This window comes from Myotis nattereri (assembly GCF_964212035.1).
Source record: "Myotis nattereri genome assembly, chromosome: X".
Classification (NCBI taxonomy): domain Eukaryota; kingdom Metazoa; phylum Chordata; class Mammalia; order Chiroptera; family Vespertilionidae; genus Myotis; species Myotis nattereri.
In genome coordinates, this window is record NC_138078.1 from 148,632,426 (window position 1) to 148,776,604 (window position 144,179).

Genomic DNA, 144,179 nt, shown 5'->3' on the forward strand with positions numbered 1-144,179 from the left:
AAAACATTTCTATATGTGACACGGCACCAGAGTTAAGTGAGGGTTTTTCAAAATGCTGACACGCCGAGCTCAAAAGGTTTGCATCACTGGCCTAGACTTTTAGCAAAGGGGAACAGGTTTTCTTCCTAGCTCTTTTTAAAAAGTTCTGTCTTCTCTATTTACTCTCCTCCCCGCTCCCCTCCCCTCCCCTCCCTTCCCCGCCCCTCCCAGCCCCGCCCCGCCCCTCCCCTCCCCTCCCCTCCCCTCTCCTCTCTTCTCTCCTCTCCTCTCTTCTCTTCTCTTCTGTGCTTATTTGAAGTTCTGGATTGGAGGCTTTGAAAATTCACTGCTGTGTTGTTCCTCAAGTCCTGAGGTTCCTAGGCCATTGGGCTTCTTCCTACTGCTCAGTGTCTTCCTATACCTGTTTGTTGTGTTAGGTACAGGGATTGTTGATTGTAAGAGGGAGGGCTTGGGAGGAATGCGGGGGACTCCATCTGCACTGGAATTGGGAGTCCTGTTGCTATTTTTTTTGGTGCTCAAATTATCCAGATTTGGCACAGTGAGAGCCCCTTCAATCTTCCTGCTGTACTGATCAGTCCCCACATTTTCTGAACTCTCCCTTGTTTTCTGTTACAAGATGTTCCAATAAGCCATTTCCCCAAAGAGCCCTGTATCCTGTAGACGAGAGTGACATTTCAAAAACATGACTTGGGGGTGGGGGCTAGAAGACACGTTCCTCGTCTGTCAGGGGCTCCAACACTCAGCTTTCCCCGATGGAAGCTGTGTGAAGGACAAGGTTAGACGTGCCCCTGATCAGGTAAAAACACCTGAGGTCCTCCCACCAGGCTCTCTAATAACCCTGACATTGGTTGCTATGGGGGTAAGGACTTGCCTTTGGGGGTGAGTTTGCACTTTGCCAAATGCAGTCTTATGGAGGGTTTGAGGAAGCTCCAAGAGCTGAACCAATGAATGCCTTCGCTTACTCGGGGGCGGGGATAGGTTACTTGATGAGCAAGGAACCTGTTCGCATGATTGGTGCCTTCCTGTTTTGCCAAGTCACTGCCAGTGTTGGGCCTGAGGGGTCTGACTAGGAACAGCCGAGAACATTCCCCGGAAACTATTCCCACCGTGAGCGCCTTGTCGCCCCCTCCAGCATCTCCCCCTCTCTCCGCTCCTCTGCCATCCTTCTCTCCAGCTTTCCGGTCCTCTCCAGCTTCTACCCAGGCTGTTTACGTCCTCCCTCCCTCCCTCCTTTTCAGATCTCCCCAGACCTCCCAGGTTCCCCGCCCATTCAAGTCTGTGGGCGCCTGTCATTGGTGCCACCTGCGCGCTGCGGAGAAAGCCGTTGGGCTTCTGCGTTAGCAACAAAGGCGGGGCTTGTGGGGGGGGGGTGGGGGGGGGTGGCGGCGGGCTCTGCTGAATAGTGAATTAGTCCTTATTCCCTAGTTTACAAATGGAGAGTATGGAGGGTTTATAAGTGCCAGTCACCGTGTAGGCAGCATGTCCTGTCTAAGACCTCATGAGGTCTCATAAAATTATCAGGGTTTTCTTTTTTAAGCTTTATTGAAGTACTAGTATAACTGATGTAATAAAACATGCACTTATTTCATGAACACATCTTGATGAGTTTGGACATATACATATCTCAGTGATACCATCATCACAAGCAAGATACTAAACATACCTATCACCTCTAAAAATTTCCTGGTGTTCTTGTGTGTGTGTGTTTCTTTTGGTGATAAGAACACTTGACATGAGATCTATTCTTCTTATTCTTCTTTTTTAAAATATATTTCTTTATTGATGTCAGAGAGGAAGGGAGAGGGAAAGAGATAGAAACATCAATGATGAGACAGAATCATGGATTGGCTGCCTCCTGCACGCCCCCTACTGGGGATCAAGCCCACAACCCAGGCATGTGCCCTTGGCCGGAATCAAACCTGAGACCCTTCAGTCCGAAGCCTGATGCTCTATCCACTGAGCCAACGCAGCTAGGGCTGAGATCTATTCTTTAAAAAATAAAAAGGATTCTCTCTCTCTCTCTCTCTCTCTCTCTCTCTCTCTCTCTCTCTCTCTCTCCCCCCCCATTAGATGGAGAGGAAAGAAGAGGGAGAAAGAGAAATACCTACATGAGAGCAGAACATGGGTCATCTGCCTCCTGCATGCCCCCCACTTGGTCATGTGCCCTGATGGGGAATAGAACCAGCAATCTTTTCATACACAAGAGGATGCCTAACCACATCGGCCAGGACGAGATCTATCCTTCTAATATATTTAAAGTGTACAATACCTAATTGTTAACTACATAGGCTACATATGGTTAACTATATATTGGTTCTATGTTGTGCAGAAGATCTATAGAACTTATTCATCTGGCATAATTAAAACTTTATAACTATTGAGCAACAATTCTCCATTTCCCCCTCTCTCAATCCCTGGCAATCACCATTCTATTCTCTGCTTCTGTGGCTATTTTAGATACCTCTTATAAGGTATCTGAATTATACTGCAAATAGTTATGCAGTATTTGTCCTTCTGTGACTGGCTTATTTTATTTAGCCTAATATCCTCTAGGTTTATCCATGTTGTTGAAAATGGCAGGATTTCCTTTTTTACAAGTGATTAATATTCTATTTTACACATACCGCATTTTTGTTACCTATTCATCTGTCAATGGGTGTTTGAGTTGTTTCTGTATATTAGCTATTGTGAATAATTCTGTAGTGAACATGGGAGTATGGATATCTCTTCAAGATCTTGATTTCAATTATTTTGGATAAATACCCAGAAGTGGAATTGCTGGATCATATAATAGTTCTATTTTGAATTTTTTTGAGGAAACTTCATAGCGTTTTCCATAGTGGCTTCACCAATTTACATTCCCACCAACAGCATATAGGGGTTCTAATTTCTCCACATCCTCACTAACATTTATATATATATATGTAAGAGTCATTTTGACAGTTGTGAGGTTATATTTCATTATGGTTTTAATCTGTATTTCTCTGATGATTAGTGATGTTGAGCACCTTTTCATATACCTGGTGTCCATCTGTACATCTTCTTTTTTTAAACTAAGTTTTTTAAAAATTGATTTCAGAGAGAGAGAGAGAGAGAGAGAGAGAGAGAGAGAGAGAGATGTAAGAGAGAAACATCAATTGGTTGCCCCTGTACCACAACCCAGGCATGTGCCCTGATCGGGAATCAAACCCGTGACCTTTTGGTGCACCGGAGGATGCTCCAACCAACTGAGCCACACTGGCCAGGCTGTATGTCTTATTTAGAAAAATATTTATTCAAGTTCTTTGCGATTTTTTTTTTAAAATATATTTTATTGATTTTTCACAGAGAGGAAGGGAGAGAGATAGAGAGTTAGAAACATCGATGAGAGAGAAACATCGATCAGCTGCCTCCTGCACACCCCCCACTGGGGATATGCCCGCAACCCAGGTACATGCCCTTGACCGGAATCGAACCTGGGACCCTTCAGTCCGCAGGCCGACGCTCTATCCACTGAGCCAAACCGGTTTCGGCCTTTGCGATTTTTAATAGTTTTTTTTTCTGTTGAGTTGCAGGAGATTCTTATATATTTTGGATATTAAACTTTTATCAGATAGATGGTCTGCAAATATTTTCTGTAATTCCATAGATTGCCTTTTCACTCAATGGATTGTTTCTTTTGCTGTGTAGATGCTCTTTTGTTTGATGTAGTCCTACTTACTATTTTTGGTTTTGTTTCCTGTGTTTTTGGAGTCAAATCTAAGAAATCATTGCAAAATCAATGTCAAGAAGCATTTACCCTATGTTTTCTTCTAGGAGTTCTACAGTTTCAGGTCTTACACTTAAGCCTCTAATCCATGTTGAGTTGGTTTTTGTGTATGGCATAAGATAGGAGTCCAATTTTATTCTTTTGCTTGTGGCAATTCTTTAAAAATGAGGAGACAGGTTCAATGATTTGGCCAAAGTCCTGCAGTTCTTGGCAAAGCCTGGATCAGGAGAGATGCCCACCAGGCACTCTGGGTATGGAGAAAGCACCCCTAGATACAGCAAGTGGTTCTTGTGGGCTTGGTGGGGAGGGGATGGGAGAGAACAGGAAGGAGCAAAAGCACAAGCCAGGGTCACGCAGGCCTCTTTATCTCAGTGAGGTCAATGTGGCTCCACAGTGCTCGTCCCCGGGCCTTCCTGGGCAGCCCATGACAAAAGCCCTGGGGATCCTGGGGCTGCCAGGGCTGACATCATTGCTGTTTTTCTGAATCCTTTTTTTTTAAATATACTTTTACTAAATATGTATGAATCCCTAAAGTTCAAGTGTTTTTGCAAGTATTTAAACTTTACATAAATGATATCAATGTATGTGTTCTTATGTATTGTCCCTTATTCCTCTCAACATATTTCCTGGAGATGACTCCTTTCTCGGGTTCAGTGCAAATAATTTTTTAACACTGTAGATTGTATTATTCATTTTAAAAATATGTTTTCAGTCCAGCTGGCATGGATCAGTAGTTGAGCATTGACCTCTGAACCAGGAGGTCATGGTTCAATTCCCGGTCAGGGCACATGCCCAGGTTGCTGTCTTGATCCCCATTGAGGGGTGTGCAGCAGGCAGCTCATTGATGATTCTCTCTCATCATTGATGTTTCTACCTCTCTTTCCCTTCCCTCTCCTTTCTTTTCTGAAATCAATAAAAATGTATTTTAAAAAATATGTTTTTGTTTTTAGTGATAGGAAAGGAGAGGGAGAAACACTGATGATAGAGAAACATCAATATGTTATTTTGCAAATACTTTATCCCAGTTTGTGGCTGTCTTCTCATTCTCTTGAGATGCTATTTTTTAAATATATATTTGAAGGGATTTATTATTATTATTTTATGTACAAAGAGATAGCATTCTGTCATGAGGTGGCTGTCTTGAACGACTCATTCGTGCAAGTTCACTTAGTCCAACTTAATGAAGCCCATGTCCTTCGAGTACTGACGGAAACACTGGCGGCACATGTTGAGGCCGTACTTCCCGATCAGACCGTGGAGGTGTGAGCAGATGCGGCAAGAGTGAGAACCCTGGCCAAATTTTCTCGGATGGCTCCAGTAGAGCTGCTGGTGACCCACCTTGCTCTTTCTGTAGCAACGAGGCAAAGGGAAAGCTTGAGATGCTATTTTTTAATTATGTTGTCTAAATGTTTATTGCTAGTGAATAGATATGCAATGGATTTGGGTGTATCTAGCTTATGGTACAGCAACTTTGATGGAATCTCTTACTATTTCTAATTCTTTCTTTGTAGAGTCTTCGGTTTTCTGTATAGAGAATTATATGTTCTTATATATAACAGTAATTTTTCTATCCTTACACCTACTGGTATTATAATCCCCTTTTTTCTTCCTTCCCTAGTTAAGACTTCTAGTAGAATACTGGATAGAAGCAGATGATAATGGTTAATCACAAATCTGTCAATTTCTTGTTTTCATTCTTTCTTTCACCTCCAACCTTTCTTGCAGTATCACCCTTCCTCACCATTTAGAAGGTAGTTTAGTGATAGTCTGTTGGTAATAAACTTGCTTTGACTTTATTTTCTAAAATGTTCTTATTTTGCCTGCATTTTTAGTTGGGTAAACACATCTTTTAAGAAATAATATTTATTGAGATATATTTGACATACAATAAATTGCACATATTTATTTTTATTTTATTTTACTTTATTTTATTTTAGGGAGAGTGGAAGAGAAAGGGAAAGACAGAGAGAAACATTGATGTGAGGGAAGCACATCATTTGGTTGCCTCTTTCATGAGCCTGACCAGGGCCCAGGCTGGGGAGGATCCTGCAATCAAGGCATGTGCCCTTGACTGGAATCGAACCCAGTACCCCTTGGTCCCCAGACCGACGCTCTATCCACTTAGCCAAACCAGCTAGGGCTGCACATATTTAAAGTATATGATTTGATAAATTTAATGTATACATCAGTGAAACCATCACCACATTCTCTTTGTAATCCCTCCCTTCTCGTCCTCCCTGTCCCTAAAACACCCCTGGCAACCACTGATCTGCTTTCTGTCGTCATAGATTAGCTTGCATTTTCTAGAATCTCTCTCTATATATAAGCCTAAGTGAACAGCTGCCTGGCTGACCAGCCGACTGGCTGACCATCCAGTAGATATGACGCGCACTGACCACCAACGGGCAGACGCTCAATGCAGGAGCAGAAACCACGGGCATGGAAACATGGAACAGACTGATGAATCTCAGAGGGAAGTGGGGAGGGGGGAGGGCAGGAAGAGATTAAAGAAAGATCTTATATGCATACTAGAGGCCCAGTGTATGGAATCGTGCACTTTTGGGGTCCATTGGCTTGGCCTTCGGGGATCGGGCCGAAACTGCCTCTCTGACATACTCCGAGGGGTCCCAGATTACAAGAGGGTGCAGGCCAGGCCAAGGACCCCACCAGTGCACAAATCCATGCACTGAGTCTCTAGTTTTATATAAATGAAATCATACAATATGTACTCTTTTTGTGTAACTTCTTTCCTGCAGCAGTATTATTTTGAAATTCATTGATATCATTGTGTTTATCAATATTCATTCCTTTGTATTGCTGAGCAGTCTTCCATTGTATGGCTATCCACAGTTTGTTTATTCCTTTACCCATTGATGGACATTTGGATCATTTCCAGTTCTTGTCTGATAGCTGGAGGTTGGCTTGCTTTTGAAAGACCATGGTGAGGTCAGGAGGACAATGCTTGAGTTGTGGGATATTACAGTCTCTGCCTCCTTTCTCACATTCACTTCACTCCCTGTGTTGTAAAACTTTAGAGCAGAGTGAGGCTTTGGGGGGGGGGGCGGGGAAGAATAGGTGGTTGGTTGGCTGAATTCAAGATGGACAAGTGGTTGGGAAGCTGCCAAGGTAGGGCGAGCGGCCATGGGCACAGGGTGGTGGGAGTCTAAAAAGCTCTCAAAGAGCAGGCAGAGCTCCCACAGCAACCCCCACCCTTAGAAGAAGCCTTTGAATTGCAGAAGGCAAATGATATGACTAACATGAAAGGAAGGCTGCTTGGGAAGGGTGTGCCAGCCTGGCTAACTAGGTCACCTCCTGTTCTCCCTCTCTCCCAGAAGCCCTTCCCAGAGCTGACAAGAGCATTGGCATTTCTCTGGAACCTTGCTAAAGTATCAGGAACCAGGACAAATCTTACCTCCTGGCCTGTGCCCACAAGAGCACTCACAGACCTGCTTTCTGACAAAATTTGCCCCAGAGAGGGAAAGGGTAGAAACCTAGCATTTATTTGACACCTATTGTATGCCAGGTTCCATGGTGGCTGTTTTCCTCTAGGCAATCTACTTTCAAGTTCACAAGAATCTTGCAAAAGGAGTATTTGTATTTTCCTTCCCCCACACTTCCTGCCTTAATTCAAGTCTTCATCCCCTCTCACTTGGATTATGATTTTCATTTCCTAAATTATTCTCTTTGCTTCCAGACTTTTCTTTCATTTTGTCTATTTGCCTTCATAGACAAAGTCAAAACATTTCCAACTTTATTCAAACCCAGCAGTGGTAGCAAAGAGCATCAACAAATGACAGGCATGGTACCTAATGTCTGGATCAAAGGCAATGAGGGAGCTCTTGAGTGCCTGTCAGCCCTTGCCCCTTCAGTATTACTATTCCTTCCTCCCCTACATTTTGCTGTCACCTTTGACATCAGTTAAACACATGCAGGAAAGAAAGTCACTTTCAAGGAGATTGGGCTCCACCTCATTACCAAGAAGTACCTCCAGTTCTGAGGAAAAGCAGAGACTGAGATGCCACCCTGCTCCCTGTACTTGGCCTACCCCATCCACAGTCCCCAGTTACCCTGGACTTGGCTGGGACTTGGGAAAGAGAAAAAGTGAGGAAGATCCTCTCCACTTGTCAGTATTTGGAAGCTGGAGAGATTGTGGATCACTGACCAGATGAGACCACCAAACTAACAGGCAGAACTCTGAGGAGTTACCAGCCTGTTCTAGGGGAAGACTTCTTTAAAGATAACACCAACTTTATTCACACATGGTTTGGGTCAAATACTTTTGCAGAAATCCTAACAAATGGCTCATCCTCAGATTCCAGGAGCACTGGCATATTTAAAAATTGTCATTGATTGTAGTGAGGAGGGAATCTTGGCAAAAGCCAGTCTTCTAAAGGCAAAAAGATCTCTGTTTCTCACGGTACTGAGTTCAGGCGCCAACACCAGTCCTAACTCCCCGCTTCCATTTTTGCTCCCCGCAGATGACCCTCCACACTGCCAGTGGTCAACCTGCCCAACACTAGTCTGACAGAATTCCTCTCCTCACATTTGTCCTCCATGCTCTGGCTGCTGCCCACCTCACCCGCCTCCCTGCTCTGGGACAGCCTTGAGCTCTGAGAGCTAGAACTTGGGGCTGGGCCACTGAGCACCTTTTTCTTTGCCAAGGGAGCCCAGACCTTCTTTGTTAACTTGGTAAATTCTTCCTCAGCTCCCACAGCTTCGTTCTAAGGTAATTTCATGGGAGCAGCATTTTCTGGCCCCCTCCTGACCAATTCTTCCCAGCTTCCCCTCCACATGCTTGCTGGCTCCACTTGGCCATAATGCCATCTTTCTTCCTTCCTTCCTCCTTTGAGCTCCTTCTTATTCCAACAGCCTGAGAGCTCTACACATACTTACTGAATGTGTGGATAGGAGAATAAATGGACAAATGTGTATAGATCCTCAGGCTTTGTGAGGTTCAGTCACATACCTACTCTCTAAGATCTACGTTGTGTGCATGAATCATTGTCCAGGCTAGGATCACTGGGCTCTAGTGTTTGTACCCTTCCTCCTCCTCCAGGCAGCCCTCCTGGTGAACTGGCTGTGCTTGGAAGGTCTGTAGAGTTCCCGGGGCATCAGCTGGCTGGATTCTGGAATCAACTTTCATGTTTGGCTGCTGGGAGTCATGCCTTGCCTGGAAACCATTCCTAGGTGTCTTGGGCCAGGCTATCTGGTCCCTGATCTGGGACAGCAGGAGGGATAGCTTGATCCAAGCACAAAAGGTACACAGAAACTTGTCAATGGGGATTCTGGTCGAGAGAATGCTAAATGAACCCCTCACCTGGGGTGACTTGACTCTGTGCTTGTGGAGTGTCACTGAGGTCCTTCCTGGCCCCATGGAATGACTCAGCCTGGGAACTGAACCAAGAGAAGGCCCTCAGGCCAGGAGCCAGGTTCATATTTGAGGTAATTCTGAACTGGGAAGGGGAGTATTAAACCCAGGCAGTCTGAATTCTAGACACCTGCAAACGGCACAGAGAGGTGGCTGCCTTCTGTCTCCCATAAGCCCCTCCCACTGCTCCTGAACAATTGTCCTGTTGTCTGGAAGTGTCACTATTAAGTATTTCTGGAGTCCTTGGCCAGGGAGGAGTGTCAAAGATTCTCTCCTTGATCAAACTCTACTCTGGCTCCCCTGAACTCAGCTAGCCCTTGACTTTTGAATTTCTGTGTTCCTGTCTGCATTGCCCAATTTTTCTAGTAGCAAGAGTCCTGCCAAGTCAGTTTAGCTAGAACCCCTACCCCCCATATTTTATTGGATTCCTCCTCTTCCACATCCCCCAGGTGATCTGATTGCCCTGGCTTGCCTTCAGCAAGAATCCTTTTAGGTCAATTTACCCAGAATCCCCTTTACCCCTGATGTTTCCTCTTAGTAATTTTCCATCCACCGACACACCCCCTATAAATTTCTACATGCTCATGCTGTATTCAGAAGTGACCATGGTTCTATTGCAATAGTCCTGAATAAAATCTGTTTTTACCACTTTACCTACTGCCAAGCTCTGGGTTTTCTTTGACAATGGCAGATCCCAGCCCCAAAGACCCCAGGCCTGGGCCATCTCCTCTCACTTCCTCTACCCTCTGCCCACAGGAGGGGGCTACAAGGGGCCAAGACTTCGAAGTCCCCATCGCAGCCCAGGTTCATTCATTCTTTTCTGGCATCTCCTCCCAGGACCACAGAAATCGAGAGACCAGGAACTGCAAGAAGGGGCTCGGGGAGCAGGAGGCAAGCGGTCCCAGCTCAAGGTTAGCCCCGCTCCCGTCCCAAGTGGCTAGCTGTCCCGCCCCCCCCCCTTTGGACCTGCTCATTCCCCTGGGTCTAATGACAGCAATTAGTTCCGTAAGGGGCTACTCCAGTCCAGACCCCTAAATTGACAAGCGAACAACTAGAAAGAGACTGGGTCCAGCCGGTGTGGCTTAATGGTTGAGCATGAACCCATGAACCAAGAGGATACTGGCTCGATCCCCATTAGGGGGATGCAGGAGGCAGCCGATGGATGATTTGTCTCGTGGATGTTTCTCTTCTCTTCTCTTCTCTTCTCTTCTCTTCTCTTCTCTTCTCTTCTCTTCTCTTCTCTTCTCTTCTCTTCTCTTCTCTTCTCTCTCTCTCTCTCTCTCTCTCTCTCTCTCTCTCGATATTTAAAAAAAAGAAAGAAAGGGACTGGGGAGCGAGGGAGAGGGGAAAGCAGTGAAGCAGCAAAATGGAGGAAGCCATAGTGAAGGGAAAGAGAACTAAGAGCAGCCGCCCCTTGCAGGTTCATAGCGTGAACGGCAGGGGGCGCCAGAGACCGCCTGAGGCCAAGGCCAAGTGCAATGCGGCAAAGCGCCCGCCACTTCTCCCGCAGTACGCAGGGCTGGCCTCCGCCTTCTGACTCAGGGCTGCCCCGCCTCATCCAGCAACCACTGCAGTGCTGACAGCCCTGCTCACGCCAGTTTCCGCCCCGCCCCTCCGGACCTGGGCCCTTCACCCCGCTCCTCCCCAGCATCCTCCATCTTCTCGCCCATTTCTCCATCTTCTCGTCCATATTCATCTTTTGCTAGGTGACAGATCAGTAGACAGAGAGTGTGTGTGTTGTAAAGATCTTTATCCAAGCTTTATTTGTGAGAAAGGAAGCATTGGAAATATCAATTAGGGAATAATAAATTAAGGAAACCAGAGCAGATGTTCTCTCTAAAAATATGAAACCATTTAAAATGTTATTTATCAAGACTATGTAGCATCGTGAAAATTTATGTTCATATTATACTGAAGTGATAAATGCAAGCTGCACCTGGGTCTCTATGTAAAAACGTCAATGACACACAGAGAAGGAATGACAACAAAGACTCCCCTTAAATACGAACAGTGGCTTTCCACAGGCGCGGCGATGCTTTTCCATACCTTTAATGTTCATAGAGTATGTAAATTCGCGCTAAAATAAAACGCAGCCTTTCCTTTGTACAAATCAAAGAAGCAAGCTGTGTCAGGGGCTGTGGCTGGCAGGAGGGGGAGCCTGGGCAGGGCTTGAGTTGGGCACATACACGAGCGCTCCTCAGTGATGTCATGTCAGCTGCCCCCAGGCTCTGCTCCCCTCCCCCTGTGCTCAAGTATCCCTTATCCTTAAGACCCCCTTCCCCCCACACACATACACCAAACCTCAAATCTTACTCCATAGGCTTCTTGAAATCATCTCTTAATATTTCTCTGCTCAAAATAGTTAACCATCTCTCAACTGATCGAATGAATTGAAGAATCTATCCACGACTGGCTTTAGGAGCATACACATGCTCCACTTGTCTTCTTCACTGCTTTTCCCTCTCGCACCCTCCCCAGTCCCTTTCTTTTCATAAAAAAATACCTACAGTTTTCTGGTAACTGATTTTTTCCTCATAGGTTTATGTATCAAAGAAGGCAGCTTTCCATTCCCAAATCCTCCTCACGTTGCTGACGGTGTTCATGCCCCTGAGCCTTGGGCCCTGAGCCCTAATGGCGAGTGCAGAGCACCTGGTGTGTCCCTGTGGGCCCAGAGGCTTTGGTGTAATAGATGAGATGGAAGTAAAAAGACAGAGGTAACATGTGCTGGGTACACATCTGGTGCTCAATATATCTTTGTGGAATACAGCATACATTAAATGGTCACCAATATAAGTTAAAATATTGGCAAACCGACAAGCAAGATTTCTTTTTACAAGCAAGATTTTAAAGGACACATTTTAGCTCTACTTGGCTTGGCTTGGTAGATAGAGTGTCAGCCTGTGGACTGAAGCGTCCTGGTTTGATTCCGGTCAAGGGCACATGCCCACGTGGTGGGCTCAATCCCCAAGTGTAGGGCGTGCAGGAGGCAGCCAATCAATGAGTCTCTCTCATCATTGATGTTTCTATCTGTCTCTCCCTTCCTCTCTGAGATCAATAAAAATATATTTAAAAAAATAAAAATTAGCCCTATCTGGTTTGGCTCAGTGGATAGAGCATTGGCCTGCGGACTCAAGGGTCCCAGGTTCGATTCCGGTCAAGGGCATGTAGCTTGGTTTCGGGCACATCTCCAGTGGGGAGTGTGCAGGAGGCAGCTGATCGGTGTTTCTCCCTCATCGATGTTTCTAACTCTCTATCCCTCTCCCTTCCTCTCTATAAAAAAATCAATAAAATATATTTTAAAAAAATAATAAAAATTAAATAAAAGACACATTTTAAAATTTCAAAGTGTAAACTATATTGTATAGTTATCGTCAGGCACTACCCAGGCAATGGTCCCTTAAAGTAAATTCTACTTGAATATATTGGGCCCAGGCTGGCAGATGACCCAATGCTCTCCAGATGGGTGTGGGAGGACAAACTTGGCATCTCTGTCAAAGGAGGAAGGGGCATGCTGTCTTCATCCTTCCAACCCAATGGAGTAGCCAAAGAGTGGTCTCATGCTGTGCATGGGACCTGATCTGCAGCTCTGGCTACACGGGGACTGGGACATAGCTTCTGACCAAGCTGCTGAAAGAGCCGCCTTTTTGGCCAAAGCACACCTGCCTGCTAAGCCTGTGCTCCTTGGGGGATGAAGCGGAAGCAGCTGCAATATAAACTGGGGGAGTGGAGGTGAGAAGCAGAAGCCACTCCTATTCCATTTCCCTCACTCCCTCCTGTGTTCACTCCCAGATCCTCTCCTCCTGTGTTCCTGCACTCGACATGTCCCGTCTCTTCCAATTTGTCACTGTAACTGGAATAAATGGAGGGATGAGTCAGGACTTGGCAATGATGGAGGAGCTGGAAGGGAGGGGTGGACCTCTGGCTCTAACACTTCCTGTTACAAATTCAATCCCTGCCTTCAGCTGCTGGACAGGTAGCTGGGAGAAGGGGACTCAGTGACCAAGAGTCAACGCTCATCTTTCCTCCTCCCCCCAACTCTCTTTTGCTGATATTTCTGCCCCATGTCTCAGGCCAACCTGACACTTAGCCCCACTGTTCAGACCCTGCCAGGACCTCTGTCCCTACCCCATCCACTGGACATCAAATTCTGATCCCGAATGTTATTAGGATGTAAAACATATGTATCTTGAAATCAAGAATACGTGGTACTTTTCTAAATGTCAAAGATCAAAACGGCATTTTTGAGTCTCATTTGTTAAAAGGAATTTAACATATATCTCATCAATGTTATGCCCTTCCCCATCCCTGTTTCCTGTCATTTTAATATAACTGAGGGTTTATGGTTCATATAGTTATCAATCTACTATTTTATACAATAATATTTTGATAATAGTTTGACATTTGGTTTTATAACTGGATTTAGAATTTTATAAACCATGTTTATGTCTAACCTGCTTCAGGCCTCTGTCAGGCCCTGCCAGGACCAGCACCATCCAATAGAAATATAATGCAAGCCTCCCTCGTTGGTGTGACTCCGTTAGTTGGGCATCATCTTGTGCACCTAAAGGTTGCCTGTTCAATTCCCAGTCAGGGCGCATGCTTGGTTGCAGGCTTGATCCTTGTTGAGGGGCATGCAGGAGGTAGCCTATTGATACTTTGCTCTCTCATCAATATTTCTCTCTCCCTCTCCCTTCCACTCTCTCTCGAAAAACCAATAAAATATTTTTAAATTGAATTTATTGGGGTGACAATGGTTAATAAAATTATATAGGTTTCAGATGTATTCCATATTTCATCATCTGTATATTGTATTGTATGTTCACCATCCCAAGTCAAGTTTCTTTCTGTCACCATTTATCCGCCCTTTACCCTCTCCTACTTCCCCCACCCCCTTTCCCTCTGGTAATCACTATATGGCTGTCTGTCTGCAACAAATATGTTTTCATCATTTAAAAAATTTATACAGAATTTAAAACTCCTTTTGAAGAAATAAAAAACCAAATATGATCCAATAAAATATTTTTAAAAGAAATACAATGCAAGCCACATACATGATTTTCTTGTAGCTGCTTTATAAAAAGTAAAAAAGAAACAAGTTAAATTATTTTTTTCTTTTTTAAAAAATATAGTTTTATTGATTTCAGAGAGGAAGGGAGAGGGAGAAAGAGATAGAAACATCAATGATGAGAGTGAATCATCGATCATCTGCCTCCTTCACATCCCCTACTGGGGATCGAGCCCACAACCCAAGCATGTACCCTTGACTGGAATTGAACCCTGGGACCTTTCAGTCCTTTGGCCGACGCTCTATCCACTGAGCAAAACTGGCCGGGGCTATTTTTTTCCTTTTAAAATATATTTTTATTGTTGATAGTATTACAGATATCTCCCATTCCCTCCCCCTTTTACTCCCCTCCTCCCAGCCCCTACCCACCCACATCCAAACCTGTAGAGAATTTTTCTGTTTATTTGAGCCAAATTGACAACATATGCCAAGAAGCAAAATCTCAAATGTTCGAAAATAAGTCTTTTTTTTTTTTTTTGCAGAGTTGTATAGGCAAATACAATGTAGACACAATCTGTCTATTTTTTCTTTGCTGTGCAGTCTGGCATTGGGGTTGGTGACCCTAATGGCCAGCTGGGCTGCTCTTTCCACAGGGGCTTTGCAGCTCTTTGAGGAGACGTTGGGAGCAATCTCAGCACAGTGAGATTTGTTGCACATCAGCAGCACTTGAAGCTCCTTGATGTTGTGGACCAGGAGCTTCAAAAGCCACTGGGCAAAAAAATAAAAATAAAAGCCACTGGGCAGCATGTGCTTTGTTTCTTGTTGCTCCCATAATCAATGCTAGGCATCAAGATCTGGCCCTTGAATCTTTTGTGCACTCTATTGTCAATGTCTCTGGGTTTCTGCACTTAATGTTGACATAGCATATCAGTCTGACTGTGCTGGATGAACTTTTTGGTCCTCTTTTTTACAACCTTGGGTTTCATGAGGGGTCTAGGGGCAGCCATGGTGCTGAGTAGGAGATGGCTGCCATCTCTGTAGGCAGTGCCAAGGAAGTGAGAGAGAATAACAGTTTTGCAGCTTCTTTTATGCATTTGCAATTAAGGAGGAAATGTACATGGAAGATTGGAGATAGCAAGGCAGGGATTGGATTACAGGATAGTTAAGATTATGTCTTCTCTTGAGGGTTAATGCCCCCTTCCAGGAATATTCTGGCATTTCAAAGGTGTGTTAACCTAGATGCACAAGGACAATGGACAGTGCTGGCTTAAAACCTTTCACTAAATGAATTGTAGGCCTGGGCTCTGACTACCCATTATGACCTGCCCAGTTAGAAACCTATGATCAGATCACCCTGTCAGGTTGCTTTCTATCCAACCCCTTTTTAAAATCCATATTTCATTTAATCAATGTGAAAAAGAGTATGAATGGAGACACTTTAAAATGGAGTCAGAATTGCCATCCCAGAACTGCCTTGGATTGTACCAAAAGCAGCATTATATTCCAAACAACTGTTTGTTATGACTACTGGACTGAAAATTAAAAGACGTTCTTTAGAATTAGCATTACTGTGTTAACTTGTTTGGATCTGTAGAAATTTCTTTCTTCATAAAGCATATCTATATATATAAAAGCCAAGCGACCAGAACACCAGAATGACCAGAACGACCAGAACAACCGGTTGCTATGACGTGCACTGTGGCCAAATTGGGGGGGTGCGGGGTGCGGCCCCAGCCAGATCGGGGGCAGGGCTGTCCAGCCAACCTCCTGTGTCCCCTCCCCCCAATGGGCTGGGGTCCCATAAGGGCAGGCCAGCTGGACCCCACCCATGTACAAATTTGTGCACCAGGCCTCTAGTGTTAACATAAGAGACATTCAAACCTGTAAAGATTTTTTGTGAGTTTATTTGAGCCAGACTGTCAGCAATTGGCATGAAGCAGGATCTGAAAATATTGAGCTAATGCTCTGGGGAATGGCAGTTTTTCACCTTGTTTTATACATCACAATCAAAGGAGGTGATGTAAGTGGGTTACATGAAATCTATTGGTGATAGATTAGGGAGGTGGGAGAAAACAAAGAGGGAAAACCTCTGGGATTGGATAAAAAGTAAAATGATAGACGTAGGATAGTTACAGTCAACAATTAACAAGATAACAACAAGAATGAGGGAATTTGTGGTCTCTGCCCTGGTGCCCTGATGCATTGGTTGTGTCCTGAGGGGTCTGGAAAAGGGAAGTTACAAGTTACCTTGACATTCCAAAGGTATGTTATCATAGATTCAAAAAACCACAATAGACTCAGTTAAGATCAAAGTTGACCTTTGTCAGGAAAGATACCAGTCTAGGACATGACCACCCATCACAGACTTCTTTTTAATTTAAAAAGTGTTAATTTCAGACTATCTTTTGTGGTTACTTTACGCCTTCCCTAAGTTAGTCAGGTTAGCCTGTGGCCCCTTTTTGTCCACACACACATAAAAATGACTTCCATCTACTAATGTAATTGTTCCCCTGCCTTTTCTCATAAGTACTCCTTGCCTTTGCCTTCTAATTGAAACACTATTTGGGTTTCTACCTGAATCCATGATTCTGGAATAGCTGTTCTTTTGGATCTCAAATAACACTTGATGCCTCTTTCTTTGGTCTTTTATTTTTAGGTTAATACCAAATATACCCTTAATTATATTATTTCAACATATAATCAATCTGAAAATACTAGTCATGCACCACTTAACTAAAAGGACATGAAAGAAATACATCATTAGAGGATTTTGTTGTCATGCGAGCATCAGAAAGTGCATTTACACATCCTAAATGGTAGAGCCTAATACACACACAGGTTATATTGCTATGTAGGGGGAGGAAAAATGATTTTTCCTCTACCTTTCTAGATTCTTGGCTGATATATCCCTGTAATAAAAGACAGATTAACAGGGGGAAAACAAACAAAAACTTAACATGTTTACCTCCTATATACATGAGACAGACCCAGGAAAACTGAGTAACTTGCCAAAAGGGCTGAAGTCACAACCTTAAATACCACCTTCAGCTGAAGACAAATTTGTTGGCAGCGGGGGAGACCAGTTATAGGAGACTAGAGGCCCAGTGCACAAAATTGGTGCATGGGTAGGGTTCTTAGTGGCTGCCGGCTGCCGGCTGCTGGCTGGGGCCTCCCTTCCCTTGGCTGCCTGCTGCTGCTGGCTGGGGTGGGGCCAGCTGGGGGGAGGGGCCTTGGGCAGTTGGCCAGCTGGCCCCGCCCCCTGATCAAACTCCCAGTGGAAGGGACAATTTGCATATTAGGCTTTTATTACATAGGATTACCAAGTAAAGCACAATAAACAAAGGTAAGGTTGTTATGCAGATATAAGTCCCTATCTTCTGCATTGATGAGTCTCTAGAGATAAGGTCCTCCCCTCTTCCTGGTACAGCAAGGGCAACAGACTTACAAATGGAGATTTCCCTTATAAATGGGTAACTTCTACTTGGTTTTCAGAGCTTCTCCCATGTCTGCTGTTTCTTAAAATTAATCAATCTAAAATAATCATTATGGCAAATAGGCATATTTTAGGGTAACAAAGTCTATCGCTCCTATACTACAAACTTACACAGCATGCTGCTGTACTGAATACTATCAACAATTGCAACACATGGTATTTGTGTAATGCATTGCACTCAGACATTAAGATGGCTATGGCATCACTAGATAATAGAATTTTACATCTCCATTATAAACTTATGAGACCATTGTCCAATTGTAACAGAGTGAAATGCTTGGCCTCTCTGACTCTATCTTGTTCAAGTCTGCTTTGTTCCCATGGTCTTTGGGTTAATAGCTTCTGCTTAGTCTTACATGTAAACATGCTAATCATGAGAATTCTGATTGCAGCTTAAGTTATACAAAAACAGTCTTTTACCAGAAAGTGCCTCCAGAAGTATGTACAAAAATAATGATTATTTATCAAATATTTTCAGGAACCTTATGACTAGACTCACATCAACTATAGTGAACAGACTAAGAACAAAGAAGTTTCACAATCTTCCTCAGACCCCTGCTGGTACCCAGATGTCTGTGGTCATCAATTACCTCTTGTCCCTTCTATTTCCTCCTTCCCGTGACATAAAAGAAGCCTGAATTCTGTATTTTCTTAATATGGTTCTTTAGGACTTAGTCTGTCATTTTCTTGGCTTGCTCGCTTTCTGAATAAAGTTACTTTTGTTGCTCCAACTTGTCCCTCCACTCATTACTTGTCGTGTGGCAAGTAGTACAAACTTGGACATCATTGACTTAAATGCCATTATGCAGCACATGACTGTAATGAGATATTGTATGTTCTTTTTTCATACTAGATCATTGAAATCCCACATGTAGTTTACATGTCTCAATGCCTATGCCTAGTGTCTACTGAATTGGAAAGTGCAAGTTTATGAACTCTCCATTCTTTTATAGGCCAGATGAGGAATCTTGCATTAACTTAATTTGAAGATAAAACACTGGCACATTATTTTCAACTAGAGGCCCAGTGCACAAAATTCATACACTCGGGGGGGGTGTCTCTCAGCCTATTCTGGGCCCTCCCTTAGGAAGAGCAGGCCTAAGCCAGCAGTTGGACATCCTTAGTGCTGCTGCAGAGGCAGGAGAGGCTCCTGCCACTGTCGCTGCACTTGCCAGCTGTGAGCCTAGCTTCTGGCCAAGCGGTGCTCTCTCTGTCGGAGCTCACTGACCACCAGGGGGCAGCTCCTGCATTGAGTGTCTGCGTCCTGGTGGTCAGTGCGCATCATAGTAACCAGTCATTCCTCCATTTGGTTAATTTGCATATTAGCCTTTTATTATATAGGATTATGTCATATTAGAGAATAAATACTTTTAGTCACTGTCATAGTTGCAATTCTTCCTTATTTCATGAATACAATGTGTTGAAACAAAAAGTAGCAGATATTTCTGAACAATGTTGACTATATTTGTTTTATTACTCATCTTAATAATGATGACCATTTATTAAGTACTTACTTCTTGCCAACTTATGTTTTATGGACCTTCTGGAAGCATATTATTAAGAACATGGGACTCTGGAAGCAGGCTGTGGATTAATCTTCATTCAATCATTTATTAGTTGTGTAACTTTGAATAAGGAAATTGACTGCTTTAATCCTGTTTTCTCATAATATGGGGAAGATAATAATGCCGACCATATGGTTGTTGTGAAGATTCAATGAGGTTATTCTTATTAAGACCTTATCCCAATTTACCAGCTCATGTGAGCCCCTTAATAAAAGTTCATCTGTTACTTAATCCTTATGACAATCATGTCAGGTAGGCATTATTATGTCTATGTGAGAGGTGAGGAAACTGGGATTAAGTAGCGTTTCCAAGGTTACAGGAGCTGTTAGAAAATGAAACTGGCTTTTAAATCTGTTACCCAGATCCCATGATAATCACCTCCTCAGTCTCAATTCTCGCCATGAGCTACACAAGCAGAGGAATTGGTTATGTATGATTTGGGATCCATGCAACACAGAGTCTTCTAATAAGGTTTTAACATGAAAACTGAAGATAAGTAATTGCAGAGCCTTTGGGTAGCAAATGACTCCAGCAAGTAAATAGAACAATTATAAATAATTTTATTGGCAGGACTTTTGGATACTTTTAGAAAATGTGAGTAGCCGTATAACTTGTTCTGTTCATAAATTGATCTCTGTTAATTATAAATATTCAGAGTAAACAGAACAGCATAACGCATTTTAAAAGGCACCCATATTCCCATTGTCCCAATAAAATCACCAGGCTTATTTTTTTCTATATATTTGTAGACAGACAACAGAGAAACAGATAAACAGAGTACATATAGAGATGGAACTGGAGGTGTGTGTGTCGGGGTGTATAGCTATTTATAATATCAGGACCAGATAAATCTGCAAACTACCTCCCTGCACATCATGGTTGACTTCTCATTGATGTGACCAGGTTTGGAGTTAAATTAAGCAGCAGGGGATGCTCAGAGTTAGGGGATTAACCTGGGGTGAGCAGTCAACTGGGAAGGAGGTGTGAGATCATTGGGAGGGGCCAGGCTAGTTTGGGTCTGGCTAGGGAACAAGTGGTGCCTGAGATCCCCATGTGTACTTTGCTGTATGGGAACATCACGTCCCTGTGGAGTGACCCATGCTTCATGTGCTCACGTTCCCAGTGCCTGGAAGGCAGCTTTTGTCTCTATCTGTCTCTCTCCACTTCCTCCTACAAAGCCATCGACTGGTCCTAAAGGGTTTCTGGTTTTTAGACCAAGGGTACTACCCACTCTCTGTGGCTTCCCTACTCCTGCCCACACTTCTGCAATGTTCTTAGTCCCTTGAACTACCCAGTTTGAGGATGCCAATATGTTTTGTGCCAGGACCCTGGCTGGCAGGATAGAAATACCCTAAAAGTATTTTTATTATTCACATTCCCTTCTCATATGCTTTCCACATACCTATTTTGGTGTATTGTGTTGTCATGATGCTATTTTTTGTTCAGGTTCTACATTTTCTATTGCATTATTTAATGTACAAGTCCATAGTTTACACTGGGGTTCACTTTTTGTTTTGTATAATGTGTACATTATACAAATGTATAATGAGATGTATCCAGAATTACAGTATCGTGGCCCCCAAAATCCTCTGTGCTCTACCTATTTATCTTTCAGTCTCCTCATAAAACTCTGGCAACCACTGATCGTTTTACTGTCTCTATAATATTTTAATGTTTTTTATTGTGATAAACACATAATATAAAATTTACTATCTTAATCATTTTTAAGTGTACAATCCAGTAGTGTTAAGTATATTCACATTGTTGCATAACAGATCTCAAGAACTTTTTCATCTTGCAAATTGAAGCCTTATTTATTTATTATTATTTTTAAAGCCCCATTTATTAAACAACAACTCCTCATTTTCCTTTCTCCCAGCCTCTGCTGACCACCCTTTTACTTTTTGTTTCTATGAATTTGACTACTCTAGGTACCTCATAAAAATGGCATCATACAGCATTTGTCTTTTTGTGACTGGATTATTTCATTAGCAAAATGTTCTCAAGGTTCATCCATGTTGTAGCATGTGACAGGATTTCCTTTTTTAAGGCTGAATAATATTCCATTGTATGTATATACGTTTTGTTTATCTATTCACCCATTGATGGACACTTGGGCTGCTTCCACCTCTTGGCTATTGTGAACAGTGCTTCTATGAACATGTTTGTACATGTCTCTATTATTTCGCTTTTTCCAGAATGTCGTATAGTTGGAATTATAGAGTATGTAGTCTTTACATATTGGCTTCACTCACTAAGCAATATGCATTTAAGTTTCCTCCAGGTCTTTTTGTGGCTTGATAGATCATTCCTGTTGCTCCATACCTTCGTCAATATTTAGTAGTGTCAGTATTTTGTATTTAAGCCATTCTAATAGGTGTGTAATGGTATCCCACTGTCATCTTAATTTGTAATTCCTTAATGACATGATGTTGAGCATGTTTTCATATGCTTATTTACCACCTGTATATATTCTTTGGTGATTAATATTCTGTGGGGGATGAGTGATGGGAATCTGTGGGGTCAGTTATTAGTAGATGTCACAGTTCATTGTGCAAGGTTTATGCAGCTATTTGCTGTCCATTGGGTTAGAAATAGGAGATACTGGATATCAGGTTTTAAGTGTCTATTGGGTCAATGATTTGAGATCTATTGATTAAGGGTTAGAGGTCTGTGAGAGTGAGGAAAATGGAGATTTGTTGCTTAAAGCAACTGAGGGCCTGTGAGAGTTGTTGATTGGGGTATACGAGTAGGTGAATGATTGAGAGGCCTATGGAAGTCAATGATTATGGTTGTCTGCAAGGTAGTGATTGAAGGGAGTCTGGGATGTAGATGCTCTGGGGCTCAATGGTTAGGGGCTCTATGACTAGTGATTTCAGGTTGGTTTATGTTTTGCGTGGTCTATGTGGGGGTCTTAGTCTTATGAAATATATGCCTCTTAGTGGTTAAGGGTCAGTAATTAAGGGCTTTGGGGATCAAGCAAGTGGGTTTCCTGGGGACAAAGATAGAAGCAATTCTGGATCAATATTTGTTAATAAGCACCAGATTCTGGGGTCAGCGTTGTTGAGCATGTGAGGCACTGATTAGGAGGTTTTAGAAATTAGCAGATGGAGCATTCGGGGTGGTCATTTATTGAGTGTGTAGTGGGTCCGTGATTCACAGCCCAGCAATGTCAATGATTATGTTTCTAGAAGATAGCTATTGAGAAATAAAATATATAACCCCCAAACATCTAGAACAGTGGTTCTCAACCTTCCTAATGCCGCGACCCTTTAATACAGTTCCTCATGTTGTGATGACCCCCAATTTCATTGTTACAAATTGAACATAATGAAAGCATAGTGATTCATTACAAAAACAATATGTAATTATATATGTGTTTTCCGATGGTCTTAGGCGACCCCTGTGAAAGGGTTGTTCGACCCCCAAAGGGGTCTCGACCCACAAGTTGAGAATCGCTGATCTAGAACAACTTCTTTGGGGGACCATACTGTGCATTGTAGGCTGTGTAGCAGCATCCCTGGCCCTCTACCCATTAGATGCCAGTAGTAGCATCACTCCTGCATTGTGAAAATCAGGAAGTGTCTCCAGACATTGCCAAATGTCCCTTGGGGGGAGCAAAATTGCCCCCTATTGAGAAACACTGTACTAGAAATAAGATCAAAGAATTACACTGAATGTAAATTATTAAACTCACATAATGATAGAAAATTTTGGATTGGATATATAAGTGAAATACAGCTATATTCAGTTTAAAATGGAAACACTTGAAAGAAATAGAAAGGTTGAAAATAATAACATGGGAGAACTTTTGTAAGCACATTGGGTCTGCTTGTACAGTTTCCTGCCACCATGTACATTCCATTTGGGGGATATGACTGGATTCCTAGGATTTCTAGAGGTTAAAAGTCATGGGAATTCAGTTCTGAAATTCAGAGAAAGATAACAGTGAGGTGTCCTTGTAATCAGGAAGAGGTTGTGCTTGGTAGGAACGTGTGGCATCTGAATCATGCTGTCAGCAGGCAGCAGATGTTTGGGTTTGAGGATGCCTATGAAGAGACAAACATCCTTGTCCCTGTGAACTGTCTTGATTTTAAAGTGAGATCTGGGACTGGTGGCAGGTATGCTGCTTTCTTCTATTATTTTTGCTTTTTATACAACTTGAGCCAGGCTTCTGACTCTGGCATGATGGAGTAAGAAGGCTGATAAATCCTCTCCCCCCAAATCAGCTTTAAGAGCTGGAAAAAACTGTCCAAAACAACCATTTCAGTGCTCTGGCATTAGACCAAATGCATACTCCACACTGAGAAGTATTTTATTCATCAAAACTGTTCAAGTTTGGCTCAGAGCAGTTCCATTTGTGGAGGTTTTTCCAGTGTGGCGCCCATCCTTCCATCAGTGCTGTCAGGGCAGTAGTTCAACCAGGGCAGGGCAGGCCAGGAAAACAGCACGCTTTGCTGCAGCTGCTGGAGATGGCTCACATAACTTGGAGCCGGAATCTAACATGGAGATCTGGGAGGTGAGACATCCACTGGGAGCCTGATAGACTCTCCCTATGTCTTAGGCAGACCGGAGCCTATGTGCATGTGTAGCAGACCTCAGAAGAGACCCCAACCTCCCACGTATCTCTGGCTTACAGAGCCTGTGTATGCAGAGGGCACACGAGCAAGCCCAGTGAAAAAATAAAAGCCAGGGCACACTTGTAAAAGTCCTGAGATGTGAATGTACTCTCCAGCAACAAGGCAAGTCAAAGGTGACTTGACATGTTTTTGCATAACCTCTGATCAATCTTTGCCTGAGCACTAAGTTGTACAGACAAGGGGGGCGACCCCTCAAAAGTAAGCCTTAAGCCAGTGATGGCGAACCTTTTGAGCTCAGCGTGTCAGCATTTTGAAAAACCCTAACTTAACTCTGGTGCCGTGTCACATATAGAAATTTTTTGATCTTTGCCACCATAGTAAAACAAAGACTTCTATTTTTGATATTTATTTTACATATTTAAATGCCATTTAACAAAGAAAAATCAACCAAAAAAATGAGTTCGCGTGTCACCTCTGACACGCGTGTCATAGGTTCGCCATCACTACCTTAAGCACAAAACACAAAACAAAACAAAACAAAACAAAACAAGATCTGAGCAGAGACACCATTGGCTGCACATTGCAGGGGAAACTTAAGTGCACATTAAAATCTGTACCTGACAGATTTAGCTGAGCTCTAAAGCCTGGACAACATGCATGACCCAGCTATCTGAGGGCTCAGAAAAATAAATAGCGACAGAACTGGGGAAGAAGATCAGAATATGAAGTTCCACTTAATTGGCGGTGAATTTGCCTTTTTTGTTGTTGTTTGTATAGTATGCTCCAGCCTGAAGTAAATACAGGTTAAAACTGCACATGAGTCCCTAACCAGTTTAGCTCAGTGGATAGAGTGTCGGCCTGCGGACTGAAGGGTCCCAGGTTCGATTCTGGTCAAGGGCATGTACCTTGGTTGCAGGCACATCCCCAGTGGGGAGTGTGCAGGAGGCAGCTGATCGATGTTTCTCTCTCATCGATGTTTCTAACTCTCTATCCCTCTCCCTTCCTCTCTGTAAAAAATCAATGAAGTATATTTTTTAAAAAACTGCACATGAGCACTGTGGTGCAGACTGAGGTCCAGGCCTTTATTTCTGGTCTGAGGAATGGGAGGAGGAGGAGGACGCCTCCTTTTTTATCAGGGAGGGAGAATCAGGGTAAACTTAGCACCAGAAAGGTGCAATTACCTTCCTTAAAGCTTTCCTGTGACCAAACCTGATTTTACTCTGCGTGATGGCCACCTGCCTCATCAGACTGTAATCTCCCTCATGGATGACTTGCAGGTAGGGCTTCCTTGGCCCTCCTGAAGAGAGGAAATTCGTGGCAGATGGACAGCCTGTGTATGGAGGTCTCAGGTGCCTTCACCTGGGTGAGAACCTGCCTTCATCAGGACGTCAGACGTCTGACTGGCTGCCCTCTGTGACACCAAGGCAAGTAATGATTGGAAGAACTACTGTCAATGGACTTTTGCATTGACATTTTGGATTACGTCTCAAATTTTAATCAGAAAAACAAAATCCCAGAGGAATAAATTCTTCCAGCTCCAAAGGGACGCTAAAAGGAGGCTCAGTGCCTAGGGATCCACACAAAGGAAAACAACCTGATAAGAGCAACTAATTAAGAACTTTAAAAAGTGAGTGACTCCTGTGAATCTCGCAGCTTGATTGGGGCTTTAAAAATAGCTTCAGTTAATGAGCCTGTCTATATGCTCTTGGGAAACAATTCCACTGAATTAACAAACCAACTGTAGTATTTAGAATGTCTACTTAAAAACAAAAACAAAAACAAAAAAGAAAGAAAAAAAGGAATGCCTAATGCTCAGAGAATGTGGAAATCCCCCACTATTTTATTTTCTCAAATCTCCTGTGCCCAGTCCCCTAAAGCAATCTCAGGGTGGCATGCAGTGGCCAGAGGGGACCTCATAGGAGCCAAAACCCTGAGGAAGAGCAACTTTCCTCTCCAATAGGTGGAGCTGTGCTCCCAGTAGGTGGAACCTACGTTTCTCCCCAGAGGGAAGAATTGGTAAAGCCACCCCATAAAACCGTTTATGAACTCCAGAGGTCAGTAAAGTTTTCCTGTAAATGGCCAAGCAGTAAATATTTTAGACTTTGTGCACCATCCAGTCTGTCACAACCACTCAACTCTGCTGCTATAGCAGGAATGCAACCCATACAAGAACAACTGAGTGTGGCTGATTCCAATAAAACTTTATTTACAAACACAGGCAGGAGGTCAGTTTTGGCTCCTGGGCTGTAGTTTGCTGGCCTCTGTCATAGAGAAACCTGTACATGAATGTTCATAGCAGCTCTATTCATAATTGCTTCAAACTGGAAACAACTCAAATGTTCTTCAAAGAGTGAATATACAAAGACATTGTGACACATCCATACAACAGAATATACAAACAATGCTGAGTATTGCTACTCAGCAATAAAAAGGAATGAACCATTGATTTGTGCATCAATATAGATGAATCTCAAAGTATTACGCTGAGCGAAACAAGCCAGGCTCAGAGCAAATTTTCCTGATGATTCCATTTATATGATTTTCTGGTAAAAAGAAAAACAAAAACTATAGGTCAGCGGTTCTCAACCCATGGGTCGCGACCCCTTTGGTGGTCGAATGACCCTTTCACAGGGGTCGCCTAAGACCATCCTGCATATCAGATATTTACATGACAATTCATCACAGTAGCAACATGACAGTTATGAAGTAGCAACGAAAATAATGTTATGGTTGGGTTACAACATGAGGAACTGTATTTAAAGGGCCAGAAGGTTGAGAACCACTGCTATAGGTACAGAGAAGAGATCAGGGAGTATCAACAGTATAGCAGTTAAAAATGATGAGGTAGGATATTCTTGTTGCTACTGTAATAAATTACCACAAAATTTGTGGCTCAAGACAGTACAAAGTTTAATCTCTTCACCTTTTTCACCCAACCCCAAAACCTCCTCCTCTCTGACCTTTGTAAATCTTTTTCCTGTATCCATGCCTCATCCCCACAGGCCCTTTTGAGCAGCACAGAGCTGGACCCAGGGGATTGCTGCACACAGCAGGACTTGGGTTTGAATCCTGGCTCTACTACTCAACCAGTGTATGAGCTCCTCGCTGTGCTGATCTCTCTGGGTCTGTTTCCCCAGGTGCAAGACCACATAAGACACCTACCACTTAGACTTCGCTGAGGCTGAAATGAGACCATGTGTATGGACCACTTCCCATAGCACCTGGCATTCCCGGGTGTGCCATTCAGCGTGTGTTTGCCACTTCTGTCTAACTGAGACATCTGACCTGAGGCTCTCTTCCCAGTCCCAATGGCATCATGTCATTTACAACTTACATTTAGAATTTAACATGTTTACAAGTATTGTCATCCACTAAGATGGATTGGTTGATAGAGGGATGGAGAGATGGAGAGCTGTATCAAATATAGCAATATGTTATAGAGCTAAAGCAAATTATTGATAAAGTAAATATAACAAAATCTTAATTTTATAATCTAGATGATAGGTGTATGGGTATTCACCGCACAATTTTTTGAACTTTTCTGGATGTTTGAATATTTTCATAAGAAAATGTGAAAAAATGCTAATAATTCATGAAATATATAAAACTCAAAGAGCAAATTTAGAGCTGGATAGCAATTCCTAGGAGCTCATTACATCATTCCTTTATTTTGTGTATGTTTGAAAATTTTCAAATTACAAAGATTTTTAAATTTTTTACTGGGATGCAAATTGGGGACACTGTGCTAGGTGAAATAAGGCAGTCACAAAGAGATAAATATTGTATGGTTCCAGTTTTATGAATTACCTAGAGCTGTCAAATTCATAGAGACAGAAAGTAGAATGGTGGTTTCCAGGGGCCGGGGGAAGAGGAAAAATGGGGAGTTTAGTGCTTAATGGAAACAGAGTTTTAGATTTGCAAGATGAAAAAGTTATGGAAATTGATTGTACAACAATGTGAAAATATTTAAAACAACTTGAACTGTACACTCAGAAATGGTTAAGATGGTGTCCTGGCCAGTGTGATTCAACTGGTTGAGTGTCCTCCTATGCACTGAAAGGTCACTAGTTTGATTCCTGGTCAGGGCACAGATTCAATCCCCTGGAATTGATGTGTTTCTCTCTCTCTCTCTCTCTCTCTCAACAAAAACACAACAATAAAAGCATGTAAAATGGTTAAGATAACTTTTTTTTAATGTGTATTTTATGACAATGTTTACATTTTTTAAAATTTACTAGTCAAATATATCATGGAGGCACTTGATATAGGCCATAGTGCTAGATACAGTATACAAAGTTCAGTAAAAATTAACTCTAGATTTTAATCATGATGAAATACTGGAAATACCATGAAATTCTGAGTAAAATCAATGAGTTTCAATTCCAGTTCTTCCTTTTTTTAGGTGTGAGAATAAAAAGAAGTTATTTCCGTTTCACTTACTTTATTTTAAAGATAAGTATAAAAATTCCTATAGGTCAATGCAAATATATTTTTTATTTATTTACTCTTTTTTCTCTTCTTTTTTAAAAACTATTTCATATATATATATTAATGATTTCAGAGAGGAAGGGAGAGGGAGAGAGAGACAGAAACATCAATGATGAGAGAGAATCATGGATCGGCTACCTCCTGCACAGCCCCTGCTGGGGACTGAGCCTGCAACCTGGGCATGTGCCCTTGGCCAGAACCAAACAACTCCCCTTGTAACTACTACCAAATTAAAAAAAGAACTTTGCCACTCACCCCTAAAGCCCCCATCCAATTTTAACCCATCAACTATTATCCTGACTTTATAACAGTTACATTGCATTTCTTTTTTTAATTTTTTAATACATACATATCCTATCTAATAAAAGAGAAACATGGTAATTGGCGTACGACCACTACCCTTTTCATTGGTTAATCAGGGCGATATGCAAATTAACCAGCAGCCAAGATGGCGGCTAATTTGCATACTGTAGGCAGGGCGGGACAGTGCCAACGCCAGCTCGCCTCTATCAGGGGCTGGCAGCAGAGGTCCCCGCCCTCATCCAGACCTCCTGCGGGGACCCAGGGCTGGCCAGAGGGACCACGGTGATCAGGCACCCGCCCCCATATTCCCTGTGTGAAGGGACACACAGCAGCAGCGATCGGCCGGCCAGCGCATCCTATGTGCCACCCAACCCAGGGTGGGTAGGTCGCCGGCAGCCTCCGTCAGTGCCTCAAGCCCCAGCAGCAGCAGCAGCAGCGGCAGTAGCGGTGGCGGCAGTGCCCTCGACCTGCCCGCCCAGGTGTGAGCGGCCCCAAGCGGGCAGTGCGTTCCATCAGCCACCACCCGGGCGCACATGAATGAAGGCACCAGTTGAAGTCACCGGCGCCTGCTTTCCCACAGGCGTGAGGCTCTCAGGCCTGTGGGAAAGCAGGCGCTGTGAGCTGGTGATCCCAAAGGCCTGATAGCCTGGCAGTGGAGGCAGTGTTGGGACTGGGGAGTGGTGAGCGGGCAGAACATGGCCCTGACTGGGCCAGTTGCTATGACACCCACTGTAGCCAGCACACCGCCTGATCAGGTGGTGGGGCCAGCAGCCAACCTCGCAGCCCCTCCCCGCTGCAGGCCTTCCCCTGATCAGACGCTCCCATCCACATCAAGAGTAGGGCAAACAGAGCCTGGACCCTTCCTGGCAGCCCTGAGTCCCTGGGGTTGAGAATTCTGATGGCCCTGCCCAGAGAGTAGAGGTGCCTGAGGGACAGGGACAGGGACCACAGGCCTCCAAGGAGCACTGCAGAGTTGGCGATGAGAGGAGAGGGCCTGTGAAGGGGGAGAAGGTGAAGCCAGTGGACATCAGCCCAGAATCCAGCCCTTCCCCTCCAGAGGCAGCAGGACCTAAACCCAGAACCCCAGCCCAAAATGGAAGAGCCTGAGGGAGCTTCAGGAAGCTCTATGCAAAGCTGCACATTGAGAACGAGAGACTTCGTGAGGTCCTGACCCAGACCACGCTGCGGCTGGCGCAGCTCAAGGTAGAGCTGGAGCGCACCACGCAGAGGCAAGAGCGCTTTGCAGAGAGGCCGGCCATCCTGGAGCTGGCGAGAATTGAGTGCAGGGCCCTGGAGTGCAAGGCCGCTGAACTGGAAGAGGAGCTAAAGGGCCTGTCCAGTCTCCGAGCTGACAACCAGCGCCTCAAGGATGAGAATGTGGCCCTGATCTGTGTCATCAGCAAACTGTCCAAGTGACCCCGGAGGACTTGCCCCTGCACGCGCATTTATACAGCTGCTTTTGCCACATGCACCCCTTCCCTGTGTGAACATGAGTGAGAGGGCTGTCGAGGAGTCTCTGAGAAGCCATAACCTTCCTTGAGATCTCCAGGTTAGGAGGGGAGGACAGAGCTCCCAGGAGCCAAGGGGGCCATCTGAGTCCAGGATGGAGACAGGAGGCTGATCCAGGTAGGGGGACCAGGGCTGCAGGCAGGACCAGAAAGGAACTGGGGACCAGGAAGTGCCAAGACCAGTAGCCAGGACCAGAGTGGTCACCCAGAGGTCCCCTCTCACGTGTGCTGCCACCAGTCACCCCTCCAGCCCCTGAGCAGGGATCCTAGAATGTGCCAAGCATCCTGCTGGCCTGAGCCAGGTGAGCCTGTATATAGGGCCCGTGGGCAATAGGAAGGGATGTCTTCTATTTTTTGCTGCCCCCTTCCCATCGTTGTCCCGGGCAGGGGGAGAAGGTATTTTTCAGACATAGCACAGGCACCACAAGTAAAAGTTGTGAAGTTGCCAAAAAAAAAAAAAAAAAAGAGCAGGCCGGCTGGCCAAATATCCCCTCTCTTCCCCCCCCCCCGCCCCCCGCGCCAGCCCCGCCCTTGATCAACCTGCCCCACCACAATAGGCCCACAGTTCCTCCTCGTGGCTGTCTGCCCCTGATTGCACCCCCACGCCCACCCCAAGAGGGGGTAGGGCTGGGCGGCCAACGTCCTGCAGCCTCTCCCCAGGCGAGTCCCACCCCTGATCCCCCCACCCCAAGAGGGGGCAGGGTTGGCCAGCCAATCTCCTGCAGCCTCTCCCCTTGCCCAGCCTGACCCCAGATTGCCCCCCACCACCACCGCAATCAGGGGCAGGGCTGGCTGGCCAACAACCCATGGCTCCTCCCCCAGGCCACTGGCCCCCGATCACCACCCCCCAACCCATTTGGGGGGGTGGCTGCCCAGCCCACCAACCACAGCCCCTCCCCATGGCCAGCCCCTCCCCCAATCGGCCCCCCCAACCCCAATCAGGCTGGCAAGGGGGGGCAGTTGGGAGCAATCAGGCAGGTGACAGGAGTAGTTGGGGGCAAACAGGCTGGCAGGGGAGGCAGTTGGGGGGGGATCAGGGCGGCAGTTGGGGGTGGTCAGGCTGGCAAACAGAGTGGTTAGGGGCAATCAGGCAGGCAGGCAGGCAGGTGAGTGGTTAAGAGCCAGTGGTCCTGAATTGCGAGAGGGATGTCCGACTACTAGTGCAGGATCGGGCCTAAACCGGCAGTCTGACATCCCCCAAGGAGTCCCAGATTGGAGAGGGTGCAGGCCAGGCTGAGGGACCCCCCTCCCCCCAGTGCACGAATTTCATGCACCGGGCCTCTAGTGTATATATATATTATTTCAGAGAGGAGAGGAGAGGGAGATAGAAACATTAATGATGAGAGCGAATCATAGATCGGCTGCCTCCTGCATGCCCCCTACTGGGGATCAAGCCCACAACTCAGGCATGTGCCCTTGACTGGAATCGAACCTGGGACCCTTCAGTCTGAAGGCCGATGCTCTATCCACTGAGGCAAACCAGCTAGGGCACGTTGCATTTCTTTATCATTATATTACCCAAGTGTACATCCCAAAACTTCGTAGTTTAGCCTTGCCTATTAAAAAAATTTGTTAGGTTTTATATATATATATTAGTATATATATTTCACAAGCAGTTTAACATATTTCTCTGTACTCTTTTTTTCTGCAAATTGGCAGTTAGATGCAGTGGCCAGATCTAGTTCCAGTTTTTTGTTTGTTTTTTAATCCGCATTCAAGGATATTTTTTCATTGATTTTCAGAGAGAGTGGAAGAGAGAGGGAAAGACAGAGAGAAACATTGATGTGAGAGAAACACATCGATTGGTTGCCTCCTGCATATGCCCAACCAGGGCCCGGGCTGGGGAGGAGCCTGCAACCAAGTATGTGCCCTTGACCAGAATCGAACTCGGACTCTTTGGTCCGCAGGCTGATGCTCTATCCACTGAGCCAACCGGCTAGGGGCTGGTTCAATTTTTATCTCTTTACGAGTAGTGGCATGTCCTCTCATTAAGGGGCACCCAGTGCATGCATAGCAACCGGTTGCTCTGGTCGTTCTGGTCATTCTGGTGTTCTGGTTGCTTGGCTTTTATATATATAGATATGGGTGGGGTCCAGCTGGCCTGCCCTTATGGGACCCCAGCCCATTGGGGGGAGGGGACACAGGAGGTTGGCTGGCCAGCCCTGCCCCCGATCTGGCTCAATGCCTAGATCCATTCATTAGTGGTTGCAAAGTGGTGATATTCAAGTTCTCACAATTCTTGTTTATTTGTTAACTGCAATACTTTTATAGAGATGCTTTCACTCACCTATCATTTGGTTACCAATGTTATAGTTCATATAGGAAAGGCAGAATAAAGGTTTTATTCTTTTCCCTTTATATACCAGTTTTGAAGAAAATTACTTGGTTTCCTATCATCCTCCAAAAGTCAATTATCTTCTTGGAGCTTAGATTGTCTCATCTGTGGCCAGTGGGAAACTGCTGAAGCCAGGTCCTTTAGCCATGACCCTATCAGGCCTTGACAGCTTTCTTACCATCTGTTATGATAACCAGATTCAAGGGTTATCTTTACATTTTCAGTCCCAGACCTGGAATCAGCCATTTCTGAAAAAATTAAATTAAATTAAATTAAATTAAATTAAATTAAAATGCTGGTTTGTTTTTCACAACTTGGTTGCCAGGGTTGCTCGTTCTTTCTAGGCCTCTTCAGAAGACAGAGCTAGGAAATCCACACACACACACACACACACACACACACACATTCTTTTTTTAATAATTTATTTTTTTATTGTCTAAAGTTTTACATATGTCTCCTTTTTCCTCAATTGACCCCCCCACCCTGCCAAGCCATTCCCACCCCAGGCAAGCCCCCACCGCCCCAGTGTCTGTGTCCATTGGTTATGCTAATACACATGCATACAAGTCCTTTGGTTGCTCTCTAACCCACCTCCCCACCTCTCCCCTGCCATTCGTCTCTGAATCTATTCTTGTTCATCAGATTATGTTGATCATTATATCCCACAAATGAGTGAGATCATATGATATTTATCTTTCTCTGACTGGCTAATTTCACTTAGCATAATGCTCTCCAGTTCCATCCATGCTGTTGCAAATGGTAAAAGTTCCTTATTTTTCATAGTGGCATAGTACACATTCTTTTTATTAAAAAAATAAACCACCTTATGAGAGCATACTACTTGCAATTCAAATTCAGGAGTATAGGTTGTTTTTTAGTCAACTTATTCTAGATTATATCTGTGTTTCCTTTCTTCCACACCAAAAAATACAGGTCCTTGAAGATAATAGGGGATGATAAAATTAGAATATCTCATAATTATTCATTTAGTTTATACCACTGTGTTAGGGGTGCCCAAGACTACCTCACATCCGGTGACTCACTAGGAGTGATTGAGCATATATTTGTGTTAGAGTAGGTAGATAGATATGAGCAGAGGAGATAAAGGACAAACTGACAAAAAAAACAAAACAAAACCCATGCTCAAGTAAACAAGGGAAAGGGAGAATAGAAAACTAAAACAGCCATCAAAATTAGACGAAGACAGGGAAAAGAAATGCAGTAAAAATGACTCCTAGCACCAAAAGGACATCTGCAGACACACGACATTCTAAGAAGCCCACCAGTTAAGCAGACCCACGAAATTCTAGGGAGCCTGCCAGCTAAAGGACGAATGGTGCAGGGAGATTAGCATAAAGCGTGGGAGGGGCAAGAATAAAACAAAGGCCAGGATTTAGACCCCCGGATGTACTTGAATACAGCTTTGATGCTCTCTCCAATTTCCCCGTCTCTCGAGTTGAAATCCTTCCTCCTGGAGACGAGAACCTGGTCTTGCTGATCCCCAGCGCCGCTGACAGCTCTAACCGCCAGCCCGGAGCCGGTTCCAGAAAGCCCCCAAATGGTAAGCATCTAGCCTCGCCCTCCCTTGGGCTAGAGGCTTTGCGTTCCCTCTCTCCCCCTCTCCCACCCTCTCTCTCTAAGCCGCACTCTCCTGGACACCGGTCACCCAGTTAAATGCCGCAAGGGCGGGTGCCACTTGGAGGCTCCCGTGGAAGGTAAGGTAGTGCTCAGCCCGGGGCACAAAACCCACCACCCACCCGCTAGAAAAAAGGCTGATAGCATCTCAATACTGACCCAAGCCCCAGGCAATTAATTTGGAGAGAAAGACATTCTGACTTTCGCTTTTTTTTGTTGTTCTTGTTAATCCTCACCCCAGGATATTTTTTCTTTGATTTTTAGAAAGAGTGGAAAGGAGGACCCGTCAGTCCGCAGGCCTATCTATGCTCAATCCAATGAGCCAAACCCGCTAAGGCTTGCGTTTGCTTTGGCACTTTAACCGGCTCCTAATAATTGGTGAGGCCCAGTCTCTGAGCTTGAGCAAACATTTCTTCGGGGAAGGAAAGATCACCTGTAATTAACATTGGACTCATCCGGGAAGCGCATGTAAGGGTTGGCCAGCTGGCATTTGGAGTCCCCTCCCGCTGTCTTAGACACTAGAAGGAGCAGGGGTAGCCAGCCGGCCGCGGGGTCACTGCTCCTGGCAGCCTTTCCCATACGCAGCACACTCCGGGAGAACTTTGCTGAAGCTCAACAGATCTATTAGTCCATGATGCCCGGGTTCAGATTATCAACCCCGCCGTCTGCCCCTACGCATCTTCTTTCAGAAACTTCCACGTTTTACCTCCTGAATCTTATTTACCCATCCGGTATTCTTTCTTTTGCCTCCCTGTCCTCGCAACTGTGTTTGAAGTGCCGGCGAGGTGCCTGCTGTATATGCGGAAGGGCGGGTCACAACTATTCCTTAAGGCGTCTAGTGGCTCAGACGAAGGATAGAGTTCCTCATTTTCCTTGCTTGCTGCACCACATCAGGAGAGAGCACTGGCCTGATTCTGTGATGAACGCTTTTCTTATTTATTTTCTGTTTCACCGCTCCTTGAAGAGTCTCCAGAGCTCCATTTATTATCAGCCCCTGCGAGATTTTTCTCGCTTACTTCGATTCAGCTACTTATATCCCGTCAGGCCTGACATCTCCCACGTTCAAGCTGCGGTTCATTGGCAGCAGGGTTCCCTTTTCAGTCAACTTGTAGCTCTACTGTGCTCCTCTTGGGACTCAAGAATACTCCTTATTAAATATCTAGACATTTCAGACCTTAACTGCCGCCAGCACTTTTGCTGTCTCTGTCGGGGCAGCCACTGGAAAGATGAGCGCATCCCACGGGCCTTCTTTATCAAGAATGGACTCCCCTGTCTGCTTAAACATTTGGTTTGTCCAATATTACGCCCTATTGACACGGAGATAGCCTCATCAGGAAAACACCTAAACTCAAATGACTTATTAGAGTGGATCACATATTACAAGTATATTTTTCACAGACTAATCATAAGACGCTACAAGGTACTCATGCTTCAAGAGATAGCAGGACTTCAACTCCTAAGAACACTATCCCGAGGGATAGGAAGGGATCGAAAAGATAGATGAAAATATATGGCTCAAAAAATCCACAACCTGGAAATGTTGGAGTCACTAGGGAAGCTTTGGCCAAGCATTTAAGAGAATTTCTAAAGAGGTCTAGAAATACTCTACAGAGAGAACTTGGCAAAGGGGATGCCCAAGCCTGTCCATACTTTCTATTCATTTGAACAAGGTCACAGGACACGCTGGCCTGTTCACACTCTCCTCTCCAGCCCAGACCTCTCTTTTCTATTTTCCAGATGGGCAATACCACCTCCATACCACAGGACTCACCACTGGGATGTATTATCAAGAATTAGGATACATATGACCCCCAAACTCTCAGAAAGAAAAGATTAATCTTCTTCTGTAATACAGCCTGGCCACAATATAAATTACATGACCAAGAGGTCTGGCCCCATATGGAAGCATAAATTATAATACTATTATTCAATGAGACCTGTTTTGTCACCAGCAATGGAAATGGACTGAGACCCTATACATACAAGCCTTTATGGCCCTCAGAGACAATCCTAAGCACTGCAGCTCTTGCAAATTAGATCCAGATGTTATAGCAGTTATTAGTCAGATGCCCCAGCCTAAAACTATAGGCACCCTAATCCCCAAAACTCCAACTGGCACCAGGGACCTTGGCTACAGTCCCTGAATGCCCTACTAATGATCCTGTGCCCTTCACATAAGACCCACAACCCCTAGTCTGTATCCATTACAAGAGGTTACCAGATCCTCTGGTCCTGCATGGGTCCAGGGCCCATTCTCCATTCAGGATCACAGGCAGGTAAGATCAGACCTTGGAACAATTTCAGATGATTCCAAAAAATACATGACAATTTCCTTAAACTAACCCCTACCTTTGACTTTGCGTGGAAAACTATTTCAGGGATCATGGGGCAAACTGTCGTACCAGAGCAGCGAGCTGAAGTAACTGAAGCAGCTCAAATATTTGGAGATGACACCCACCTAACTCAGCTTCAAATATACCCTGTAGGAGCTGTTGCAGTCCCAAAGCCAGACCCCCCACTGGAGCTATAACAACCAACAAGACAGGGCTCTTAGAGATCACTTTTTACATTGCTTAATAGAAGGAATGAAAAAATTGAAAGCACAACTAAAATGATAATAAACTTTCAACCACTGACCAAGGGCCCCAAGAAAACCCTTCTGCCTTTTTAAAAGAAATATTTAAAGAGACCCTTCGTAAACATACCAACATAGATCCCAACTCACCTGAGGGACAATTGATTTTAAAATATCACTTCCTAACTTAGGCGACCCCAGACATCTGGTACAAATTACAAAAACTAGCCTTAGGTCCAGGGACACTGATGGCTGAGATCCCAAAGGCAGCATCCTCAGTTCACTATAATAAAGAAATAGAGGAGGAAGAAAAGAACAAAGAGAAACAAAAGCCAAAGACAAAAGGCAGGCTCAGCTACTCTCTGCCCTCAGGCCCAGCCTTCTCAGAACGGGGGAAACCCAAAGGCTCCTGTTGGAAACCACCATCGCTGTGGGAAACCTGGCCATTGGAGGTGAAGCCAAAAGCACCTTGTCCCAAGTGTAAGGAGCCTGATCATTGGGTCTGTGGCTGTCCTGGGTCCCGAAGGGGACGTGGGCCGGAACCACTCATGACCCTTGACTGAGAAGGCCCTCTACTCGAGCCAGTTCCCAACAAGAACATCCACTTGAATGGGACGGAGCCAAGGGTCACCCCAGATGTGGAAAGTAGAAATGGGAGCTGCCTACTCTCTGGACCTCTACCTTCCGACTCCTGCCAAGTAATTGGGGTTAGTGGAAAACCCTCTATCAGATTTACTCCTCCCCTGTGTTACCTTTGGGATCAAACAGCCTTTCCCCATCCATTCCTGGTGATGTCAGAATGTCCTATCCTCCTTTTAGGGAAGCACACCCTCAGTAAACTAGGGGCACAAAAATTCAACACCAAGCCAATATCTTTTTCTCTGAACGGGTCCTTGAAACTGAGGAAATTATAGATCATTCCATAAATTTGGACTGATGGAATACCCCGAAGGGCTAAGACAACAATACGTATAAAAATAAAACTAAAAAATCCCACAAACTTTCTCCATAGGAAGCAATATCCTATAAAGCCAGAGGCCAGAAAAGGACTTCAAATAATAATTATTAAATTCCTGAAATATGGGCTATTAATTTCTATTAATTTGCCCTGCAATAAATACTCTTATCCTCCCTGTTAAAAATAAAATAAAATGGAGACTAGAGATTAGTGCATGATCTACAAATTATAAAGGAGGCTGCTGTCCCAATCCACCCTATAGTTCCCAACCCTTATACTATCCTAGGAGAAATACCTTCTCAGATCCAATGGTTTTCAGTCTCAAGGATGCTTTCTTTTGCATTCCTTTGAGCCCCTGCTCTCAATGCTTACTTGCCTTTGAATGGACCAAGGAGGACAATACAAGCCAACTACTAAACTGGACTGTACTGCCCCAGGGCTTTAGGGATAGCCCTCATTTATTTGGGTAGGCACTAGCCAAAGATCACAGGGACCTAATTCTTGAAATGGGGCAGAAAGCTCCTACAATATATAGATGATTTACTCATTTACTCCCCCTCAGAGGAAAAAGGAATACAGCACGCTATTAAGACTTATATACTGCAAGGGACATCAAAATAACACAAGGAAACAAATACCTGATAAAGTTGCAAAAGTAGCCGCCACCTCTGAAGATATATTCTTGGGAGCACTAATTCCACTCTTACCTACAGAACTACCAACCCCTAAATATACCCAAGAAGAAATACAATGGACATCCCAACACAGTACACCAAGGGGCCAACAGGATGGTTCCAATTAGAGGGACTCCTTTATGTACCCTCAGTTTTACAATGGAAAATCATAAAAGCCCTCCATGAATTACAACAGTCCCTCAACTCATTAGCCAATAAAATCTTAGACAATCGTATTACTCTAGACCCGTGGTCAGCAAACTTCGGCTCGCGAGCCACATGCGGCTCTTTGGCCCCTTGAGTGTGGCTCTTCCTAAGCCTTAGGAGTACCCTAATTAAGTTAATAACAATGTACCTACCTATATAGTTTAAGTTCAAAAAATTTGGCTCTCAAAAGAAATTTCAATCGTCGTACTGTTGATATTTGGTTCTGTTGACTAATGAGTTTGCCGGCCACTGCCCTAGACTATCTCTTAGCTGCAGAATGAGGAGTTTGCGCTATTCAAAATACTGCATGCTATACCAACATCAATAATTCTGCTAAAGTAGAAACAAGAGTATGTGAAATTCCAAATCATGCAACCTGGTTAAAAGGCCTCAGAGAAACCCAACTTTTGCCCAGTATGGTGACTGCGCTTACTTGGAACTGGAAATATTGGTTATGGTCTCTCTTTGAAAGTCTTTTAATCTCTCTCCTCATCATATTAGTGATAACACTGTTTGGTCCTTGTTTGTTTAACCTACTTGTAAAATTTGTCTCTTCCAGGTTACAACTAGTGCACCTGTAAATGATGCTTCATCAGGGTTTTCAACCCGCCCCCGCATACACATACGCAGAGACAACTCAACCCCTTGATCAAGCTGGCCAAAGATTCTGATTCTGAGAAACCTACCCTCTGCCTTGACAGACAGCAAGAGAATGAGACCCAATCCCCAACTTCGCCCATTTGTCAGCAGGAAGTAGCCAGATGATTGTCTACGTCCATGATCTCCCAATGAATTGGGTCTCATAACTCTTGAGGGGGGAAATGTTAGAGTAGGTAGTTAGATAGATATGAGCAGGGCAGAGAAAGGACAAACGGACCAAAAAACCGTGCTTAGGTAAACAAGGGAAAGGATGAATAGAAAACTAAAACAGCCATCAAAGGCTGAATGGTGCAGGAGATTAGTACAAAGCATGGGAGGGGCAAGAATAAGTCAAAAGCCAGGACTTAGACCCAATGGGGCACTCCAGCTTTGCTTGATGTACTTTCGCTTGAATAAAGCTTTGCTGCTTGCTGCAATTTCCCCGTGTGTTGAACTCTTTCCTCTGGGAGACATGAACCAGGTCTTGCTGATTCCCAGCGCCACTGACATTTGTATTCACAGCTAAGTTTTATTATAGCAAGCAGATATGCAACAGAATCAGCAATGGAAAAAGACACGGCAGAGTTTGAAGGATGCCATGCTCAGGCTTCCTTATGTTGTCTCCCTTCCACAATGAGTCAGGCAGAACTGGCTGTTTCCTAGCAACAAAAATGCAGCAACGCACGTGTGATGTTTTCGCCCAAGGAAGCCATTAGAGACTCAGTGCCCAAGGTTTTTGTTGGGGGCTGGTCATTAGACACTCTGCCTAGCATGTACCAAAATTGCAGACTCTTAGAATGAAAGCAGATGATAAGCATAAACCACACTGTTTGCACAAAGTCTGAGCACAATGAGCCATCCTTACCAGTTAAGGAATAGTAGAAACACTTCCCAAATGCAAGTTTCCAGCCAAGGGCCAACCTTTCAAAGGATAGCAGGCTTTGTTAACCCATTTCTGGATAGTTGACCCCTTGGACCTTGGATAAGGCAACTTTTACAACACAATGATCAGTTGGATCCCTTGCATCAGGTGAGAGCTACCTGCAGTATTATTCTCAGTTATAACCTACAGGGGTCCAAGATTTCACCAGTTCAAACAAATCCCATTAACCACAAAGCTTTATCTTAGAAAGTCAAGTACCTTCCTCCTTAAATTTCTATATTAGCCCCCTTTTACCTGGCCCATGGCAGCCATTCAGGCACAGTGTACTCTGGTCAGTAAGTGGAAGCTGACTGGAAAGCCATTAGGCTGAGGCAGTGTTGGGATAGTCAGGGCACACACACAGGAAGTGAAGTCCCAGAGGGCACACATGGCACCCCTGGAAATAGAGGATGTCTAATACTTGTTAGGGTACCCAGAGCAAAACAGACATTAGCCAGGCAGTAGGGGTTAACAGGGCCCCCAGTGTCGCCTCTCACTATGGAGCCTCCTGCCTAGTCCAACCAAGTAATTGTTTAGTCCTTGGTTTCAGAGGGACTGCCTGAAAGCATCCAGTTTCCTTCAGTTTTGCTTCCATCATTTCTATCATGTGTGTGGACACCTGGAGGTGCTCTGCATGGAAAGTGCAGCGGATGGTGCCACCCCTGCTGCCTATCAGGTGTGATCTACAGTCAATTTGAATTCAAGGTACTCACAGCAGCTTGGAAATGAAATACCATCAGGCTTTTTTTTTTCTTCAGGAAAAGGGGAAAGCTTCCAGGAGCAGTTCAGAAAAACAAAGATCATTAATGCCTTCTCTACTTCCTGGCACCTCCCCAGGCTTTATTATTATTATTATTATTATTATTATTATTATTATTATTACTAGAGGCCTGGTGCACGAATTCATGCACCGGTGGGGTCCCTCGGCTTGGCCTGCAGGATCGAGCCAAAACAGCTCTCCCACATCCCCCGAGGGGTCCCAGATTGCAAGAGGGTGCAGGCCAGGCTGAGGGACCCCACTGGTGCACGATTGGAGCTGGGGAGAGACATGGGAGATTGGCCAGCCAGGGAGGGACTGCGGGAGGGCTCTAGGGGGTGTCCGGCCCCTCTCACTCAGTCCCTATTGGCCAGACCCCACCAGCAAGCTAACCTACTGGTCAGAGTGTCTGCCCCCTGTTGGTCAGTGCACATCATAACCAGCGGTTGAGCGGCCTTAGCATATCATTAGCATATTACACTTTGATTGGTTGAACAGCTGACCAGTCACTTAGCATATTAGGATTTTATTATATAGGATTATTTCTCCATGGTTACAACATTGGTGTGTCTCACTCAGTGATCACAACCTCACATTTCCCAACCATTTTATTATCCTCCAAACTTTTTGTCTGGAAGGGTTGTATGCAAGAAGAAAAGAAACATTTTCCCAGCAAAACATTTTTATACAATGTAACCAGAAAGACACATCATAATCAAGAATTGATGAGGAAGAATCCTGAACTTTCCTTTTTTTTTTTTTCAAAATGGGTTTACATAACCTCCCATTCCTTTGGTCCTAATCATTTCCTCAGTGAGCAGCCTAGAAAAAAATGAATCCCTTGCTGGGGACGGCTGCATTTAATAATCAAATGTCTTGCACAAGGGTGTCTAGCAAGAGGGAGGTGAAGGAAGTAGAGTCAGGCTATCAGGTCATTGGTACAAACTGCAAGTAACCTGAAAAGTTGACCATAGCAAGTCAACAGCAGTGTCATCTCCAAGAAAGGGTGGGGAGTCTGACCAGTGGGGAGTAGGTGAAGTGGCCACTCCCTGTGATGTCTTTCCCTAGCTTGCAGCGTTCAACAGTAACCACAAGTTAGCCTCTGGTTAACTTGCGGATTTCAATTCAGTAGCCACAATTAGTCTCTGTGTCAGAAATACAAAGACAATCAGCACCTCAACTATACAAGCCCTTTCCTGTAGGCATTTGTATGATATTCAAATGTCATATTCACTCATCATCCGTGATATTTTCGTAGTTTGTGGTCCTGTGGAAGCTGTCTTAAGGAGACAACCATTCCAGAATCTGAGTCCTGTTTTTTGAGATAGATGCTCTTTCATTTCAGCTGAGCACAGCTCACAGTGAGACTGCAAACAGCTGCAGAAGAGTGTCAGGTTTCAGCTTCCGGTCAGGCCCTGGCAATTAGAACCTGTGAATCCGGGATCTTTTAAAAAGCCAATAATATTGTAATAACTGTGTACAATGCCAGGTGAGTACTTGAAATATCAGGGGGACCAGTTTGTAAAGTATGCGATTGTCTAACCACTACACCTGAAACTAATATAAAATAATATTGAATGTAAAATATAATTGAAAAAATACAATTTTTTAAAAAGCCAGTGGCTTTTCCCCCCCAGTACCAGCAAAGTTGAGACAAGGAAGGGCCAGACAGCTGTATTCTCAGCCCAGGTGATAAGAAAGGCTTTCCTAAAAGCCCTTCTTGTCAATTTTATCATCTGAACAGACGCACTCAAAACTATGTGTATGTGGCTGGAAAACCAGCAGCTTCTACTGCCAACCACCTCATTTCAACAATTACACATTAGCACACTGGGTTCAGACCTCCCAAAGTGCCATTTTTTTTACCTGCAGATTGACTCTCTTTTCATCATGTCCCCCTTTTTCCAGAGGCTCCAACAGGCAAAAATAAAATAATAAAAATTCGTAATGGGGTCTTGTTCTTTTCCCAGAGTTGAAATTGCAATCTGCCCACGGGCAGCAAAAAGCAAGGGAGCTTTGATGCATGTACACTTTTTCCCTCTTTGCAGCTTTCCCTGTCAGGATGATCTATGTCTCGCACGGATGAAATAGCGAGTATAAAATTTTACATCAATGTTGATGATACACTCAGGTGTGATAGTCATAAAATACAAAGCCTGTTACAAAACACACCTCTTTCCCCCCTCAAATCCCCTAGTCTTAAAAGCAGCACATACAGGGTTAACGTTACAGAAAACAGCAGATCAAGCTGCAAAGTCAGGAGGGGCTATCCCTGAGCTGAGGCCGCTGCTAAGCTGAAGAAAAGGCTAGAATGTTTTTTTAATTTGTTTTAATGTTTATTGATTTCAGAGAGGAAGGGAGAGGGAGAGAGAGAGAAACAATAATGATGAGAATCATCTATCTGCTGCCTCCTGCACTGAATCACACCAGCCTGCCAGTCAGGTTGTTTTTTCGTTTTCTTTTTTTAACCCTCCCCCCTACGGTTTACCTAAACACTTGCTCCAGCCCTGGGGGGACTATTTGGGCCCTTTCTCCTCCCACTTAGAGGAGAAAACAAAAACTAAAGCCATGAGCTGAGCTACTCTTTCCTCCCTGTAGCCAGCACAGCTAAGAGCAGCCAGGAGATGCAGCGAGGCCACCAGCCTGTGGTTGGATTTAACTGTTACCTTTCACAAGAGATGACAGCTCAGTTGCTGTTTAACACTATTGGTAACTTCATAGCCACTCAGACCCCAGGATTTTGTCACCTTCCATCATTGCTTCTTTCCTTTTCTTGAGTAATGCTGTAGCCACATTTCAGTGAGTCAGGGTTGTTTTATTGAGTCCCACCACTGCCACCATATCCAGTGATTCACTATAAGGACTCAGAGGACTCAGGATATAGTTGTATTTATAGCAAAGGTTATAACAGAGAACGGATATGCCATAGAATCAGCAAGGGAAAAAGACTCAGGAAGATGCCATGCACAGGCTTCCTTATGCTGTCTCTTCCTCCCACCAGGGGTCACACAGAGCATGCTGTTGCCCCAGCAACGGAAATGCAGCAACCCATGTGTGTTATTTCTTACAGAGAAGTCTATTACTCAGTGCCCTTGGTTTTTATTGGGATTTAGTCATTAGGCACCCTCTGCTGAGCACATACCAATATTCCAGATCCCCAGAAGGAAGCAGATGTTTGGCATAAAACACACTGTTTGCACAGTGAACCACCTTATCAGGTAGGGAATGGTGGGAACCATCCTGAAATCAAGTTCCCAGACTCTAGCCAAGGGCAAACTTTGTGAGCAGGCCTTTAGAAGGATAGCAGTCTCAGGCCTGCTGTGTTAACCGCTTTCTGGGAACTCACATCATTCAGTCTCAGAATAGCAATACTAATACTACCACCACTGCTGGTATAATTACTAAGAATAGTATTAAAATGTAGAATGTAGACATATTCTCCACATTCTCTCCCAATTTTTTCATGATTGGTCTATATCTGTTACCTGAATCCTTGCATACTAAACTCTCACTTTGAACTGTCATTAGTCTTCTTAGTTCAGTGCTCACCACCAGCCCTTAGGTCAAAAACTCTCTGGTCGTTTTGTTTTTCTGAAGCTTGTTCTTTTTAAAAATATGTTTTATTGATTTTTTTAGAGCGAGGGGAAGGGAGAGGGAGAAAGACAAACATCAATGATAGAGAAACATCAATCAGCTGCCTCTTGCACACCCGCTACTGGGGATCAAGCCCACAACCTGGGCATGTGCCCTAGCTGGGAATCAACCAGCAACCTCTTGATTTTTAAAAAATATATTTTAATTGCTTTCAGAGAGGAAGGGAGAGGGAGAGAGAGATAGAAACATCAATGATGAAAGAGAATCATTGATCAGCTGCCTCAAGCATGCTCTCCACTGGGGACCAAGCCCACAACCTGGGCATGTGCCCTAATGGGAATGAACTGAGACCTCCTACTTCATAGGTTGATGCTCAAACACTGAGCCACACTGACCAGGCCAATCAGCAACCTTGTGGTGCATGGGATAAAGTCAATTCACTGAGCTACACCAGCCTTGCTGAAGCTTGTTCTTTGATAGATTCCTTTGGAAGGACTTCTGAGGACAATATTTCTTCAGTTCTTCCATGTTGATAACATTTTGTCCATGTCCTTTATAGTTGAAAGACAATTTTTTTGGTGTAAATTTCTTAGCTCACTCTTTCTTTCCTTGTGTATCTTAAATGTTACTTTACTTTATTCTGGCATAAATGGTTGCTATCAGCCCTGGTTAGTGTGATTCAGTTGGTTGGAGTATCGTTCTGTGTCCCATGCACAAGGTCACAAATTTGATCCCCAGTTAGGGCATGTATGGGAGGCAGCTGATTGATGTGCTTCTTTCACATCAATGCCTCTCTCTCTCTCTCTCTCTCTCTCTCTCTCTCTCTCTCTCTCTCTCTCTCTCTCCCTCTCCGTTCCTCTTTCTCTAAAAATAGTCTGATGATGATCTAATTTTCTTATCCTTATAGATCACTTGCTCTTATTTTCTACATGCTCAAAATATTTTTTCTTCATCTTTAAAGTCCAGTAATTTATAAGAATATGACTTGGTGGTGATCATTCTGGGTAAATATTGTCAGGTACACAGTGTGATCTTTCAAAGATCTCTTCTACCCCTCCTGCCCCACCACCACCTACCCCCGCCCCCCAGGGATACCAATTACGTCTTGAATTTATCCCAGAACTGATACTCTATTCATTTTTAAAGTATTTTTTTCTTCTACATTTTAGTTTGGATAGTGCCTATTACTATGCCTTCAAATTCACTAATCTTTTCTTCTGCCATGTCTAATCTTCTATTAATCCCATTCATGCATTTTTTAATTTCATATTATAGTTTTCATCTCTAAAAGGTCTATTTGGGCTTTTAAACATCTTCCATGTCTCTAGTCAATATGCTTAAGTTAGGTTTTTTTTTACATTTAAAATAAAGTTTTAATGATTGCTTTAGTGTTCTTCACTATTCATAATATGTACCATTTCTGAGTCTATTTGAATTTTTTTTCTCCAAATGATATGTCATATTTTCCTGGTTCATTGCATGCCTGGTTATTTTTTACTGGATGACAGACATTGTGAATTTTATCTTGCTTGGGGGTGGATATTTTTGCATTCCTATAAATGAGAACAGAAGCTTTATTCTGGGGCACAGTGAATTTAGCTGGGAACAATTTGATTCTTTCAGGTCTTGCTTTTCAGCTTTATTAGGCAGGACCAGGGCATCATCTAGTCCAGGGCTAATTTACCCCTATTACTGGCCTTCTAAGTACTCTTCTCAGTTCCCTGTGAATTCTGAGGTTTTCCACCATACCTGGTAAGATCAGAAACTATTATCAGCCCTGTGTGAACTCCCTCTAATCCTTTCTGGTGGTTCTTTGCTTAGCCTTGAATAGTTTCCTTACATGCATGAGCCGAGGAATACTCAGTTGAGGGCTCAAGAGGGACCCTCTTCAGGTTTCTGGAGCTCTTTCCATTCCAATGGAGTCCTTGGGCTCCTTGGATTCTCAGATCCATCTCCTGAACCCAGGAAGAGCGCTGGGCTCTGCTTGGATTCCCTCTCTCAGCACTGTGACTGGAAACTATCCAAGCTGAGGCATTAGCAGGACTCACTTCATTTATTTCCCCTTTCTTTTATATTTTGTTTGTTTCCCCTTTCTCAAGGATCACTGTTCTTCCTTGCCTGATGGCCAACATTTTGAAGACCATTGTTTCATATATTTTATCATTATTTTAGTTGTTTCAGGTGGAAGGGTAAATCTGGTCCCTGTGACTGCATCTTGGCCAGGAGCAGATGAAGTCTGGTGTGCTCTCTCAGTATATAGTTTCAAATTGTTTATTATTGCAGGAAGTTTTCTTGAATTATAGTTTTTAGTATTTGTTTTTTCCTTTGGTCTGCTTTTCTTTATCGAGGAACTCTTATGATGTATTAATTGGATACTTTTTTTAAAAAAAACTTTGATATTTGTCATTTGCTTTCAAATATTTTTCTTTATTTCCTTTTTTTAAAGTTTCCTCTTCTTTGCCTTCTATTTCTCTTAAGCCATCATGTATTGTACTTATTTGCTTTTTGTTCCTTGTCATTTATTCTGAAAGATGTTTCTTTTATTTCCAAATATTTTCTGAGATGTGTCAAATAACTCCTGAAATTTTCTTGTTCTTATTTATGCTGTTCTTTTGTTGTCTTGCATCATTTTCTTAATTTTTTTAGCTTGTTGCATTAGCTAATTATAGTTTTTATTTCTTTGGTGAGGATATGTTTCTGGCATGCTTTCATTGCCTCTTAGGATGGTATTCTACCCCTTAAGCTTTTATTCTTATAGCAATATTGTATGGGGTTGCCCTCAGTACATTTTTGTTGCTCTTCTTTATATGAAATTAGCTTTCCTTAACTTTTGGAAGGAGGTGGGGTCCGGGGTAGTTTCTCAAATGTCAGAGCTCCCTCTTCTGTTGTTTTTGCTAAAAATTATGGCAACTTGGTTCTGAGATTTCTTGGCTCTATTTCTCCACTTCGATGTGGACATTCTCTTTCCTTATTGAAGTAGGCTAAATAATGGCTTCCTAGGGGAGATCCATGTCCTAACCCTGGAAACCTGTGAATGTTACCTAATGGAAAAAAATAAATAAATAAAAGACTTTGCAGATTTGATTAAGGATTTTGAGATGAAGAGATTATCCTGGATTTTCTATGCAGGCCTTAACTACATACAGTAACAAGTATCTTTATAATAAGGAAGCAAAGAGAGATCACACAAATAGAAGAGGAGAAAGAGATATGACTACAGGGAAAGATATTGGAGTGATGTGGCCATAAGCCAAGGAATAACAACAGCCACCAAAAGTCAGAAGAGGCAAGGCATGGATTCTCCCTTAAAGCTTCCAGAGGAAGCATGGCCTTGCCAACACTTTGATTTTTGGCCCAGTGATTCTGATTTTGAATTTCTGGCCTCCAGATCTGTGAGAGGATAAATTTCGATTGTTTTCAGCCACCAAGTTTATGGTCATTTATGACAGCAGAAATAGGAAACTAATACAGAGTTTATACCAAAAGTGGGGTCTGCTGTAACAAATACCTAAAAATATAGGAATCACTTTGGACTAAGGTAATTGGATAATAGGTGGAAGCTGGAAGAATGTTGAGGAGCACCACAGAAAAAGCCTAGATTGTCTAAAACAGACTGTTCTTCGAAATGCACATGCTGAAGGAACTGTTGGTGAAGGCTCAAAAGAGGCCAGGAACAACGTAGAAAACCCTATATTGTCTCAGAGGATGCGTTTATCATCATAAACAGAATGTTGGTACAAATATAAACGTTGAAAGGCCTGTTTATGAGGGCTCAAAAAGAAATGTGGAATATATTATTAGAAACTGGAGGAAAGGTCATCTTTGTCATACAGTGACAGAAAATTTAGCTTAATTGTGCCCTACAGTTATGTGGAAAACAGAATTTATAAGCAATGAATTTGAATAGTTGAGTTGATTTCCAAGCAAATTGTTGAAGAAGCAGTCTGGTTTCTACTTGCTGCTTATAGTAAAAATATGAAAAGAAAGAGATAAACGGAAGGAAGAATTATTACGCAAAGAGGAACCAGGATTTGATGATTGGGGAAATTCTCAGCCTGTACAGATTGCAAAAGGTGCTAAAATTAGGATAGTCAATGCTAGGAAAGTATGCTCTGCAGAGAAGGCCAACGGTGTGACCAGACAACCTTTTGCTAGTACTGAAGAGATTAGGCATGTGATTTATGGATCCCTCAAACTTCAGAGCAGAAGCCAGGAATACAGATGGGATTAATGAGAAAAGATCTATGGAGGATCTTCTTGTCCAATGGTTGAAGTTTCTGTGACATATGCCGGAGGTTGCAAGGTTTTTGAGAATGTTATACCAGTAGAAGTACTGCCAACTTGGATGAAAAGGGACAGATATGGGATAAAATGAAAGAAGGCCGTCAGATTCTTAAAATTCTGCAGGTAGAAAACAGGGTTATAGAACTACTCAGCTTCAAACATGTGTTAACCGTAAAAAAAAAAAAAAAAAAAAAGGCAAGAATAATTCCTATATTGGGGTTTGGGCCCATAGGGTGGATCATTTGTAGCTGTATTTCAAAATGGCTCAGTAACAATGACTTCCCTTTTCCTTCCATTTCCACTCTTTCAGAATAGGAATGCCAACAACTCTTATCCTATACCTGTCCCACCATTGTGTTTTGAGAACAGATAACTTGTTTTCTGTTTTCTTGTTTTCCAAAGTCCACAGATGGAGAGAAATTCTGCCCTAGGATGGCATACTTAGAATCTCACCCATAACTGATTTACATAATTAGATTTGGGACTTCCAAACCGACAATATTTAGATGAAATTTTGGACTTGAGAGGATGCTATAATGTTTTGACACTTTTGAGGGTGTTGGAATAAGGTGAATGTATTTTATTTAATTTATTTTTATTTATTTCATTAAGTATGAGAGAGGGAGAGAGATTGGAACATCAATGATGAGAGAGAATCATTAATCAGCTGCTTCCTACATGCTCTACACTGGAGATCGAGCCTGCAACTCAGGCATGTGCCCTGACTGGGAATTAAACCATGACCTTCTGGTTCCTAGGTTGACGCTCAACCACTGAGCCATGCCAGCTGGGAAGGGCAAATGTATTTAGTATGTGGGATGGATGTCAATGTTTGGGGACCGGAAGGTGGGCTATGGTAGGTTGTATAGTGGCTCCCCAAAAGATATTCATGTGTTAACTTCTGGAACCTGTGAAAGCTATCTTATTTGACAAAAAAAGTGGGGGGCTTTGTAGATGTGATTAAGTTAAGGATCCTGAGATAGGAAGATTATCTTGGATCTTCCAGGTGGGCCCTAAATACAATCGCAAGTGTTCTTCTATGAAAGAGGCAGAGAGATGACACAGACAGAAGAGAAGACAGTGTGACCACAGGGGTGAAGTGGAAGTGACATAGATGACAGCTCTGCTGACACCTTGATTTTGGCTCAGTGGTACTGATTTAAGACATCTCGCCTCCAGAACTATGAAAGAATAAATTGCTGTTGTTAAAAGCCACCATGCTTGAAGTAATTCGTTACAGCAGCCATAGGAAATGAATACACTTACTTTCTACTGTCTCAACCAGCTCAATTTTTATTTCAACCCTAGTGGTTTCTCCTAAGTACAGATCCCTGTCCCAGAAGAGAGCCTGGTGGATTAGCGGATAGTGAAGGATTAACTCAGCAGGACTGGGTGTCCAAACCTTGCACATTTCAAAGAAAAGTTTGGGCCTTGCCAGCTCTTGGGAAGATAACCTTAAAGCCCTTGGAAATATCCTGCCTGTTAAAATTATCTTTGTTTATCTGAGTCCATGAGCCACACCAGATAGTTTATTCTAACACTGTGATTTATGGCGCGGGTGAGGGGGTGCCTGAGCCATGCAGTATCAGCTTGAACTTTAGAGGGACTGAGTAACTAAGATCAGCCATGCCTATGTGACTGATCTCAAATACAAATTCTAGACATCAAGGACCAGGTGAGCTTCCCTGGTCGGCAATACTTCATGTGTGACCCACATCTTACTGGTGGAATTAAGCACTGACTAGATGACTGCTCTGGGAGAAGAGAATTGGAAACTTGCTCCTGGACTCTGCCTTATGTGCTCTTTTCCATTGCTGATATAAATCTCTATCCGTGTGTGTGTGTGTGTGTGTGTGTGTGTGTGTGTGTGTGTGTGTGATAAACTGTAACCATTAGTTTAACAGCTTTGATAAGTTCTGTGAGTTCTTCTAGTGAATCACTGAACCAGAGGGTGGTCTTGGGGACCCCAAGCACAATCAGTCTTAAGAGCTCACAGGAATTGGGCTGCTTCAGGCCCTTCAGACCCCTTGCACTTACTTGCCGCAGATGGAGCAAAATGCCTCTCAGTTTCAGCTCCTGAATTCAAGTCAGCTTGCCATCCCTGTTGAGCATTTTATCATTCTCCTATTCTCAGGTATGACAAATGCCCCTTACTTCCCTCTGCTTTTTCCTAGACAGATAACTATACCATGTAGTTCTCATAGCTGTTGGTGACTTGACCTCCCTCACATGTATTTTAAGATTCACAGATATTTTAGCTATTTCTATGTAAACAACCCACACCAAAATTTAGTGGCTTAAAATAACCATTTTATTTCTCATAATCTTGTGGGTCAGGAACTTGAGCAGGGGCTCAAGGGGCTGGCTCATTTCTTCTCCATATGATGTCTGAGGCAGCTGGAATGAGATTGGAGCATCCAAGATGATTTCATCACAAGTTTGGGGCCTTGGTGCTAGTTGGCAGCTATGGCCTTAGTCCTCCTTGCATCTCTCTGATGATTTCTGATGTTGAGCATTTTTTCATGTCCTTGGCCATCTGTATGTCCTCTTTGGAGAAGTGTCTATTCAGGTCTTCTGCCCATCTTTTACTTGGATTGTTTGTCTTCCTTTTGTTAAGTTGTATGAATGCTTTATATATTTTGTAAATTAACTGCTTATCAGATGTATCATTGGCAAATATGTTCTCTTATACAGTGGATTCCCTTTTCATTTTGATGCATCCGAGAGATGCAAATTAAAACAATGAGGTACCGTCACACACCTGCCAGAATGGCTACCATCAATAAATAAACAAACAAGTTGATTAGCTGGCTAAGATGTAGAGAAAAAGGGACCCTAGTACACTGCTGGTGTGAATGTAAACTGGTACAACAACTATGGAAAACTAGAGTTTCCTCAAAAAAAAAATTAAAAATGGAATGGCCATTTGACCCAGTGATCCCACTTCTAGGAATATATCCTAAGAATCAGAATGAATATATACACCCCTATGTTCATAGTAGCTTTATTTACAATAGCTAAGATCTGGAAACAGCTCAAGTGCCCATCAGTAGATGAGTGGATAAAGAATCTGTGGCACATTTACAAAATGGAGTACTACGCAGCTGTAAAAAAGAAGGATCGATTATCCTTTGAAAAAGCATGGAGGGACCTGGAGATTATTATGCTAAGTAAAATAAGCCAGTCAGAGAAAGACATATATCATATGATCTCACTTATATGTGGAATCTAATGAACAAAATAAACTGATGAAAAAAATAAATCCAGAGACATGGAAGCATCCAACAGACAGAGGAATCTCAGAGGGAAGGGGGGGGATGAAACAAAGTATTTATATACTAGTACATATAAGCATAACCCATGGACACAGATAATAGTGTAGTGAAGGCCTGGGGAGGAGGCAGGAGTGGGGAGGAGGGGACCAATGGCGGGGGGATCTGTAATACTTAAAAAAATAAAGATAAATTTTAAAACTAAATTAATTACTCTAAAATAATGAAAAGAAAAGAAAAAGAAATAAAAAAAAAATGGTGCCTCATCCTCCAGGGCCTCTTTCTGCAGAAGGATAGCATGGACTTTACTATGAGGTGTCTAAGTTTTCCTCTCAATAAAGCAGTTCAAGACCTCTTAAGACCTGGGCATAGAAGTCCCAGAATATCATTTTATTGACAAAACAGAGCTTAAAACCGGCCCAGACACAAAGAATGAAAAAAATATATTCCACATCTTGATGGGAGAAGTAGCAAGCACATATGGGAATGAAAATATTCTTTGTAGCCATATCTACAGAAAATCTACCATACTGGTATACTATGTCCTCTAGTTTCATTATGAATGTTGTCCATGGGTTTTGATTTTGCTATCTGGTTGCTCTGTCTATTTGCATGTTGGCATGAAAAGAGATTTTAAAAATGCTCCAATGCTCTGATCAGTGTTGCCAAGTGGTTAGAGCATTGGCCCATACACCCAAGAGTCGCAGGTTCAATCCCTGGCCCTGGTACTCAGGGAGGCGACCAATCAAGAGAATTAACAAAACAAATCAAAACAAAAAACCTGCTCCCCTGCTACCATATTCCCAGCATTCCTTCTAATTTTAAAAATTTGCCCCAAAAAGAACAGAAGTTTTGGGTGAGGGCAGAATGAGGAAGTAAAAACATTCTAAATGGTTCATTCTCCTGAGAAATTAGGAGAAATGCAAATAACGCACTTGTGTATGTGTATGTGTGTTTAATCTACCAATTGAAATAATTTGAATAATGTTTATGACTAATGGAAGGCTAACCGCCAGTCGAACTGATAAGCAGAGTCGAACTGACAAATTACTAACAGAGGGACAATAAACAGAAACAACAAACATGAGGACATTGAAAAGGAATAAACAACAAAGTAGAAAAAGGGAAATAGTTCTTGATGGAAGCCACAAAACCAAGCATATCGTTAACAAATAAAATGGAGTGATTCTCCTGTAACAGACTGTAAAATTGGGTTAAAAACAAAAGCTGTATGGCCCTGGCTGGTGTGGCTCAGTTGGTTGAACATCATTCCAAGCACCAAAAGGTCTCCAGTTCAATCCCTGGATCCCTGGTTAGGGCACATGCCAGGGTTGTGGGCCCGATCCCCAGTAAGGGGCCTGCAGGAGGCAGCCTATGGATGTTTCTCCCTCTCATCAATATTTCTCCCTCTCCCTCTCCCCTCCTCTCTCTCTAAAACAGTGGTTCTCAACCTTCCTTATGCTGCGGCCCTTTAATACAGTTCTTCATGTTGTGGTGATCCCCAATTTCATTGTTACAAATTGAACATAATTAAAGCATAGTGATTCATCATAAAAACAATATGTAAATATATATGTGTTTTCCGATGGTCTTAGGCAACCCCTGTGAAAGGGTTGTTTGATCCCCAAAGGGATCACGACCCACAGGTTGAGAACCTGTGCTCTAAAATCAATAAAAACATATTTTTTTAAAAAGCAGTGTGTTTTTAAGCGTACTATGCTAAGGCTGCTCAACCGCTTGCTATGATGTGCACTAACCACCAGGGGGCAGACAGTCAAACCGTTGACCAGTCGCCATGACGTACACTGACCACCAGGGGGCAGATGCTCTGACCTGTAGGTTAGCTTGCCGCTGGGGTCCAATCAGGGCTGAACGAGTGGGGCCCGACATGCCCTGGAGCCCTCCTATGGTCCCTCCCTGGCTCTGATTATGCACTGGTGGGGTCCTTCGGCCTGGCCTGCACCCTCTTGAAATCCGGGACCCCTAAGGGGATGTCGGAGAGCTGGTTTCAGCCCGATCTCACAGGCCACTTCCCTCGGGAGGGTGCCAGACGCAGGGCTCACGGCTGGCGAGACTGATTGGGCATGAGCCAGCGGCAGGCACAGTGGAGCCAGGATGAGCGGGAGCAGCAGGTAGGAGCTGCAGGTGGTGTCGGACTGTGGTTTTTGTCCTGATCCCCACAGGCCACCCAGAGGGACTCCACCCATGCACAAATTCATGCACCCGGCCTCTAGTTTAAAATAAAGAGGCAAAATTGAACCCTATGTAAGGATTCAGCAGATAAATGCAAGCAGAACAAAAGCAGGTCTGATGGTGTAATTATCAAGTTAAAATCCAAGGTCAAAAGCATTCAACAGATAAATAAAAGACATTATGTAATAATAGAAATGTAACAAAACCTTAAAATCATAATTCATAGTCTGAGATTAAACCTCTTTCAGAATATGATGGATTAAGTTAACAAAAACAAAGGTAAAAATATATGAAAATTATAATCAATAAACAACATTAAATAGACATAAAAAGAACTTTATATCTTACAAGCAGACAATATACTCTCTACTCCTATATCCTTAAAAAACATTCCCTGGTTAAGGGCACTATAAGGCCATGACATGCTGAGGGCTCACCAGGGCCAGAACTGGAAGGAGGAGGTGATGACCAAGGAGACCTGGCTGCTGGGCTCACTCAAGGCCTCCTGCCTGTATGCGCTCCCCAAGTTCCAGGATGGAGACCTCACCCTGGACCAGTCCAATGCCATCTTGTGACCACCGAATCGCTCCCTTGGGCTATCCTGGAAGGACCAGTGGAAGGCAGCCTTGGTAGACCTGGTGAATGATGGTGTAGAGGACCTCCACTGTAAATACATCACCCTCATTTATACCAACTACAAAGCAGGCAAGGAGAACTAAGTGAAGGAAACGCCAGGGCACCTAAAGCCTTTTGAGATCCTGTTGCCCCAGAACCAGGGGGGCCAGGCTTTCATGGTGGGCAGCCAGGTCCTGCCCCCCTGCTGCCTGGAGTCCTTCCCCCTGCTCTCTGCCTGGGCCTGCGGGGCATACCTCTGACCCAAGCCCAAGGGCTTTCTGGCCTCCCTTCCTGCCCCCTAACATGTGAAACTCCCCATCAATGGCAATGGGAAACAGTGAGTGCTTGTGGCACCCTCAGTAGGAGGCAGGGCTGCCTTCTTCCCTTTCCTCAGGACCAATAAAATTTTCAGGAGAGAGAAAAAATGTAGGGCTTTGAAGGATCACATTCTCTGATAAGAATCAATAAAAACAGAAATAAATTGAAATAGTACCAAAATATCTTAACCAGCTGGAAATTAAGAAACATAATTTATTACACCAACACTTGAGAAAAGCCACATAACCCTGGCCCGTGTGGCTCAGCTGACTGAGTGTAGTCCCATGCACTGAAAGGTCATGGTTCAATTCCCTGTCAGGGCACATGCCCAGGTTGTAGTTCAATCCCCAGTCAGGATGTATACGGTAGGCAACTGATTGATGTTTCTCTCTCTCCCTCTTCCTTCCTCTCTCTCTCTAAAATCAATGAAAACATTTAAAAAAGAGAAAAGCCACATAATGCTATTAATTAATATTAAAAAGTATATAATACAATTCAGTAGCCATTTATATTAATAATAAAAACCCAACTTAACAATCAAAGGAAACTACTTAAAATTTAGAAAACCACATTCCAAAATTTTTCAGAAAGCTTTACACTAATTGGTAAAATGTTTAAATCATTTCCATTAAAATTGGCAAAAAGATAGGGATGCTCTCTATAATATCTATTAGCCAACATTATTTTAAAGGTTCTGTCTCAGCATTGTCCAATACAACTTTCCATAATGATGAAAATGTTTTCTATTTAATGCTGTCCAATACAGTACCCACCATAACTGAAACCAAGGTTTGGCTGCCTGACCTCATGAAAGCCTAACTCGTGAGACAGATGCTGGTAAAAAGGAAAGAGATTTATTCGAGTGCTGGAATCTTGGGAAGATGGGGGATTCTTGTCCAAAGTCCATCTCCCCACCTTAGTGCAGGCAGAGGATTTTATAAGGAGGGGGAGGGAAAGCAGAACAAAGAAATCAAGGGGAGGGGACTTAAAAGTTCTCTACGTGCAGGCCAGCACAATCCATTCTGATAAGGGTCTCAAAACTGGTCAAGGGATGGTCTGGTGTTTGTCATCCTGGTTTTATGGTTGAAAGTCAGCAAATCTCCTAGGCTAAAGGTCAGAGTCTGCAGTTTCTGAAATAAGTTCCTAGGATTCTTATACAAATACGTTGTTTATCTACAAGCTACATATTAGTCAGAGTCAGCATTTACAGAAACCATGTCAAAAAGAATAGTGCGATGGGTAACAATTCACAATTATTACACCACTAGCCATACACAGCTATTGGACACTTGAAATGTGGCTAGGTGACTAAGAAACTTAATTTAAAACTTTTTTAGGCCCTGACCGGTTTGGCTCAGTGGATAGAGCGTCGGCCTGCGGACTCAAGGGTCCCAGGTTCGATTCCGGGCAAGGGCATGTACCTCAGTTGCGGGCGCATCCCCAGTGGGGAGTGTGCAGGAGGCAGCTGATGGATGTTTCTCTCTCATCCATGTGTCTAGCTCTCTGTCCCTCTCTCTTCCTCTCTGTAAAAAATCAATAAAATATATTTTTAAAAAAATAAATAAAACTTTTTTAGTTTAAATAATTTTAAATTTAAATAACCACATAACTGCAAGCAATACTAATAAGGAATAAATCTCTTTTCTTTTTACCAAAACTGTCAGACATAACTTAAACTTGCTATAGCAAGAAAGTCTAACCTATTCCAGTGCTCTCTCCTCTAGCAGACAAGCTGTTATGTAGACTTAGTGTAAAAAAGCCACATAAACTTAGTAACTACTGTAAGGGATAGTTAATAGAAGGACAATGAAAATAGAAGGAGAAATAATCACATCAAATATTAGATAAAAGAGACAATATTATCTATAAATGATATGATTGTACAATTAGAAAACCTGAGAGACTATACTAAGAAGCTACCAGAATTGGTAGGTAGTTTTGATAAGGAGCTATATACAAAATCTATATGTATATATAAAAGGCTAATGTGCAAAGTGTCCCCTTGGGAGTTCGACTGGAAGACCCAGAGTTCAATCACTTGCTGTGATGTGTGCTGACCACCAGGGGGCAGCGTGGAATGAAGAAAGGCCCCGGCCAGCAGCTGGAAGGCCCCGATCGGCCCTAATTGTTGGCCAGGCCTAGGGATCCTACCCATGCACGAATTTCGTGCACTGGGCCTCTAGTATATTTATAAAAATGGGTACTTTCATTTTAAGTAAGCAGATAGGCTTAGCAAATATAAGTTTTAACAATGACAACAAAAATTTATAAATATCTAAGGATACATTTTATAAGAAGACTATAAAATACTAGAGGCCCGGTGCACAAAATTTGTGCACTCGGGGGGGGCGGTCCCTCAGCCAGGCTTGCCCCCTCTTGCAGTCCAGGAGCACTTGGGGGATGGGGAGCAGGTCTAAGCCAGCAATCAGACATCTTAGTGTTGCCACAAAAGCGGGAGAGGCTCCTGCCACTGCCACTGTGCTCTCCAGCCATGAGCCCGGCTCAGGGCTTCTGATTGAGCGGTGCTCCCCCTGTGGGAGCTCACTGACCACCAGGGGACAGCTCCTGCATGGTGGTCAGTGTGCGTCATAGTGACCAGTTGTTCAGTCATTTGGTCACTTAGGCTTTTATATATATAGACAATACAATTCAAGTCGAAATTGCAATACTTTTGTTGGGGGGTGGAGGGCCATTCATTTTGAAACTTGATAAAATAATTTTAAACTTCAGAGTTCCTGGAAAGATACATTTGCAAGAACGAAAATTCAGATTACAGAGACACAATAGAGTTCAGATGAAATGAAACATATTTGTGGCCTTATATTACAGAAATGGTATTTAATTCAGTGAATGCAAGGCAATGTGTTCCATAAAGGGTCTTGGCTGATAATGAATTTGACCTAACTCCTGCAACCATTACAAAATCTCCTTGCTCTTTGTGTTCCAGAAAATGGCTTACTGCAAAGAATCTCACTTCTGTATATGACTTAGATAGGACCCACAGATGTCCCTCTTGCTTACCTACAACAAGTTTGGATACAGACCCTCCAAATTCCAATTATTTGCCTCACAAACACTGATTAATTGGGACAAAATGCTTGTTTGCTTAACTTCAGTCAGGTTTGTCTCTTTCCTACAGGCTCCTCAGCTCTGCTTTCCCCCAAGCCTGAGCAAGCACAAAAAAATGTAAAAGGGGCCCCCCTTCTCAGCTTTTCCTAAGAGTGAGCTGACCTGTCAGAACCCACTGGTCATTCCCCTGCTTGTGCAGCCTCTCCACAGATTCTGCTTATCTCAGCTTGCCTTCTCCTTATCTTGGCAATCAAAGAAAGGCCCTTTTCCTGTTTGGTTATGAGATGCTTGCAGATTTCTGAGATGGGAGCTTTCTCCCTATTGCAACAGTCTTCCTTTCTAATTCGTCTCTTCATATCTACATCTGGATTTGTTTTTATTTGACACAACAAAAACAGAGCTTGACCTTGACCTCACGCCACATACCAGAGTAAATTCCAAGTAAATTAAAAGTTCCAGCAAAAAAATGAAGACAATAAAATAGAAATAAATGTTAAGACTGTTTTTAGGGTGAAGGGGTTGAGAAGTACAGATTGGTAGTTACAAAATAGTTATAGAGATGTAAAGTACAGCAGAGGGAATGTAGTCAATCATATTTTAATAACTATGGATGGGGCCTGGTGGGGACTGGAAATATCAGGGGACCACTTTGTAAAGTATATGATGGCCTAATCACTATGCCATACACCTGAAACTAATATAAAATAATACTGAATGGAAGCTGTAATTGAAAAAAATTAATTTTTAAAAATAATAAAGTGAGATGCACACATACACAAATAAAATAAAATGCACTTAATGGGCCACAGGTAAACTACGTGATATTTATTAAAATGAACATTTATTGCATTCATCCTTAAAAAAAGATTACCTTTTTAGGACGACCTGGAATGGGGAAGGAACACCATGCAAGACAGGAGATACAGAAGCCAGAAAAGAAAGCTTAGACTTTTCTAATTACAGATCAAAGGACACATAAAACGCAAAGAACAAAAAGAGTTAGGGGGGAACTATTGCAAAGCAGGAAAGGGTTAATAACCCTGATGTACAAAGAGAGTCTACAAATTGATAAGACAAAGACAAATCACTCCAACGAAATTTGGACAAAGGATTTGAAGACTGGCAGAAGTCAAAATCGAAATGGTCAACCAACAGAAAAACATCCTCAGTTGCACAAGTAGTTAGGGAAATGCAAATTAAAGCAGTTTGATGCTACTAGCCCTTAGACTGGCAAAGGTTAAAGAGAGCATGGACAGCCACTGCTGGAGATTTGCCTCCATGAATCCATATTTTGCTGGTGAGAGCAGGAAATGTTACAGTCTTTTGGGGAAGTGATTTGGCTGTATCAATTCAACAACAAAATAGCCTTACCTGCATTTAATAGTAAAAGTTCCAAAATATAGGAAGCACAAATTGGTTGGTGCTGTGAAAACCTGACTTATCAACAATACAGTAGGACAGTGGTCGGCAAACTCATTAGTCAACAGAGCCAAATCTCAACAGTACAACGATTGAAATTTCCTTTGAGAGCCACATTTTTTAAACTCAAACTATATAAGTAGGTACATTGTTATTAACTTAATTAGGGTCCTCCTAAGCTGGCCTTTGCTAAAAACGTCCTCAGTCTGATTGAGGTACGTTCGCTGAGGTCGACCCCTTCCAACTCTCCCATCCACACTCGTCTTGTATACTTGTTTCATCTGTCTCCTTTCCGAAAACCGACTTCTGCGCATGGGCCACGAAGTTTCAATCGCACTGTACATGCACCCCCGCATGTGGTATTTTGTGGAAGAGCCACACTCAAGGGGCCAAAGAGCCGCATGTGGCTCGCGAGATGTGGTTTGCCAACCACTGCAGTAGGAGAATCTCTCTCTTCACTCAGTAGCTCCTGGGGAAAGCAGAAGAAAATAATCAGGAAGGAGATACACATTTTAAAGGGCTCCAAACAAGCTTGTGAACCAATAAACACAGATGCTCAACACAACTGGAAAATTCAGTCTTTTCTTTTTAAAATATTTTTATTGTTGACTCTATTTCCCCCCATCATCCCCCATTTGCCTCCCTCCACCCTGCCCCCACCCCCCTAGAGCTTCACCACATTATTATCTGTGTCCATGGGTACACAGTCTTTTCAATCCAGAGATGACACATTTTTGAAAATTGGGCCCATGCTTTTTTTTTTTTTTTTTTTTACCTCATTTTTATTGTTGATACTATTACGGATGTCCCCATTTCACTCTCTTTGCCCACCTCCACCCAGCCCCGGTCCCCCCTTCCCTTTTGCCATCACCACACTGTTGTCTGTGCTTATGGTTTACACATATATGTTCTTTGACTAACTCATTCACCTTCTTTCATCCAGGCCCTCCCTCCCCACAGCCCTCTGACAATTGACAGTCTGTCCCATGTATCCATGTCTCTGTACTTAAACCTTAAGGCAAGTTTCAAGAAATTTCAAAGATAACATCATTCAGACAACATCTTCAAACTGCAGCGCAATGAGGACAGCAGTCACGAACAGCCAATTAATTCACTTTGTGTTTGGGGAAACAGAAGATGGTGTGAGGAACTGTAAAATATTCTGCACTCCCTCTGAATTCTTTCTTTGAGTCATTAATTCTGAAAACAGGATGCTGTGGACTGGGGTGGCCCAAATTGTAAACTGCTCCTTCCGGCCGCATTTGCACACCTGCGGGTCAAAGCCCACTGAACGTGCACTTGATGCTTTGGTTTCCTTCCCCTACAAAACTCCTCTGGCTCCAAAAGTCCCCACGCTCCAGGGGGCACTGCTCTGGGCTCTTCTCTCTGCCGCACCCATTGAATAAAGTACCCATTCCCTTGCCCTTTGAGTCTCAAAGCATTTTGTTGTTGTTGTTAATCCTCACCGAAGGATATATTCTTTTCACTGATTTTTAGAGAGAGTGGAAGGGCGAGAGAGAGAGAGAGAGAGAGAGAGAGAGAGAGAGAGAGAGGTGGATGTGAGAGAGACACATCGATGGGTTGCCTCACGCTGGCGCCCTGATGGGGCCCAGGGATGGAACCTGCAACCAGAATCCAACCCGCGACCCTTCCGTGGTGGCAACGCTCTAACCACTGAAATAACCGGCCAGGGCTCAAAGCATTTTTTGCAGGTCCGACAGTGGACTTCTACATAATGCATGAGTGAAAGGGAGAAGAAAGTTATAAATGAGCACTTGAAATTGAACACTAACGAAAAGGAATCAAAACTTGGATCTTTAGTAGTAGAACTTTAGCCTTAATGTTTATATAAGGAAACCAGAAAGGTCGATTAACCGGTTTTTAAACATGGGATGACATGCCCCAGGACAGGCGTCACCGGCCCCCCAGGTACTCCTGGCACAGATACCAGGTGTCTGGCACTCCATCACTTCAGCTCCCCGCCCAGCGTGGTTCACCCGCTGCGGATGACTTCCGCTTCCTGGCCTAAATCTGACACGTCCTCCCCGCCCCCCCCCCCCCGGACCCCGGGGGCAACGACCCAGGGTCGGTGACAGCTGAGGATTGGCAATGCCCCCAGCCGGCGGGTGGACCGGGGCGCCTTCAGGTGGGCACGCAGCGGCGCTCTGGGCTCTGTGCGCCAAATGGGGCTCTTTCAGTCCCCTGAGCCGGACCCGGACCGATCTCCCGGCTGCTGGGAGGACTGTTTGCAGCTGGGATGGAGGCGGGGGCCGGCCGCCGGGGATACAGCTGAGTGCCCGCACCTGCGTGCTGGGAGGGCGCAGCGCCGGGCTGGGGACCATACAGGGGAGAAGTCCGGTTGGCACAGCCCGAGATCTGGCCCGGTTGGCTCCCGGGAAGTACCACGGGGGAGAGGGGGGTGGAGTGAGGGGGGAGGGGGTGGGGGGGAGATCAGGCTGGGGACCACAGGCTCCAAGGCAGAAATGACCACCCTTCCAAGATGGCGACTCTCCCAATCTCTCTCCCGGAGAGAGATTCCCAAGGGGACAGCCATGTTAGCTGCCGGACAAAAGTCACTAAAACAAATTGGAGAGGCCCCTCTACTCCCCCCGACACGCACACGCACGGAGAGGTCGCGAGTGCGCCGGGTGGCATTGCAGATCACTCCCCAGGCCACACCAAGCATGTGCAGGATGGAAGGGGCCCTCCAGTGCACTTTCAACACTTAGGGCTCCTGGCCCGAGTTTAACAGGGGTGGCAACGAAGGGCCAGGAAAGCAGCCACGGAATTCTGTGGGTTTTATCACGTGGATTTGGTCCTCAGTGATGGTGCCCTGTAGGGTGAGTGAAGGGGCTTCCGTGAGGTCACTTAGGAGGCAGAGGAAGTGGGAGGACCTGCCTTTGAATTGGTTCGTCCTCCTGTATCTGTTTTCTGTGTCATTAATTTCTGCCCTTGATTTCATTATTTTCTTTTTAAAAAAAAATTCTTATTTTGAAATTCCTAATTGAATGCTTATCTCATTAATGTTCAATCATTACAATTTTATGATGTAATATAAGCATTAAGTTCATGATTTCCCCCTGGGAACACCTTAGCTCCATGTCACTATGGTTCACTTCTAATGTTTTCTAATTTCTGCTGTGGTTTTCTCTCTGATGCCTTAGTTACCTAGATATTTGATATCTCAAAAAGTTGAATTTTTAAAAAAATATACTGTATTGATTTTTTACAGAGAGGAAGGGAGAGGGATAGACAGAAACATTGATCCGCTGCCTCTTGCACACCTCCTACTGGGGATGTGCCCTTGACCGGAATCGAACCCGGGACCCTTCAGTCCACAGGCCGACGCTCTATCCACTGAGCCAAACCGGTTAGGACAAAAAAAGTTGACATTTTTGTTATTGATTTCACAACTACAGAGAGAGACTGCCATCTGAGTGATTATTAGGTGCAGGAATGGATGTTTTTAAGTTCAATACATACCACCAGGTTACTTTCTAACACTTGTAAAATTGGAACTCCCACCAGCAACCTATAAAACAGCTCCTTCCAAGATCCTCTCCCCCACTGAAAGTTAGTGCTTTTTAAATTTTCCTCATTCTCAGAGCCAAACACAATGATATCTAGCTTATTCTGTTGTGTATTTTCCTGCCAACTAGTGGTTGAACGTCTTTTCCTCTTTATTAGCCATTGAAATGTACATATTTTTTTAAATTTTTTCTATCCTTTGCTCTTTTATCATTTGGGTGGCTTGTCTTTCTTACTAATTTGTGGATATTAACCTTGTGTCATTTCTTGTCATTATATTTCTTTTGTCTCTTTATATGTTTATTTTTATAAGGTGTGTTTATATATAATTAAAAGGAAAAATTGATTAAATATAAGATTTTATTCTTTACAGGTTCTTAGTGTCTTTTCTTGCTTAGTGAGTTCTCCCCATTTCATGCTTAAACAAATATATGCCTTAAATTTAACATTTTTTGTTTTAAAATTTTAAATAATATTTCTTATGTTTTATCATAATTCTAGGCTTGCTAAAATCCTAGTGAAATTTTTATTTAAATGAGTCATTACATTTTAAATATGTTTTAGAGAGAGCAAGGGAGAGGGATAGAGAGATAGAAACATCCATGAGAGAGAAACATCTATTGGCTGCCTCCTGCACACTCCCTACTGGGAATAGAGCCCACAACCTGGGCATCTGCCCTGAATTGAACCATAACCTGATGGTTCATGGGTCAATGCTCAAACGCTGAGCCACACAGGCTGGGCTATGGTTTTAATTTTTTTATTTTAAATATTTTTATTGATTTCAGACAGAAAGGGAGAGGGAGAGAGAGATAGAAACATCAATGATGAGAGGGAATCATGGATTGGCTGCCTCCTGCACGCCCCCTACTGGGGATTGAGCCTGAAACCCGGGCATGTGCCCTTGACTGGAATGGAAACCCGGGACCCTTCAGTCTGCAGGAAGACACTCTATCCACTGAGCCAAACCAGCCAAGGCTGTGGTTTTAATTTTTAAAGTTAAATTTTAATGCAACTGGAAGTTATTCTGGTGTGGGGTGTAAGATGGGATCAATGTTCGTGTTTACCATTTGGATGGAAAATTTGCCAGCACCCATCATTCATGAATACCCCTTTCTAACTCAATTAAATGCTCATTGCGCCATGAGACTTATTGGTTGGGACACTGAGGTGCTGAATGATTGATTCACCTGCGATTACCAGTCTTTGGGAGTCAGATTTCGGGGGCCTAGAGGAGTCATTGACTTGCACCTGTGGACATCGGTAATTGCAGGACTGTGTGAATTGAGAAGTGATGGACCGGAAGGTCTATTGTTGAGGATTTTATGGGGGTCACTGATTCTATATATGGGCTGTGAGTTACAGGGTCCTCTAAGCAGTCAGGTTTGGCCCCCAAGGAGCCTTAAACAGATCCATGGTTGCTTTTCTATGGAAACCAGTTGATGGCACCTTTGGGGCACACTTTTGTCAGTGTCAGTTGATGATGTAAGAGCCTGTGCAGACATGCTGGTTTTCAAAGCCCAGATGGGAATTGGAGGGAGGGGGGCAGGCAATGAGTTTACATTTTCATCTTTCGCATAAGAGGGTGGGCTCTACAAGTTGCTCATAATGTACACTGAATTATACAGAAGATTGGTTTATGCACATGTGACATGGTCACCTCTCAGCTGAAGCACTGTGAAGGCAGCAGGAAACAGAACTAATGTTTATTGTGACTGTGCCTTGTATAAAATACCTTACGGCACAGTAGTTAAGAAAATGCACTTCGGAGCCAGGTATACCTGAGTTTATGTCCTTCCCCCTAATCTGAGTGATCTTGGAGCAAATTTCTTAGTATGAGTGATCTTGGAGCAAATTTCTTATTATCTCTGAATGGCTCTATCTCATGGTAAATGGTAATCTATATAATAAAAGCCTAAACGATCGTTATGGCGGAACAACCAGAACGACCAGTTGCTATGATGTGCACTGACCACCAGGGGGCAGACGCTCAACGCATGAGCTGCCCCTGGTGGTCAGTGTGCTCCCACATGGGAAGCACCGCTCAACCAGAAGCCTGCCTCCGCAGCAGCGCTAAGGAACAGTGGGCTGAGCAGTAAGGAGCAGTGAGCAGGCAGGCAGTAAGGAGTGAGGGGTCCTGGACTGCAAGAGGGCACAGGCCAGGCTGAGGGACTCCCCCTCTCCCTCTCCCTCCCCCAGTGCATGAATTTCATGCACCAGTAATAATAATAATAATAATAATAATAATAATAATAGTCCACAGGATGAGTGTGAAAATTAAATGAGTTATCTAGTAAAATATGCCTGGCATGTTATAATAGCAATATTTAATTAATGGTGTGTGTTCTAGGTGCTAAGTGAAAGAGTACTTTCAAAGCCTCACTTCATTTAACTGTAACAACCATACAAGACAGGTATTTTTATCCTGTCTTAAGATGAAACTCAGGCAAAAGTGACTTCCCCAGAGTTGGAATTCAAACCCTCATTTATTTTACAACAAATCTCATGAGTTTTTCCCATATTCTACACTAATAGTGGGTGTTGGTTTTACTGAACTTTTCTCTTCCACAATGTCCAGCACAGTGAGCCATCCCTTGGTGCCCCTAGGAAGCATTTCTGGGGTGATGCTGGTTTGACTAACCATGTGGACACTGTCTTTCCAGGTTTCTTGGGGTCTCCTTGGAGCTCCTGGACCAGACCCCACAGTGAAGGCTGCAAGATCTTCCTTCTGGTCCCAGAAGCTCTGGTTGAGTCCACAGACGCTGTCTGGCCCTAGACTCCTGGGAAGAGCGGAGTTGTCAGCAAGAGAGCCAGAGGGCTGAGGCCCGAGTAAACATGCCAGCCAACCAGAGCTCTCCCCAGGGGAATTGGTCCCAGGCTGCAGAGGAACATGGCAGGTTGTATGAGGTGAGAAGGGAGCAGACTCCAAGGGCAGGCATTCATTCAGTAAAGAAATACTCCCGACCTGTCACCAGGACCTCAGGGCAGGGGCAGGTGGGTTAGAGGGGCATCAGATTCCGGCCTGGCTGCCCCTAAGACAGATCACTGTCCTCCTGCTGTGTAAGCACCACGTGGCTCACGTCCCTCACCCAGAGGAGAATGTGATGTGTCTGATGGAGGAAAGGTGGGACAGGAGGGACAGCGCCATACCTGGAGGAGACAGGCCGTTCCCTGCAGGGTGTCTGCAGGCCCTAGCCAGGGAGACCTCACATCCTGGCTCCCAGCACAGACCCTTCACTCTCCACTGGCTCTTTGCAGATGCTCAGCCCATCCCCACTAGAGCCTCATTTTCCTCTGGTCTCTCAGGATTTGCTGATTTCTCCTCTATCCTGATCTAAGGCAGAAAAATCCCTTTTCTTTCCGTCGTAGGGTGACCACAGTCTCCAGGGCCTTTCTAGTTCTTCCTCCTTTCAAAGATGAACAAAATGGCCTGAAAACGGACGTGACTTGCCCTGGTGGCTGAGATTGTAAATGACAAATACTGGACTGGAACCCAGTCTCCAGAGCGTGTCCTCTGCCCTTGCCACACTGCAGCCCAGACCACATATCCCACTAAAAGTTCCCCTGGAGATTCTATAAACAGGAAGATGATGACAGAGCCAGACCCTACCAGACAGCTCCCTCCTTCAGACTGTCCTGTGGACGCTGTCACCTATGGGATAGGCTCATTGTCACAGAGGCTCAAGGTCATGTGGTAATTAGGATAATATTAAATTTTTAAAATTTATTTTTATTATTTCATAATTTGACAATAAAATGTTAGAAAATTCAGGTAAGCAACTACAACAGAATAAAACATTACTTGTAAATTCAGCACTACCCCTATTTGGCCAGTGTTAACATATAGCTCTTTTCCCCTTTGTATGCGCATAAGTGCATGTATGGGGGTATATGTGTGGGGCTGTGAGTGTGCATACATACCATACACATATACATTATATACCTCCAGTTTATATAGCATTTAGTTGCCTCCATATTAACTTGGCAGTTTAACATAATTTTCTAGGCAGTCAGTCTTTTTCTTCATATACACATGATGCATAGCATCATGTCTTTTGGATAAACTATAATTAACTTAACCAGTCTACTATATATGCATTTAAAGTGTTTCAGGGTTTCTGTTATAATTAAAACTGCTGTGGTGAAATTTCTACACTTAAATCTTTTGCCCAAGTCACTAAAATTACATTTTGATTCATACTTTTTCAGCCCCACACTCTTTCTCCTCTACTTCTGGAATTCTGATGACACGAATGCCAGATCTTTGCTTATAGTCTCACAGGTCCCTGAGACCCTGCTCATTTTTTTCCAGTCAATTTTCCTTCTATTGCTCAGATTGGATTATGTTTATTTTCCTATTGTCAGGTTCCCTGGTTCTTTACTTTGCCCTGTCTATTCTGCTATTGGGCTCATCCACTGAGTCTTTAAATTTTGGTTATTGTATTTTTTCAGTTCTAAAATTTCCATTCAGTTCTCTTTTATCTTTGTCTTTACTTTTTTAATCCTCACCCAAGGATATTTTTCCATTGATTTTTAGAGAGAGTGGAAGAGAGAGGGAAAGACAGACAGAAATATCAATGTGAGAGAAACACATCGATTGGTTGCTTCCTGCACAGGCCTCGACCAGGACCCGGGCCTGGGAGGAGCCTGCAACAAGGTACATGCCCTTGACCAGAATCAAACCTGGGGCCCCTTCGGTCCGCAGGCTGATGCTCTATCCACTGAGCCAAACCGGCTAGGGCCATTCAGTTCTCTTTTATATCTTATATATTTTTTGCTGAGACATTCTATTTTGGCATTTATTTTAATTATATGGAAGCATTTTTATGATGGCTACTTTAAAAATCTTGTCAGCTAATTCTAACATCTGTGTCATCTCAGTGTTTGTGTCTGTTGATTGACTTCTCTTATTCAAGTTGAGATTTTTCTGCTTCTTCACATTGATGCCTGATTTTCAATTATGTCCTGGATACTTTGGGAAGTATGAAACTCTAGATATTACTTAAATCTTGTGTTTAGCAGCCCCCTTCTGACTCTCTTCTGCTACAAAAGGAGAATCTCCTCCTTAATGCCTGATGGAGGCAGAAGTTCAGATTTCCCACTAGGCCTCCTCTGACATCCCAGAAGGGAATGAGCAGCTTGCTGCTGCTGGGCAAGGATGGACTATCAGGCTCTCCACCAGGTGGAGAGGCAGAAGGCACCTCCTTACTGGGTTGGGGTGGAAATCCAAGATCCCCACTTAGCCTAACTTGACACTATGGAAAGGATGAAAGTCGAGGCTCCCCACTCAGCCTTTGCTGATGGGAATGGTGGTGGGGCCACAGTTTTTCTGTGATGCTTGGCTGAAGTAGGGCAATTATTATCGAAAAATTTCTCTCTTGCTACATTGCCCCATTTCCTGGGACTCTGACTAGAGAGAGCAGTCTTTCTTGGGGCAGTTTTTGTGACGATTGGCATTCTGGGCTGCCAGTTACCACAGCACTTAATCCAGTATATATGGGGCTAAAAGAAAATTCAGGAAAATCACTGCAGTCCTCAGGCTCTGAGGTTCCTAGCCAGTTTGCCTTGTCTCTCCAACTGACAGAGTGTTCTTATCTTTGTTTTACATATAATGCCCAGGGCTTTTAGCTGTACTTACCAAGTTGAAGCAAGGAAAAAACATGCCTATTCCATTTTGGTCCCATTGGTAAAATTTTTAAAAATATGTTTTTATTGATTTCAGACAGGAAGGGAGAGGGAGAGACAGAAACATCAATGATGAGAGAGAATCATGAATCGGCTGCCTCCTGCATGCCCCCCACAGGGGATCTGAGCCCATAACCTGGGCATGTGCCCTTGACCAGAATCAAACCCAGAACCTTTCAGTCTACAGACCAATGCTCTATCCACTGAGCCAAACCAGCTAGGGCCCATTGGTAATTTTTAAGTTAATTTGTTTGAACAGTTAATACATTAATTTGGTTCTCTTCTCAACACCCCAGGTCTCCCTAGCACAGAAAACCATTCCCAATTAGTTTGTGTGTGGGTCTAGTGGGGTATATGCTTAGAGATGATGCAAAGAAAAACAACAAAGAAAATTTCCTTAACATTTTTCCATGAAGATGGTTGATACTGTTACTGGTATATTAAACACTGATTTTTTTTTAAATTTACTATTAATTTGTACTTTTTTATCATGAATAGTGCTGCTGTAAATATTTTGAACATGCCTCCCGCTGCATATGTGCACATATTCCAATTGGGCATATTTCCATGAGTGGAATCACTGTGTCCTAGTCTATGCATATCTTCAACATTACCAGATGAAGCCAAAATGCTTCCAGTATGGTTGTACCAATTTACTGCCATCCGTTAGTTATGTGAGAGTTCTCATGGCACCATCTTGTCTTCATCACTTCATATTCAGTCCTTTTCACTGAAGACATTCTAGGGCAGCAGTTCTCAACCTGTGGGTCGCGACCCCTTTGGCGGTCGAACGACCCTTTCACAGGGGTCGCCTAAGACCATCCTGCATCTCACATATTTACATGACGATTCCTAACAGTAGCAACATTACTGTTATGAAGTAGCAACGAAAATAATTTTATGGTTGGGGGTCACCACAACATGAGGAACTGTATTTAAAGGGCCAGAAGGTTGAGAGCCACTGGTCTAGGGGTTGTGTAGTGGTTTGGATTTGCACTCCCTGGTTAACTAAGGAGGTTAAGCCCTTTCATGTGCCTGTTGATGCTTTGGATTTCCTCTTTTGTAAAATGCCTGTTGAAATCCTTTGCCCACTATTCTACTGGGTGGGCTCTTTTCTTCCTATTGGTTTGTGCGAGTTGTTTACATCCTCTAAATATGAGCCTTTGTCAGTAATATGTGTTGCAGATATCTTCTTCTATTCTGCAGCTTTCCTTTTCTGTCTTATAATGTCTTTTAAATGAATAGAAGTTTTAAACTTCATTGTAGATAAGCTTATCAATTTTTTCTTTATAGTTAATGGGGTTTTTTCGCATTTTTTTGTGAATTATTTTCTTAATCCAGGATCATGAAGATATTTGTCTATATTATCTTTTAAAGGCTTTATTGTTTGCCTTTGCTCCATACATTTCTTTTAAAAAAATATTTTTCATTGATTTCAGAGAGGAAGAGAGAGAGAGAGAAACATCAATGATGAGAGAGAATCATTGATCTGCTGCCTCCTGCACGCCCCCACACTGGGGATTTAGCCCACAACCCAGGCATATGCCCTTGGCCAGAATCCAACCCAGGACCCTTCAGTCCACAGACCAATACTCTATCCACTGAGCCAAACCAGCTAGGGCCACGCATTTCTTCCAAATGCCTTGTAGCACCCTTTGTGTCCTATGCTGGTGTCTAAGTCTTTAATTTGTTCTATTTTATTCAACTCTATTGCCATTGCCTAGCACAGAATTGATCAGTAAATGTATTATCTCTAGTTTCTACATTAGAGGACTTAAAGAGAATCTGTCTTGACCATCATTTTTGAAAAAAATGAATGAATTAATATTCGAATAAATGAATGAATGTAGCACACAATGAATGTCAAGCTACTTCAATAAGCTTTTTCTCTCACAAAATAAAATGCAAAACTAGGTACTGAGTGAAAATCCTACATGATAATTATGGTAAAAGTCATGAAAAACAACTTCCTATCTATCTAACCTCTATCCCCCACCTCCACCCCCATGCTGACCATGTTTTGAACAGGATTGTGTTGTTACAGATCTCATTGTCATTCGAGGATGTGACTGTGGACTTCAGCAGAGACGAATGGCAGCACTTGGACCCTGCTCAGAGATGCCTGTACTGGGATGTGACACTGGAGAACTACAGCCACCTGCTCTCAGTGGGTAAGTACAGCCAACCTATGTGTCTGCCAGGGGCCTCAGTGAGGCTATTTCCATTCTCAGCTGCTGAGCGCTCTGGGGCATCTCAAGTGTGCAATGATGTCATTTTTTTATTTGTCTAGATTCTTCAGTCTGTTTTGAGCTTTATTATTATTACTCTATTCCCAGGGAAATGTGATTACTTTTCTGAAGAACAAATGGAAGTACCATTCAAAGGTCCCTGAAACCCATTTAGCTGGACCCAATCTTTATTATATCTATTAACAGGGTACCAAGTTCCCAAACCAGAGGTCATCTTCAAGTTGGAGCAAGGCAAGGGACCATGGACGTTGGAAGGGGAAACCCCACATCAGAGCTGTTCAGGTGAGTAAGTGTGATCTATACAGATGGGGGAACATGGAAGTAAATCTCACTTTTGTAGGAGAGGTTGGTACCTTTCAAAGGCTGTGAAGATAACCTGTCTTGGAAATTCTAAACTTTTGGACTTGCTTGAGGGATAGTTGACGGAAGCTTCTCTGATACCTAAATGCCATCTCCATCTATGACCCTTTTTCTCTTGGCTTTTTTCTTTAAATATATTTTTATTGATTTCAGAAAGGAAGAGAGAGGGAGAGAGAGATAGAAACATCAATGATGAGAGAGAATCATGGATCAGCTGCCTCCTACACATCCCCTACTGGGGATCAAGCCCACAACCCGGGCATGTGCACTTGACTGGAATCAAACCCGGGACTCTTCAGTCCGCAGGCCAATGCTGTATACACTGAGCCAAACTAGCTAGGGTTTCTCTTGGCTTTTTGACAAGAAAGCTGTCTCTAATTTTGTACCCTGTATCATATACATACCATGTTATTTTATCTAGAACCTTTTTATACTTCCTACTCCACCTCTACCCCCCTTATCTTAGTTTCTGTCCTTGTACATTTAGGTATTTTTTTGGTAAGAGAACATTTGGTAAATTCCAGAAGTAGAAGAAGTAATTCCTAGAAGAAATGGGCTTAGGAAATGAGTTATTGAGGTAAAGAAAGGGCCATTTGGGGCTTGGGAGTGAAGAAGCTAATGAACACAGACACCAGGGGAGTGAGGGCATGAATGGGGGAGTGGGAGGGCAATAGGGGGATAAGGACACATATGTAATACCTTAATCAATAAATTAAAAAATTAACAACATAAACCGATGAATAAAAATGGATCTAGAGACAGGGAAGCATCGATCAGATGCTCAAACCTCAGAGGGAAGGCAGGGGAGGGTGGGGCTAAGGGGGAGAGATCAACCAAAGGACTTGTACGCATGCATATAAGCATAACCAATGGATACAGATACAGGGAGCGGGGTGAGGGCATGCGTGAGGGTATGGGGGGGGGGGACAATGGGAGGATAAGGACACATTTGTAATACCTTAATCAATAAAGGAAAAAAATTAAATTTTAAAAAAAACAAGAAGCTAATGGTAATGTGCCTAGGGCAGGGAGCGGGAGAGGGAAGGGAAAGAGAAAGGTACAGGTGTGCTCCCTGGAGGAGGAGCGCCCATTCAGGTATTTTTAAATTTCTTCCCTTTTATTTCAATTCCCCATATCCATTACGTATGTCTCCTCCCATGGGCAACTGGTCTAATGTATTTGATCTTTGTGTTTGTATGGTATTCTCTTAAAGTCTAAAGTATGGGTTTGTGAGTATGTAGTTTTACACTGTGCTATGTGTCTTAATTGTATTCTTTTTATTTTTTTCACTTGTTTTCTCTTGTCTTTTTGATGATAACCATTCTAACAGTGTGAGGTGATATCATTGTGGTTTTTATTTCCCTGATGATTAGTGGTGTTAAGAACCTTTTTGTGGACCTGTTGTTCATCTGTATGTCTTCTTGGAAAACCTCCTATTCAGTTCCTTGGCCATTTTCAAATCAAGTTGGGTTTGGGGGTTAGTGTTTGTTGGTTTGTTTTTCTATTGCATTATGTGAGTTCTTTGTATATTTTGGATATTAACCTTTTATCATATGTATGACTTGCAAATATTTTCTCTCGTTTCATAGGTTGCCCTACATTTTGTAGATTGCTTCTTTTGCTGTGCATTTTCTTCATGTCTAGTGCATTTATTGTCTTCCCTGAATCTGACTCTATTCTGTGCTCTGTTTGTTCAGATGATGCATTTTCACCCTGTGATCAGATTTCACTGTTCCATGAAATAGCTCTTAATTACTTCAGCATATACAGCTCTTTCCTTTTTCTCCTCCTCCATCTCACAGGAACTTAGAGAAAAACACAGGATTTTAGACTTTGTGGTAACTGAGGCTTTCACCTCTGTTTTTAGAATGTTCCCAGAATTAAGACCCTGTTTCTATTGTATAATTCAAGGTGTTATTGGGAGAGAGAAACTGGGGAAGTTGAACATAAAGGATTATTAGTGCCCTGGCCGGTGTTGCTAAGTGGTTATAGTATTGACCCACTGATCAAAGGGTCCTAGGTTGGATTCTCAGTCAAGGGCACATACCTCAGTTCCAGGTTCATTCCTGTTCACAAAGTGCATGCAGGAGGCAACCAATGGATATGTCTCTCTCACATCTATATTTCTCTCCCCCGCCCCTCCTTCCTCCCTCCTACTCTCTCTAAAAGTCAATGGAAAAATATCCTCAGAGAAAAAGAATTATTAGCTATAGTGGGGTTGGAGTAACAAGGGATGGTTAGTAAAAGTAAAGAGAACTCTAAAGAATAAAAGAATAGTGGGAATAAGGAACAGCCAGTACCTCTACTATTGTGACGGAGCACCCAAGCAAATGCCTCCCCTGCTTCCAAGGGATGCAATCCAGACTTCGTTAGGAGGCACTGCATGGTTCATGGCATGGCAGAGTAGTTGCTGTGGTGCCATGCTGACAGAACTTGCTAAAAATCTGCCTTCTGTGGTTCCAGAGAAAACTGACCATGGGGAAGAGCCTTTCTGGAGGTATTTCACTCCCAATCATCTGAGAGGGGGACAAAGGTAAACCACTCGGTGCTGCAGGAGCTGGGTGCTGAAGTCACCCATTACAGCCAGGAGCTGAGCTCTAGAGAAGTGTCCCACACTGCAAGACCTGGTTGCTGGGGAAGCTGCATGTGCATCAGAAGCCAGATGTTAGCAAAGTCACCCACACTGCAGGAGCCTGGTGCTGGACAAGCTGCCCTTGTTGAAAGTGTGCTGAGTGAGCCCACTAGAACCAGGAAGCAAACCCCCTTCCTCCTGAAATGTCTCTCCATTACCCTCTAATGACCAAGCTTATCATTGTACCAGCTGGCAAAGGAAAAACACACTTAAAGAGACCCAGATCCATTTTTGTAGAGTGGACAAGAAAGCATAAATTTGAAGTTGAGAGGCAATAAATTGATAACTGGCGCCCTAGGCGGCTTGGCTCAGTGGATAGAGTGTCAGCCTGTGGACCGAAGGGTCCCAGGTTCGATTCCAGCCAAGGGCACATGCCTGGGTTGCGGGCTCAGTCCCCAGTAGGGGGTGTGCAGGAGGCAGCCAATCAATGATTCTCTCTCATCATTGATGTTTCTCTCTCTCCTTCTCCCTTCCTCTCTGAAATCAATAAAGAAATGTGTTTTTTTAAAAATTGATAACTGGCCGAAACCGGTTTGGCTCAGTGGATAGAGCGTCGGCCTGCGGACTGAACGGTCCCAGGTTCGATTCCGGTCAAGGGCATGTACCTGGGTTGCAGGCTCATCCCCAGTAGGAGATGTGCAGGAGGCAGCTGATCAATGTTTCTCTCTCATCGATGTTTCCAACTCTCTCTCTCTCTCCCTTCCTCTCTGTAAAAAATCAATAAAATATATTTTTTTAAAAAAATTGATAACTGGCACACTTAGTCTTCCATTTTCTGAACTGAAACATGGAGCTTATTTGGTAAATTTTTACTTACATTTATTGAATTTGGGGAGATAGAGGAGGATATTTTGCTGTCTTTCAGAAGGATTTTTCAAGTGTCTGCTAAGACCATAGAATATATTTGGAAAGGGAAGACAACTGCATGCACTGTTAATAATTTCAGTCTTTGTGTATTAATTCTTTCTGTTATAACACAAAACTGTGCCACTTTGATTATCAATGTGTATGGTACCATATTTCTTTATATATTCATAGCAGAAACAACCTCCCTAGAGGTGTGCTGAAATGAGAACTAATATCAAGGACAATCCATTTTGAATATACACAGAGGAATAAAATAAGTTTAATATAAATGTATAACCTCTCATATAAGAATTCTGAGGTGAATGGGTTCATTTGACAAGACAACTCTAACCCTGGCGCATCACTCAGGTACCATGTTCCAAATCACTGTTCTGCCATGCAGTGGTCAGCAAACTGCAGCTCGCGAGCCACATGCGGCTCTTTGGCCCCTTGAGTGTGGCTCTTCCACAAAATACCCACTTCTGCGCATGGGCCACGAAGTTTCAATCGCACTGTACATATGTGGCTCGTGAGCCGCAGTTTGCCGACCACTGTCCTAGGGCATTGTTGTCAGTTGTGTGGTTAATGTTGGGTCACTGTTGTGTCCAGTGGGAAGGGAAAGGAGAAATAGAGAAGATTTACCCACTATCTTAAGATCTGACCTGTTCAGACCTTATCACTTCTGCTCATACTCCACTGGTGAGAACAAAGTGAAGCTGGTCAATATAATGCTAACCTATATTCTGTTCCTATAAAAGGAGCGGTAAATAGATTTTGGTGGATGGCTTGAAGTTTCTGCCATAGATGGCTTTCCCTCTTATTTTATACTTGTTAAAAGCATATATTCCGCCCAGCCTGGCGTGGCTCAGTGGTTGAGCATCGACCTATGAATCAGGAAGGAGGTCACAGATTCCTGGTCAGGGCACATGCCCAGGTTGTGGGGGCACAATCCCCAGTGTGAGGCGTGCAGGAGGCAGCCGATCAATGATTCTCATCATTGATGTTTCTACCTCTCTCTCCCTCTCCCTTCCTCTCTGAAATCAATATATATATATATATATATTCATTCATTCCTTGGACCAATGAAAACTTGCAACTGGCTACAGAGTTGGAGCACAGATACCTACTTATTTTTTGTCTATGTCAAGATGGCTGGTATTGTAAGAGTTTTTCCTATAGATATAAAGGAATGTATATCTATAAATTATAAATCCTATGAATGCAATAACAGTTTAATGTTGATGCTCATAATAGTTCAGAAAGAAAAAGCAAGAAGAATCAGAGAGATTAGCAAGGTTTTAAAGCTGATATGTAATAAGAACATACAATCCTAAATATTTATTTTAACAGACTTTAGTTTATTCTTCTGGTTTCTCTACTCACTATCCAGACGTCCGACTAGTGAATATGGATTCCAAGATTTCAAATACCATCTCTTTCACTTATTAAGCTATTTTATCTTCAGCAAGTTATAAACTTCTCTGTGTTTCTATTGTCTTATCTGTGAACATAATCGATAATGATAGCTACCTCTTTAGCGTTCAGTGAGGATTAAATGAGCTATTTTGAGTAAAGCACTTGGAACAGTGGTACCCAGTTCACCACAAATATTAGATATAGTTTTGCATATAGTGAGTGTTCTAGGAGAATTTTATATCACTACATTGTTACTTTTTTCAATATTGTCATATGAACTTTGTGTTCATCCTATCTGAACTACACATACCCACTATCCTCTGCTACTTGTTCTTTGAGTTATTTTCATTTTTTCTTTTTCTTTTTAGATAAGGATATTGGGAAAACCCAACAACAGAGAATTTCTGGAGAAGTTTCATTCCACTGTGAGAAATTTGGTCAAATCATAGAAGATGATTCACTGTGTTCCATTTTAGAAGAATTGTGGCAAAATAATGACCAGCTAGAGAGATTTCAGGAAAACCAAAATAACCCTGTAAGTCATGTGAAAGTGTTCATTAAAGAGAGGGGCTATGAATGTAAAAATATTGAAAAAATAATTCATGTGAGTACCAGGCTTGTTCCTTCAATTAAAAGACTCCATAACTGTGAAATATTTGGAAAGAGTTTGAAGAATACTTTAAATTTGCATAATCATAATAAAAGCAATTCAACATTGAATCTCGGCAAGATTTTTGGAAATGGCAATGATTTTGCCCATAACCCTTCCTGTACTAAGAATGAGAATGCTAATAATACAGGAGCAAATGCTTGTGAACATAATCAATGTCGAAAACATCTTGGCCACAAACAAGTTCTCATCGACCATCAAAAAATTCATACTGGGGGGAAACTTTATGTATGTACTGAGTATGTAAAGAACTTCACCCAGAAGTCAGACCTCTTTGAGCATCAGAAAATTCATGCTGGAGAAAAATCCCATGAATGCAACAACAGTGAGAAAGTCTTCACTCAGAAGCCCCAAATTGATGTAGCTCAGTGTGTTTATACAAGAGCAAAACCGTATATATGCACTCAATGTGGGAAGGCTTTTACTCTCAAGTCAAATCTCATTACACATCAGAAAATTCATACTGGGCAGAAACCCTACAAATGCAGTGAGTGTGGAAAGGCCTTTTTCCACAGATCATATCTCTTTAGACATATGAGAATTCATACAGGAGAAAAACCTTATGAATGCAGCGAATGTGGAAGAGGCTTCTGCCAGAATTCAGACCTCAATATGCATCAGAAAACTCATACTGGAGAGAAACTCTATGCATGCAGTGAGTGTGGAAAAGCCTTCACAAGAAAATCAGCACTCAGGATGCATCAAAGAATTCACACAGGAGAGAAACCCTATGTATGCACTGAATGTGGGAAGGCCTTCATCCAGAAATCACATTTCAATACACACCGGAGAATTCATACTGGAGAGAAGCCTTACGAATGCGGTGACTGTGGAAAATCATTCACTAAGAAGTCACAACTCCATGTGCATCGAAGAATTCACACAGGAGAGAAACCCTATATATGTGCAGAATGTGGAAAGGTCTTTACTCATAGGACAAATCTCACTACACATCAAAAAACTCATACTGGAGAGAAACCCTATACATGTGCTGAATGTGGGAAAGCTTTCAGTGATCAATCAAATCTCATTAAACACCAGAAAACTCATACTGGAGAGAAACCCTATAAATGCAATGGCTGTGGAAAAGCCTTCATATGGAAGTCACGCCTCACTATCCATCAGAAATCTCATATTGGAGAGAGACACTATGAATGCAATGAGTGTGGGAAAGCCTTTATCCAGAAATCAACACTAAGTGTGCATCAGAGAATCCATACAGGAGAGAAACCCTATGTTTGTCCCGACTGTGGGAAGGCCTTCATCCAGAAATCACATTTCATTGCCCATCATAGAATTCATACTGGAGAGAAGCCTTATAAATGCAGTGACTGTGGAAAATGCTTCACTAAGAAGTCACAACTCCGTGTGCATCAGAAAATTCACACAGGAGAGAAACCCAATATATGTGCTGAATGTGGAAAAGCATTCACTGATAGGTCAAATCTCATAACACACCAGAAAATCCATACTAGAGAGAAACCCTATGAATGCAGTGACTGTGGAAAAACCTTCACCTGGAAGTCTCGCCTCACTATCCATCAGAAATCTCATACTGGAGAGAGACAATACGAATGCAGCAAATGTGGGAAAGCTTTCATCCAGAAAGCAACACTAAATATGCATCAAATAATTCATACAGGAAAGAAACCCTATGCTTGTACAGAATGTCAGAAGGCCTTCACTAACAGATCAAATCTCATTAAACACCAGAAAACTCATAGTAGAGAAAAAGTCTATAAAGGCAGTGACTGAAAAAGCCTTCATCTGGGAATTATTCTCTCTCATCATTGATGTGTTTCTCTCTCTCTCCCCCTCTCCCTTCCTCTCTGAAATCAATATATATATATAAAATTTTTTTTAAAAAAAAATCATAAGATACCCTAGCCAGATTGGCTCAGTGGATAGCGCATCAGCCTGTGGACTGAAGGGTCCCAAGTTCGATTCCAACCAAGGGCACATTCCTGGGTTGTGGGCTCGATCCCCAGTGTGGGGCGTGCAGGAGGCAGCCGATCAATGATTCTCTCTCATCATTGATGTTTCTATCTCTCTCTCCTTCTCCCATCCTCTCTGAAATCAATAAATATATATATATATATATATATATATATATATATATATATATATATATGTGTGTGTATATATATATATATTTTAAAATCATATGGTAACTCTGTTTAACAATTGCAGGTATTAAAAAGACAGCCAACAAACCAATGTACAGAGATCAGAGAACAATGATTGGTCCTAATAGATGAAATCTCATTAAACACCAGAAAACTCATAGTTGAGAAAAACTCGAAAAAGGCAGTGATTGAAAAAGCTTTCATCTGCGTGTACATCATATGTCTCAGTGGGGAAGAGGAGTGCCTGATGCTGAAATAATTGTGCAGGGCGAAGTAGATATGACAGACGACAGGTGAAGTGAACAGGAAGCAAACAAAGCCAAGAATCCCCCAAATCCAAGTAACTGCATCGCCATAGTTGATACACAAGTATATGTGTAGGGAGACTCTTCGATAAAGTCTTGGGGCAATAGACTTTTTGCTTTTATACAGGGACCCTCAAGCTCCTACAAATGGTAGAAATAGAGACCTCAGGAGATAATTTGTAATTTCTAATGTTTCACTTTATGGATAAAAGGCTTTATAAATTTAGCACTGACTAGTTCTTCATACCCTGGAATGTAAAGGGACTCAATACTGGCCAAAATTTTTTCAAATTTCTAAGGTGGGAGAAACATTTTCATTGTTTACATACCTGCAGGGCACTGAAGTCCAGGCAAAAACCTACTTGGGAATGCAGATCTGTGAGGAGACAGAAGTTTTTGTGATTATTGACATTTAAGACACAGAAAAGACTGCCATGAGGAACTGTTCTTTCTCTTCCCTTTGCTAAGTCACCATGGTATATTTTTTAAAAATTAAATAGAATTATAAAAATTAAGTCTGACTTTATGCATTAGGCAAAGCTCTAGCTGATGTTACAGGAATATAGTTATTAAACATTACACACATCTAAAGGTGGCAATTTTTCCCTCATTAATTCCATGCTATGGCAGCAAGTGATTATTCACACCCAAAGAAACTATGCATATCTTCTAACCTGTATCCCCAAAGCTATCATTTATGCAAGCTGCAAACCTCAGTCTTTTTTTTTTTTAAATATATTTTATTGATTTTTTACAGAGAGTAAGGGAGAGAGATAGAGAGTTGGAAACATCGATGAGAGAGAAACATCAATCAGCTGCCTCCTGCACACTCCCCACTGGGGATGTGCCCGCAACCAAGGTACATGCCCTTGACCGGAATCGAACCCGGGACCCTTCAGTCCGCAGGCTGATGCTCTATCCACTGAGACAAACTTGTTAGGGCAAGACCCCAGTCTTCTCATCCCTTTAGTGACTGCCTCTGAGTCCCAGGACTCTGGACTTTCAGTCTCGCCCACCGAAGCCTTTGCTTTCTTTGAGATTCTTGTTTGAAAAACAATGAGTGAGACATTGGGTTTCAATACATAAAGTTTTGATTTTGTTTGTCTTCCAATTTGGTTAAGATATATACTTTTTAAAATATATATATTTTATTGATTTCAGAGAGGAAGAGAGAGGGAGAGAGATAGAAACATCAATGATGAGAGAAAAATCATTGATTGGCTGCCTCCTGCGCACCCCACACTGGGGACTGAGCCTGCAACCCAGGTATGAGTTCTGACCGAGAATCAAACTGAGACCTCCTGGTTCATAGGTCAATGCATAACCACTGAGCTATGCCGGCCAGGCAGATATATTCATTTTCTATATGAATATTAAGAGTACTTTTGTGTAGATTGCATTATTTTATCCCCATTTTATAGATGTACAAACTGAGGTATAGATAGGTAATATGATTTCCCCAGGATACACAGCTAGGACAAGGAAAAGGCAGTATTTTTTTTTAAATACAAGCAAGCACTAATTAAATTTTTTATGACCTAGTTACAATTTTTTTTCTTTTTAAACTTTATTGAGTTGCAATTCACATACAGTAAAATTTATCCATTTAATGTGGCAATTAAATTAATTTTAGCATATTACAGAGCTGTGCAACCATCACAATAGTATTTTCAAATATTTTCATCATCCCCAAAAGAAACCCCATACCCATTAGCAGTCACTCTGCATTTCTCCCACCTCCCCCGACCTCAGCCCTAGACAACTGCTAATCTACTTTCTGTCTCCATAGTATTCACTAATCTAGACATTTCATATAAATGGAATCATACAATATGTGGTCTTTTGTGGCTGGCTTCTCTGAAGTAATGTTTTCAAAGTTCATACATGTTGCAGTGTGTATCAGTACATCATTTATTTCTATTACTGAATAATATACCATTGTATGGTTATACCACATTTTGATTATCCACTCATCAGCTGATGGACATTTGGGTCGTTTCCACAGCCAGTATGCACTGTACTGAGGCATCATTGAATCCAGACACTATTAGTGGCTAATGGGGATCAACAGGCACAGTGATGACAGTTGATGCAGAGTCAGCGACATTGTGACTGGGCCTTTTAAAAGTCAAAGACACTGTACTCATGGCCAGTGGGTGGTTAGCAAGGTGAAGCTAGTGAGGTATCAGCATATACTGTGCTGGAATCTCACATAGGTTAGTACCTGCTCTTGTGGCTAAGTGGCGAGTAAGACCACTTCTAAAGCCTAGGGAGGACTGTCTCCCATTGCCAATGTCTTTCATCTGATCTAGTGTTCAAGATTCCTGATTTTCTTCCAGACAGCTCCTGGTGTGGGAAGAGTAAACTTTTTATTGTTGTTTAATATGTTTTTATTGATTTTAGAGAGAGAGGAAGGGAGAGGGAGAAAGCGATATAAACATCAATGTCAATCAGCTGCCTCCTGAACACCCCCTGCTAGGGATCCAACCCGCAACCTGGGCAGGTGCTCTGGCTGGGAATTGAACCAGGGCCTCCTGGTGCATAGGTCAATGCTCAACCGCTGAGCCACTTGGGCTATTATTGTTTTCAAATTTTAATTGAGACATAATTTACATACAATAAAATGCACAGATCTGAAGTTTACTCATTGGATGACTATTATATATGCCCATTAACAAACACTCCAATCAAGATACAGAATAGTTCCACCACTCCAGAAAGTTCCCACCTACCACTTAGGAGTTAATTCCCAACTCAGAGGCAACCACTAATCTGTTTTCTATCATTACAGATTACTTTTATTTATGCTTGCAATTTCCATAACAATAATTTTAAAACATCAAATTTGGCCATAAAAACGGAAGGAAATCTTACTCTTTGCAACAGCCTAGATGGAGATTATTATGCTAAGTGAAAGACAAATACCATATGATTCCACTCACGCCGGGGTCCAGCCCCAGCAGGCCAGGGGTTCCCAAAGGTGTGGACAGAGTCTGAGAAGAATGATTTACATGGAGACAGCGTTCAGATGATCAGCATAGCTCTCTTTAGTCTCTGTGGATCTTCCTGTACCTGGCTGAGGCCACAGAGAAAGATCCAGAGGCAAGCTGAGCCTTTATTTTATAGTCAGAGGTAAACAAGGAAGTGGTTACCATAGTTACACTGTCCTTGTGATTTTCACTTGTTTTGGCAGCACTTGCTACACCTCCCACAGCCCATTAGCTTCCCAGATAAGATCTAGGGAGCGTCATAAGGTCAAGCCTAATTATGCTAAGAGGACTGTGCCCTCTAAGCTGGGACTTGTTTGTGACTTTGCCAACAGGTCAGTCCGAGGCTTAACCCTCTAGCCGTGCCCCACACACTCATATGTGGAATCTAATGAACAAAATAAACTAAAACAAAATAGAAACTGACTCATAGAGAACAGATTGACTGCTGTCAACAGAAGTGTGATTGAGAGGCTAGATGAAAAAAGGTGAAAGAATTAAGTTATGGGGGGAACACTCATAGACAACAGTATGGTGATTAACAGAGGAAAGGGGGCTAGAGGGAGGTAGAGAAGGGTATAGGGGAGATAAATGATGACAGAAGGAGACTTGACCTGGGGTGATGATCACACAATAAATATACAGATGGTGTATTATAGAATTACGTACTTGAAACCTATATAATTTTATTAACCAATATCACCCCAATAAATTAAAAAGAGGAACTCCTGGGATGGGAGTGGGACTGGAGATTAAGTTTAATCACCAATGGCCACTGATTTAATCAGCCATGTGTATGTAATGAAACCTCCATAAACACCCAAAAGGATGGGTTTTGGAGAACGTCAAAGTCGGTGAATATACAAAGATCTGGGAAGAGCGATGCACTCAGGGGCATGATGTACCCCATACTTTGCCCTATGCATCTCTTCCATCTGACTGTTAAATAAAATGTTTCTCTGAGTTCTACAAAAAAAAAAAACCACCATCAAATTTAATGTTTTAAATGGATGGAATGGAGATTGAAAGAACTGATAAGATGGCATCTTGATAAATTTAATTAATACTTAGCTGATGGGGGTGGGGGCATGCTATATACAAAATGCAGAAAGTGTAATCTGTATATTCAAGTGTATGCTGTATTTGGGAAAACCTGATGATTAATTCAAATATCTTGGGTCATCATAATCATTATGGATCATTCGGGGGTGAATAGCAAAAAGGGTTTTTAATTTAGCATCAATTTACCCTGGTCTAGTGTCACCAAATATTAAAGGCAAAAGAGTTACTTTTCTTTAGCAAATAAGGTAAAATAGAAAACATTCTCGAAGTTGAGGTTTGCCCTAACAGACCTCCACTAAAGACAACTCTAAAGGGTATTTTTCAGGCAAAGAATAAAACGAGCTTGACCAGCGTGATTCAGTGCTTGAGCATTGACTTATGAACCAGGAGGTCAGGGTTCAATTCCTGGTCAGGGCACATGCCTAGGTTGTGGGCTCAATCCCCATTGGGGGGTGTGCAGGAGGCAGCTGATCAATGATTCTCTCTCATCATTGTTGTTTCCATCTCTCTCTTCCTCTTCCCTTCTCTGTCTGAAATCAGTAAAAGTATTTTTTTAAAAAAGAAGAAAACAATCCTGGAAGGAATGCACAAAGGAATAAAGAGCAACCAAGGTGGTGAATATGGAGGTTAAACAAAATTAATGTATAAAGCAAAAATGTTTTCTAGGGAGATGTGTATGTGTGTGTGTTTATACACACACATATATTACATATAATTATATATATAAACCCCATAATACATCATTATACTTTGAAATATATATGTATCTAAATGTATATGAGCAAAGTTTCTATTAAAGGATTAGCTTTTGAAGGCAATTTTTTTTGGAGAAAGCCATAAAATACTATTGAAGGTCAAGAAAGATGTGTTTAAAAATTTTAAAAAACAACAACACATTCATGGATGAAAAGACTTAAAGCCATTTTACACCTTTCAGGTTGGCAATAATTTGTAAGACTGATAAGTCCTGGTGAATATGTGGGGAAATGTAACTTTTTCTCAAACTGCTCGTGAGAGTATAAATTAGTACAATTTGGAGGGGGGAAATCAATCCTATATAATAAAGAGGCAATATGCAAATTAACCCTCATGCCCTCACAAGATGGCTGCCTACAACCAGGCTGGCAGGGGGGTTAGTGAGGGACAACCAAACGTCTGAACAAGCAGGCTGCATGGGGTGACCAGGCCAGCAGGGGTGATAGTTAGGGACGACTAAACAACCAAACAGCAGGCTGCGTTGGGTGACCAGGCCGGCAGGGGGGTTAGTGAGGGTCGACCAAACAACTGAACAGCAGGCTGTGTGGGGCAACCAGGCCGGCAGGGAGCCGTGAGGGGTGACCAGGCCAGCGGGGGGGCAGTTAGGGGCAATCAGGCCGGCACGCAGAGGAAGTGAGGGCGATCAGGCCAGCAGTGAGGGGACAGTTGGGGGCAACCTGGCCAGCAGCAGGGGGCAGTTAGGGGTGAGCAGGCCAGCAGAGGGTGCAATAAGAGGCAACCAGGCCAGCAAGGGGGGCAGTTGAGGGTTATTAGGCTGGTGGGGGGGCAGTGAGGGGTGACTAGGCTGGAAGCAGGGGCAGTTGTGGGTGACCAGGCTGGTAGCGGAGGCCAGTTAGGGCCAACCAGGCCAGCAGGTGGGGCAGTTAGGGGCAATCAGGCCGGCACGCAGAGGAAGTGAAGGGCGATCAGGCTGGTGGGGGGACAGTTAGGGATGACCAGGCAGGCAGGCAGGTGAGCAATTGGAAGCCAGTGGTCCAGGATTGTGAGAGGGATGTCCGACTGTCGGTTTAGGCCCCATCCCCAGGATCGGGCCTAAACTGGCAGTCAGACATCCCCCGAGGGGTCTTGGATTGGAGAAGGTGCAGGCTGGGCTGAGGGGACCCCCCCTTTCCTGTGCATGAATTTCGTGCACTGGGCCTCTAGTTATTTAATAAAGTTGAAAAACTTCTATATTAATCAGAACCCAGGTAGGAGACAGAAACCATATCAATTATTTTAACAGAAATAACATTATGAAGAATGCTTAACTGGTTATGAAGTTATTAACCACATAAATGAAAAGACAACAAAAGAACATTAAAATTATCATGGAGGTGGCAACTGCAGAAAGCAGCCAGGCTAGGATAATAAGGGAAGAAATTGAAACTATTAAAAGTTAGAAGGTTGGAGGAGAGGGTCTCATGTGGTTGGGATTCATACCTCTAAGGAGGGGGCCCCAACCAGCTGAACCTCACATCTCTAAGGGGTTAGGGTACCATGGAAAACTGCAAATGTGTGAATGATGGAAAACTGCAAACTGGATTAAACTGCTGCTACTCTAAGGAACTACTGCCACAGTGAAGAAGCAATGCTGGCCTGATGCTCAGATAAACAGGGAGGCCCAACAGGTAGCAGCTGGCAAGACAGAAACATGTTTTGTACAGTCACGGCCCCAGCATCACAAAGCACAGTATAGAAGGACAGGTTTGGAGCTAGCGCACAATAGCCTAATAACTGTCACACTGCCTACACCCTGTGACCCACCAGTTCCACTTCTAGATACTCAACACAGAAACAATACAAATGCCTTTCACTAGGTGAATGGAGACATAAATAAATAAACCAGACCTATATGTATCAACATGGCTAGATCTTGGAAAGAAAATATTTCATTAAAAAAGCAAGCTATGCAAGTTTAAACATAGTGTGATACCATATATTAAACTTTTTAAAAGCAATATCCTAATATATAAAAACCCTGGGTCCGTCACATCCGCAATGACCGGGAGGCTCGACCATTCACCAGGCTTTCGCGCACAGCAGGTGAGTGGGCTGAACTGCTGACCTCTTGGAGAGAGAGAGAGGCGGGGCTGATCAGCAGTGGCAGCAGCTGCTGGCGAGGCTGGGAGAGAGAAGCAGGGTGATCAGACCCTGCTTCTCTCTCCCTCACCAGCAGCCAAGGCCCAGAGATGCTGACTGGCATAGAAACCGACCAATCAGAACCAAATTGGCTGGCAGAGGAGGGAAGTTGGGGACGATCAGGCCAGCAGGGGAGAGCAGTTGGGAGTAAGATCAGGCCAGCAAGGGAGGGCCATTGGGGGCAAGATCAGGCCAGCAGGGGAGGGCAGTTTGGGGCAACCAGACTGGCAGGGGAGGTCAGTTGGGGGGGACCAGGCTTGTAGGGGAGGGCAGTTGGGGGCCATCAAGCCAGCAGGGGAGAGCAGTTGGGGGCAAGATCAGGCCAGCAGAGGAGGGCAGTTGGGGCAGTCAGGCCGGCAGAGGAGGGCAGTTGGGGCAGTCAGGCCAGCAGAGGAGGGCAGTTGGGGCAGTCAGGCCAGCAGGGGAGAGCAGTTGGGGGTGAGATTAGGCTGGCAGGGGAGGACAGTTAGGGGTGATCAGGCAGGCAGAGGCAGTTGGGGACAAGATGAGGCCAACAGGGGAGAGCAGTTGGGGGCAACCAGGCCAGCAGGGGAGGGCAGTTGGTGGGGACCAGGCTTGCAGGGGAGGGCAGTTGGGGGCCATCTGACTGGCAGGGGAGGGCAGTTGGGAGGAACAGGCTGGCAGTGGAGGGCAGTTAGGGGCAATCAGGCCGGCAGGGGAGCAGTTAGGTGTTAATCAGGCCAGCAGGGGAGTGGTTAGGGGGTGATCAGACTGGCAGGCAGAAGCGGTTAGGGGCGATCAGGCAGGCAGGCAGGTGAGCAGTTAGGAGCCAGCAGTCCCGGATTGTGAGAGGGATGTCCCAGATTGGAAAGGGTGCAGTCTGGGCTGATGGACAGCCCCCCCCCATTGCACAAATTTCGTGCACCGGGCCTCTAGTATCATTATATATTGCAGCATTCATACTATATTTAAAAAACTCAGAATAGATGAAAATTCTAAATGTTGAAAAGGAAACTTTAACTTTGGAGGAAAGTATAGAATATTATCACCCTAAAACTGACAATTAAAACATAAAACCTGAGCAGAAGAAAATTAAAGAACTGGACACAGTCTAGGGGAAGATTTTTGCAACACAAATGACTGGAAAATAATTTTTATAGTCTCATATATTAAAAACAACATTTAAACCAAGAGGTAAAAGATAAACTGCCCATTAGAAAACAATGAGCATAAGGATATGAACAGTCAGTCAATGCAGCCAATCAACAGAGAGAAAAATGTTCAACCTCACCACTAATTAGGGAAATCCAAATGAAATAAAAACAGCAATGAGCTCTCCCCTAAGGGGATCAGGACATATTTTCACACCAATGTAGGAGCCAAACTGTTGCAAGTGCAGTCTGTGTGCCCAGGTGATCAAATGGTGAAGGGAGCCTTCACAGAGAAGCTTTCTCTATAGCATAAGGTAAGTGCCAACCTAATGAGTTCTCTGATGCTCTGTGAGGTGTGCTTTACGGCAGAAGGCTTTACCACATTTCTGACATTCAAAGGGTCTCTCTCCTGTGTGAATTCGCTGATGTTCAATGAGGCGTACTTTCAAATAAAAGGCATTTCCACAGTCACCACATTCATAAGGTTTCTCTCCAGTGTGAGTTTTCTGGTGTTGACAAAGGGATTTCTTCATACTAAAGATTTTTCCACATTCACTACATTCATAGGGTTTCTCTCCTGAATGCATTCTCTGGTGTTCAATGAGGCGTGCTTTAACATAGAAGGCATTACCACATTTACTACATTCATAAGGTTTCTCTCCTGTGTGAATTCGCTGATGTATCCCCAGAGATGAGTGCACCCTAAAAGATTTCCCACATTCATTACATTGATAGGGTTTTTCACCTGTGTGAGTTCTCTGATGATTATTGAGAGTCGTCTTCATTCTAAAGAATTTCCCACATTCTTCACATTTATAGGGTTTCTCACCTGTGTGTGTTCTCTGGTGTTGATTTAGGGATTTCTTCGCACGGAAGTTTTTCCCACACTCACCACATTCATAGGGTTTCTCCCCGGTGTGAGTTCTCTGGTGTTGGGTAAGAGATATCTTAACGCGAAATTTTCTCCCACATTCACTACATTCATAGGGTTTCTCCCCGGTGTGAGTTCTCTGATGAATTGTGAGGGTTGCCTTCTCAGAAAAGGTTTTCCTACATTCAGTACATTCATAGGGCCTCTCTCCTGTGTGTGTTCTCTGATGTAGAATGAGTTGTGACTTCCTACCAAAAGATTTCCCACATTCATTACATTTAAAGGGCTTCTCCCCTGTGTGAGTTTTATGATGAGCAATGAGGTATGACCTTGCACTAAAGGTTTTTGCACAGTCATTACATTTATAGGGTCTCTCCCCTGTGTGTATTCTCAGATGTTCAATAAGGTTTGATTTCCTACAGTAAGTTTTCCCACATTCATGACATTCAAAGTTTTTATCTCCTGTGTGTGTTCTTTTATGCCCAACAAAGCCCGTTTTCTTGTAGAAGACTTTCCCACACCCATTGTATTCAAGAGTTTGATCCAAAGTTTGAATTGTCTTATGCTGAAGGTCATTATCATGCCTGAGGGCATTACCCCCAACAGAACTGTTGCCACACAGCAGTGAGAGAGATCCTTTTAAAACAAATCATATCATATCACTCTTTCATTCAAAACCCAACAACGGCTTTCCCTGTCACAGTATAAAATTAAAGTGCTTAACACAGCCTATAAAACTCTACATAATTTGGCCCCTAGAAAACTTTCCGATATTGCTTCTTAACACTCTCATCACCCATACTTAAGCCATACTGGCCTCTTTGCTATTACTAGGATATATTACTCAGACTAGGCTTGGAACTTACAGATATCTGACCCCAAAGTATTCAAAATCTACATGTCTCCATATCTCTCACTTCACTGATGTTGGTGCAATGATGTTAACCTCACCAAAAAGTCTTCCCTGGCCACATTCCCTAAAAGCACCCCCCCTCCCATCATTATCTACCTTCTTATCTTGCATTGATTTTTCCCTACCAAATATTATGTATTTGTTTACTTCTGGTCTCTTTCCCTCATGTAGAATTGCAAGGAGAACAGTGATATTAGTTTATTCACTGCTGGATCCCCACACCTTTGCACAGAATGTGACCAGCATATAGTTGACACTCATGAATGAATGAATGGCTACAATAGAAGGCATCTGAAGCAATGGAGAGAAGGAAGGCATTGAGAACAATAAAGCGAGAGAGGCTGGCTAAGGATAAATGTCTAAGGTGAGGCAGGCAGGGACGGACAAGAGTGGTAAATAACCACAAAAACCAAGATAAAATAGGAGAGAACATCAAAGTGTGAGCATGATACTGGGATGTGATTTAGACATCTGAAATATACAGGTCTTCTGTTCTCCAGTCATTTTCAAAGAGCAAGGACCACTAAAGAAAGATTCCTGAAAAGTACTGCTGAGCGATAACCTTAGACCTGAATTCCTGGGCTCTTATCTCCCGTTATCCATATGCCCAGTTCTTGCTCACTCACCTGGGTAACCATGGCCTGAGGATTCCTCCTCTAATATCCACAGCTCTTCGCCTCGCTCCAACTTGAAGATCATCTCTGGTTTGGCCACGCAGAGGCCTGTTAATGGGAAATGGCACAGGACATGGGCCAAATTGTCTGAGCTTTAGGGCCTCTGATGGAGGAGGAAGGTGCATCTTCATGAGCTGCACGAGGAAGGGGGCCCATTTAAACCTTTCATCGGGGGAAGTGAGAACACACACAATCTTCCTGGTGCCCCAAACTGACCAATCATCTGTGACCCTTGAATCTAAAACTAAAATATCATTAAACTCAACAACAACCAAAAAAGAAAACACATGCTACCAGGAGTTACATGGACAATAATTCTCACCCACAGATGCCAGGTTGCTGTAGTTCTCCAGCATCACATCCTTGTGCATGGTCCTCTGAGCAGGGTCCAGTCTGTGCCACTCCTGTCGGGTAAAATCCACCGCCACATCCTCGAAAGATACAGATCCCTGTAACAACAATCTGAAATGATCAGAATGGGACACATAGAAAAAATTTTTGGGAACTAATTCTCTCAAAAGAACACCATTAAAAATTTACTAGAAAAAAAAAGAATTTACTAGAAAAACTACACTGGAGCCCAGATGGTGTGGCTCAGTGGTTGATCATCAACTTATGAGCCAGGAGGTCACAGTTTGATTCCTGGACAGGGCACATGCCTGGGTTGTGGATTTGATCCCCAGTAGGTGGCGTGAAGGAAACAGCTGATCGATGATGTTTCCCTCTTGTCGATGGTCCTATCTCTCTATCCCTCTTCCTCCCCCTCTCTCTCTAAAAAATCAATAAAAATGGCCCTAGCTGGTCTTGCTCAGTGGACAGAGCGTTCACCTGTGAACTGAAGCTTCCCAGGTTCGGTTCCAGTCAATGGCACATGCCCAGGTTGCGAGCTCAATCCCTAGTGTGGGGCGTGCAGGAGGCAGCCAATCAATGATTCTCATCATTGATGTTTCTATCTCTCTCCCCCTCTCTCTTCCTCTCTGAAATAAATAAAAATATATTTTTTAAAAAATATTTTTTTAATCAAGAAAAACGTATTTACAAAAAAATATTTAAAAATAAACTGCTGTTGTTGCCTACCCCTGGTACTAAGCAAGAAACAGCACCTGATAAGGTGACTTGAATTTTGTAAAATGCGTATTTTGTAAAATGCACAATTGAGAATATTGCTAGTTCCTCTCCATAACACTCCCTAAAAAAAGGCTGTATTTGAATAAGGCCCCGAAGAAAAGTAAGCCATGTCTGAACTGCAAACACCAATAGCTCTCTTGATGCCTTTAGACCAGGGGTGGGCAAACTTTTTGACTCGAGGGCCACAATGGGTTCTTAAACTGGACCGGAGGGCCAGAACAAAAGCATGGATGGAGTGTTTGTGTGAACTAATACATGTTAACACTGCTGCTGGTGAAGGACCGGAGGGGAGAGCAAGAGAACCCTCTTTCGGCTCCGTGGGCCGGTTAGAACAGCTGAACGGGCCGGATCCGGCCCGTGGGCCGTAGTTTGCCCACGGCTGCTTTAGACCCTTACGCTCTGTAGGGAGTAGCGATAGGGTTAAGCCTCAGACTAGACTGACCTGTTGGCAAAGCCACAAACAAGTCCCAGCTTAGAGGGCACAGCCCTCTTAGCATAATTAGGCTTGACCTTATGACGCTCCCTAGATCTTATCTGGGAAGCTAATGGGCTATGGGAGGTCCAGCAAGTGCTGCCAAAACAAGTGAAACCCACAAGAACATTGTAACTATGGTGACCACTACCTTGTTTACCTCTGGCTATAAAATAAAGGCTCAGCTTGCCTCTGGATCTCTCTCTGTGGCCTCAGCCAGGCACAGGAGATCCACCTAGACCAGCCATGGGCAAACTACGGCCCACGGGCCGGATCCGGCCCGCTTGAAATGAATAAAACTAAAAAAAAAAAGACCGTACCCTTTTATGTAATGATGTTTACTTTGAATTTATATTAGTTCACACAAACACTCCATCCATGCTTTTGTTCCGGCCCTCCGGTCCAGTTTAAGAACCCATTGTGGCCCTCGAGTCAAAAAGTTTGCCCACCCCTGACCTAGACCCAGCTTATTCTCTTTGTCTATCTTTTCTACATCCTTTGCCATCCTTCCTCAGGCCTGTGGAACCCTTGGCTGAGCTGGCCCGGTACAATGCTCCACACTCAGACATAATTCTCAAAGTGTGTGCTACTTGTACTAACAAAGATGGGAGCCCAATAGGCTTATGACCAAAATAACCATGGTGACAGGGAGGGAGTTTATGCATAGATTTAACAACATGGACTTCCAGTCACCAAGGCAGACCTGGTGGCAGCCGAGTGCCTAATTTGCCAGCAGCAAAGACTAGCACTGAGACCCTGCTATGGCACCATTCCCCCGGGTGATCAGCCAGCTACCCGGTGGCAGGTTGATTCCATTGGACCACTTCCATCATGGAAGGGGCAGCACATTATTCTTACTGAAATAGGCAGTTACTCTGGATATGGATTTGCCTTCCCTGCACACAATGCTTCTGCCAAAACTGCCATCTGGGGCCTTATCCACTGATCAAGAAACTCACTTCACAGCAAATAAAGTGCAGCAATGGGTCCAAGCTTATGGAATTCACTTGTCTTACCATGTTCCCCACTATCCCGAAGCAGCTGGCTTGATAGAATGGTGGAATGGCCTTTTGAAGACTCAATTAGGCCTGCAGGACAAGATGGAGTTCCTGCAGGCCCTGAAGCACAAACTGCAGAGGGTCAGTGGCCACAGCAGCCTCCGTGGCTATACACAAATTTTCTTCGGGGCAAATCCTGTTGGTGCACTAGTGGGGGGAGACAAATATGGAAACATACTATGAAGACAACAGTTTTTTGGCTCTTACCAATGGGCTATATATACACAGTATTTCCTCACCCCTTATCCACAGTGATATGTTCTGAGACCCCCCCAGGGCGGTGGTCGGCAAACCGTGGCTCGCGAGCCACATGCGGCTCTTTGGCCCCTTGAGTGTGGCTTTTCCACACAATACCACGTGCGGGTATGCACGTATAGTTGCAATTGAAACTTCGCGGCCCATGCGCAGAAGTCGGTTTTCGGTCTGGGCGAGTCTATTTTGAAGAAGTGGCGTTAGAAGAAGTGGGGGGTGTCGGTCAGTCCAAGGGGAGACACGGCGCAGGCGGGCCGCGGGATACACAGCGCGGGGGAGGTACATTGTTTTGAGGTATGTTCGCTGAGGTTGACCCCTTCCAACTCCCCCATCCACACTCCTCTATCTGAAACAAGTATACAAGACGAGTGTGGATGGGAGAGTTGGAAGGGGGCGACCTCAGCGACCGTACCTCAATCAGATTGAAGATGTTTTTAGCAAAGGCCAGCTTAGAGTACCCTAATTAAGTTAATAACAATGTACCTACCTATATAGTTTAAGTTTAAAAAATGTGGCTCTCAAAGGAAATTTCAATCGTTGTACTGTTGAGATTTGGCTCTGTTGACTGATGAATTTGCCAACCACTGTCCCAGGGGATGCCTGAACCACAGAGAGTGATGCAACCAAAAGCCAAAGAACACCTTGAAGAGGCAAGGAAAGATGCTCCCCCAGAGCCTTCAGAGGGACCATGGCTCTGACAACACCTTGATTTCTGACTTCTGGCCTCCAGAGATATGAGAATAAATTTTTTGTTGTTTAAATCCAAGTTTTTGGTCATTAGCTATGACCGGCCTGGAAACTAACACAAATTTTATTGGGTATTGGGACGTGAGGCACTACTGTAATAATTACCTAAGAATGTGCAAGTGATTTTGGCTTGGGATAATGTGTAGAATCTGGAAGAATATTGAGGTGTGTGACACACAAAACCTAGATTGCCTGGAAGAGCCTATTGGAAGAAATATGGACATTAAAGGCACTGCTGCCCTGGCTGGGTAGCTCAGTTAGAGCGTCGTCCCCATATGCCAAAGTTGCAGGTTCAATCCCTGGTCAGGGAACATACAACAATCAACCAATTAATGCATAAGTAAGTGGAACAACAAATTGATATTGCTCTCTCCCTTCCTCTCTCTCTAAATTCAATAAATAGGTTTGGCTTGGTGGTTGAGCATCAACCTATGAACCAGGAGGTCATGGTTTGATTGCACATGCCCAGGGTTACAGACTTGATCCCCAGTAGGGGGCGTGCAGAAGGAGATTGATGTTTCTATCTCCCTCTCCCTTCCTCTCTGAAATCAATAAAAACATATTTTTTAAATCAATAAATTAAAACATTTTAAAGGCATTGCTGCAGAGGGCTCAAAAGGAAGTGAGAAAGAGTAGAGCAAGCATCTATCATCTTAGAGAATAAGTGTATCATCATGAGCAGAATGTTAATAGAAATATGAACATAAAAGGTGTTTCTAAGGTGAGATTTCAGATGAAAATGAAGAACGAGTTACTGGAAACTGGAGAAAAGACTATCCTTGTTATTTATATAGTGGCAGAAAACTTGATAATATTGTGTGCTATGGTTGTGTGGAAAAATAGAACTTATAAGGAATGAACTTGGACATTTAGCTGAGAGATTTTCAAGCAAAATATTAAGGGTGTAGCCTGTTTTTGTCTTGCTGCTTATAGCGAAAGGTGAGACAAAAGAAACATATTGACTAAGAAGCTATTAAGCAAAAAAAGGAACCAATACTTGATGATTTGGGATATGCTTGTCCTACCCATATTGTAAAAAAAAATTAGAAAATTCACTGTTCAGAACTAGTGCTATGGAGAGAAAGCCAAGAGTATAGCTAGATAATCTTTTCCTGAAGAGATGAGATATGTGATTCATGACCCACTGAACCATCTAGGAATAGAGATGGGATTATCCAGTAAAGATCTCTTGGCTGATGGGGACCTACACAGGAGAGCCACAAGCCTTTTGAGAATGTTGTATGTGCAGAAACACTGCAAGCTTGAACTGAAAGGGACAAATAAAGGACAAAAAGAGAAAAGGCTGTCAGGCTTCTAAAATATTACAGGTAGGAAACCATCTGATGGAACTACCTAGCTTTAAACATATGCTTGTAAAGAAAGGAAGAATGACTTCCAGGGAAGTCAAAGGGTGGAGGTGCAGGCCCAGAGGTAGAGAGAGGCCAATGGAGCAGTAGGTGGTACAGGGGTTGAAAATGGTGCCACAGGTCCAAAACATGGAGCCACCTCAGCCCCACGGGGCAGAGCATTAAGCCACAAAGAATTATTTTCAGGCCTTGTGTACGGATGTTGCTGTGAACAAAACTAACTCCATTTTTGTGTTCCTCATTTCTATTCAAGTTTTTCATGCTATGAACTCTGACCAACCTCACTGTTCTTAACCAGCACACCAAAGCTTTATAGTTAATGATTATCTGTGTTTCTTAAGCCTACACAATGTAGCTGTAAAGATTCTTGTCAGTAGTGGTCAGAATGGCATGGCAACCAAGATGAATATCAAACTAGTGTTAGCATCAACTCTAAACACTCATCTATCGCAAGGCCACCAGGAGGTATGGCTCCTGGCACATACTGCATTACTGCATCCCTTTTTCTTGGCAATCATTAATACCTAAGCTATACTATACTAGTAAAAAAGGTAATGGAACAGCAGTCTGATAGCAAAGAATATCTTCACAGACTGATAAGTCACCTGCCTGCTCCAATCCTATCCCTGTAAGGAACTTACCTTATAATAAATTCCATTATCATCTATAGAGTTGCCTGCATCGTTTTTTGGTCTCAATAAATCCTCTCACCTGGCCGGTGTGGCTTAGCGGTTGAGCATATCGACCCACGAACCAAAAGGTTGCAGGTTCGATTCCTGCTCAAGGCATATGCCCGGGTTGCAAGCTCAATCCCCAGTGGGGGCCATGTAGGAGGCAGCCAATCGATGATGTTCCTCTCTCATCAATGTTTCTATCTCTTTCTTCATCTCCCTTCCTCTCTGAAATCAATAAAAATATTTTTTTTTTAAAAAAAAGAAACTCTCTCGTTACAGTGGTCACTACACTGGTGCTCCATCCTCAGACACCTTGAAACCTAATGGAATTGCCATGCTCAATTTCAAACTTGCTTAGGACCAGTGACCCTTCGATTCCTTCCAATTTCTCCCTTTGGAATAGAAATGTCTACCTTATGCCTGGTCCACCATTGTACCTTGGAAGCAACTTGTTTTTTAATTTCACAGATTCCCAGATGGAAAGAAAGTTTGTCCCAGGATGGATCATACCCAGTCTCATCCCATCCATACTTGACTTAGATAGTTTAAATAATTAGATCTAGGGCTTTTTGAGCTGATGACACTTAGATGAGATTTTGGACTTAGACTTGATGTTATAATGAGTTAAGACTTTTGGGGCTGTTGAGAGGTGGTGAATTTATTTTGTACCTGGGATGAACATGAATTTGGAGACCAGAAAATGGACTATAACGGGTTGAATGGTGGACCCCCAAAAAATATGTCCATATGCTAACACCTGGACTCTGTGAATGTTACCTTATTTGGGAAAAGGATCTTTGCATATGCAGTTAAGGATCTTGAATTGAGATCATAGTGAATCACCTGGGTGGACCCTAAATCCAATGACAAGTGTCCTTATAACAGACAGCAGAGGAGAGGGGAGTGATGCTGTGGTTCCTGGGCACAATTCAGGTCGCCGTCACATTGGCCAAGAGGAGCAGCATGGTTTTCACGGTGTTCACGGCAGGTGATGATGGGCAATCTACACAGATGGCTGCAAGTTGGGAAGATGACAAAGTGACAGAAGCATCCTCAAACAGTTCTGTTGCTGTTAAAATCAATACCAAAAGATGCACTCACTAAAAGTTGAAACATCAGCTGCAAATGGGAACCAGTCAGGAAGTTTAGTCTGTTTTCATCCCTCATTTGAACCCTGTAACACTTCTAAAAACTCTCCATCCAGCCCTAACCAGTTTAGCTCAGTGGAGCATCGGTCTGTGGACTGAAGGGTCCCCGGTTCGATTCTAGTCAAGGGCATGTACCTGGGTTGCGGACACATACCCAGTAGGGAGCGTGCAGGAGGCAGCTGATCGATGTTTCTCTCTCATCAATGTTTCTAATTCTCTATCCTTCTCCCTTCCTCTCTGTAAAAAGATCAATAAGATATATTTTTAAAAATTAAAAAATAAAAACTCTCCATCCAGATTTTGTGATACACCGCTCTTAATACAGTCATGTGTATAAACAGGAAGAGAAAGTTCAGGACCTATCACTCCCTCTCAGAAGCCTAGTCAATGTTCAAATAAGAGACCTACCCAGAACCTCACTGTCAATAAAAATATTTTTAAAAAAGGACAAGACGAGCAACCTAGCAAGACAGAAAACTTTTAAATAAATAAACACATAAGCCAGTCCCAAAAGATTACATATGGTATGATTCCACTTGTATAACATTTTTTTATTGATTTCAGAGAAAGGAAGTGAGAGGAAGAGAGATATAGAAACATCAACGATGAGAGTGAATCATTGGTCAACTGCCTCCTGCACGCTCCACACTGGGGATTGAGCGGGCAACCCAGGCATGTGCCCTGAATAGGAATCAAACCGTGACCTCCTGGTTCATAGGCTGATGCTCAACCACTGAGCCACACCACCAGGCTAACATTCTAGAAATGACAAAATTATAGAGCTGGAGCACAGATTGGTGATTGCCAGTGGTTAAGAGGGGAGTGGGAAAGAAGGGAAGTGGTTGTGGTCATTAAAGGACAACATGAGGGATCCTTATAGTGATGGAAATGTTCTGTATGTCAATATACTGATTGTGATATTGTATCAAGGTTCTGCACAGTATGACCATTGGGGGAAACTGGGGCAACAGTACATTACATTTGAATCTACAATTATCTCAAAATTAAAATTTACCTAAAAAAATAGAAAATAGGAAACAGTAGGCTCTCCCTCTTTACCGTAAATGATCTGTCAGGTTGTCCCGGAACCAAGGCAGAGAACCTCTGGAGTAATGTCTCATTAGCTGGCATGTTCACCCTGAGTCTCAGCCCACCTTCCAAAGCTAGATGGGTGTCTGTATGTGGGCTGCAGTCAGAATGAATGGAAGATCCTACCACCTCCAGGAAGGAGAAAGCTCAACAGCTCCACAGAGACACCGAGGACTCCTAAAAGGATAGTATCCATGTTATCTGTGTCATTCCCTATTTACCCCACAAAGTTCAGCAAACCCACTCTGAGGCTTAGTCAGGGTGGATTATTTAAACAATCATGAGTGTTGGAGTCAAATTAATGAGCTGAGTCTCTTATCCTTGGTTGGCTCCACAGGCGGCTTCACACCATACCCAGCCAGCCTATCCCTTAATTCCAGGTTCAAGGCAGATCTGGGTTTGGGGGAGGGCAGGACTGGAGCATTGAAAGGTGCTGAAGCCTCCTGGAGTGGGTGGGGGAAGGACTTGTCCATAGGGACCTGGTGGGTGACCGGAAACCTGGTCATCTGAATGAATGACACTCTTCTGCCATCGTGAATTATTTTGCCATTTTAGGATGAAAATCCTTAAAATTCTTATACAGAAATCTCTTAGCCTCTTCTTCCCACATGAAAATGATTCAACATTAATATCCTTATTTATTAAATCGACAAATTGGGGATGGGGGAAACATGCTACTATTAACTCACAGGGGGGGAAAAGCCTTTGGCACAAGTCAGCAATCATTACTAATAAAAAACTAAAATTAGGGAAGAAATAATTACTTACATTTCACAAAAATCATTTACAAAACAATCATGGAATACTATGCTAAAAAATAAAATGGTGAAGCTATTGCTGTTAAAATTAGCAACAGGATAGGGATATCTGGTACAATTCAAAATTGTTTTTCTGGCTTTGGCTCACACAATAGAAGATGAAACAATCAGAATAAATATTGCAAAGAAATGAGAATGTAGCGTTCTTTGCCAAAGATATGATTTTATACATAGAAACCCTACCAGACTCTATTAGAATTCATTGGGTCCTAACTGGTTTGGCTCAATGGATAGAGCATCAGCCTGTGGACTCAAGGGTCCCAGGTTCGATTCCGGTCAAGGGCATGTACCCTGGTTGCAGGCACATCCCCAGTAGGGAGTGTGCAGGAGGCAGCTGATTGATGTTTCTCTCTCATCGACATTTCTGACTCTCTATCCCTCTCCCTCTCTGTAAGAAATCCATAATATATATATATATATATATATATATATATATATATATATATATTAAGGGGCTAGATACAAAATAAAATTATAAGATGGTTTTTCCTCTACAACAACAATGATAAAATGAAAATGGGAAAAACCCATTAGTAATGATAGCAAGAAATATATGAAATAAACTTTTAAAGAAATGGTACCTACAAAATTTTTGAAAGTTTAAAAAAACTGACAAATATGAAAGTCACATAGACATACCATATCCCTAGATGAGAAGATGTAATAGAAATGTCAACCCTTTCCAAAGCATTATACTGAAGTAATGCAAAGAATTAAAGAAGAAAACTTAAACACAAAGCTCAATAATAAGATGGTGCATATAAACTTTTAGCTAAAGAGACTCTTAAAGGGAAATGCATGTTCTTAAATATTTTTTCACAATGAAAGACTGAATATTGATAAATTAATGTGTAATTTAAGAAGTTGATAAAGAGAAAATAGTACAGGTTCGAGCAGAAATTAAGGAAATAGATATATTAGAGAGGATCAACAAGGCCAAACTTCTGGGGAGACTTATGGAAGAACAAATCTAAACAGACACACTATTTATTATTATTAAAACTTGGCAACAAGACACAGCAAGGAGTCTAAAAACTAACAACCCCAGAAACCCCCATCTCTGTCCCGCGTAGACTCCCATTTACTAGAGTCTTTAATTCCCCACCAACAGACCCCACTGACAGTGTATCATTCCCAAAAGCCACCACCTCAAAATCACCTCAATGTCAAGTCACAAACCCTCGTGCACTCGCGTTAGCGCCGCGCGCCACCAACACTGACCGGCCTCTGAGGGACACTGTTGTTTCCTATCATCACCCCTGCCACTGCCCCTTGTGGGGTTGTCGGTTTTGCACACGATCTTTTTTTTTTTTTAATCTTTAAATTCTTTATTGGTTAAGGTATTACGTATGTGTCCTCATCCCCCCATTAACCCCCAACCTCACCCCCTCCACTCATGCCCTCACCCCCCTGGTGTCCGTGTCCATTGGTTATGCTTATATGTATGCATACAAGTCCTTTGGTTGATCTCTCCTCCTTACCCCCATGCACACGATCTTAAGGGCTGTGTGGCTGTGGTCTGCTCACTCTGAACCAGGTGCAGCTGTGGATCCGCCCAGACTGTCCGTGAGTGACGTTGTAGGGCGAGGAACATGGCTGCGCCCAGGCGTCGGTCCATGACGGACGCCATGTGAGAGTCTATTCCGTACAATGGGCTGTTCCACAGGAGGTGGGGGCGGGGGGCGCTGTTCATGGATAGAAACCTTCTGAGTGTGAGTTTCCGTGAGCAACTGACCTTGGGAGCTGGGTTCTAAAGGTCTGTGCAAAGTTTATAGAAGTAGAGGTGGCAGTCTCCCATCCCTGGGGGGAGGGAGATGTTTCCAGATGTTCAAAGGAGATACCACTGGGGGAGGGGTAAAGTCCTGATCACAGTTTCTTCCTGGGAGATGTCACTAGGAGGAAAGGAGAAGTTAGGATGGTACAGTCCCCCTCCTGGCTGATACCACTGGGCAAGAGAGGGAGGAAGTCAGGGTGGTACAATCCTCACCTTGGAGATACCACCAGTAAAAGGAGGAAAAGTCAGACTAAAGCAAGTCCCCTCCTGGGCGATACCACAGGAGAAGAGGGGTGAGGAGTGTCAGGGTGGTACAGTCTCCTCTTGATGTGGGTAGGGAATGCAGGGAGGGGAAGGAATTAGTATGGAGGAGACTTGAATCCCCCTCAGATTCCATTACCTCCATTAACCCACTGAAATAGTAGCTAGGAACCCTAACTGGTTTGGCTCAACAGATACAGCCACTGACTGAAGGGTCCGGGGTTTGATTCTAGCCGAGGGCACATGCCCGAGTTCTGGGCTTGATCCCCAGTAGGGGGCGTGCAGGAGGCAGCTGATCAATGATTCTCATCATGGATATTTCTCTCTCTCCCTCTCCCTTCCTCTCTGAAATCAATAATAATATATTTTTTAAAAATAGCAGCTAGGAAAATAATTATAATACTAGCCTTCAATATGAACAACTAACGTTTTTCAGAAAATTGTCAATAGAAAAATATTTAGAAAAACATTATAAGCATATTTTTTATGAACATGCATCTCCAAGAAGTACCCCTGACTTATGCTTATGTTGTCAATCAGGCTGCAGCAGTTTACGCTCTCTTGTAAGGAAATTCAGGAGATGCTACTGAGTCTTGTGAAAGAAGAGAGATTCTGGGTGTTCTTCACTTCTGAACTACCCATTCTTCAAAACCTAGTCTAAGTATATCCACCCGCAGGAAGCCTTTTCTGACAAGAGGTAGAGAGGGTTTTTTCCCCTGCTGAAGGCATTTCAGACCCAACAGGCCCTGGCTAACCTTGGGTATGGGTTGCTGGGTACCCTACAGACATTCAGATGCCTCTGGGCCTCCGCGCAACAATCAGGAGTGTTAGACTGACAACCTCTCAGAGTATTCCATTTTCTCTGTCTCCCCTGCAGCATTTGTGAATTGAATGGGAGACAGTATGGCAACTGTGAGAACATTGCTGTAACACACACACTTGTACGAAAATTACCAAAATTTATTGTGTGACTTCTGGTCAATATCTCAAGTCCTGGACTCTGTTAACGTCCATCACCAATGCTTCCTTGGCTGATCTCAAGCCCGGGCCTTTTTCTTTTTAAGTCTACAACACCTATGTTGCACTCTTCTGATCTGGATGCATGCCCTCTATTAATGATTCCATTATCAATGTCCCTGGATTTTGACTCTAAATACAAACTATTGCTAACTTTTCCACCATATGTGCCCTTTATAGATTGAGACTAGGCATATGTTAATTTTCCATTATCAATATCTATCTGGTCTAGATCTCAACTATTAGACCATGGTTACCTTTCTTTTTAATTTTAGAGAGAGGAAGGGAGGGGAGGGGGAGGGAGGGAGAGAGAGAGAGAGAGAGAGAGAGAGAGAGAGAGAGAGAGACATCTGTTGCCTCCTGCACGTGCCTCAACTGAATGGAACCCAAGACCTGGGTATGTGCCCTGAACAGGAATCCAACCCACCACCTTTTGGTGTACAGGATGATGCTCCAACCAACTGAGCCACACTGGCCAGGGCAACCCTGGTTAACTTTCTCTCTTTCTCTCTCTCTCTCTCTCTCTCTCTCTCTCTCTCTCTGTTGTTGTTCTTTGTGTTTCAACCCTGGTTACCTTTTTAAAAAAATATATTTTATTGACTTTTTATAGAGAGGAAGGGAGAGGGATAGAGAGTTAGAAACATCGATGAGAGAGAAACATCAATCAGCTGCCTCCTGCACACTCCCCACTGGGAATGTGCCTGCAACCGAGGTACATGCCCTTGACCGGAATCGAACCTGGGACCCTTGAGTCCACAGGCCAATGCTCTATCCACTGAGCCAAACCGGTTAGGGTCCTGGTTACCTTTTTAACCATTGTCATTTTGATTATACCTCCCAAACAGACCTCTATTACAGATGCCTGGTTTCAAGTTCAAACTAGAGGGATAATGATGTTTGTAAAGTAACAGAGGCCCAAGTTCAAGTACTAGACCTGAAGACCATTGAAGGTAGACGTTCATTCAAGGTGCAAGTCTGCTTATAGGCCTGGGCTTACGGCCTACAAAACAAGATAGTGATTTCTTCTATAATCATTAACTGACATTTTTAGATCAAACCAGGAAGATTGATGATGGAAATGTCAATATTTTCCTAGGATATAGACATGGAATCTTTAATGGAGGCCCAAAGTTCAAGATAAGAAGTGATGGTTTGTCACTTAAGAGATTAGATTATGAAAGACTTTGGCTGCCCGTCTCCCAGCCCTGACCTACAGGAGGAGGATAGAGAAGTGGCCATGGTGCTTCTGGGCAGGCCCTCACGGATGCTGTGGGCCCCAGGGACATCACACTGTGCAGCAGCCCTTGTCCCTGTGGCCAGGGGTGAGGCCTGGGCCTGGGCCCATTGCTCTCCTAGAGGGCCAGGGTCCCTTCCCTGGACTTAGGGTGAGGGCCCTGCCAGCACAACACCACCTTTGCCCCAAGTCTTTTAACCTGGGTTTTAGCATTTTAGAGCCCCCTCAGGAGTTCTGGCCACGGACTAACTGCCCCCTCCCCAGCCAGGACCTCTTGGCAAGACTGTAACTAGTGATGTTTGTACAACCGAAGACTCTGTTTTGTGGTTTAAGGAGAATAAAATTGACTACATTAAAAAAAGAAAAAGAAAGACAGACTTTGGCTGCCATTTTGGGTATTCATTCTCTCTCTCTCTCCCTCTCTCCCTTCTTCCCTCATAGCACTCACTCTGGGAGAAGCCAGATACTATGGCACAGTGGCACTCAGGCAGCCTTTGGAGAAGTCCATATACCAAACACTCCTGCCAATAGCCAGTGAGCAACTGAGGCCTCTAGCCTGTAGCCATAGAAGGGAGCCATCTTGATTGCAAGTATTGCCTTTTAATGAGATTCTAAATTTTGTTTACTTTCCATGGCAAATATTGATATTTTTGTTTTAAACTTTAGTGGGTTGTGGTTCCAATGTCAATTCAGTTCTTAGAGCTTTATCGGTGCTGTTTTATTCTGTCCCGGTTTTATAGTTTAGTTCAGTGAAAATAAAGGGGGTATGTGTTTATTACCAAATTGGGAGTCTTCCCAACATTTTTGTTTTAACATTTTATTTTATTATAAGTTTAGATTCACAGGAAGTTGTAAAAGGAGTAAGAGGTCCCATATTCCCTTCACCCAGTTTTCCCCAATGCTTACATCTTACATAGCTATATCACTATACCCAAACCAGGAAATTAACATGAATGCTAATTTTTTTATTGTGAAACATTTCAAATGTACAAGAATGTTAAAGAGTAGTGCCTTGAACATCTGTATATCCCCTACTGATAATTCAGTAGTATGTGTATCTCTCCCACTGATAATTCAATATTAAACATTTTGTCATACTTTAAAAAAAAGCGCAATCTTGGAAGTGAAACATCCAGCCTCAGCTGACTGTAACCCCAGTTGACAACTTCACTACAACATCAGGAGAGACCCTGAGATCAGCCACTTTTAAGTTCTTGATCCCACAGACACTGTGAACTAATAAATGGTTGGTGTTTTAAGCTTCTATATCTAAGAGTAATTTGCTCTGCAGCAATAGATAACTGATACAGGCATTTCAAGTTTTGGCATTTTGTTCATAATGGATTTTTGCATTAATTTTCACTTTTTAAAATATTGCACTATAACATTATTTACATGCTTTTATTGATTTCAGAGAGAGATTGAGTGTCGTCCCATGTACTAGGCAAACCTTATTTATCTTGATTACTTTCTGAAATCAATAAAAATATATTAAAAATGAATAAATAAATTTTAACTAACTCAGTTCTTCCCCAAAACCCTGTAGTAATCCCATTTTTCCCTTTGGTGAGATTTGGGTGGCCAATTATCCCTGTGTGCCCAGGACTAAGGGTTTACTGGGGCAAGGTTATATTCACTGGTAAAATTAGGAAAGTTTCGGGCAAACTGGGAAAAGTTGGCTACCCTATGGTGTTGCTGCAGCAAGTTAATAAACCCATTTCTGTCAGGACTATGAATGTGACCCTGGTGGTCTTTATCAGACAGACTTTTTCAAGGTCATTAATGTTGGAAGGTTTCACAGAGGTTGAGTTTGAGATCTGTCTTAGCATGCCTCGATGTTGGGAAAATTAACAGGCGTGGGTTCAAGCTCCACTTCAGAGGGGCATTGATGGAGTGATAGTTGAAGACTCAATGCTAAACCATCCCAGATAAGCACTGACGGTGGGAGAGTGATCAGAGCTCTAGATTAGAGGTCAGACTAATGCAATACTTATAGGGTTAAAAATTGGCCCAGAGTTGGTGGAAATGTTTCTTAATATATTTTTATTTACTTTAGAGAGGAAGGGAGAGGGATAGAGAGATCGAAACATGAATGATGAGAATCATTGGTCCACTGTCTCCTGCACACCCCCTACTGGGGAGGCTGCAACCTGGGTATGTGCCCTGACTGGGAATCCACCCCTGTCCTCCTAATTCATAGGTCGATGCTCAACCACTGAGCCACACCAGCTGGGTAACAGTTGGTGGAAATATTAACAAGGGCCTGGATTTAAATTTGGCAAGAGACCCATTGATGGTGAATCAGATAACAAATGAGCAAATTCAAGAGCCAACCAGATGAGCAGTGGTAGTAAAAGAGTTAATAGAAGACAGCAATTTGAGCTCTCTCCCCTAGACCAAGTCTGAAGGCTGTAGATAGAAGGTGCAGCTGGCCAATGGCTGTATATGAGAGGTGGGATCTGGTTTCTGGTGGCTAATAGGATGCAGAAGCAGCCTGTAACTAGGGAGAGACCCCTGTTGCTATGTGGGGAGTGAGAGAGACAGGTTCTAGCCAGAGTTGCTATGGACAAATAATTAGCTATGACTGCAGAAGTTTGCTTCAGGCTCTTAAACCTAAGGTAAAGTGTCACTAGGTGGCAACCTCACTGCCTTGTGAAAATGATGCATCCAAAGTGGCTCCTGAGAGGCTGTATACAGAAGGCATAGTTAGCAACTGGCTGAGTGTGAGACTCAGGCTCTGGTCTCCCCCGTCATATGAGGCTGCCAGGTCTGTAAATCAGCAGAGGTCCCCATTGTCCAGTACAAGGAGGGGGCAGGGCATGGGCTGCGGAGGTGCAGAAAGTTGAAATGGGTGGGGCGAGGCCTGAGGTTGCTTTGGGCTAGATAATGCAGCTGGCCAATGGCTGTGTGGGAGACAGATTTTAGTCTCCATGGCCACTAAAGTGCGAACATCCCTGTTGCTATGCAACAATAGCTTTGCTGTTCCAAATTAAATGAGTACGAATGAACTCTCTCACTCTTGCCTGGAGAATCTAAATCACTGACGCAGAACAGCAGCTTCAATTTCCAACCCAGGTGGAGGCACTGGACAGATGATGTATTTAAAAAAAAAAGAAGAAGAAGAAGAAGAAACAAATGAAATTTAACGTACATTATTTAAACTACATATCCAAAACATTGTCATTTCAATGAGTAATCAATTTTTGTAATATTTAAAAATTGATTTTAGAGAGAGGAAGGGAGAAAGGGAAAGAGATAGAAACATCAACCACAAATCATTGATTGGCTGCCTCCCCCATGCCCCATACTGGGGACTGAGCTGGCAACCCAGTCATGTGTCTTTACCAGGATCTACCGGTGACCTCAACCACTGAGTCTCACCAGTCAGACAACATGTAATCAATTTTTAAAAATTATCAATGAGCCCTGGCTGGTTTGGCTCAGTGGATAGATTGTTGGCCTGCAGACTGAAGGGTCCCTGGTTTGATTCCGGACAAGGGCACATGCCCAGGTTGCGGGTTCAATTCCCAGTAAGGGGCGTGCAGGAGGCAGGCGATCAGTGATTCTCTTCTCTCTCATCATTCATGTTTCTATCTCTCTAGCCCTCTCCCTTCCCCTCTGCAATCAATAAAAAACCATTTTTTTATTGATTGCAGAGGGGAAGGGAGAGGGAGAGGGAGAGACAGAAACATCAATGATGAGAGAATCATTCATTGGCTGCCTCCTGCACACCCCACACTGGGGATCGAGCCCACAACCTGGGCACATGCCCTGACCAGGAATCAAACCATGACCTCCTGGTTGATAGGTCGACGTTCAACCACTGAACAATGCTGGCTGGGCAATCTTCTACACTAATAAAAGAGAAACATGGTAATTGGCGTACAACCGCTACCCTTTTCATTGGCTAATCAGCGAGATATGCAAATTAACTGTCAGCCAAGATGGCGGCCGGCAGCCAGGCAGCTTGAAACTAACATGAGGCTTGCTTGCCTCAGTGACGGAGGATCATTGGAGGAAACCAACGTTCCCCGCCTGCGGCTGCAGGCCTCTGAGCAGGCAGTTTAAGAAACATTGTAACAAATACCACCGGACTTCAGCCAGCAGATTCGCAACATTGTAAGCAAAGGCCAGAAACCTACTTTCAGCCGTGGAGGCCTAAGAGCTGGAGCCAAGCCTCAAGGTAAAGCTGGCCCAGAATAAAAAAAAAAAAGAAAAAAAGGAGCGGTTGGGAACTTCAGTCACTCCCAGCCTGAAAACAGCCCTCAGCCCCTCACCCAGTCTGGCCAGGCACCCCAGTGGGGACCCCCACCCTGATCCAGGACACCCTTCAGGGCAAACCAGTTGGCCCCACCCATGCACCAGGCCTCTACCCTATATAGTAAAAGGGTAATATGCCTCCCGGCACCAGGATCAGCGTGACAGGGGGTGGGGCCCCAACCCCCTGAGCAGCCCTGCTCTGTGCCTGATAGGGGGGAGCTCCCCAACCCCCCCCCATAGGCCCTGCTCTGTGTGTGATGGGGTAGAGCCATAACCTCCCCATTGGCCCTGCCCTGAGTGTGAGAGTGGCGGCGCCCCACCCCCCTGATCGGCCCTGCTCTGTGGGTGATAGAGGGCAGTGCCCCAACCACCTGATGGGCTCTGCTCTGTGTGTGACGGGGGCAGCGCCCCACCCCCCTGATTGGCCCTGCTCTGTGCATGACCGGGGGTGGCGCCGCAACCTCCCCATCGACCCTGCCTTGAGTGTGACAGGGGACGGTGCCCCAACCCCCCAATTGGCCCTACCCTGAGCGTGACTGAGGGTGGCATCACAACCTCCCAATCTGCCCTGCTCTGTGCATGATGGGGCGGCGCCCCAACTCCCCAATCGGCCCTGCTCTGAGTCCGACCAGGGGCTGCACCTAGGGATTGGGCCTGCCCTCTGCCACCCGGGAGCAGGCCTAAGCCAGCAGGTCTTTATCTCCCGAGGGGTCCCTGACTGTGAGAGGGCACAGGCCGGGCTGAGGGACCCCCCCCCCCTCCACTGAGTGCACAAATTTTTGTGCACCAGTCCTCTAGTATATAATAAAAGGCTAATATGCAAATTGACAGAACTGCGGAACAATGGGTCGCTATGACACACACTGACCACTGGGGGCAGACGCTCAATGCAGGAGCTGCCCCCTGGTGGTCAGTGTGCTCCCACAGGGGAAGCACCATTCAGCCAAAAGCTGGGCTCTTGGCTGGCTAGCGCAGAGGTGGTGGCAGGAGTCTCTCCTGTCTCTGCAGCAGCAGTAAGTAGTCTGACTGACAGTTGAGGCCCACTCCCCGAGAGGGCGCAGGTCAGGCTGAGGGGACCCCACACACACACTGAGTGCATGACTTTGTGCACCAGGCCTCTAGTAAAAATATTTTTTAAAAAATAAAATAAATTTAAAAATATGCTTGCCTTTAAAAAAATTATCAATGAGATGTTTGGCATTGTTTTTGTTTTAATAAATCTGTGAAATCACATATATATATTTTATACTTACATCTGAATTGGAATGCTAAATATTCATCAGAAATATTTGATTTGTATTTAGAGTTCAGAAAATTTAGTTGAAAACAGATTAATATTTACAAGTTGTTCCAAACATACTTCAGAAGTTTTTCAATAACTGAATTAGTTTAAATTTTAATTAGTTAAAATAAATAAAATTTAAAAATTCAATTCTCAGTCTTACAAGCCTCATTTCAAGTGCTCAGTAGCCACATGTGGCCACTGTCTGCCATGTCACATAGCATAGTACTAGACATGTCATTGATGGATGAAGCTGAAAGAGCCATGGTATTTAGTTGTAAACCAGAGAGGCATGGATGGAAGAAGAGTTCATAGGGCCAAGGTTGGAGATATAAAAGAGATGGACACTGGTGGTGAATTGTTGACAGAAGCTTATGTGCAAGGTCAGACCAGTGTACCACTGGCCTTGAAAGAGTTTACAGAGGCTTTGGTGTGAGGTCAGACCTCACAGGCATTGATAGTGCAGGGCTGGAAAGGTTTTCCTTCTACCCTTTAGGATCTTTGGCTGGTTTAATAATTACATTGACCAAAAACAGATCAACAGGAGAAACACAAAAGTTTAATAACATGTGTTAAACACAAACTTTATTAAAAAAATTAAAAAAGGGTTTGTTTGGACATTGCTAGTGTCGACGTAACAAACAGTCAAACCTGTAAAGAATTTTTGTGAGTTTATTTGAGCTAAACTGTCAACAATTGCCCGGAAGCAAAATCTCAACAGATTGAGAAAATGCTCCAGAAAATGGCAATTTTGTGCCTTATTTTATACATTACTGTGGACGAAAGGGGCCACATGCTGACCTGACAAGCTCAGGGGAGGCCTGCATAGCAGTTTTGCAGACTCAGAGACCTAAGTAACCACAAAGGATGGTCTGAAAGTAAACTTTAACTAAAGCAGTTATGGTGGGCAGTTGCGTCCTAGGCCAGTATCTTCACTGACAAGGTCAACCTTTATCGTAACTGAGCCTATCTGTCTTTTCGCATCTGTGATAACATGTCCTTGGGATGTCTGGGTCACTTGTGACTTCCCTTTTTATGGAGCCCCTGGGGCACAGCCTGGTGTGCTGGGCCCAGGACAGATGCCACAGATTCCTTCATTATAATGTTAATTGTTCCTGCACCTACCTAAGTATGTGTCCATCATTTTACTTTTTATCCAATCCCAGGGGTTTCCACCCCCCCACCCCCACCCCCGCTTTGCTTTATCCCTCCTCCTTAATCTGTCACCAATGAATTTTATGTAACCCCCCTATGTTTCTCCTTTGATTGAAATGTATAAATACAAATGTAACCCCGCCATTCTCCAGAGCATTATCTCAATTCGTTGAGGTTCTGCTTCCCCGCATATGTTGATAGTTTGGCTCAAATAAACTCACAAAAATTCCTTACAGGTTTCAATGGTTTTTACGTTAACATTACAATCGAAAGAGAAGGCGCAAGTGGGTACATGAAATCCGTTGGTGATAAATCAGGGAAATGGGAGAAAGCAAACAGGGAGTTAAGGGCGGGGGAGGGTGTGGAATCCTCTGGGATTGGATAAAAAATAAAATGATAGACTATACATCTTTTACGTAGTTGGGTACAGTTAACAGTCAACAATTAACACTATAACAATGAGAGGATGTCTGGTCTCTGCTCTGGTGTAGTTGTCTTCAGGAGGGGTCCGGAAAAAGGTAAGTTGCCTTGACATTCCAAAGGCATGTTCTCATAGATGCAAAAGACAACAGACAGGCTAAGTTAAGGTAAAGATTGACTTTTGTCACGGAAGAATCTAGCCTGGGACTTGACTACCTGCCATAAACTGCTTGTACTTAAAAAGTTTTCATGTTAGACCAGCCTTTGTGGTTACTTTAGGTCTCTGAGTTTGCAAGGCCTCCCCTGAGCTTGGCAGGTTGGCATTAGCCCCTTTTTGTCCACACTAGAAAAAAAAAAAAAAAAGACCAGTCTCAGGGCATAGAGTCTAAACGAGCATGCCTAGGTAGGAAAGACACAAGTGCCCTTTGTCCCAGAGTTTTGCGAGTGCTTTCAGACGCCAAGCAGGGGACAGAAAGATGGAAGCCATTCCGAAAGGACTTCCATCAGCTACACACAAAGGGGATGAGGAGGGCGAAGCGGGGCTAGTTCTGGGATGGAAGCAGCGGAGTCCGCAAAGCTCCTGTGTAAATAAGAAGCGGAGGCTCCTGGAGTTCCCTGACCCTGGCTCTTGTTTTTTAGATAATCTCTGAAATAGCCGCAGAGTTTAAGCCGTCTTTTGTTGCTTTTGCACTGCAGTTGTTCACTGATTAACCCCTTTTAGTCTCTCCCTCCACCCACTGCCATGCTGCAATTTTGTTTAGGACATCAGAATTCCCTCCTTGTCACCTGTATACCTCCTGTGTACCAGGAAGAGACTCAAGAAAGCAGGAACTCTCCAAAAGGGTTGAAACCATTACCTTAAATATTCATCTTCAGCTGAAAACAAGATGCTGGGGTGGGGGTGTCAGTTATGGGAGGCTATGGGGAACAGTACAGTAAACAAGGGTCAGGCCATTATGCAGATTTTAGTGGTTGACTTCTCCATTGATAGGGGTTTCTAAAGATTCAGTCACCCCCCACCTGCTAGGGAGACACCCTTACAAATGGAGATTTCCCTTACAAATGTAAATATCTCCTTACAATGGATAACTTCTACTTGGTTTTCTGAGCTTCTCCCACATATGCTTTTTCTTAAAAACTACCACCCGACAATAATACTTATGCCAAACAGACATATTTTGGGGTGGAAAATTCTGTTCCCCTATAGTAGTTTAAAAATAGAGGTCTCCAGTCCAAACAAGATAGCATAGAGGCCCGCGGGCAGGATCCGGCCCGTTTGAAATGAATAAAACCATTGAAAAAAAAGACCGTATCCTTTTATGTAATGATGTTTACTTTGAATTTATATTAGTTCACACAAACACTCCATCCATGCTTGTGTTCCGGCCATCCGGTCCAGTTTAAGAACCCATTGTGGCCCTCGAGTCAAAAAGTTTGCCCACCCCTGGCATAGACCCATTTCTCCCTATACCAGCCTGCTAAGCACAACTGTCAACCCTGGAAATAAAACATGAGACAAAAGAAAACTGTGAAAGGTGGTAAGAAGAAGGTGAGCTCGTTTAGGATGCCAGGATTGTAGGAACAACGCAACTGCACACCCAATAGAAGATGAGGATTCAGGCCCTAGCCAGTTTGGCTCAGTGGATAGAGCGTCGGCCTGTGGACTAAAGGGTCCCAGGTTCGATTCCGGCCAAGAGCACATACCTGGGTTGCGGGCTCGATCCCCAGTAGGGATGTGCAGGAGGCAGCTGATCAATGATTCTCTCTCATCATCGATGTTTCTATCTTTCTCTCCCTCTTCCTTCCTCTTTGAAATCAATAAAGAATTATATTTTTTTTAAAAAAGAAGATGAGGATTCAGGCCAGGCCCAGCATTTCCTGATGCCCCACCTAGCAACACAAAACAGTTCAAGCAGGCTCCATCCTTCCCTGGATCAAATGGAAGCCCCTCTGAAAACATAAGGCAAGGCTCATTCCACAACGGGATGGATTGGGGGTTCCCTTACAATAAGGGGCCATGAGAAGAACTCTCTTTCTCCACCGGACCTGAGACTCCTCTCCCCAGTCAGCACCCCGGGGGCAGGCAGGGGGACCCGGCAGGAGGGATGCAGCCGCAGCAAGAGCCCAGGCCTGGAAAGCTTCTTTTACTCAAATAAATAAATAAATAAATGCTTTCTCTCTCATCTTCTACTAGTAAATTCTTCTAGCAGGGTCAATAACCAAATGAACAGAGACAAATGAACAGGAGAAAATAAAAGTTTTAATACATGCGCATGGGAAATTCACATAAATGTTAAAATTCCAGACAGTGAGGCAACATTGGTATATATGACATTTTTTTTAATACTTTATATGACATTTTTAGACACAGGAGAAAAGGAGGAGATGGGGTCTTGGATCTCAGAAGTGAAAGTGGGTGAGTTACAGGTAGTTGAGGAAGAACATACAGGGCACTAAAATGCTTTCTAGGCAACGCAGAAGCTATGGGACACAGGGGGTAGCCAGCTAACAGATTTGGACTCTTCCCAACTAATGCTACTGAGGAGGAAACTGGTCTTGCAAGGCGTGTCAGGCCATAAAAACTGTGAACAATGCACTGCCCCAGGGAGCGGGGGGAGAAGGTCGTTATCGCTGGCCCCAGGATAGATCATCAGATATGACCTGGGAACCCCCAACACTTGGGGGCCTTACTGTAAGCCCAGGAAAGGAGGCGGAACCATATCTGCAAAACAAAGTCCCCAGAAGGTTATAAAAAGTGAGGCCCTCGGGGTGTTTTTTCACTCTGATTTGGAAATGATTCCCAGAGTCCACTAGTGTTAAACAGGTCCCTCCCTTTCTCTAGGAAGCATGCTTGGTATTTCTTTGGCCTTCTGCAACACTACTGTGGAGATTCTTAAGGTGATTAAGCCAATGCTCCTTCCTAAAGCAGGTTTCTTTGTCTGAATCTCTTGAGCAGGAAAGGGGGGAGGGTCAAAAGTTCCAGTCTTGTTTCTTAATGAACAGCTTAAAGTCAATACCCCAAAGCAGCAACTTCAGGGTGGCAAAACTTTGGTCCCTTCATCCCAAAGACCTAAGGTTCCCTTCTCCCACCTGGAGGTGTGAGGCTGGTGGGTAAAACTGGCAGGAAGGATCAAAAATGATGGTTTGGCTCAGTGGATAGAGCGTCGGCCTGCGGACTGAAAGCTCCCAGGTTCAATTCCGGTCAAGGGCATGTACCTGGGTTGCGGGCATATCCCCAGTAGGAGATGTGCAGGAGGCAGCTGATCGATGTTTCTCTCTCATCGATGTTTCTAACTCTCTGTCTCTCTCCCTTCCTCTCTGTAAAAATCAATAAAATATATTTTTTAAAAAAATGATGGCCAGATTGGCACTGAGCCAGGCAAGCCTAACCAGCAAGAGGGACCCAGGCACAAGCATCCTGACCCAGCATGCCTGCTTTGATCTGACAGGTCTAAGATTCCCCTTCCCTGCGCAGGGGCACCTGGGTAACCAGAAGGCACTGGGCAGGGGCGTCCCTCACATCCCTCTACCACCGAGAAGCACCGAAGGCCTGCCTTATAGAAAGGCAACACCAGCAAAGACAATGGGAACCTCAGAGGCACCATTTAGACCAAGCATCTGGAAATAAAACTACAAAGGCTCTGAAAATTAAATTGCTATTGGGACCACAGCACAAAAACCAGGCCAGAACCTGCATGCTAAACCCCAACAGGGTGACTGACTACTGAAAGAAAAGATTTGAATAGGACCCAGAGTCTTCTAAAATCATAGACAAATGCCTAGGATACAATAGAAAATTATCCATTATTCCAAGAACCTAGAAAAATTCACAACTTGAATGAGAAAAGCCAATTAACTGACGCCAACACTAAGGTGACTAAGATGTTCAAATTATCTGACGGATTTTAAAGCAGCCTTCATAAAAATGTTCCAACGATTAATTGCAAATTCTACAAATCATCTTGGAACAAATGAAAAATGAGGAAAATCTCAGCAATAAAATAGAAATTATTTTTTTAACCAGATGGAAATTATAGAACTGAAAATACAATAAAATAAATTAAAAATAAAACATTGTATGTACAGTAGAGATGACAGCTGATAGAATGAGTAAATTAAAGAGAGATCACCCTGGCCGGGTAGCTCAGTTGGTTGGGGCATTGCCCTGATATGCCAAGGTTTTAGGTTTGATCCCTGGTGAGGGCATACACAAGAATCAATCAACGAATGCACAAATAAGTAGAACAACAAATCGATGTTTCTTTCTCTCCCTTCTTTCTCTCTAAAATCAATAAATTAAAAAAAGATCAGTAGTAATTACCCAATCTGAACAGAGAGAAAATTGACTGAAAATATTGAACAGAGATTTATAGACCTAAGAGCCCATAACAAAAACTCAGCATTCATATCATAGAAGTCCAGAAGGATAAGAGAGAGACAGTGAGTTCAATTAGGTGAATTGACAAAGAGAAAATTCTGATGTCCTAAAAAATTACAGCAGGCCAGAGAATGGAAGGAAGAGACAAAAAAGGGTTAATAGTTAACAACTGCAGTGCAAAACCAACCAAAGACTGTTTAAATGTGGTGGCTATTTCAGAGATTATCTAAAAAGAGAGAAGAGCCAGGGTCAGGGAACCCCAGGAGCCTCCACTTCTTATTTACACAGGAGCTTTGTGGACTCCGCTGCTTCCATCCCAGAATTAGCCCTGCTTTACCTTCCTCATCCCCTTTGTGTGTAGCTGATGTAAGTCCTTTCAGAATGGCTTACATCTTTCTCTCCCCTGCTTGGTGTCTGAAAGCAGTTGCAAAACTCAGGGACAAAGGACATGTCTATTGTACCTAGTCATGCTGCTTCCTGGTGGTTTCAACTCCATGCCCTGAGACTGGTTCCTTTTTATTTTCTTTCTTCCTTTCTTTCTTTCTTTCTTTCTTTCTTTCTTTCTTTCTTTCTTTCTTTCTTTCTTTCTTAGCAATGGCCTAATCAACTTTTACCTTTAAAAAGACTTTAAGCTATGAAAGTTAGATTTTTTTGTTGTTTGATAGAATAAATAATTAATGAAATATCCCACATTTGGCAAAAGACACAAACCTACAGATTCAAAAAGCTGAGGGAATCTAAACAGGATATACCCAAAGAAATTCATGACAAGATATATCATAATTAAACCTTTGAAAACGAAAGACAATGAAAAGAATTTGAAAGCAGCCAGAGGGAAACCAAGCATTACTTTTAGGGGAACATGACAGCAGATTGGGTGGGGATGTCATTAAAGGGTGCAAATTTGCAACTAGTAGATAAAGAAGTTCTGGAGCTGTAGTGCACAGCATGGTGAATATAGATAATGAAAATGTATCAGACACTTGAATGTCGTTTTGGAGGAAGAAGAAACTTTTCTACCCTCAAGGTTTTTTTAACTGGTTTTATAATCAAACTAGAGGCCCGGTGCACAATATTTGTGCATGCGTGCAGTCCTTATGCCTGGCCTGTGATCGAAGTGTGAGCATCTGGCATGGAAGGGCAGGTCCCAGCTGACCTCTGGTCCCTGGGCAGCATCTGGGCCCCCATTCGCACCAGCCTTGGCCTGGCTCCACCCGCTCATCTGCTCCACCATCAAGTTGTGGTCCCACTCTCATCGAAACCTATCAGTACCGGCAGGGCCTCCACTTCCACCTGCTGCCAGCGCAGCATCACCAACACCCACCATGTTCCATGCTGCCCCCTGGTGGTCATCACACATCATAGTGAGCAGTCAAACTCTGGGGGTCCTGGTCGAACTCCCAGTGGGAATGTGAGGGGTGTGTTGCAGTAGGACATGTCCCATCAGCACTCCCTTCTAGGTTTAGAAGGTGACTGGAATCCACAATCAGATGCACCTGGGTGCTCCCTTGAGGTAGCCACCTAGGTCCCTGGCATAGCAGACGTGGGTGCTGCAGCAGTGCAGAGATGGGCTGAATGTAGATATTGTCCTCTTGCACCTTCTGAGGCACAAAATGCCAATGACAACTGTTCTGTCTGCCAAGAAGGGAAAGAGAGAGTGAAAATGGTTATGTGGCAGATTCCCTGGGTGGATGGCCCAGAACATAGCTGGCAAGTGAGACTGATGCTGGTGGCCCTGGGGGCTACTAATGGGTCCTGACAGGAAAAGACACGGATTCTAGGCTGGGCTTTGCTTACCCGGTGGTAGATGCTCAGGGTATTAGGAAAGAACTGGGACAGAAGATATTGCACTGATTTGTATGTTTTATAATTTCTTCAAACCAAGGAACACACTTTACAGCCAATCATGTCCAACGGGCAGAGATATCCTCCAATGCCTGCTTGGGCTTCCTCTCTGTAGTCTGGAACGCCTTCTGCTCGGGGGCGACCCATGATGAGTGCCACCGAGGACCAAGAGATGAAACTGGAACCACTGCATTCTACATATGAAGGACATGAAAGTGTCTGGGAATCAAGTCCAGTTTCATTTCAATAGAGGATAGGTGAAAATGGTGATTCCCAAAGTCTCCTTAATAGAGATTTCCTAAACAGAAACATACCCCCACGACACCTCCCATTATATCCATGAACGGTTTTTTAAATTTTTTTTTTTTCGTGGAAGAAAAACTTTAATTGCCATTGCAAAAAAACATCTGAATGAAGTAGAAATTGTTTTCAATAACATTAGTAGAGAATATGTCCTAGAAATTGGAGGTAACTGGATGTAACATCCTGGCAGCAATTTAATAGAACAGTCCTGGATGGTTAGGTTGAGGCCAACACCTAATGAGGACGAAAGCCTTGTCTGTGGGGAATTTTGGAGGATACCTGGAGAAATATTACACTGTGCATAAACCAAATTGAATTGTTGTCATAAGTGTTGTAAAGTTTCATATCGTAAAAGTTTTTTTTCTACATGCACTTCAATTTCACAGCAAGAGTGGCATAGGATGCCTAAACACAGAAGAGAGCATTCATGCAAGATATCTAGCTCCTTGATATAATAATGCATACAATTCAAAATGATTACATTATTGGAGAAACCAAGATGGCAGCATAGGTAAACACCGGAAATTGCTGCCTCGCACAACCACTTCAAAAATACAACTAAAAGACAAAACGGACATCATCCAGAACCACAGGAAGCCTGGCTGAGTGGAAATTCTACAACTAGAAGGAAAGAGAAAAGCACACTGAGACTCAGAGGAGGTGCAGAAGTAAAGTGCTGAGGTACAGAGGCGCACGTGGAAAGGGCTGGCAACTGAGGATGCGGCTGTCTTTTTCAATTGGGAGGGAGACATAAGCTCCCAATGGCCCTGACTCCAGTTCCAGGCGTGTCTCTGGGGACTCACACTCATACGGGGAGAAACTGAACTGTCTGGCAGCGGGCAGAACTCGAGGGCGGCTTTCTCTCAGAGGTGCTTGCAGCGATTACCGGGACACTGACACCCGGGGCTTCTTAAGGCAGGGCTGAGGATCAGCCATAGCTGTTTGCTGCGTCCTATGAATTCCCTAAGACCCCACCCCACCCAAGCTGTGTGCAGAGGCTTTTGCATATGAATGCCTTAGCCCTTTGAGATCTAAAAGTACCTTACAAACTGCAGCTGGGTCAGAGAGACCCAGAACATCCAAAAGAAGGCTCAAGGCCCCACAGCAGCTTGCATTGCTTCACAGCTGGGCCTCATCTGGGCACCTCCAAACCCCAAACAAGGAAGAGGAATCTGCAGATCTCTCCATAGCTCCTGCTGGGTAGCCTCAGGCAAAGGCTAAATTAGCACCTTAGAGATCCAAGAACCCATGAACCCAGTGGTCAGATTGGGACCATCCAGATTACAACTCCTCAGATCCATAAGGGACACACTCAGGGGGCAGACTCAGTGAGCACCAAAGCCCCCCTGAAGCAAGTCTTGCCCCATAAGGGTGTCTTCAGCACAGAAGTCCTCCAACTGTAGACACAGCTGATTCTCACAGCCAATTGGCCTGGAGGTCAATTCCTCCCAGTGATACCAAGAACAATCAAGGCTTAACTACAACAAGACTGTGCACACAGCCCAAAAAGGGATGCACCAAGAGTGTCCACCTCAGGTAATTGGGGAGGCTGAGCCACTGGGCCCTATAGGACACCTAGCACACAAAGCCACTCTATCAACACAAGGAAGCAGCCAAAATGCGGAGACAAAGAAACAGATCACAAATCACAGAAATGGAGGAAAGCAAACTACTGGATATAGAGTTCAAAACCATGGTTATAAGGTTTTTCAAGAATTTTCTAGAGACCGCCGATAAGTTTAGTGAGACCCTCAAGGTTATGAAAAAGGACCAACTTGAAATTAAGCATACACTGACTGAAATAAAGAATAATATACAGAGATCCAACAGCAGACTAGAGGATCCCAAGAATCAAGTCAAAGATTTGAAATATGAAGAAGCAAAAAATACCCAACCAGAAAAGCAAAAAGAAAGAGAATCCAAAAATATGAAGATAGTGTAAGGAGCCTCTGGGACAACTTCAAGCGTACCAACATCCGAATTATGGGGGTGCCAGAAGAAGAGAGAGAGCAAGATATTGAAAACCTATTTGAAGAAATAATGACAGAAAACTTCCCCCACCTGGTGAAAGAAATAGACTTACAGGTCCAGGAAGCACAGAGAACCCCAAACAAAAGGAATCCAAAGAGGACCACACCAAGACACATCATCATTAAAATGCCAAGAGCAAAAGACAAAGAGAGAATCTTAAAAACAGCAAGAGAAAAAGTTAGTTACCTAGAAGGGAGTACCCATACGACTGTCAGCTGATTTCTCAACAGAAACTTTGCAGGCCAGAAGGGAGTGGCAAGAAATATTCAAAGTGATGAATAGCAAGAACCTACAACCAAGATTACTTTATCCAGCAAAGCTATCATTCAGAATTGAAGGTCAGATAAAGAGCTTCACAGATAAGGAAAAGCTAAAGGAGTTCATCACCACCAAACCAGTATTATATGAAATGCTGAAAGGTATCCTTTAAGAAGAGGAAGAAGGAGAAAAAGGTAAAGATACAAATTATGAACAACAAATACACATCTATCAACAAGTGAATCTAAAAATCAAGTGAATAAATAATCTGATAAACAGAATAAACCTATGAATATAATAGAATCAGGGGCATAGAAAGGGAGTGGACTAACTATTCTCAGGGGGAAAAGGGTGTGGGAGGTGTAGGAAGAGACTGGACAAAAATCGTACACCTGGAACCAAGATGGTGGCATAGTTAAACACCGGAGTTTGCTGCCTCGCACAACCACTTCAAAAATACAACTAAAAGACGGAACGGACATCATCCAGAACCACAGGAAGGCTGGCTGAGGGGAAATTCTTCAACTAGAAGGAAAGAGAACAGCATACCGAGACTCAGAGGAGGTGCAGTGCGGAAAATACAAAGTTGCGGAGGTTCGTGCCAAGTGGGCTGGCGGCTGAGGGCTCGGTTGTCTGTTTCAATCTGGAGGGAGTCTCAGGCTCTGATCTCCAGTTCTGGGCGAGTCTCTAGGGACCCAGACTCAAACGGGAGAAGCGGGACTGTCTGGCTTTGGTCGGAACTCGAAGGCAGCTTTCTCTCCGAGGTTTGCAGTGGTTGCTGGGACTCTGAGAGACAGAGCTTCTGGGGACGGGACTGAGAACAGCCATAACTGCTCGCCCTGCCCACCCTGTTGATCCCCTGCGACCCGCCCCGCCCAAGCCCTGCACAGAGGCATTTGCCGGATAGCCTCAGGCAAAGGTTAGATTAGCACCTCCCCAGAGGACAGAAGTTCTCTCACTGCAGACACAGCTGATTCTCACAGCCAGTTGGCCTGGAGGTCAAATCACCCCTGGTACTACCTACAAAAATCAAGGCTTAACTACAACAAGACTGCGCACAAAGACCACTAGGGGGTGCACCAAGAAAGCATAAAAAATGCTGAGACAAAGAAATAGGACAGAAATGACAGAAATGGAGGATATAGAGCTCAAAACCACACTTTTAAGGTCTCTCAAGAACTGTCTAGAAGCCGCTGATAAACTTAATGAGATCCTCAAGAAATCTAATGAGACCCTCGATGTTGTGATAAAGAACCAACTAGAAATTAAGCATACACTGACTGAAATAAAGAATATTATACAGACCTCCAACAGCAGACCAGAGGAGTGCAAGAATCAAGTCAAAGATTTGAAATGTGAAGAAGCAAAAAACACCAAACTGGAAAAGCAAAATGAAAAAAGAATCCGAAAATACAAAGATAGTGTAAGGAGCCTCTGGGACAGTTTCAAGCGTACCAACATCAGAATTATAGGGGTGCCAGAAGATGAGAGAGAGCAAGATATTGAAAACCTATTTGAAGAAATAATGACAGAAAACTTCCCCCACCTGGTGAAAGAAATAGACTTACAGGTCCAGGAAGCGCAGAGAACCCCAAACAAAAGGAATCCAAAGAGGACCACACCAAGACACATCATCATTAAAATGCCAAGAGCAAAAGACAAAGAGAGAATCTTAAAAACAGCAAGAGAAAGAAACTCAGTTACCTAGAAGGGAGTACCCATACGACTGTCAGCTGATTTCTCAACAGAAACTATGCAGGCCAGAAGGGAGTGGCAAGAAATATTCAAAGTGATGAATAGCAAGAACCTACAACCAAGATTACTTTATCCAGCAAAGCTATCATTCAGAATTGAAGGTCAGATAAAGAGCTTCACAGATAAGGAAAAGCTAAAGGAGTTCATCACCACCAAACCAGCATTATATGAAATGCTGAAAGGTATCCTTTAAGAAGAGGAAGAGGAAGAAAAAGGTAAAGATACAAATTATGAACAACAAATATGCATCTATCAACAAGTGAATCTAAGAATCAAGTGAATAAATAATCTGATGAACAGAATGAACTGGTGATTATAATAGAATCAGGGACATAGAAAGGGAGTGGACTGACTATTCTTGGCGGGGAAAGGGGTGTGGGATATGCGGGAAGAGACTGGACAAAAATCGTGCACCTATGGATGAGGACAGTGGGTGGGGAGTGAGGGCGGAGGGTGGGGTGGGAATTTGGAGGAGGGGAGTTATGGGGGGAAAAAAGAGGAACAAATGTAATAATCCGAACAATAAAGATTTAATTAAAAAAATCGTACACCTTTGGATGAGGACAGTGGGGGGTGGTAAGGGCAGTGGGTGAGGTGGGAACCGGGTGGAGGGGAGCTATGGGGGAGAAAAAGAGGAACAACTGTAATAATCTGAACAATAAAGATTTATTAAAAAAATGATTACACTATCATTACATCTAGGGTTTTCTGCAACTACAAGGTGGTGGTTATGGAAAGCATGGCCCCCGGTATCAATATCTAAAAAGCAGCCACCACCTTCTTTTATGTGTGTATCCTTGTTGGGTTTTCTCTTCATTTTTCTTAATCAACTCTGCTGCTGTTGCTGCTTCTTAGCAAAACTGGTAAAAACAAAGTTGTAATCATTGAACATAGCACTCTGGCAATCAAGACGTTTAAAACCTTCAATCTTCTGGGGCGAAGAAAGCATTGTGCGACATTTAGAACTCTGGTTTACAAACAAGGTGGTCACACATTTTCCTGGCTGGAAGACTTCCACAACTTTTCTGATCAGGTCATCATAGGAGGTCTGACTTAAGTTTGTTTCAAAGCTAACATAAGAAAATTCTGGTTCCTGAGTGATGTGAATGGTCCAATAAGTTCCATCCGATTTCATGCCATTCATCGAATACCCACAAGGATTGAACATTGTGGCATCAATGACAGAACCTGGTATCAGGTCACGAATTCCACTCTCATGGGTGACATCCTTTGCAGTAACACCATCTTTCATGTAGAACTGGTCCATAACTGCTGGGTCAAGCTCACTCATCAGAATTTCCAGGGTTTGATCTGGCTGACTGATTAGCCTACTCTCTGGGAAATCCAAAGTATACAAGTACCAACAGTCAGAATTCATATGTCCCATACAATATGCTGCTCCATTTGGGAAAATTGCATTAAGAAACTCTATTTCTTCCTGGAAATTCCGGTGTGGGTACCCTTGGTGAGAAGGCTTCATGAAATTCTTATGAGAATGAAAGAAGCTTTGAACTGAGTCAAACCCACTGTAATCCTTAGCAAGTTTCAACAGGGGAACCAGTGCTTCCAGCAAGAGGGTGGTGCCACATGTCTTCAAAATGGAACGTCTCTTGGAGACAAACATGCTACTCTCACTAAGTACATAAGCTTCCTGCTTGTCAGTTTTTGTCATACTTATGATTGAACATTGCACATCCTTCAAAAGTATGTCCCACTCAGATCTTGGGATGGTGCTAAGATCCCCAGAACCTTGACTCGCGTCGGCTTGCTGCTTAGAGAACCAAACCTCTAGTAGCTTCTTGGTCCCTTAGAAAAACTGTGCAGCTTCCATCACCGTGAGACTAGCGAACAAACAACAACCACAGAAAATCAACTAAATTAAATCTCCCCCACCCCCCCGCTTGTTGAGGTCCAGCCCCAGCAGGTCCAGGGGTTCCCAAAGGTGTGGACGGAGTCAGTGAAGAAGGAATGACACGGAGATAGCGTTCAGTTGATCAGCAGCCTAGCCAGGTTCTCTAGCCAGGTTCTAGCCAGGTTCTCTCCTCTATTTTCCTGTTACATCTGTATTTATACCATTTGATTTTAATCCTATCCATTCTATTCCAAAGGTTAGAGCATTTGTTATTTCCATTCCAAGGTCACTACTCTACTGTTCTGTTAAGCTACAAGGAAGTAACTGAAGGAGATTATCCTAAGTAAAGATTATGTAGCTTAATCGTGATTGTTTGTAGTTAAGGTGATTAACTACCCACCTGGCACTTAGTTAAGGGGTTTTACTGATTTATTCCCTTCCTTAGTGCTGTTAATCCCTAACTCCAGGGGAAAATCCCCACCTGGGGAAACAACCTTTCTCGGAGAGGTGACCCTGGTTAAAACACATAGCGCTAAGAAGGGGAGCAAACATATTAAGAACAGTACGCCATATACTCCAGGTCCCTTGAAACATATGCTGTGCAGATGTTTCTTCCCTGCAGCGACTGTGTCAAGCAGCAAGGATGGACCGCTCCGGCAGCTGCTGAAGATTATTACAGCTGTTTCAGGTTCCTTTTTTTCCCTACAATTTTATATTAACTTTTTTTAAAGAAAAGAATTAATAAAATATTCCCAGCTTTTTTGTGTGTGTGAGCGAAAAGTTGAACGTGAGTCTATTGGAAATAGTGGCAGATACAGTTCAGTCTCCTGTAGTCCGCTGTTCCCCCGTTAGAGAGCGAGCTGAGCGAGCGCAAGCTAATGTCGCCGGACATACTGTGGACTAAATTTTTTTTAAATTGACTTTTAGAGAGAGAGGAAGAAAGAGGGAAAGAGAGAATCATCAATGTGATAGCAAAATATCCATCGGCTGCCTCCTGCACACCCCCTACCCGGGTTTGAGCCTGCAACCTGAGCATGTGCCCTGATCAGGAATAAAAAGGGCAAGCTTTTGGTGCATGGGATGACATCCAACCAACTGAGCCACACCTGCCAGAGCATGAACAATTTTTTAAATATATTTTACTGATATTTTACAGAGAGGAAGGGAGAGTGATAGAGAGTTAGAAACATCGATGAGAGAGAAACATCGATCAGCTGCCTCCTGCACACTCCCCACTGGGGATGTGCCCGCAACCCAGGTACATGCCCTTGACCGGAATTGAACCTGGAACCCTTAAATCTGCAGGCCGACGCTCTATCCACTGAGCCAAATCTGTTTAGGGCATGAACAATTTTTTTAAAAAAAGCAACACTATATCCTCACCTGTAACACAGGACGTATTAGCCCAGTTACAGGAAGTAGTGCAAGTTAACCTCGGCACCGCTATTGACCTACATGTTGTTCAAATACGCCAAGGACAATAAAGAGCACTTCAAGGAGCATCACCATCCCATTAATCATACAATATCCATAAGCCATCTCATCTCAGTTAAAACTCCTCATAGGCCCCTTCAAGTAAGAAAAAAAGACAAAAAAGAGAACAACTGTCAAAAGCCCAGAAACTGGCAGATAAAACATCACAAAAGAGAACTTCCTGGAGGGTGGGACTGGGTTCATGAGGTGAAGCATTTAAGCAAAACTGGCTCTGAGGATGTTGAATAGCACTTGGCATTTGAAGCAAGAGAAGAGCATCCTTTAGAAAGTAAACTGGGTTCAAAATATTTTATTTCTCTTTTCTGGTATTGCGGTGGCTTTTTATAAAACACCTCTTTGTATGCTTCTTACATAAAAATGTTTAAAGCTGAAAGTTCAGTAAGAGACTTGGTTGTATTAATTCTTTTCACAAACTTGCCTTAATCAAAGGTGAAAATGGTACTGTTTAGTGTACTTTGGAAGCCTTTTGAGCTTTGTCAATGGACAAATACAGAGGATAATAAATAATCAATGTTAATTTATATGATCTTATTCTACCGGATGTGATCATTTTTAAAAGGAAGTATGGAAGACCTTTTCAAAAACTCATGTCACAGAGGAATGGAATACCGAGTGAACAATTATTTCGCATCATGATCCGTATTAATAGGCTTCTCGTTTTAACAGTGTTCATCTCTTTCTCTTAATTACTGAAGCATAAATTGCTTCAGAGAAATTGAAATACTGGCATCTGAGCTTTACCCATGATATTCTTTGTAGTTCCTTTTTATTGTTCCAGGGTGAAGTGCTTCTCTTTAATAAGTGAATATTTGTTTATACTTTTCTCTTGGCTTGGGTCACGATGTTTGATCATGAAAGCTTTACATGGTGTGTGGAATAGGAGAATATAAAAATGAATCTGCCAAACACATTAGGAAGCATCTGAATAGAAGTGTTGGTTCCTATTTGAAACATTTATCGTCACTGCATATACCAAGATGGGAGTAAAAGATGCCTTAATAATTAATTTTTGTACTGTTGGAGACAATGACTTTAATAAATTTCTATTTATCTGCTATTGTGCATGTTTAGTTGTTTGGTAACTGAAGTCTTCTAAATGATTTAACATAAAATTACGTATCAAGTTTTGTTTCTTCTCAAATATTCAAATGTATTTCTCAACTCGAGCATCTTTGTAATAATAGAAGTATTTCAAATACTGAACTGTAGTACATGTTTGATTTTTTTAAAAAATCACTAATAGAGGAAACTATTAGTGCAGTTTTACCAGGGAGTGATTGATGTCTTTGTGCGATTTACAATGATTCCGTTTCTGCTCCTCGGCTTTAAAAATACTGAGAGCTGCTGCGGTCTCTGGATGGGGACATGGTTGGTTCCTCAGTTATATGTGTACAGCTTGGGTCTGAGTTTGTTTGTCTGCTTTAATCCTCACTTGAGGAGTGAGGTTGTTTTTTCCATTGATATTTAGAGAGAATGGAAGGGAGAGGGGAAGGGGAGAAAGGGAGAGAGAGAGAAACATCAATGTGTTTCACTCTATCATATTATTTCAAGAAATAAAAATGTGACTCAGCTTTTGAAAACGAGATTAAGTTTCTTCATAATTATACTTACTTTACAGTTCAGATGATTTCACTGAAGCATGTCTATTATCATTACAGTTCTCAAAATTATTTTTTTTTAAAATATATATATTTTAAATATATTTTTATTGATTTCAGAGAGGAAGGGAGAGGGAGAGAAAGATAGAAACATCACTGATGAGAGAGAATCATTGATTGGCTGCCTCCTGCATGTCCCACACTGGCTAGGGCTCAAAATGATGTTTTAAAAATATTTATTATAAAATGTAAACACATGGACAAAGGGTAATAAAAATGTCATGACCTGGCATATAACCATCACAAGTTCCAACATTTTCATGAGAACTTTTTTTCATATTTTTATTTTCATGAGAACTATTTTTAATTCTATATAAATCACATATCTCTGACATCTTTATATCTATGTGATTAATCTATGTAGTTTTCTGTTTTTATATCTATACTAGGGGCCCGGTGCACGAAATTCGTGCACTGGGTGTGTGTGTGTGGGGGGGTGTCCCTCAGCCCAGCCTGCCCCCTCTCACATACTGGGAGCCCTCAGGCATTGACCCCCATCACCCTCCAATCGCAGGATCAGCCCCTTGCCCAGGCCTGGGCAGGGGACCCTCATTTCCCCCCATCACTGGTTCTGCCCCCAGCCCAGGCCTTATGCCTCTGGCCCAGGTGTCAGGCCTGGGCAGGGGACCCCCAGACCCCTCCGATTTCTGGCTCTGCCCCTTGCCCAGGCCTGATGCCTCGGCCAGAGGCGTAGACCCCCATCACCCTCCGATTGCCTGATCGGCCCCTTGCCCAGGCCTGACGCCTCCGCCAGAGGTGTCAGGCTTGGACAGGGGATCCCCATCTTCCCCCCGATCACTGGCTCTGACCCCCGCCCAGGCCTGAGGCCTCTGGCCCAGGAATCATGCCTGGGGAGGGGACCCCCATCTCCCTCTGATCACTTGCTCCACCCCCCGCCCAAGCCTGACGCCTCTGACCCAGGCTTCAGGCCTGGGCAAGTGGACCATCATATCACCCCAATCCCCGGCTCCGCCCCCCACCCAGGCCTGATGCCTCGGCCAGAGGAGTTGACCCTCATCACCCTCCAATCACCGGATCGGCCCCTTGACCAGGCCTGAGGCCTCCGGCAGAGGTGTCAGGCCTGGGCAGGGGACCCCCAGCTCACCGTGGTTGCAGGCTCCGCCCCTGCCCAGGCCTAACACCTCTGGCCTAGGCATCCAGCCTGGGCAGCGGGGACCCGCAGTGGCAGCGGGGGGCGCCGTGATCGCGCAGACTCCGCCCCTGCCCCTGCAGGATGCCTCTGGCTAAGGTGTCCAGCCCGGGTAGTGGGGACCCGCAGCTGCAGCGGCCCCGCGATTGTGGGCTTCGCTTTAGGCCCAGGCAAGGGACCCCTAGCTCCTGGGACTGCCAGCTTCGACCGTGCCCAGCTCCCATCGCTGGCTCCACCCCTACTTCCTGCTATCACTGGCCAGGGCGGCAAAGGCGCCTGATTCTCAGATCATGGCTGGGGGGCAGGGCAAAGGTGGCCTTGGGGCCTCCTTTGCCCTGCCCCCCAGCTCTTAGCTCCCCCCTGGGTTTCCGATCACTGTCAGTGGCAGGGGGCTTCTTCCTGCTTTCCCTTTCGCCTCCCTGCATTGTGCCTACATATGCAAATTAGCCGCCATCTTGTTGGCAGTTAACTGCCAATCTTAGTTGGCAGTTAACTGCCAATCTTAGTTGGCAGTTAATTTGCATATAGCCCTGATTAGCCAATGAAAAGGGTAGTGTCGTACACCAATTACCATTTTTCTCTTTTATTAGTGTAGATTTAACTGTATAAACAGGAAGAGAGGTTTCTTCAAATTTACAGTCTGAGCTGCAGTTCCAAACCCCCTAAAAATTGACTCCTTTCCTGTCTCCCCACTGCAGTGCACAAGGACCTGCCCCTGGAGAAGAGCCAGCTCTTCAGCCTCAGGGACTGGAGGAGCCTTTTCAACCTGCTGCTTGCTGGCAATGGCGCTGTGTGGGTGGTCTTTGTGCTGTAGAATCCCCAGGAGCAAAACCCCAGGAGGACACAAAGGGGCCTTCACAGCTGCCAGTGAGGATGCGCATGGGTGGCAAATAGGCAAGGATTGAGAGAACGGGACAGATAAAAAGCATAAGGGGGTCTTTATTATAACAACTCACCTGGACACTGGTCTTTATCAGGAATGGCGACTTCTGTAGTGATGAGAGAAGGAGTTTGGGAAGCCAAGTTACGGAGACCCATGGGGTCAGGAATGGAGAGTCTGAGGGGTGAGTGATGAGAGGTGAATAGGGTGAGGGATGACAGGTCAGTGGGATGAATGATTAGATGTCGATGTTCTTGTTCCTCTCCTACCTTTTTTTGGTCTGGTGGTTTCTAAAACTTGCTCTGTTCCTTTGACTGTTTTCTGTAACGTCTTCCAGACAAAGGTTATTCACCCCCACATCAACACTTGTATTATGTTCCTTCTCTTCATATCATTTGCAATTTGTGGTTAAATGCCATAACCTCCATGAGATGTGCCTTTAATTGCACCAAACTCCTCCTTTCTCTTTAGTGAAAATCAGAGCACACCATATCGTTGGACTCTTTGTTTTTGAACTGTTTGATATCTCAGTCTTTGATGCCTAACTGAGATGGCATCCCAGGATGCTTTGGGGAATCCAGTCTGATTCTTGGAAAAACATGCAACAGTTTTGCATCAAAAGTTTTGCATCAGTATAACAAAGGCCACTGACTTCCCAGGCATCATCTACCTTTTAGCAAATCCCTTATTTTACTATTTTATGTGTAGTCTTCTGCCAATTTCCAGCACCAAATATAAATAGAATGTTTTCAACTTCAAGTGACAAAAACCTAGACAAAAAGTAGTGATTAAAACCTTATCACCATGTCTTTTTTGGCCCAAATTGTATTGCAGTCCCATTCCTAAAACAGTCACTAGCAAAGGAAATGTCTTTATCAAGAAAGATTTAGACTATCTCCCTTGGGCGCAGCCATTTTGGATGAGCTGTTGGTTCTCCACCAAGGCTGTTGTTCCTTTCAGCTACACCAACTCTAAACGTGGTTGAACTCCCCTCCCCCCAAATGCTCGGTGCCTGAATTTGATCTTTCTCGCCTCACCCTGCCAGTCTCCCTGACACCCATTCTCCGCCAAGCATTTCATCTCTGAACATGATCTCCAATCCTCAGTGAGACTTGTCAGACATTCCAAGGAGAGGCCCCAGGCCTGCGTTGCCAGTACCCTCACTGTAGCTAAGGGGCTGGCTTATTGCGAGGAGTTTCTCTATGGCTACATTCCAGCCTGGGACTTAAGCAGCTTTATTCCAAATAAGGCCCTGAATCCCGGACATAGGTGCAATATTAGTCCCCAAACTGATCTCCAATCCCAAGCTTGAGTACCTCCATGGACTAGGCACCCACACACCAAGGGGAATCTCCCATCTGACTCCACTCTCAGAACCATGCTTGCCTTGAGTGGTGAAAATTAGTCTCATGCCAAATGGGTTTGGCTCAGTGGATAGAGCATCGGCCTGTGGACTGAAAGGTCCCAGGTTCGATTCCGGTCAAGGGCACGTACCTCGGTTGCGGGCACATCCCCAGTAGGGGGTGTGCAGGAGGCGGCTGGTCGATGTTTCTCTCTCATCGATGTCTCTAACTCTCTATCCCTCTCCCTTCCTCTCTGTAAAAAATCAATAAAATATATTTTTTTTAAAAAAGAAAGAAAATTAGTCTCAGTGCGGCTCTCTCAACTCTGTCGGAGTCCTCATTGTTCTGAGGTGGGTGGCAGACACAGAAGAATCTATTCTTGGACCTGACCCCTTTCCGCTGACCCCTTGCCCACTGCTCAGTAGCTTTGTCTCGAGGCTTCCGAGAGATCCATGTCCCCTGAACTTGTGTCCTAGTGTCAGGCTCAGCAAACCCTGAGGTGGGCGGTGTTGGTGTAGGAGAGGTGGGAAGTGGTCTCCATGCTGCCCAGAAAAATGGTGCATACTGAAGGGAGAGACAGTACCGCAGGGATAGAGAGTTGGGTATGGGGAGGCAGCTGGAGGCCAGCTCAGAGGAGAGAGAAAACAATACAAGGGACACAAATACACTTAAGCCCTCTCCCTCAGGTTAACCCCTTCACCTTCAGACACTATCCCTTCTCCTCTCTCCCTCACAGTCTACCAGGCATCCTTCCTTGCTCCTGCAGGACCAGCAGGTCCCTGTCCTCGCCCACCTTTCTGGCTGTGGCTCACATGTGGGGCCCTGGGGGATGAGAGTTTTCACTCTTAAACATGAACACACACCTCTCATGAGTGGCCAACATTCACTACCACCACCCAGGATGTTTGCAAACACATTGAGACAAGAACTAGAGTCTCAGGAGGTGGATCTTGGAGTGCTTGATGCCTGTACACTGACATTTGTCATCCATGAGACTGTGGACACCCACTGGGGGCACAATGCTCATGGCTCATGGGCTCAATGCTAAGAGGATTCCAGCTTCTCCAGGAACGTCAGTGAGAACCCAGGCTGTGGGCTCTCCGGGCCTACAGCTGATGGAGTACAGTGAACCCCCTGTTGCCTCTGAGTTGGGCCAAAGCCCAAACAAGCTTCCACTCCCATCTGCCTCTCACCATTTCCCATATAGATTTTTGTCCATTGAAACATATTTCACGTATAACTTTATATCCCATATAGTTTTATACATCAAGTTTAAACTTACTGTTAAACAAAGTGTTATTACTGTTTGCTTATATAATTCTCATAACTCCACTGCATGTGCAAGGTGTTATTTTAAAAAAATGCTTTGTAAGGATATATTAACAGCCTCTTAAAACCAAAAGAAAAATGCCTATAATGAATGCACACCAAGCATGATATTATCTCTAGAAAGGTCTCCAGAATTTGACAAGAATTTTTACAGGAAACTCTATTAGCTAGGAATGAAAAGTTCAATAAGAAGTATAATTTTCCTGCTTGAATCTTATAATTTTTTCAATTACTGGAAATTACAAAGTTTTAGATTCTTAGAGATTAGTTCTCCTGACATTTTTCAGATACAGTAAAGTCTAAAAATATGGCATATCCCCCCTCCCATAGTACCAGGAAATGAAGCCTCTTTCTTCTTCCTTTTTCCATTCTTTTGTTCTCTCATTCTTTCCATTTACTCCTATACCTTATACCTTCCCTCTGTTTTCTAATGTGTCCTTATAAGAAAATTTGACTTTATGAAAATATTACCAATATTACCTTTTTTAAAAAAATATCCCATTTATACCCAGGCTCATTGATGATGAAGCTCACTAGGTCAGATGGGCTGAGCATGCTTTATAATAAAGGTTGAACCTGTCAACTTCCAAAAAAATTCAGTTTAATTTAAAACCTGAGAAGAGTGTGGGTTTACTCTGCATAGAAGAAATAAACAGGTAACCATGTGTTAAAAGAAGTATAGAATTTTGGGTAGTAATATTGCTTTAAATGTAAATCTCTGGCAATAGAAAGTTTTTTACGTACCACTTGAGGTGTCACAAAAAGTGACTATGAATACACAGCAACTATACAAAAGACAAATGTCAGAATGCAAAGGACCTTTAAATTTAAATGTATATGAGAATCCTATTGAAAAGCAAAAAAAATTTACCTTACACTTATCTTCTTATCATACTACTGGAGCTAAGTTTGAAGCCCTTATGTAGCTTCTTTCTTTTTAAAAAAATACATTTTTATTGATTTCAGAGAAGAAGGGAGAGGGAGAGAGATAGAAACATCAGTGATGAGAGAGAATCATTGATTGGCTGCCTCCTGCATGCCCAACACTGGGGATCGAGCCCACAACCTGGGCATGTGCCATGACTGGGAAATGAACTCTGACCTCCTGGTTCATAGAACTTCACTCAACCCTGAGCCACATTGGCTGGGCACATCCTAATATTTTAAACAAAATATTTTACATTTGAATACCATTAAACCAAGGTTTAATAAGACAAACTTATAGGTAATGGTACCACTTAAAATTCTCCATTCAGCCCTAACTGGTTTGGCTCAGTGGATAGAGCGTCGGCTTATGGACTGAAGGATCCCAGGTTCGATTCCTGGTCAAGGGCATGTACCTTGGCTGTGGGCACATCCCCAGTAGGGAGTGTGCAGGAGGCTGCTAATCAATGTTTCTCTCTCATCGATATTTTTAACTCTCTATCCCTCTCCCTTCCACTTTGTAAAAAATCAATAAAATACATTTTTTTAAAAAATTCTCCATTCACTAGTCATTCATGCCTGGACTGTCATCTATACTAATAAAAGGGTAATATGCAAATTGGTCACAATGCCCTCACAGTCATGACTGGATATGCTAATTAATCACAACCAGTTTGCAAATTGATCATCAGTCCAACACAATAATAAGAGAGGGATATGTTAATTAGCCCTGATATGCTAATTAGTCACGACCAGTATGCAAATTGGCCATCACTCCAGCACACAAGATGGCCGCCCCCATGTGGTCAAAGATGGCCACCACAAGATGGCCTGCAGGGGAGGATAGTTAGGGGTGACCAGGCCAGCAGGGGAGGGCAGTTGGGGGCAACAAGGCTGGCAGGGGAGAACAGTTGGGGGTGAGATCAGGCCTGCAGGGGAGGTCCATTGAGGGGGACCAGGCCTGCAGGGGAGGGCAGTTGGGGGTAACTGGGCCAGCAGGGGAGGGCAGTTGGAGGCAACTGGGCCGGCAGGGGAGGGCAGTTGGGGGCGATTGGGCCAGCAGGGGAACAGTTAGGTGTCGACCAGGCTGGCAGGGGAGTGGTTAGGGGATGATCAGGCTGACAGGCAGAAGTGGTTAGGGGCAATGGGGCAGGCAGACGAGCTGTTGGGAGCCAGCAGTTCTGGATTGTGAGAGTGATGTCCAACTGCCCGTTTAGGTCTGATCCCTGTGGGGTCCCAGGTTGGAGAGGGTGTAGGCTAGGCTGAGGGACACCTCCCCCTCCAGTGCACGAATTTCATGCACCAGGCCTCTAGTCTATATCATAAAAGGCCTGTGGTCATGACGCTGTAAAGGCAGAACGACCAAACAACCGGTCACCAGGAGGTGCTGGAGCACCTCTTGGGCCTTCCCCCCACCTCCCCTGGATTCCGGCATCGTCTGCAGAGCGTGCGAGGTGTTGCGGGGTGGCAGACATGTCCCTGATGGCAGGCTAGGCCTAGGGGACCCTACACTTACACAATTTAATCATGTGCTGGGCCTCTAGTTTTCTATAAAATGCTAGTAAGTTTCTAAGCTACAAGGCCTGCATATTCATGTATAAATTGTAAGCAAATGGCTGGGACATGGTGCCCTGGTCACATTGCTTTTATCCACATGTTATGTAGTGAAGTCTTGACTGCAGCCACCAAAGTCCTGGCAGAATGCCCTGTGATCCTACAGCTGACCACCAATTTGTCACAGGGGTGTCTTATGTTAATCTTCCTAGTATCACTCTATGTACACAAATGTCCCTCTGCACCATGTGGACATTGCCATTCCATGCAATAAGGGGGTTCGCACAGTGGGTCTGGTGTGGCGGATGTTGGCCCAGGAAGTTCTGTACATGCATAGCACCATTTCCCATGAACAACCATGGGAGGTCACTCCTGATCTCTACTTCTACAGAGATCCCGAAGAGACTGAAAAAGAAGGTGGCTGCTGAAAAGGCTGTGACCAAGGAGGCATTTGGGGGGGAATGGACTGCTCAGCTCCTGAGTTCACTGCTGCTCAGCCTGAGTTCGCAGACAGCTCTGAAGGGGTGCAGGTGCCCTCTGAGCGCATTTAACAGTTTTCTACTCTAGACTGGAGCACTCAGCCTGCCGCTAAAGACTGGTCTGCAGCCCCCACTGCTCAGGCCACTGAATGGGTAGGAATGACCCTGAGTGGTCATAAGCTGTTCTTCCACAAACTCTTAACAGAATGAAGAAAAGGCTGATGAAAAATAAACAATTTCTTAAAAACATCATTTGCTTGTAGTTTAGAGGAGGGTTCTCAATGACAGAGTGACACAACATATATGATTTCTGTTGTGTAGCCAGTCTGGTTTAGTGTCATCCTGTAGGACTAGGCATATGGGGAGTGACACAATACTGACCTTGCTTTTACTGTCTGTGTAAATAATAAATCCTTTGATTCATCATATTCTTACCAGTTGAATCTATAGAAATATGGCTACTAGTACTTAGGGACTCCTTGACCACTGACAAATTGGCACCCACCATGGAGCTGGTAAAGTCAAAATGCCTTTTTGGAGAAAGACATAGGGGTCATACAGACCAAGTTAGGGGACATTAGGAAACCTCCTGTGACCTGGCTGTGCACACTCTTTTTCTTCTCAGGGCACTGCCACCTGCAAAACACATTCATGGGGAAACCCACCCCCACACACAATTTGTCACCAGTGGGTAAGTCAAGATTTAATTCAAGTACCTATACCCTCTGATGTCCAAAGCTTTCACTATACAAATGACTAGAGGGCCGGTGCATGAATTCGTGCATGGGTGGGGTCTGGCCAGCCCACCCCGATTGGAACTGATCAGGCCAGGCCGCCAAGGGGAGGGGACATGGGCAGTTGGCTGGCCAGCTCCACCCCCTGGTCAAACTCCCAGTTGAACTCCCAGTCGAGGGGACAATTTGCATATTAGCCTTTTATTATATAGGATGTCCTATTGGATGGCAAGTCCAAAGCCTTAGTCTCAGAAGCCCTGACTATGATGTGGGGAAGGAAAATAATTTCCCTTCCTATTCTTTTCAAGTTCTCCCGGCTGGGCTAATAATCAAATTAACATGAGACGAATTAACAGGAGAAAATCACCAAATGTCATCTGTATGTACATACAGCGGTGCCATAAGAATATGGGATCCGAGGACAGATCAGACAATTAAGGCTTATGTACCACCTTGAGATAAGGAGAAAGGGGGGTTGTGGTTTAGAACTTCAAAGGGCAGGAAGGCAATTCACAAGGAGATAGAAAAGCAAATATTTGGTAAATAAATGTTTGCTGAGTCACCTTTAAGGATGGGACACAGAGAGGACTTTGATCAACTGGGCCTTGCCAGGTTCTTCCCTGTCCATTACACTTAGTTCATATTAAACTGTGGTTATCTATGTTGATCTCAAAGAAATCATGCTGTTTAGGCAGTTAGGGAAAAAGGAAAAGGTTTTTTTCTGCATCTTTCTTAAATATAACCAGAATCAATATCCCAAAGGCATATTTTGGGGTGGCAAACTGGAACCCTTCAGTGTCATCTCACCTTCACCAGAAGGAATAGCTGATCAACCCGCTCGCCCTGCCTCCGAAAATCAAGTCCTAATTGCAGATGTTTTCTTGGATCTACCTGGGTGAGTTTAAAGCAATCAGTCCCTCTGGAAGTTAAGGAACAAGGCTACTATCTCTTATAAAGTACAGGACTATGTTTGTGATACAAACCATCACTACTGCCAGACTATAACTTAATTTTTTAAATTGATTTCAGAGAGGAAGTGAGAGGGAAGAGACATAGAAACATCAATGATGAGATAGAACCATTGATTGGCTGCCTCCTGCACGCCTCCTACTGGGGATGGAGCCCACAACCCGGGCATGTGCCTTTGACTGGAATCAAACCCAGGACCCTTGAGTCCACAGGCCGATGCTCTATCCACTGAGCCAAACCGGCTAGGGCCAGACTATAACTTATGGCAAAGTCTTGTGATTAGAGTCCCCATTAGTGAAAAAGGTGAAGGGATTGAGAAGTACAGATTGATAGTTACAAAATAGTCCCAAGGATGTAAATTACAGCATAGGGAATAGAGTCAATAATGTTATAATAACTACATATTGTGCCAGGTGGGTACTGGTAATATTGGGGGGAACACTTTGTAAAGTATATGATTGTCTAACCATTATGTTGCACACCTGACACTAATGCAAAAGAATACTGAATGGGCAAAAGATATGATGAGACATGTCACCAAAGATATTGCCATCAGGAAAATGCAAAGGAAAACCACAGTGAGACATCGTTACATATGCATTAAAATGGCTGAAATAAACAATAATGACAACACTGAATACTGGAGATGCAGAGAAACTGGATCACCTGTAGTATAGACATTGCATGTGAGAATGTAAAATGGTACAGTTACTCTGGAAAACAGTTTGGCAGTTTCTTATAAAACTCAACATGCAGCTGTCATATGGCCCAGCATTGCTTTCCTGAGCATTTTAACAGAGAAATGAAACGTTACACACAAAAACCTATACATGAATCGTCTTAGCAGCTTTGTTTGTAATAGCCCCAAACTGGAAATAGCCCCGATATCTTTCAGTGAGTGAATGGTTAAACAAGCGGTGGCACATCCATAAGATGGAAGATACTCGGTGATAAAACGGAACACACTGTTGGTTCATACAACCTAGCTGGATCTCAAAAGGTTTCCTATTGTATGATTCCATTTATGTAACATTCTTGAAATAACAAGTTACTGAGGTGGAGAATGGATTAGTGGTTGCCAAGGGGACAGAGATGGGGGAGGGAGACCATAAAGGCGTAGCCCAGGGCTCTTTGTGCTCAGGGAACAGTTCTATGTTTTGACTGCAGCAGTTGTTACATGAATCTACACATGTGGTAGATTTGCACAGCACTACACACACACGCGCGCACACACACACACACACACACGCATGAGTACATGTAAAGATGGTGAATCTGAATAAAGTATGGATTATATCATTGTCAATTTCCTCATTTAAAAAAATTTCTTGACTGATTTTATTTATTTATGCATTCATCGGTTGTTTCTTGTATGTGCCCTGACTGGGGATTGTACCCACAACCTTGTTGTATCAGGATGATGATCTAACCAAATGAGCAACCCGGTCAGGGCCAATTTTCTTGTCCTGATAATTGTGCTATAGTTATGCAAAAATTGTGTAAAGGATACATAAAATTTATTTGTATTGGGTTTTTTTGGAAACTTTATGTGAATTCATTATTTCAAAAATTTAAAAAACTTCATGAAGAGGGGACTGTGCTCAATGGGCAGAGGTGCCAGCTATGGAGCTTGCCCTGGACTCAAGGAGAGTATAGCTTGGCAGAGTGTTACATTAAACAAAATCTTTTTTAAAACATTAAAAATTTTTTAAAATATATTTGTATTGCTTTCAGAGAGGAAAGGAGAGGGAGAGACAGAAACTTCAACAATGAGAGAGAATCATTGATCAGCTTCCTCCTGCATGCCCCACACTGGGGATTGAGCCCGCAACCTGGGCATGTGCCCTGTCCGGGAATCAAACCATGACCTCCTGGTTCATGGGTTTTGACACTCAACCACTGAGCGAGGCCAGCCAGGCTAAACAAAATCTTTAAAGTAGGAAAATAGATGAAAATGTTCATGCTTATGGAAAATGCATGCCCTACAAAGGAGACCAGATGGAGCGCTTTGGCAATGTCACCAACACTAATCCATAGCACTGGTAGTTGGTGCAGCACAAGCACTGGTGTGCAGGCCATGATCTTCTCACAGCGCATAGGCATGAAGGGCACCCTTTGCCTGCACACTGGTGCTCCCGCCTTTGGAATGACTTCTCCTTTGTGTCTGGTTGTCCTCCAGCTCCCAATGTCTGTTCTGAGGCTGTAACCCCACCCCTACCCATTGCATATTCAGATGTATATTTGAGCTTATGGAAGGGGATTAGGAAGAGAACCAAAAGCTTATTTTATTTGCAGGTTTTGATCATATACATTAATAAAACTTTCAAATATATATTTTATTGATTTTTTTACAGAGAGGGAGAGGGTAGAGAGTTAGAAACATCGATGAGAGAGAAACATCGATCAGCTGCCTTCTGCACACTCCCCACTGGGGATGTGCCCGCAACCAAGGTACATGCCCCTGACCGGAACCGAACCCGGGACCCTTGAGTCCGCAGGCTGACGCTCCATCCACTGAGCCAAACCGGCCAGGGCTTAATCAAACTTTTAATTGCACCATAGTTACATAGCAACTCGTAGTTGTGTAACAGTCTCAATAGTCTAGTAAGAACCAAAATACTAGAAAGATCTGGTTTATTTAACTGGCATTCCTATATCTTTTCTTTTTCTTTTTTTTATTGAATGTATTGAGATGACATTGGTTAATAAAATTATAAACATTCCAGGTGTACAATTCTATAACACATCATCTGTGTATTGTATTGTGTTCACCACCCCAAGTCACCTTTGTTTCCTTCCATACCATTTATCTCCCATTACCCTCTTCTACCTCCCCGACTCCCCCTTATTTCTTTTCTGAGTTCTAGTGTAGGTATTTGAAAAATCCCTAGCCCTAGCTGGTTTGGCTCAGTGGATAGAGCATTGGCCTGTGAACTCAAGGGTCCTGGGTCCAATTGCAGTCAAGGGCACATGCCTGGGTTGAGGGCTCAATCCCCAGTAGGGGGCATGCAGGAGGCAGCCGATCAATGATTCTCTCTCATTATTGATGTTTCTATCTCTCTCCCTCTCACTTCCTCGCTGAAATCAATACAAAAAATAAAATAAATATTTTTTGCCGAAACCGGTTTGGCTCAGTGGATAGAGCATCGGCCTGCGGACTGAAGGGTCCCGGGTTCGATTCCGGTCAAGGGCATGTGCCTGGGTTGCGGGCACATCCTCAGTAGGAGATGTGCGGGAGGCAGCTGATCGATGTTTCTCTCTCATCGATGTTTCTAGCTCTCTGTCCCTCTCCCTTCCTCTCTGTAAAAAATCAATAAAATATATTAAATATATATATATATTTTAAAGAAAACTACCTACAATCATTGTGAATTGCTTTGATTAAATTATAGTAACATTTTTAACGTCTAACATGTTCATTTACATTTTTAAAAATTTACTTTTCTTGTTGAAAGTATTACAAATGTCCCCCTTTTTCCCCATTGACCCCCTCCACCATGCAACTGCTCCCAACCCCCACCCCACCCCCACCCAGCCTTCACCACCCTATTGTCTGTGTCCATGAGTTATGCATATATACAGGTAGGTTCTTTGGTTGATCTCTTCCCACCATCTCCCGCCTTCCCTCTGAGATTCATCAGTCTGTTCCATGCTTCTATGTCTCTGGATCTATTTTGTTCATCAGTTTATTTTGTTTATTAGATTCCACATATGAGTGGGATCATGTGATATTTATCTTTCTCTGCCTGGCTTATATTGCTTAGCATAATACTCTCCAGGTCCCTCCATGTTGTCTCAAAGAGTAAGAGATCCTTTTTATTTTATTTTTTTTTTTACAGCTGCGTAGTGTTTCATGGTATAAATGCACCACAGCTTTTTTATCCAGTCATCTACTGATGGCCACTTCGGCTGTTTCCAGATCTTAGCTATTGTAAATTGTGCTGCTATGAACATAGAGGTGTATATATTCTTTCTGATTGGAGTTTCAGAATTCTTAGGATATATCCCCAAAAGTGGGATCTCTGAGTCAAATGGGAGTTCCATTTTTAGTTTTTTGAAGAAACTCCATACTGTTTTCCATAGCAGCTGGATCAGTCTGCATTCCCAGCAGCAGCGAAGAAAGGTTCCTTTTTCTCCGCATCCTCTCCAGCACTTGTTGTTTGTTGATTTGTTGATGATAGCCATTCTGGCAGGTGTGAGATGGTACCTCGTTGTCATTTTAATTTGTATCTCTCTGATGATTAACTTTGAGCATTTTTTTTCATGTGTCTCTTGGCCATCTGTATGTCCTCTTTGGAGAAGTGTCTATTTAGGTCCTTTGCCCATTTTTTGTTGGATTGCTTGTCTTCCTTTTGTTAAGTTGTAGAGTACTTGATATATTTTGAAAATTAACCCCTTATTGGATGTATCATTGGCAAATATATTCTCCCATGCAGTGGGCTTTCTTGTTTTGTTGATGGTTTCTTTGTTGTGCAGAAGCTTTTTATTTTGATGTAGTCCCATTTGTTTATTTTCTCCTTTGCTTCCATTGCCCTAAGAGATGTATTGGCAAATATATTGCTACCAGAGATGTCTGAGATTTTGCTGCCTATGGTTTCTTCTAGGATTTGTATAGTTTCACGACTTACATTAGAGTCAGTTATCCATTTTGAGTTTATTCTTGTGATGGTGTAAGTTGGTGGTCTACTTTGATTTTTTCTTTTTGCATGCACCTGTCCAATGATCCCAACACCATTTATTTTAAAATTAAATTAACTTTAACAATTTATGTTCTTAAAGGGGAATGTTATGTGATCACACACTTTTTTTCTAAGCTATTGCTTTTTCCCCTTTCTATATTGGGGTCAGTCAGTACATGGCGGGGAAAAGTTACTGAAGTTTAGCTAACTCCTACCTTTTGGTGGAGGCTCTGGGTCTGAGACCTGCTCTCCTGTTTTCCCATGGCCATTTCCCAATCTTTGCTAGCTGCATTAGGACTTTTGGGTGATTAAAAGAAAGTTTTGGGGCTTTCTTTTTGTTGCTATTTTTAATATGTTTTTGTTAATTTCAGAGAGAGTAAGGGAGAGGAGGAAAGACAGAAACATCAATGATGAGATAGAATCATAGACTGGCTGCCTCCTGCACGCCCTATACTGGGGATCAAGCTCACAACCCGCAACCCAGGCATGTGCCCTGACCAGGAATTGAACCATGACCTTCTGGTTCATGGGTCGACACTCAAACATTGAGCCACACCAGCTGGGCAGTTTGTGTGTGTGTGTGTGTGTGTGTGTGTGTGTGTGTGTGTGTGTGTTTAAATCACTATGGTCTTTAAAAGAGTAGCAAGTTATAACGCTGAGCTTCCCCTAAAGTAGCTGAGAATAACAATATCACAGAATTAAAAACTAAAACTTATTTTCAAGGATTACGGAATGTGTACTACATGCTACACATTATCTATTAAAGTAGTCAAGTCGGTGAAATACCTTTGGGGGAAAAGGTAGACATTTTTACAAATTAAGAAGAAAATGTTACTTTTCTGGGTCTAAGTACAATAACAAAGACAAGGGAAAATATGTCAGAACAAGCAGAAAAATCGGTGATATGTTTTGAGAATCAAGACCTCCTTTGTTTCTCACTAAGAGAATTACTGTGAATAAGACATCAGTTTGTTGTTCCACTTACTTATGCATTCATTGGTTGACTCTTGTCAACCCTGGACCAGGGATCAAACCCAAAACCTTGGTGTCTGGGCACAACACTCTAACCAACTGAGCTACCTGGCCAGGGTGCGTATCCTTTTTTTAAAAAATATATATTTTATTGATTTTTTTAGAGAGAGGAAGGGAGAGGGATAGAGAGTTAGAAACATCGATGGGAGAGAAACATCGATCAGCTGCCTCCTGCACATCTCCCCTCTGAGGATGTGCCTGCAACCAAGGCACATGCCCTTGACCAGACTCGAACCTGGGACCCTGCAGTCTGCAGGCCGAGGCTCTATCCACTGAGCCAAACCGGTCAGGGCTGTATCCATTTTTTAATATGCACTTTTCACAGCTCACGAAGGAGATGACAGTGAAGCTGGCAAATTCATCAGGAAATATTGGTACATTTCTAATATCACAATAAAAACTGTCAGAAGGCCAGGGAGAGAAGTGATTTCTCAACTCCACGTGCCTTGAAGATGTCATGGCCTGACTATACGACTGGCTGCCTTAGTAACGACCCTGAGAAGCCTCAGGTTTGCCATGTTACAGTTTGTTCAGCCATCTTGTTTAATAATGCTAATGAAGATGGTCTGAAGGAGTTCTTAAATACTCATGACGAGACTTTAGCAAGTGAGGACCTGAAAGAGTTGTTTCCAACATGCATAAGACAACTGAGCATGTCTGCCAAAAAGATCCCCCAGACCCATTTAAATACAGTGTTCTTTCCCTGGCCAGTGTAGCTCAGTGGTTAGAGTGTCAGCAACCCCCCCGCCCCTCCCCAGCTCTGAAGGGTCACAGTTGGATTCTGGTCAAGAGCATGTACCTGGGTTGCAGGTTTGATCCCCATCCTGGTTGTGTGTATAGGAGGAAACCAATTAATGTGTCTCTCTCACATCTCTCTCTCTCTCTCTCTCTCTCTCTCTCTCTCTCTCTTGCTCCTCCTCCTCCTCCTGCTCTTCCTCCTCCTCCCCCTCCTCCCCCTCCTCCCCCTCTCCTCCTCCCTTCCTCCCTCAATTCCACTCTCTATAAAAATCAATGGGAAAAAATATCCTCGGGTGAGAATTAACAACAAAAATACAAAGTGCTCTCATGTCTACATAGCACTTGAATGGAAGCTTCAGCCTGAAGATAGTGTTTGAAGGACAAGGTCAATGCAAAAAGGCATTTTATACATCACTGGGAAAGGTGTTTGGGTGTGGGTGGTGGGGGCCATAAATACTAGCATCATCTTTTTCTGAAGTAATCACCTGTTTTTCCAGAAAAGGTTAAACTGAGTCATCTCTCTCCCAGTGTCTCCTCCATCCACCTCCTTCCTCCACATACCTCCTCCACAGCTCTTATGATTCCGGAGCAGAAACAATAGGCAACAATTACTGCTGTCGCAGTAACTGACGTTCACAAATGCATGATTATGAACATAAAATCATTTATATTTTAAAATATGAATTACCAAAATGAGTGAAATATGCATACACATAGTTAATGGAGGTTGCCATAGAGATGGTCGGCCATCTTGTTCCCAGTTGTATTGTTTAGCATTGTTCAGGAATTCATCGACCGTAATTATATTCTTCCCCGAATATTAACACACACACACTAAACTCATTCAAGCAATACATTACTACAGAATTTAGGTTATGCTGTTATTTCATCTGGGCTCTTGGAACCATGGAAACAGGGCAGCAAGAGCTCTGTGCTGAGAGCATCATCCAACCCCTTACGTTTGCAGATGTAGAGAACGAGGTCAAAGCCCGAGATGGGAGTTAAGAGCCCATTTTCCCTAGAGTAAGGTGGCATGGCAAGCCCCCTGGAAAATGCTAACTTCCAGTGAGGGAGGCACCCCTGACACTGGAGAATGATGTCTATCATACACAGAGCACTATTTTGAGGACATTACCAAGCTGTGGAATGTGATATTTACCTAGAATTGTACCATCTAATTATATTTTAAAAGTGCAAATACCACTTTTAAAAATATATATATTTTTATTGATTTCAGAGAGGAAGGGAGAGGGAATGAGAAACATCAATGATGAGAGAGAATCATGGACCGGCTGCCTCCTGCACGCCCCCTACTAGGGATTGAGTCCGCAAACCAGGCATGTGCCCTTGACCGGAATTGAACCCAGGATCCCCGATGCTTTATCCACTGAGCCAAACCAACTAGGGCCAAATTTCACTTTTTGATGCTATATTTTTTAGGGAAATTAATAAGTGACTGCTGCAGTTTTTAAAATGGTACTTCCAAAATGGACACACATAACTCCTGATTTCTTGGGAATGCTTTTACACAAAGGTGCTGGCTCATAAAATTCCAACTTAACAAAAAAAGCAGGTTTTCCACAAATTCTACTTTAGGAAACTGTTGGAGGAAACATGGAGGAGGGGATAAGGAAGGGTGTTAGAAGGATTCCATAGGAAAAATAAGAAACATCAAAGTATTCCAATAAGAAATTAACGATGTCTAACAGCAAAGAAAAAAAGAAAAATAAATAAAAAAATTAAAGAAATTAAAGATGTCTATTCTTCCTCCAAAAAGATCTAGATATGTGAGGTGATGGATATTAACTAAACTTAATGTGCTAATCATTATGCAATATATACATATATCAAATCATCATGCTGTACACCTAAAACCAGTACAATGTAATATGTCAACTATATCACAATGAAACTGGAAAACAGAAATAAAAATAATCCTATATAATAAAGAGGCAATATGCAAATTGACCGCCACACCCTTGCACAAGATGGCCACCCCCATGTGGTCACAAGATGGCCGGCAGGGGAGGGTAGTTGGGGGTGACCAGGCCCGCAGGGGAGGGCAGTTGGGGGTGACCGGGCTGGCAGGGGAGGGTAGTTAGGGACAATCAGGCTGGCAGGGGGATAGTTAGGGGGTGATCAGGCTGGCAGGCAGAAGCAGTTAGGGGCAATCAGGCAGGCAGGAGAGCAGTTGGGAGCCAGCAGTCCTGGATTGTGAGAGGGATGTCCAACTTCCAGTACTCGGACATCCCCTGAGGAGTCCCAGATTGGAGAGGGTGCAGGCTGGGCTGAGGGACCCCTCCCCCCATGCACAAATTTCATGCACCGGGCCTCTAGTAAAAAATAAACATCTCAGGAGAGCACACATCAACTGTGGATTCAGTACGCACTTTCCCTGTGTAGTCAGATCTCTTTGCTAAGACGTTTAGTGCTTCAAATGTAGTCAACAAGTAATACATGCACTTAATACATTTCCTTGCCATCTACTTAATTGTTTAAATCCAATAAAAGTAGCCTAGTTGATGTGTTTAACTTTGCCAGGAAGTTCCCTGGCCTATCTCCAATAAAACAATTCCTGTTGGCGTTTTCTGAGTTGTTGTTTTTTTTAAATATATATTTTATTGATTTTTTACAGAGAGGAAGGGAGAGAGATAGTTAGAAACATCGATGAGAGAGAAACATTGATCAGCCGCCTCCTGTACACCTCCCACTGGGAATGTGCCCGCAACGAAGGCACACGTCCTTGACCGGAATCTGACCCGGGACCTTTCAGTCCTAAGGCC

The 144,179-nt window shown here is 43.5% G+C and overlaps 2 protein-coding genes, 1 long non-coding RNA gene and 4 pseudogenes across 9 annotated transcripts; 3 read left to right on the forward strand and 4 right to left on the reverse strand.

Moving 5' to 3' along the window:
• Positions 1–4,915: 4,915 nt before the first annotated feature.
• On the reverse strand, positions 4,916–10,786 carry LOC308511982 (small ribosomal subunit protein uS14-like; the record flags this gene model as incomplete). The annotated part of the gene is made up of 2 exons (XM_081081791.1): positions 4,916–5,096; positions 10,710–10,786. 2 exons carry the CDS (start codon positions 10,784–10,786, stop codon positions 4,916–4,918), a joined length of 258 nt encoding a protein of 85 aa, XP_080937917.1.
• A 1,996-nt stretch (positions 10,787–12,782) lies between these two features.
• On the reverse strand, positions 12,783–15,128 carry LOC308511983 (large ribosomal subunit protein eL32-like; annotated as a pseudogene). The gene is made up of 2 exons: positions 14,682–15,128; positions 12,783–12,819 (listed from the first exon to the last, which is right to left on the reverse strand). The product of its transcript is annotated as a large ribosomal subunit protein eL32-like (transcript).
• An 18,315-nt stretch (positions 15,129–33,443) lies between these two features.
• LOC308512121 lies at positions 33,444–76,964 on the forward strand. 2 transcript variants are annotated; one of them, XR_013995465.1, is made up of 5 exons: positions 33,444–33,954; positions 65,716–65,959; positions 70,782–70,908; positions 71,173–71,268; positions 76,609–76,964. It is a non-coding gene; the product is annotated as an uncharacterized lncRNA (long non-coding RNA). The 2 variants fall into 2 exon arrangements; XR_013995466.1 differs by lacking the exons at positions 65,716–65,959; positions 70,782–70,908; positions 71,173–71,268; positions 76,609–76,964 and adding an exon at positions 39,002–39,518 and having other exon boundaries at positions 33,448–33,954.
• Positions 54,526–55,059, forward strand: LOC308512117 (glutathione S-transferase P-like; annotated as a pseudogene). Its single transcript has one exon. The product of its transcript is annotated as a glutathione S-transferase P-like (transcript).
• LOC308512120 (zinc finger protein 157-like) lies at positions 58,910–100,170 on the reverse strand. Of its 2 annotated transcripts, XM_081081931.1 has the most exons (8): positions 100,090–100,170; positions 96,397–96,568; positions 92,472–92,660; positions 90,178–90,304; positions 89,808–89,903; positions 79,671–79,717; positions 65,694–65,832; positions 58,911–59,993 (listed from the first exon to the last, which is right to left on the reverse strand). In XM_081081931.1, exons 3-8 carry the CDS (start codon positions 92,472–92,474, stop codon positions 59,980–59,982), a joined length of 426 nt encoding a protein of 141 aa, XP_080938057.1. In that variant the 5' UTR covers positions 92,475–92,660; positions 96,397–96,568; positions 100,090–100,170; the 3' UTR covers positions 58,911–59,979. The 2 variants fall into 2 exon arrangements, with proteins under 2 accessions (XP_080938056.1, XP_080938057.1); XM_081081930.1 differs by lacking the exons at positions 65,694–65,832; positions 96,397–96,568; positions 100,090–100,170 and having other exon boundaries at positions 58,910–59,993.
• A 16,212-nt stretch (positions 100,171–116,382) lies between these two features.
• Positions 116,383–124,155, forward strand: LOC308512123 (RWD domain-containing protein 4-like; annotated as a pseudogene). Its single transcript has 2 exons — positions 116,383–116,603; positions 123,798–124,155. The product of its transcript is annotated as an RWD domain-containing protein 4-like (transcript).
• On the reverse strand, positions 121,408–122,412 carry LOC308512122 (S-adenosylmethionine decarboxylase proenzyme 1-like; annotated as a pseudogene). The gene has a single exon. The product of its transcript is annotated as an S-adenosylmethionine decarboxylase proenzyme 1-like (transcript).
• Positions 124,156–144,179: the final 20,024 nt, after the last annotated feature.

Excerpts from the sequence above, each read along its gene's own strand:
- LOC308512120 (XM_081081930.1), bottom strand. Across the intron at positions 89,904-90,177 it reads CAGCAACCTGGCATCTGTGG|GCCTCTGCGTGGCCAAACCA; the intron begins GTGAGAATTATT and ends TCCCATTAACAG. Across the intron at positions 79,718-89,807 it reads CTCAGGCCATGGTTACCCAG|ATCTGCATTCCCAAGTAGGT; the intron begins GTGAGTGAGCAA and ends GTCTCCTCACAG.